The sequence below is a fragment of the Miscanthus floridulus genome, chromosome 9 (genome assembly GCF_019320115.1).
Source record: "Miscanthus floridulus cultivar M001 chromosome 9, ASM1932011v1, whole genome shotgun sequence".
Taxonomy (NCBI): Eukaryota; Viridiplantae; Streptophyta; class Magnoliopsida; order Poales; family Poaceae; genus Miscanthus; species Miscanthus floridulus.
Genome location: NC_089588.1, coordinates 73,375,601 through 73,488,020, shown reverse-complemented (window position 1 = coordinate 73,488,020; position 112,420 = coordinate 73,375,601). Strand labels below are relative to the sequence as shown.

General features: G+C 43.0%; 2 protein-coding genes, 2 long non-coding RNA genes and 2 pseudogenes across 9 annotated transcripts; 3 read left to right on the top strand and 3 right to left on the bottom strand.

Annotated features, from left to right (window-relative positions):
* The first annotated feature begins 4,966 nt into the window (after nt 1–4,966).
* Nucleotides 4,967–9,251, top strand: LOC136480080 (carotenoid cleavage dioxygenase 8 homolog A, chloroplastic-like; annotated as a pseudogene).
* Nucleotides 9,252–19,144: 9,893 nt separating this feature from the next.
* On the bottom strand, nt 19,145–56,466 carry LOC136483796 (serine carboxypeptidase-like 3). Of its 4 annotated transcripts, XM_066480959.1 has the most exons (14): nt 56,184–56,466; nt 55,956–56,101; nt 32,676–32,764; nt 32,446–32,568; nt 30,705–30,813; nt 25,416–25,453; nt 24,188–24,289; nt 23,889–23,969; nt 23,267–23,407; nt 23,093–23,164; nt 22,448–22,566; nt 22,060–22,173; nt 19,536–19,581; nt 19,145–19,380 (listed from the first exon to the last, which is right to left on the bottom strand). In XM_066480959.1, the coding sequence occupies exons 1-14, from the start codon at nt 56,345–56,347 to the stop codon at nt 19,297–19,299; spliced, it is 1,428 nt and encodes a 475-aa protein (XP_066337056.1). In that variant the 5' UTR covers nt 56,348–56,466; the 3' UTR covers nt 19,145–19,296. The 4 variants fall into 4 exon arrangements, with proteins under 4 accessions (XP_066337056.1, XP_066337059.1, XP_066337058.1 ...); XM_066480961.1 differs by lacking the exons at nt 19,145–19,380; nt 19,536–19,581; nt 22,060–22,173 and adding an exon at nt 22,202–22,270; XM_066480960.1 differs by lacking the exons at nt 19,145–19,380; nt 19,536–19,581; nt 22,060–22,173 and adding an exon at nt 22,272–22,345.
* Nucleotides 56,467–56,823: 357 nt separating this feature from the next.
* On the top strand, nt 56,824–69,908 carry LOC136480079 (tau-cadinol synthase-like; annotated as a pseudogene).
* On the bottom strand, nt 64,403–66,491 carry LOC136482143 (uncharacterized). The gene is made up of 2 exons (XR_010764982.1): nt 66,228–66,491; nt 64,403–66,125 (listed from the first exon to the last, which is right to left on the bottom strand). It is a non-coding gene; the product is annotated as an uncharacterized lncRNA (long non-coding RNA).
* A 3,997-nt stretch (nt 69,909–73,905) lies between the features above and the next one.
* LOC136483795 (F-box protein SKIP16-like) lies at nt 73,906–84,999 on the bottom strand. Its single transcript, XM_066480958.1, has 5 exons — nt 84,673–84,999; nt 75,248–75,958; nt 74,795–75,004; nt 74,588–74,694; nt 73,906–74,440 (listed from the first exon to the last, which is right to left on the bottom strand). The coding sequence occupies exons 1-5, from the start codon at nt 84,913–84,915 to the stop codon at nt 74,362–74,364; spliced, it is 1,350 nt and encodes a 449-aa protein (XP_066337055.1). The 5' UTR covers nt 84,916–84,999; the 3' UTR covers nt 73,906–74,361.
* A 20,942-nt stretch (nt 85,000–105,941) lies between these two features.
* On the top strand, nt 105,942–108,414 carry LOC136482142 (uncharacterized). Of its 3 annotated transcripts, none has more exons than XR_010764981.1 (3): nt 105,942–106,088; nt 107,452–107,547; nt 108,114–108,414. It is a non-coding gene; the product is annotated as an uncharacterized lncRNA (long non-coding RNA). The 3 variants fall into 3 exon arrangements; XR_010764979.1 differs by having other exon boundaries at nt 108,111–108,414; XR_010764980.1 differs by having other exon boundaries at nt 105,942–106,667; nt 108,111–108,414.
* Nucleotides 108,415–112,420: the final 4,006 nt, after the last annotated feature.

The following is a 112,420-nucleotide window of genomic DNA, read 5'->3' as shown; positions in this document are numbered from 1 at the left end:
TCAACATATACTTCTTCATTGATGTAGCCATTGAGAAATGCACTCTTAACATCCATTTGATAGAGCTTGATGTTGTGGGCACAAGCATAGGCTAGCAAGATTATTATTGCTTCCAATCTAGCAACTGGGGCATATGTTTCTCCAAAGTCAAGACCTTCAACTTGAGTATAGCCTTGTGCTACCAATCTTGCTTTGTTCCTTACTACTATTCCATCTTGATCTTGCTTATTTCTAAAGACCCATTTGGTTCCAATCACATTGTGTCCCTTTGGTCTCTCTACTAATTCCCATACTTGATTTCTTGTGAAGTTGTTCAATTCTTCATGCATAGCATTCACCCAATCAACATCCTTCAAAGCTTCATCTATCTTCTTTGGTTCAATGGATGACATAAATGAGAAGTGTTCACAAAATGATGCCAATCTTGATCTTGTTTGTACACCTCTTGAAATATCTCCAATTATATTGTCCAAAGAATGATCTCTTGCAATACTTGTTGGTTGGAGCAATGGAACTTGATTGCTTGCACTTGCTAGATCATTGGGTTGAGATGATGTACTAGCCACTTGATCTTGATCAATATCATGAGAGTCACTTGCACTAACTTGATTTGTATCATCTTGCACATTTGTGTTAGAGAGCACTTGCACTTGATCATCTTCATCATCATTCACTTGCCTAGGCCTCAATTCACCAATATCCATGTTCTTCGTGGCATTTGAAAGTTGAATGCCTCTAACATCGTCCAAGTTCTCATTCTCTTCTTGTGAACCCTTGGTTTCATCAAATTCAACATCATGAACTTCCTCAAGAGTACCACTATCCAAATTCCAAACTCTATATGCTTTGCTTATGGTGGAATAGCCAAGTAGGAATCCTTCATCACATTTCTTGTCAAACTTGCCCAATCTTGTGCCTTTCTTCAAGATATAACATTTGCAACCAAAGACTCGAAAATATGCAATGTTGGGCTTTCTACCATTTAAGAGCTCATAAGGTGTCTTCTCTTTCAATCGGTGACAATAGAGGCGGTTGCTACAATAGCAAGCCGTGTTGATAGCTTCGGCCCAAAAAGATTGACTCACATTGTACTCACTAAGCATAGACCTTGCCATATCAATAAGTGTTCTATTTTTCCTCTCAACAAGGCCATTTGATTGGGGTGTGTACTTGGCCGAGAATTGATGCCTAACTCCAAATTCATCACATAACTCATCAATTCTAGTATTCTTGAACTCACTACCATTGTCACTTCTAACTCTCTTGATGGTTGTTTCAAACTCATTGTGAATGCCCTTGACAAATGATTTGAATGTTGCAAATACATCACTTTTGTCTACTAGAAAGAATACCCACGTGTATCTAGTGTAGTCATCCATTATCACAAATCCATATTTGTTTCCACCGATACTAGTGTATTGTGTTGGCCTAAACAAATCCATGTGCAATAACTCAAATGCTTTACTAGTGCTCATCATGCTTTTCTTAGGATGGGTGTTTCCAACTTGTTTGCCGGCTTGACAAGAGCTACAAAGCTTATCCTTTTCAAACACAACATCTTTCAAGCCTTTAACTAAGTCATGCTTAATCAATCTATTCAATTGTTTCATTCCAACATGACCAAGCCTTCTATGCCATAACCAACCCATGCTAGACTTAGTGAACAAGCATGTAGATAATCTAGCTTCACTAGCATTGAAATCAATCAAGTATAGATTCTCATATCTAAAACCTTTGAAGATCAAATTAGAGCCATCTACACTTATGATTTCTACATCATCTACCCCAAATATGTATTTGAATCCAAGATCACACAATTGAGCCACGGATAGCAAATTGAAGTTCAAGCTCTCTACTAGCAACACATTGGATATGCTCAAGTCATTGGATATTGCAATCTTACCAAACCCTTTGACCTTGCCTTTGCCATTGTCACCAAATGTGATACTATCATAACCATCATTGCCATTGGTGTTGATTGAGTTGAACATTCTTGCGTCACCGGTCATGTGTTGAGTGCACCCACTATCAAGAACCCAATACCTTCCTCTGGCTTTGTAATTGACCTACAAAACAAGATCAATTCTTTTTAGGTACCCAAACTTGCTTGGGTCCTTGAAGGTTAGTAACCAAGCTCTTTGGCACCCAAATGGCTTTCTTCTTTGAGCCCATCCATGGTTTGCCAAAGAACTTAGCCTTTACACCATTTGTACCGTTAGTAAGCATATAGCATGAATCAAGCTTAATGGAGGATACATTAGCATTTTTGCTCTTGTTTTTGCATTGTTGCTCTTTGTGACCAACTTGCTTACAACTAGTGCAAAACTGACCATTGTTCTTCACAAAACTAGTCTTGTGAGGAGCAAAGGCCGCCTTGCCTTTCTTGGGGGTATAGCCCAATCCCTCTTTGTAGAGAGAAGCTCTTTAGCTACCCAAGGCCATAAGCAAGCGGTCCTCACCACCATAAGCCTTAGCCAAGGTGTGAGTGAGCTTAGTGACCTCCTTCTTGAGGTTCTCATTCTCAACCACTAGTGAGGCATCACAAGTGAGACCATCACTACTAGAAGAGGTAGAAGTGGAAGTGCTATAAGAAGGATTAGTAGTAGCAACAATGATAGGCATAGATAGTGATTCATCAATTATATCACAAGTTAAACCTACATTGCAAGTTTCAACATGCCTCTTTTTATTTTGCTCATCAAGTAAAGAGGAATGAGCCTTTTCAAGCTTTTTGTGAGCTTTGCCAAGCTTCTCATTGGCTTCCTCTAGCCTCTTATGAGATGCATTGAGCTCATCAAAGGCTTGCTTAAGGGCTTTTAGTTCCTTACGCAAGCTTTTGCATTCCCTTCTCTTGATATCAAAGTGTTCTCTAGCATCTTCTAGCATGTCAAATAATTCATCCTTAGTAGGTTCATCATCATCACTATCACTATCATTTTTGTTTTCATGTTCATCATCATCAACATGTTCTTCATCACTTTCATCATCACAAGATTGTACCTTAGTGGCCTTAGCCATGAAGCATGATGAAGATTCAAAGAGAGAAGGCTTCTCATTGATGGCAATGCTTGCAAGAACCTTCTTCTTGGTGGTCTTGTGATCATCACTATCATCATCATCATCGCTTGAGGAAGCATCACTATCCCAAGTGACTACATAGGAACCATCCTTCTTCTTCTTGAAGGCCATCTTGTCCTTCTTCTCTTTCTTTTCCTTCTTGTCCTTCTTCTTGTTCTTCTTGTTGTCATCATCATTATCACTATTGTATGGGCATTGAGCAACAAGATGATCTTTGCTTCCACACTTGAAGCACCTTCTTGACTCTTCTTTGTTCTTGGATGAAGACTTCTTTCTTCTAGCACGGTAGCCCTTCTTCACCATGAACTTGCCAAATCTCTTGACAAATAGAGCCATCTTCTCATCATCATCATCATCCCATGATTCATCTTCTTCACTTGATGTTTCTTGCTTAGCTTTGCCCTTGGATGATGTGGCTTTGAATGCCACGCTCTTCTTCTTCTCATCCTTCTTCTCATCTTTCTTCTCCTTCTTTTCTTCCTTCTCATCATCATCTCTATAGGTATCATCGGTCATTATATCTCCCAATACTTGGTTTGGTGTCATGGTGTCTAAACCGCTTCTCACTAGAATGGTGACCAATGTACCAAATCTTGAAGGCAAGCATCTCAAGAACTTGTGGGAGAAGTCCTTGTCCTTCACCTCTTCTCCAAGTGCTTTGAGATCATTGATAAGCACTTGAAGCCTATGGAACATCTCCGGTACACTCTCATCATCCTTCATCTTGAAGCTTGCAAACTTTTCTTTAAGAATGTATGCCTTTGCACCCTTCATGGCTTGAGTGCCCTCAAATGATTCTTCCAACTTCTTCCATGCCTCATGAGCCATCTCAATATTCTTGATTTGCTCAAATGTTCTCTCATCAATTGCATCATGAATAGCAATTAGAGCAATGTCATTGTTTTGGAGAAGCACTTCTTCGGCGGCGGTGGGACATCTCGGGCAACAAGCAACCCTTTAAACGGGCGCGAGGCGCTGTCCACCACTCCATCGACAGGGTCACACAATCAGCGTTTCGCAACAGGACAAACAACTTCACCAACTCTAAGGACAGTGGGCTCTAGGGCCCACTTGTCAGCCGCTCAGCCGAGGAAGCCTCGAGAAGGCTTACCCCGAGGAGGCCAGACCGCAGCAGACAGCCCCTGATGGTCAAGTGTCAGGCAGCAGCAACGTTGGGCGGCACCAGCAGCTCCTACAACTCCCCTACACGACGAAGCCGAGGTCCATCCACGCTGCGGCGGTACTCTCTTGCACTCGGCGCACGTAGGCCATAGTCTGAAGCTACAAACCGACTTGTACCTGACCTTCCTCAGAATATAAGGGGGAGGTCGGCTCCTATAGAGGAGAGCCGAGACATTAGAGGCCGATTAGACAGCAGAAGCATCAGCTAGACAGAGCAACCAAGAGAAACACAAGCGAGTTCCTCCCCCAGCAACTTGGCAAGAGAGAGGACCGGTCCCTTTCTTGCTCGGAAGAACCTCACCACCGTAGAACCATAGGATAGCACCGAGCGATCCCTTGTCAAACTCTCATTCTCCTCCATTGTAACCCCTGATTTGGGTGCTCTTGATGAGCACGAATAATACTTCACTGCTGGACATAGGGCCTCGATAGCCCGAACTAGAATAAACCGCTGTGTCTCTTATGTTTTTGAGTACGTGAGCCACCGGAGACCCACACTTCTGACTTCTGACTAACAACCACGATGCTTGCCGCGGTTACGAACCCGCGATAGCTATTAACAGCATCAACTATCAATTAATTGCAATATAATAATATTGTTGCCTAAGTAGCACCATGACCATATATCCAGTACTATAAAATAAATGTAATAGATTTGCCGGGTAGCCTCGAGCTTCGTCGTCTATCCCTCACACACAACACAAGAATGGCTACCTATCCCTCCACGCTACGTGCTGCTCCTAAATCATTCTTCTTGTCCAACTCTCTCTCCAATCAGACCTTCCTCAATATCAGCTTGGGAAAGGAAAGTCGTAGGCATGTCAGCCGTGTGAAGGTCGCTGGAGAATGCTGGATGAAGCATCCTGCATGGAGCAATGTCCGGCAAGAACGGTGGGCGGGTGATATGGCCGTGGAAGGACACCTCCCTACTTGGCTGGTACGACCTACTTTTCAGCAGAACATCTTATAACATCACATGTCTTGTAACTGAGCTTCTACAGAATGGCACGTACCTAAGGAACGGGCCAGGTCTTTGGGACGTTGGCGAGCACTCGTCCCACCACATATTCGACGGGTACGCCACACTTGTGCGCATCTCCTTCCGGCGAGGATGCGCCACCCGCACTCATCGTCAGGTCGAGTCGGACGCGTACAAAGCTGCCATGGCGCACGGCCGGCCTCTCCACCGGGAGTTCTCCCAACTGTGTCCCTCCATGCAGCCTGGGAGCCTGCTCGATCGCGTGCGTAACGTCGTCGGCCTCGGAAGTGGCACTTTGCTCACCGACAACGTCAACATTTCCGTGCTGCCTCTAGGGGATGGCCGGGTGCTGTGCCTCACCGAGGCCACCAAGGAGGGCTCCGTGCTGATAGATCCGGAGACTCTCGACACAATCGGCAAGTTTCGGTACGCGGATAGGCTATGGGGCTTGCTACTACAGTCCGCGCACCGGTTGTGACAGGGACCGAGTTCTTGACGCTGCTCCCGGACATCTTCCGGCGTGGCCATCGTGTCGTCAGGATGGCAGCCGGGAGCAACGAGAGGAAAGTGATTGGGAGAGTGCACTGCCGTGGAGGGCACGCACCGGGATGGGTGCATTCGTTCGCCGTCACGGAGAACTACATCGTCGTACTGGAGATGCCCCTCCGATACTCCCTCGCCGGCGTTCTCAACCTTGGTATCTCTTCGACTGGCTACCGGAGTCTGGGAGCTACATGCACGTCATATGCAGGTTCACCGGAACGACTGTAAGCACTATTAACATCACCATTACGTATTATTTACTGATGTTGATCTTTCGTGGATGATGTTCTTGATGTTTACAAGTACCTCGTAGGTGGCGAGCGTGGAGGTTCGTCCGTTCATGGCATTACACTTCATTAACGCATAAGAACAAGGAGATGCGATCATTGCTGACTGCTGCGAGTACTATGCTGATCCTTCTGTCATTAAGGCACTTGCACTGCATAGACTAAGATCTCCCGGAATGAACAAGGACGCATTCCCTGATGCTAGGTATGCATGTGCAGCCTGAGCTACAATAATTTATTATTTGACAAGTAATTTTTATATCCGGTATGCATGTGCAGGCACTACTGGAAACAGAGACTTTGCCGAGTGTCAAAAATCGGACACTCGACAAAGAATTGCACTCGGCAAAGAGTTCTTTGCCGAGTGCCGGGCACTCGGCAAACAAGGGCACTCGGCAAAGGACTTCTTTGCCGAGTGCCAGACTCTCGGCAAAATCTCTACACTCGGCATAGGCTGCCCGCGAAACGGTGTTCGGTCACGGCCTTCTTTGCCGAGTGCCTGCTGTTAGGCACTCGGCAAATATTTGATTTTTTTTTATAATTTCTTTGCCGAGTGCTCCTGTGGATACACTCGGCAAAGAGGAAATTTTTTTAAAAAAATTTAAAACCCTCTCTGCCGAGTGCCTTATGCCTGGCACTCGGCAAAGACACCCTTTGCCGAGTGCCATGCCCCGGCACTCGGCAAAGTTTTTTTGTTTTTTTTGTTTTTGGCCTCCAATTTTTTTGTACAGCCCTTTTAAAGCACCAGAAACTCCTAGTTACAATTTGGAGATTTTTTGTGGCTTTTTGATATATTTAGTTACTTTATTTTGTTTACTTGAATTTTTCCGAAAAATAGAAATTTGAACTGCACGTAGTACGAATAATGGAATTTAATGATTCAAAAATTGATAGTCATGTTAGTGAGTGTTGTGAGAGGCCGTCTCCTGGAACAGATCCAAAATTTCGGACATCTTGTTCACGAAACATGTCCGCGAAATTGCGTGTGAAGTGTTTTTAAATTCGATAAAAAGCAAACGAAGTTCGAAAATCATGAAACTTGTTGAGATGTCGTGATATCATATGTGGAGGCTATGATAATAATTTCAGAAGATTTTGTGTACGTTGTCACGTACGATGCTTACAAACCAGGGCATCTCTACATGTGAGATCTGATATCACATATGGAGATGTCCTGTTTGTAAGCATCGTACGTGACAACGTGCACGAAATCTTCTGAAATTTTTATCATAGCCTCCACATACGATATCACGACATCTCAAAAAGTTTCATGATTTTCGGACTTCGTTTGTTTTTTATAGAATTTAAAAACACTTCGCACGCAAGTTCGCGGTCATGTTTCGTGAACAAGATGTCCGAAATTTCGGGTCCGTTCCTGGATACGGCCTCACACTACACTCAGTAACATGACTATCATTTTTCGAATCATTAAATTCCATTATTCGTACCACGTGCAGTTCAAATTTATATTTTTCGAAAAAATTCAAGTAAACGAAATAAAGTAACTAAATATATCAAAAAGCCACCAAAAGTCCCCAAATTCTAAGGAAGAGTTCCGGGTCCTTCAAAAGGGCTGCACAAAAAACTTAGAGGCCAAAAACAAAAAAAAAATAAAAAAAACTGATTCGAATATGTATGATTCACTTGCAAGGTTGTTAGCAATGTCAAATGGCCTGTTCATAAACTTATTTTATTTCATTTGCTTGGATTTGGGTTTTGGAACTCGGTGAGGACAGGTGCAAGTCCATCAGTTCTTGTGCTTCTCAGGTTGTGTTGGTCCATCAGTTCTTGTGCTTCTCACTTCTCAGGTTGTGTCGGTAGTCAGCTTGTCTCTGTAATTGCAAAATTACCTCAGTTTCAGTACATGCTTTTCAGTGAAGGCAGAACGAAATAGTTGAAATGGCTTTGCATGTACTTGCAGTTTGGTTTCAAGAGCTAGCAGTTTATAGTTTTGGAGCTTAGTGGATTTTCAAATGCTAGTTAGAGCTTTTGTTAGCCTAGGTATTGTTAGATCTATTTAAGCTCATTACTTGGTACTTATTTTCTTTTAGTTCATTATTGGCTACTTATTTTCTTTTGTGCTGTTTGGTTCATTTGCAGGTTAAAGCAAGGAGTAAAGCGAGCAACATGGGAGCTTCAGATTTTTTTTAAAAAAAAAATTCAAACTTTGCCGAGTGCCGGCCAGAGGGCACTCGGCAAAGAATTTTTTTAAAAAAAAAATCAAACTTTGCCGAGAGCCGGCCATTGGGCACTCGGCAAATAATTTTTTTTTAAAAAAATAAAAAATCTTTGCCGAGCGCCGGCCAGTGGGCACTCGGCAAAGATTTTTTTTAAAAAAAAAATAAAAAATCTTTGCCGAGTGCCTGCAGGGTTGGCACTCGGCAAAGCCACCGTCAACGGATTCGGCGCCGTGACGGTCGCTTTTCTTTGCCGAGTGCCACCGGGACTCTCGGCAAAGCCTTTGCCGAGTGCCCGATAAAAGACACTCGGCAAAGAGGTCTTTGCCGATTAATTTTTTGCCGTGTGTTCTTTGCCGAGTGCCACACTCGACAAAGGCTTTGCCGAGTGCAATTAGGCCTTTGCCGAGTGCCTCAGGCACTCGGCAAAGAACCTGAATCCAGTTGTGAGGGTTGCCCGATTCAGGATACCACAGGATGGAAATGGAACCCCCATGGGCGAGCTGGAGACTGTGCTGGACCCTGAGGTGCGTGGCTGGGGAGTGGAGATGCCTTCCATCAATCCGGCTTACCAGGGTAAGGAATACCGTTATGTGTATGCCTGTGGCGCGCGAAGGCCATGCAATTTCTTGAACTCCCTCACCAAGATCGACCTTGTGGAGAAAGAGGCCAAGAACTGGCACGAGCTGGGCTCTGTGCCATCAGAGCCCTTCTTTGTGGCGAGGCCAGGGGGGAACTGATGAAGACGACGGTAAGTTTTGTTATTGCTGAAAACGTTTTTTTTGAATTAACGATTTGTGTTTCATTCAGACCATAAGAATGTTTAATTTGTAGGGGTTGTGATATCCATCGTAAGCACCATGGAAGGTGATGGGTATGCGCTACTGCTGGACGCCGTGACTTTTGAAGAAATTGCTCGAGTAGGGCTCCCCTACGGCCAACCATAGGCTCCCCTACGGCCTACCATACGGCTTCCACGGCTGCTGGATTCCAGAGAATGTATGAGAACGCCGTATTGCCCCTCAGTTCAATATTGAAGCATGACCTATCAATTACTCCAGTACATCGATATGTATTCGCATACAAATGCAGAAATCCACTTCGTAGCTATGATTTTAATTACTATCCCATCACCATGGTAATGATGTCTGCTACTATTGCAAGCATGTCAACAGAACATGCTTCATCAGCAAAAGACTTCTTCTAGATAATCAATCCCTTAATAATAGAATATAATTTGCTAGCACTACGATGTTTTCACTTTTCTGAGACGTCCAAAAGGAATTTAGAGAGGCGGATCATCACTATTAATCGGTGATTTGCAGAGGCGGCAGGAAAAGCCCATCTCTGGTAACCAAAGCAACAGAGGTTGTCCATAATGGTGTCCGTCTCTGAAATCGTGTCTCCACATACCGGCACAATTGGCTGTGTGCCTTATGTTAGGCAGAGGCAACTCGATGTATTGCTTCCGAGGTTTTAATAAAACCTTCCTTTATAAAAAAAACATACTAGCGTAATTACAACACTTGGCTCTAAAAATGGATTAAAAACAAAAAAATAGTGGCCACCATCGGCATTGCCATCGGGACCACCTGCTGCCAAGGCCTGCCACCGCGCCCAACACGAACCCCACCGCCGCACCTGCCGCCAGGCCCCACCACCATGCTCGCTAGCGAAGCCTACATCCATGGACACTGTAGAGGCCTGCCACCGTCCTTGGAGACCCGCGCCTGCAAGCCCTCCATCCTTGAAGATACGCTCCTCCGGGCCCAAACGAGATCTATTGCCATTCCCAACCTGGGAAACTAGGAGAGTGAGGGTGAGCAGAGAGGAAAGGAATGCGAGAAGAGATGAGAGGCTTACCCTTGCCGCCAAGGTGGATCCATCGTAGCTTGATGGGAGGAGCACCAACTCTTGGCCGAGCCGCCTTCGTGGCGCCGAGGGCCAGAACTGCCGAACCCCATAGATGAATGACGTCGAACCAGGGAAGGGTCGACGAAGACGACAAAGCTTGGTGCAGGCGGCGGTGAGCCTGTAGTGGAAGACGACGAGGGGGACTCTGCCGACCCCCATGGTGGCGTCATGTCCAAGTCTCTTGGATTTGAGGTCCTCTCGTCGGATCGACTGTCCCCGTGCCAGATCTCGCAAGAGAGAGCACGTCGAAGGGAGCCTTGATGGTTCGGAGACAGTGGTGGCGCAGATCGAGCAAAGAGAGGAGGTGGCGGAGAGGGCAGTGTTGTAGACCAAGAGGTTGAGGGAGGAGATCAAGCAGAGGGAGGGAGAGGCGGCGGCACCCATAGCAACACCATCAAGAATAATGACCCCAAGCATGGAATTGAGGCGAAACGGGAAGAAAAGAAGATAACCAACCGGTTTTGGAGGAGAAACGCATACAATCCACGAACGAAAATCAAAACCCTAATTTCTCTCCCTCTCCTGTCTTCTCTATTCTCCGATCTTCTCTCCTCGGGTGAATATGAGGTGGCAGTGGCCGCTCATCAAGGGATATAGGTATTAGGTTTTGTGGGGAGAGATGAGAAAGACATGGAAAAGAACTGGGCTCGGTTACAATACAGGCTCTTTTTTGCCATTAAAACTTGTGTAATCTATATCTCTGTGACCCGATATCCAAACGACATGTAGGAGTCAAACGGAATGCATTCGACGGGCTCTATGTATTTATGATATCTGATCATCCATCCAAGCAAGGAATAAAAAAATTATTTTTTTCACTCATTAAAAGTTTAAAACTCCCGTTGACCCATATACCACTTTGCGCTTTCTAATATAAATAACATATTCTGGATGTAACACAGAATGGAAACCAACGTATTCCAAAGAGCCTTCGACCCTGGCTGGCCAACGGTACCATGAGAAAACTCGTAAAGCAAGAAGCTCAGGACAAACGGCGAAGGCCCCTAAGTATCGCGACACCTGCACCAGCCCGTGGTGCGCGACATCGGTCGCCATGGACCGGCCAGCAGCGGAGGCCTTCAGGGAATACCACGAGAAGTCTCATGCCCCAAGAAGCCATCAGCACCAGCTAGCACCGAATCAGCCGATGGAAAGCCAAAGGCCTGGTAGGGCCCCCAGAGCCAGCAGTGAGAGTGCCCAGAAGCTAGTGACCCCGGCACCTAGCCTCGGACTCACTCCATGGCAACGTTCACTCGAAGGAGACGAAGACCACAGGCACATGACAAGCATGAGTTCGATAGCCTTCGGAGAAAGCCCACAGAGCGCAGGAAGGCGTGTAGAAATCTGCCCACGCTCGTGCTTCCGTATCCCGAAGTGCTAGAGCCTCTCTGTTCTGAGAGCGCAGGCCAGAAACCAAAAGCCCAAGATCAGAGATCCAAGGCACAAGAGAGCTCACTTCTATCCAAAATATTTGTATAACTATCTCTCTTTGACAATACATAACACATAATGCCTTTGATCTCATTCGCAACTCGTAACTCGCACTACGACAAGAGTAAAAAAACCCAAGGGAGCAACGCCCAAAAGGGTATCACACAAGTTATCGTCTAACATTGGGCAAGCCACAAAAGCAAAGAGCCGAAGGCCCTCACGTTGACAAAGGCCTTAGGGGGGAGACCCTCGCGTTGTAAAGGGCCCCAATTTGTCAGCCAATTACAACATTCGAAAAAGAAATAGTAAGAAAAAGTAGCATCTACATATGTACTTGTGTAATTCGCAAAAACAAAAAGAGGGAGCAACACCCCTCAACGACATGCAAATCAAACGTTGTGAGACACAAGTTCCTTACAACCGTAATATGAACAAACAATTCACAGCAGTTACAACAGCCGCTCCCGGTGTAGCCTGCGCAGTCTCCTTCGGTTTCGACTCATGCCAAATAAAACTAAATAACGTCAAACCTACACCAAAACCAAGCCTCTAAGAGAAACCTAACAAACCAACACAAGCCTGGGCACGATGAGCCTCCGCAAGTCTGCGAGCATGATCCCGCCCAAACAAAACCCAAAACTCCTTCATGAAGCGCCAGCTCGCCATGCTCACAGTCTTCGAGAGCTCTCCAAGTTTATCAGGAGAATCAAACACAAAGCTCCTCTTGTGGAAGTCCCCCATATGCCGACAACCTGCCTTCTCCAACATCGACAACACATTCGTCACACTAGAGAAAGTGGCAAAGTTGTAAAATTATTTGAAAACCACTTCAGCACGTCGAAAACCAGTGCATCCGTTGCCGCGGCCTCCGTCACACAGCCAAAGGCCCCAAGCACACTGGCATACTCATGAACAGCAGCATGACCCAAAGCCTTCACACACGACAGCTGCTCCTCCAAGACCTTCACACCATCTTTAAGCTCAGCACTCAACGCACGCTCTCTCTCTCCACTTTGTCGCGAAGGCTTTGAGCAACATCGGCCTACTTTTTCAGGCTCTCAAGGGCAACCTCTTTTGCATTCACAGATGCACTCAATTTTTTTTCCATGCTGTCAATCTTCTGAACCGCTACAGACTTCCCTTCCATCAGCTATTTGACCTCAACATCCATATTAGCCCTTTCAGCCATCAGTGCCTCGTTCGCCTTATGGAGATCTTCAACCTCCTTAACGAGCCTTTCCGTTTTGGCCTCAAGACCTTCGACCTGCGCTCTAAGGGTGCTGATCAAAGTCTCTCGGAGAGCAAGAGTGTTGATAACCTTCTTCTCGACGATCTGCGCGATGTCGAAGCTCTGCAGCAAATGAAAAGAGTAAGGCACCCACAATAAGCCAAGTCAAACTGTGCAGAAAACAATAACCTTGGCCTTTTTCAAAAACTTCCTGGTCTCCATACTTTACACCAATTTCTTCAAATAGCCGGTTAGGCCGGTGAACGCGGCCACCAACGACGACAACTCGAGTAGTATACTCCCACTACTACAAAAATGATTTTGCGAGTAACCGAGGTGGTCACAAAATCCAACCGCCTCGGAAAATGCCGGACGATTAACAGAGGTGGTCGTTTTATTTACCGAGGCACCAAAAAATAACCGCCTCGAAATCGATTAACAGAGGCAGTTGGTTTATTTACAGAGGCGGTCAGAAAATACCCACCTCCTTAAATTGATTTACCGAGGCGTCCGAAGACTATTTTCGAAGGCGGGCAACTATAAGGTCTGCCTCTATTAATACAGTCGAGGCCTTCTCTTCTCTCCTCCCTCTCCTCCAGGCAAAACTGCAGGCTCTCTACCTCGCACCGGCGGCTCCCTCTCCTCCCTCTCCTTCTCCAGCATCCACAGGCAGGGGCTCACACCGGGGCGGTAGGATGCACTCTCGTGCCTCATGGTGGTAGGCCACACGCCCCTGGCCGATGGCAGCATGTGCGGCAGGGGAGGCGGAGGCGAAGGTCGGACGGATCTAGGCAGAGGTAAAAATGCATTTGCCACCTATGTGGTTTTTGGTGTATTGATGATATCCAAATTAGGGACTAATGAGATCTTAATGAGATATATTGCAGCTTTAGTCCCTTGAAAGCTTTAAAAGAGTTGATCTAAGATGAAATAGTATCCCTCAATTCTTTAAGTGCAAAATGCGGACGAACCCAAAGTGCTCTCCAAAGCTTTTTTATTTTTTTTGGGTTTAGGTATGCCATACTATAAAGAGGGATGCAAGTTTAGGTGGTCTGAGAAAGATAGAGTGCTCAAGCACAAAAATAAAATCAAAAGAGAGACACAAAATCACCTCACGAACACTTGGACATAGTTTGTGGACTTTTGGTAGCCGGAAGTCCTGGCGTGAGCCGGGAGTTTCGGTTGTCGGAAGTCCTGACGTTTGGTGCCGGAAGTTTCGGGGCTTGCTGACTTAGATGCAGCCCGCCTACGCATCTTTGCCCGTCGGAAGTCCCGATGGGAGTCGGGAGTTCCGGGTGCCGAAAGTTCCGGCTCCCTCTGAAAGTCCCGACACTTCACGACTTAGCTGCCTACGCATCTTCGCCCGTCGGAAGTCCCAACTGGAGTCGGGAGTTTCGGGTGCCGAAAGTCCCGGCTCCCGCTCGAAGTTCCAATGCCTTGGGACTTAGTCACCTGACTCGTCATGTCTATCAGGAGCCCCGACGACCGCCAGGAGGTCTAATGATAGCGAGCAAGCCCAGTGGACTGTCTGTGTGAACAATGTTTTTGCGTTGAGCCAGAAGTTCCGACGATCTGTGTCAGAACTTCTGACTCAGATCTGAACGGTTGGATTTGCCTTTGAGTATAAATAGCTCTCTCCTCTCTTTCAACCAAGAACCACTCATTCATTGCTCACCAACCTTCGTCCAAAATAGCTCCCAAGCATTCAAGACACACCTCTCCTCTTCCCTTTGGTCCAATCTTCGTTTCCCTTAGGGTCTTGAGTGAAAAGAGAGTGGATTGAGTGAGAGAATCACTTTGGCAAGCTTGAGCACTTGATTTATTCATCAAGTGGGTTGGATTTGTGTCTATTACTCTTGGGTTCTTGGAACCCAGCCAGCCAGGCATCGCCCAAGAGCTTCCATCTTGTGGAAGAGCCTTGGGAAGTTTGTATTACCCTTGATTTCTTAGTGGAAAGCTCGAGTGACCTTTGTGGTTGCTTTGAGAGAGGCAAAGAGGTGGAAGAGACTCCGACCTTTGTGGTCACCTCAACAATGAGGACGTATGAGCTCCTTTGTGGGGTTGCCGAACCTCGGAATAAATTCTTGTGTCCTGCGTGCTTGTTGTTGTTGTGATTTGTGCTATCATATTTGTTCTAGTTTGTTTGTCTTCCTCTCCAACACTCCTCTTAGGGTTTGGACTCGATCTATGAAAGAAGCAACCCCAACACTTTACCTTACCACTAGGGAGTGGGGTTGTAAAATACCTTTCACTCAAAGTTTGTTTTAGCACTTGTAGTGTAATTCTCGTAGGTGCCGGAACTCCCGGCTGTTTGCGTCAGAACTTTCGGGTGTCGGAAGTTTCGGCACAAACTGTCGGGACTTCTGACTGTCACTGACATTTGACTTTGAGATTACGTAGAAATTTTTAGATATGCCTATTCACCCCCTCTAGGCATTGTTTAGATCCTTTCAGGAGGTTTTGGTCGGATCCAGGTCGAGGTTGGCCAGCTGTGTCTCCCTCTCTCTCCCAAGGTGGTGGCTCCATCCCTTCCTCTCCCATGGCAGTTGCATGGGGCCACGCCCAGATTCGATGAGGAGAAGGTTGGCCACGCCCAGATCCAGTAGGGAGGAGGCCGGTCGTGCCCAGATCTAGCGGGGAGGAGGCGCGCATAGATTCGTCAAGCCCTCCTCCGACGAACATGGTGGCAGTGGCTACGGTGGGCTCAATTGGGAGTGCTTAGGCTTTTTTAATTTTTAAATTGATTAACAGAGGCGGGTGCCTAAAGGCGCTAGCCACCGTTAATGGATTAACCGAGGCGGACAAAGCAACCGCCTCCTTAGGTCTCCATTAAAGGCGACCTTTGGACCGAGGCGGTTACTTTGCCCGTTTCCGTAAATCCAAAACGACCACCTCCAGAAAGTTTTTTTAGTAGTGTCCTTCTCTGAACTCTCCCAAAGAATCTTGTGAGCCAAGCCTTTGACCCCCTTCTTAATTACGATGTCATCCTTGCCCTTGGTCCTTTGAAGACCAAAATGAGGAAAAGGCACGCCCTCTTCCGCACCCAAAATCAGCAACCTCATCCTTCCACAAGAAAAATCCTTGCAAGTGTTGTGGCCTAGAAGCCACACTCCCACAGCAGCAAATCCTCTACTATATCGCATGCGCCGCTGAACGAGACCGCATACTCAAAGGCTTTTTCATAGGCCTCCCGCTTCTCTCTCCTCAGCTATAACCCAGGGCAAAGGGTTCATCTCCTCCATCTTTGACCCAAGAGGAAACCAGTAAGCCTCATTGCCTTCCTCATCCTTGAAAGCAACCCTTGGGGTCCTCACATAAAACCAATAGTGGTACCAACTGTTGGCCTAACGATTGCGCTGAGCATACAAAATCTCATTCTCTTGACCCTTGGAAGTCCATCATGGCATAAAAGTGCAGCTACTAAATAGAGCCTACTTCATCATGCATCTGACTACGAACCTCTTTGGCTAACGTTGAAGCTCATAATCAGCATCAACATCGAAGGTCGAGCACACCTAGTAGAACTTGTCCAATGTCAAAACCCCCTTCGGTGTCAAATGATGCAACTACACAGAGAAGTCCTCTAGTACTTCTCTCACTAACCTCACCGTCGGCATACACAAACCACATATGAAGAAATCACGAAAGACTACCGCTTCGCCAACCTCTAGCCTCAGCATAGATTCACTTTTCGGTGCCCTAGCCCGACCTTCAGTGAACCACTTGAGCCCTTCATACTTGTTCACATTAGCCTCAGCGGTGAGCAAAGGACCAAACTCAAAGGTCTTCGCAAATTCAACATCGCCTTTGCCATTGTTGCTCCCACCTCTGACTAAGTCCCTTGGGCTAGCTTCAACACAATCCAAAGCCTCTTCCAAATCCTAAGCCCTTGCGCTCGCCATCATGGACCGCTCAAAGTATAGATCCCAATCTTGAAACCTAATAGCGAAAAGCTTCGACCACGGACAACAACCACAGTAAGTAGCCACTTCCGACAACTACAAGCGAAGAACTCCAAGAACGAAGACTAAAAGGACAAGCTAGAATTTTTAACTACAGTGAAGGCGACTAGGGGTACCTCTGATCTAGCCCCCTCATTTTATAGTCATCCAAGTGACCGTCCAACTTTCACCACGCCACGGTCAAACTTTGCTCAGCATTTCCAACTGCAGCGCCTTGAGAAGGCCACAGCCAGTTCACACGTCAGACGTAAACGATCCCGGGGGGAGTGAACCCTCAGGACTCAAGGCAAACACGTGCCAGAAGTCTAGGATTAGGCTCGTCTATGTCAAACCTTACCCTCAAAGGGGGCATTGTTGGCAGCGAAGTCTTGTGCCCGAAGGTTCACTATCCGATCTTAGCATCACATCACAAGTTCCATGGTTGTAGGTAACACAAACATAGGTCTTCGCTATGAAGGCCTCCTAGGGACCAAGGAGGGGGCCGGTGCCGAAGGCAAAAGGAGCCCTCAGCGAAGGTCAAAAAAGCCAAGCCTCTACCTACGGCGCCCGAAGGCCTCGACGAGTCTTCGTTGATCATCAGTGATTCGAGCTTTCGAGTAAGTGTATGAATGCCTTCGAACCATCGGCCAGATGCTGCAGCCAATTGGGATGAGGAACCTTCGGCGGAGGGCACTAGCTAGAGTCCATAAGTTAGGCCAGGCAGCCTGACGAGCAAGCGATATGGCTCGACAAGGGCCCATGAAGCAAAGCGGTTCCACATGTAAAAGTCGCTTAAGCCCCTAGCATGTTGTACACTATGAATGAGAGAATATGCTAGAATATTCCCTAACTACTACAGGGCATTTGTGTACAAGTGAGTACATGTAACCGTTGCCAATAAAAGGGGGCTCAAACCCCAATGAGGAGGGGCTTACTTTTTGGCTTGACACCCAAGAAATGTTTGCCTCAATAATCATTTCATAGACCAAGCGAAAGGCCTTAGCCTTCGCATGAAGGCCTCCACCGACTCGAGTTAAGTAGCACAGGGCTTGACTCCCTATCGGGATCACCCACATCCCAACAGGTGGTACAATAAAGTCACAGACCTATACCTTGAAGCACCAAACATGTACTCTGGAGGATTCTACCAAAGAGGATGCAAAGAAGATTGGAGATAGCCATAATGAAACAGACATATCCGGTGTGCACCAAACGTCGCACCTAACGGGCAATGTTCCCAAACGGTCGGCAACAGCTAGTTCTAATGGCTAGCTATGGAAGGGCACTGGACCTGTCTAGTGTACCCCACCAAACACATCTAGTGATTGAGCAAAAAGCTATAGTAGGTTCCAACGGCTAGTTTTGCATTGGGGGCTATATATACCCCCGTGACTAGCCATTTGGGTGTGTGTGGAGGTTAAGGAAGTGTGTGGAGAGTTGAGGCTCATCCATTTGTGCTCTAGCCACCAAAAGCGCTTAGGAAAATATTAGGTGACTAGTGTGGGTGCTTTGCGAAGTGCTTAGACTAGTTAGACCACCGCTATTACGCTTGCTCTAGGTTTAGGCCTAGTTTTAGTGAGGTTTGCATACCTCTTGCTCACTCGGTGCTTGCGCACACCATTGTTATACTTGGAGGGGCTTGTAGTCTTGCGAGACATACTACACCAACCTTGTTTATGGTGTGGCCGCCACCATGTACCAAAAGGGAACGAGGGCCATGGAGTTTTCGGCTGTAAGCTCGATAGTGAAGACGGCGGGGAGCGGTTTAGGAGAGGCCATCTCGAAGACCCACTTGCATGTGGGGAAGGCCCGGGGGCTATCCACGGAGTTACCCAACCGAAAGCTTCGCCCTTGCGAGGGCTAGGCATCCTTACGAGCGGCTCCATCGAGGACTACGGGAAAGCAAAGAGCTTCTCAATACATCGGTAAAAATACCAGTCATCAAATGGTAGTTTGCATCTCTATCGCCCTTTACCTTTCGCAATTACTTTATGTACTTAGGTTTGTGCTTAATATTCCTAGCTTAATTTGATAAGCTAGTGATAGGATTGGAATCTAGGTTGCATAACTCTTTTACGGTAGATATAGCAACACACTTAGCAAAACCTTAGTTGTACATTTAGATAGATTATTTTATTGCATAGGTTTTGACTAGGTTGAAATTGGAGGCCTTAGGTTGTCTAGAGTAGACAGTGATATCGTAGCTATCACTGCTGGTTTGTAGCTTCACCCGGTAGTGATATATTGCTGTCGGCTAGGTTTTAGCCAACAGTGATAGGTGCCATTACTGTTGGGTGAATAGCTGCCCGCTAATTTTCTGAATTCTAGGCTTACGACCGACAGTGATGCTCCAACGGTGATTGCTCTAGGACAACAGGCAGTGATGCTCCGATAGTGATTGCATGTTCTGGCGTAGTGTCTCTGGCTTTTAGTTCAATGAGTTTAACATATTCTAGTACATTACCTTAACACTCAAAATATTAAGTGGTACAAAATGTTTTACACTAATGGAGAACTCCAATAGGTAAATGATTACTCATAAAGGTATACTGGAAATCCATCTTGCAAACATTGTGAGGCACTCCTTGGGCTTGTACTCCGGAGCAGTGTGGCCAGCACCCTATGTGATTAAACAAAATTATGTAAATAACTATCTACATACCCAGATAACTTAATAATTGGGTGAAGTTGAATAGCTTTTAGGTTGCCCAGAAGACTTTAGATAACTTAAATATGCTATCGGAATGGAAAAATAAACATATCCAAAGCATATACCTTCACAGTTGCATATGTTAAATTACTCGAGTAACCTGTAGTAAATCTGAAAAAAAAATAATAAATGAGGAAAGATATCGTAAGTGCTAGCAAGGAGATCTAAAATGTTCACTTGTTGAACATGTGCAAATAAGGGGAAAAGATGTTAGGGATATAATTCAGAACTTGTTGGGAACCTTGTTGTAACATTTTCTTATTAATAAATATCTTTTTCCATATTTCAAAAACATTATGAGATTGGTAAAGTAGATTATATACCAAGAAAAAATGTGCTGAAAACATTGAACTACTTAATATAAACATCTAAATCCATTTGTAAGTGTTTTGGTGATTAAAAGCAACAAGATTAATGTGACAAATATGAATTTTGTAGGGATACCCAAACCTAGATCACAGTGATCCTTATATGGGATCTTAAGCACTTTAATATTCAAGAGCATTGGTCAAACGATTGAGCATCAGATTAAGCACTGACTCGTTTAATTGTCATTTGGTGTTGAGAGACACTTGAAGTAGCATAAATATTTCATGTTTGTTTTCCCTTTGAGCCTTAGAATAAAAATAGTCAAATCTTTGAAAGGTGTGGTGCACACTCACATGATGATCAATTCAAAGGAATGAGCATCAAAATTTAGGATCAGGAAGTTTAAGTGTCATTTGGTGTTGAGAGAGACTTTATTGACCTTTGTTTTCCCATTGGGCCATACCATGAACATGAAGAGAGGTTAGCTGGTGGGGCGGAGGCACTGTGGGTCCCTAACACACGCAAATTCGGATCCGAACAGGCAACGGGCAGGAGCTTCGCTGGGCGGCAGCATTGGCCATCCTTTTCTTTTTTTTTAGCTTTCTTTTGGTCCTCTCCTCTTGCAGAGCCCCGCATGGTGGCCATGGGAGGGAGTTCCATCGGACAGCAGCAGTGGGTGCTCAATAAAGCAGACCTGAACTTTTAACATTTGTTTTTGGTAAAACCCCATGTTCCTAATAAACCACTAGCCGATTATATCATATATGCCAGTTTGTGTTTCTACTTTCTAGATGAATGTCCAGTCTCACGTCTTAGGTTTTCTTCTCCCCTAACGAAGCTTGCTGTCCGAACTCTCCTAACGTATCACCTTGAGCAACCAGCTAAGTACTCTGGATTTTGGAGTTGCTTCTTCAGTTTTCTTTTACAGAAGGCATGTGTGCATATATAGTAGGGAATGATTGATGATATAGTGGAACTTATTCTTTCATATGACTCTAATTTCAGCTGTAAGTTTAGCTTCTTGAAAGGGATGTTTGATTTATTTTTATGTTCATGTATCTAGTCACTCTGTCATACTAGAAGACTCATAAACGTTTCATCTATCGATTTTTTTTTTCTAATTTCCTTATGACAAATGGAGTACCTTAGTCTTGAATACTTTGTGCTGCTAAGCATGATGCTTTAAATTAACCACTGACTACTTAGGTTCAATAGAGTCGTGTGCTTGGTTTATTTAAATTTATTTTCATTAGAGTCTGGGCCAATCATTTTGACTGAATTTTACATTTACAGTTAACTATGCATATGCCAGGTTGACTTGATTGGTATAGGAAGTTTGCAATGGTGAAGGTGAACTCTAGCATGTAGCGTAGATGCTTAAGAGGCCCAGTCCCATGATTATATTCTATCCTTAGAAAAAGAAACTCGAGAAAAAATAGCCAGACCTTAGAATGCTACTTTGAACCATTCAAACAAATAAACAAGCAGTTGCATCGAGAAATTACATAAGCTTGTTACAAAATGAAGACGTTGTTGATATAAGTGACATTTCATTTTCGAAAACTTCTCTGAAAATTGTCACTGACTGCGAATTCATATTGAATTTCAGGAATTTTGTGAGCGCTTGATGGTTGGTAATTTACTATACTGATCCAGATTTTGGTGCATTGGCCTGATGCTTTTTACAGCTGCGTCGCCTTTTTATCGTTGTATGGAGTGACCGAAACATATATATGTATATTATACACACACACGTGTGTGTATAATCCAAGCAATCCAGGCGAAAAGCAACCGATCCATCATCAACATCATCAGCGTCCCCCGCTCTCTGGAGTAGACGGTGCATAGCGATAAAGCTCATTTCTGCTGGATTTATGGTACCCCATACCTGAATCAGGATAAATTTGTGCCCCATATGCTACCCCTCTGATTGGATACGTTGGTCACTAGTCGGATGGTAAAAACACCGACAATTGCTCTCCCCTTCCAAATTGCTAATCATTTTTGTTTTTCTAAACACATAGCTTTAACTATTTATATATATATATATATATATATATATATATATATATTTATATATATATATATATATATATATATATATATATATATATATATATATATATATATATAATATTTTGCATGTGTATAGCAAAAGCTAAGTACCTAGAAATTGCAAGACGACTTATAATTTGGGCGCATTTGGTCACTTAGGTTTTATGTGGCGGTGTGCGATGAGAAGTGCAAAGGTAAAAATGTAAGGTATGATGGGTTCCATACCCTGCAACTTGGTCATCAACATGCCATGGTCGCCAGTCGTCATTGATAGACAGGTTAAGAGATCTAATCCATGCTTGTGTGCCAACAAAGGAAAATACACTGTCATTATCGCCACTGCAACATTAAGTAACAAACCAGCAAATTATGTGAGCATTGGAAACGAGCACTCTACTGTACTTGGGATTCCTGACTGGGAAATATTGTGGAGAAGCTGACATTTGAAATATCAGAGATTTAGTATCTTGCAATCGCCTTTTGATCCGATTTTACCGTCAGACAACTGAATCTAAGTGGAATCACGTGTAGCAATAAAGAAACTTGAAGCTAACAAGCATCTTGCAGAGTACATTGTGAGTCACAGCTTGTCTTCATGGACACTATAACTAACCTGTATATCAGAGCCTGATATCCACTTCTGCGTAGCATCCGATGATGCTTTACTGTACTTGGGATATCCTTTTCGTAAAGTATGGAAACGTTACATCTTCTCCATTCTCCGACTGTTTCCTGTAGTGAAGCAATGTTACAGGAATATATAACTTGGACCAATATGCAAAATGTCCTACATATGTTCTTTTTTTGGTGCTTCTGGCTGTTGGTTGTTTGGACTGTATTCAGAATTGGGACTTTTTTTTTTTTGCTGTATGCACATGTTTCATTTTGAATTTGCCATCGACCAATTCAAAAATGTATAGTTGTCTCTTTCTGAGCATGCACATACGTAACTATTGAGCTGCCCTGTTTCCCCTTCTCTTAATGAAACATGTGCGTAGCGCGTTCTCTCAAAAAACTATTGAGCTGTCCTTACCGATCAAATACACCCAAACCAAACGTAGACAAAGAATTTTTATCTATACCACAGAATTAGTCGATGGCTTTGGTCTGGCACATCAAGTGGTGGTAGAATAAAAATATTCGATTCTCTTACTTCGTAGCCTAACCCATGATTCAAACAGGGGACATATGTATCTTTGCTATGAAATGAGCTGCATGCATCGACCAATGGTAGCTAAAAGTCTAGGCCGGTGTATACCTGTCGAATGCCCAGATTCTTCCTTACACTTTCATCATTTGTCCATATATATAACAACTCATAAGAGTCGTGCTGCAAGGAAACAAAGATCGGTAGGACATGAGATTAAGTATAGACGTCAATAGGAATGAATGCTACTGGACATATGTTTTCTTTTTGTTTTTGCTAAATTACTCTGCACTTGAAGTGCATAGGCACGCCAACGCCATCGGACTCCAGCATGACCCTGTGCATTTCGGCCTTTTCTGTCACATTTCTCCAAAGCGTTTTGCATGACGGCTCGAGGATGTGAAACTCATTGATGTCCTTTGTGCACTGCTTTTTCATTATCAATTAGAGCTTTAGTGAGATTTGCCGTATACATGCGGCGCTAAATGGAAGATGATATACATAAAGTCAGATAGGTGACAATTCCACATGCCATCTGAAGCAAACCACTTTGCCAGGAAAAATTAATAACATAATAATTCAAGGGAACATTTAATTTTTTGAGGGTGTACTATAAGATCGCAGTCAAATAAATGGAAATATAATTCAAGTCAAACAGACTGATACAACTCTTCAGAGCAGTAGGTTTACTTTTAAATTTTTTATACTGAGGAAATCAATATATGTGTGCTTTTTTATTGGTTCAAGAAAAATATAGGTGTGCTTTTTGTTCATTCCGAATAGGTAATTAACATCATTTCATTTTCTGATGAAATTAAAATTATTTATTGATTTATCGAGCCTCCACCGTGGATGGATACACTGGTATGTACATGCCATTGAGCAATTCAACTGTGGAATGACTTACATGGTTTATAGACTCAATGCATTTTGCACATTGATGATTGGCGGGCGGATCATAGCTTCCTCTACAGTTCACTTTGGCAAGCTGCAAGCAAAAAAAAAATATTTGTATCCTTGATAAACATGCAACCTTCGTGTAAGAATACATCAGGTCGCTTAGCCTTCTGATGTAAATATGAGAAACGACTTTTTTTTTGTTTTATTCGGGGCCAGGATGCAGGATGCTTCTTTTAGAGTGGCTAGAATAACTACATGCGAAAATTATATGAAACTATACAAAAACTGTGTTATGATTTTCATCACCTCATAAAGCTCATCTGATATAAGTCCCATTCCATGAAAAAATTTGATTTTTCCATCTGTGTCGAACTTCTTGTCGGTCATTGGGTTGCCAGCAATGTACCCCTGAAGCATTTTCATTCAGCCATGAAAAAGATAAATAAACAAAAAATAACTACCCATATGCGCATACTGAGGTGAGGTTTAGGGATGGGCGGAGACAGAGAGTGAGCACAAATAATAAGAATATAAATATAAGGATCCTATTCCACAGCACTTGTCAAGCCTACAACTGGCAGCATATATAGCTAGTCGATTGGCATGATCCAATGCTCCCAACGAAACAGATTTTTTAGTTAGCCCAGTTCAAGATCCGATTGTTCCATTGCTTAATTTCCTAACCTACGTCAAGACTATTTCCCTGAAGTCTAGTTTAATTGAAAATTTACTATATATATTGGCAATGTGTAATTGCCTAGATGGTTGCCAGCCCTGGATTTAAAAAGCATAATAATAAGCCAAGAGCGGTTGCATTGGGCAGGGGGAAAAGTTGTAGTACGCCAGTGGCTGTGTAGGGTATGAAAAAAAAATGTTGAATTATGAAAACCGGTAACTAAAAGCATCTCCAAGAGACCCTATAAATAGTTCTTTATCATAGAATTTTAAAATGAAAAAATCAGGTTCTAATGGATTTTCTAAAGCACTCTTCATATTTTCACTCTTCATAACCACCCTTCTCGCTCTCCATTATTGGAGGGGCTAGATTACTTTGTAAATTCAATATATGATAGTTCTATCATGAGTTTATCACTCAAGGAACATTATGATAAGCCATTTGAGTATAGAGAATGAAATTAGAGTGCCTGCTGGAGACACGAGAGATATATAAAGGGAATATTATTGGGATTACTCTTCAAATAGAGATGTACAGATTGATGTTTAGAGAGGCTCTTGGACTTTCTTTAGCGAAGGAGCAACAATGTAAGTGAAGGTACATATTTCCCTTTTATGAGAACCCAATAAGATAATGATGATTCAAAAAAAAAAAGAACCCAATAAGATAAAAAATTATAAGCATCATGCATCAATAATCTAGATAGTTTGCTTCCTAATGTCGAATTCTTTGTCATAGTTCTTCTGTGACTATATAAATTATGTGCTCCCTCGTGTGTCTCCCTTATTGGAGAATGATGACCTAGTTAGTGTGGCACACTAGTCATATGCTTGAATTAATATAGAGACTTATGAATACCTTGAGATTAAAATGTAGACTTTCGCCTGATGCTTTTCCTGAAAATGAACATATGTAAGCATTAATAAGTATTGTAAAATAACAACGTTATCTTGAATTGGTTGTGATAACTAAACAATCCAAGTCAACAAACATGAACTGCTTACCATATGAATAATGAACTAGTAGTAGAATCAAAAGTATTAAGCAACAAAATATATTGTACTCCATTTATTTTTATAATTTTTATAATTTACCTAATTGTGTATAATTAAGTCATACAAATTTGTTTTCATCATTAGTTTATCTTATACTCGTGGTCGCACTCAGTTGACAATACTTGTCCATGGTCATGGGAGAAAATGCCATAATACTTGTCCATTGAGGACATCAAGAGAATAATAGCTATTGAAGGGTCTGGTTGGTTCCTCGGCAAGACCCTCACCTCACCTCAGTCGTCAAGGCTGAGTGTTTGGTAGCAATGAAAATCCTCATCTTGCTTGGCAAACTCGCCTTCCTGAGTAAGCATACCCATGCTGGAGAGCCAAATTGGCTTGGCAACCTGGGCACGCTCGTGCATGCGGAAGCTTGCTTGATCCCTAAGAGACTTCTCTTTGTCTTGTAGGGATCTGTTATTCTTGATAAGCCTTGGCTTACTAAGCTCATGTGATGTAACTCTCCTTTCCTCTTAATGAAAAATGTGATTAGGCACGATCGCGAAGAAACCTACCCTTTGTTCTGTTTTCCGTTGACGATGGAGGCCGAATCAAGTTTTGACACCCTAGTACCTGTCGCCCTTGCCCAAATCAAGTTCTCAATCACTAGATTGATCTATTTACTGGTCCATCTACGCCTAAACAAGTTTTAGAATCCAGATTTGATTAATTCCCCCACACAATTGGAGCTCTCACTATGCCTGAACATGCAATCACTATCGGAGCATCACTGTCGGTTGTGCTGGAGCCGGCAGTGATTACTTATCACTGTTGGATGTAAGCCTATGATCTGCAAAGTTTGTGGAAAGCTATTCACCTTGCAGCGATGGTACCTATCACTGCCGACTCCAACTACTACCTAGCAAGACAAAAATCGGCAGCGATAGCTAAGATATGACCATCAGCTCATGCTACAATCTGGTAGTGAAATGTCATTGCCGGGTCAAGCCACTACATCACTGCCAGTTTCTGTACTGACCCCTCTATATTCTTTTCGACCATTGGATGCACGTAACTATCACATCATTGATTCTCCATTATTGATCCATCCTACCACCATTTCTTCTGGATATAAAAGCGGCGTCCGTATGGCTTCATGGACAAAGATGAGATCCCCCTGCGGCCGACTTAGTATGCAAGATATCTCACCATAATGTTTTGCCACTTATGGTATCCACATATATGGCTCTTTTGTGGGAGAAAGTCCTTGACATACACATTTCATTATGTGTAGTCAAGATGATGCACACAAGAGGTACTAGAAAAATGTTTTTGAAGATGGAGACACACCGAAGGTTTGGATGTGTTGTTAGCAATCTAATGCTATACAGCGCTCCGGTTGGTTGCCGGTCTGCATTGAGCGAGCGGTGCGGAGTTTCTCATCACGACTCCATGTTTGTTGGTCTATGCTGAGATAGCAGTGGCCACTTGCTCATCACAGGCTCCAAATCCTTATGCACCCAGGTTGGCTCTCAATACCCCCTCGGCATGTTCTTGCACCTTTGAGACCCACTCAGGTGCTAGAAGAATGTTCATGAGGTGGTTATATTATAATGTGTTCATAGACTTCGATTGTAACTTAGACCTAAAATGTTCTATATGTTTGTTGTTTTTTGTATTGTGTTTGTAGACTTCAATGATTCCCTATTTTCTATAGTTTAAATTAATTTCCATGTGCCTAGCATCATTGTCGGTTTACAAATTGCACCAAAAGTGATATTAGTGCATCCCAAACATTATTGAAACCCTTGTGATAGGCTGCAATTAAATTCAGTTTGAAAACTCTTGCCTTTGGTTGTCTCCTTGTTATTATTTTTAAGTAGTATTTGCATCACACTCTTATGTTTATAGTCGGATTCCAACCTTAAGGTTTGATGTTCTTGCCTTAGCGACATGTTTTATGAATAAGATACTGCATATGGTTCTTTGTTCGAAAAACATGGTCTCTAATGTGCCTAACTTGGTGGTCTATAAATAATTTGTACAATATTGGTCTTGTGGGCGAATGTTACATAGAAATTGGCATTCAATATTATCAGGAACGATGAAATATTATGGGGAAATTGCCACCATGCATAGCGTATTGTTGAAACTTAGTTACCATAATGCCATTTTGGCAATGTGCTAACTTTGGATGGTCTTTTGACACTCACTAGCAATAATGCAACATAATATGTACAGAGGCAATTTTACCAAAATACTATTGGTCAATTTTGTTTTTCGGTTTCACCAGATTACGGCAAAATAGTTATGGTTTCCACCCAAAACAAGATGAACGAAGTTAATATGGAACCGATTTATGATTACTATGAGAAATATAGTCTAGTGCCCATGGGGGGGCACTAGATCAATTTGGTGCATGCAAATAGCATACATTGGACTCTGTTTCTTCATGTCCGGTTTGGTTCCATCTTATGTCTTTGACTCTTTGCATATCTCGTGGGTCTTCAACACAGCTTCTAAAGTCTTGCTTGAGGTGTTGAACATTCAGATCACCACTTTGCGTAGGTCCAAATCCACCTTGTTTCCATTTGAACTATACCTTGTATACTAGCAAAAATCATTAGATCTCGATGAGAGGAACACAATGGTGGAGTCCATTGTGCACTTTGACAATGACCCAAACGGGCCTAGGCCACTGTGCAAATCAGCTAGGCTAGTTTTTCCTAGAATTTGCAAACCGACCTAGGCTCTAGGTTTAAGGTTTTTAAATTAAGCACCCAATTCTACCTCTTGGATGCTAACGAGACCCTTTTAGATCCTCCTCTATCCTTCAATTGCTTGTGGCCCCCTTAGTATATGACGAACTTCGGAGTCACACACTTGTGCATCGTGTCCTTGCAATATAATCTCCCTCCACTGCACTAGCTACCGACTGACGGATTATTGTTGACTTGTTGTGTGCTCCCTAGCTCACACTGTCCATCTTGAGCCTTAGCTCAGAGCCCTAGACCTAGGTTATAAAACACAACATCATACCTCACTCTATCATACTCCCCAGCCGCTACCACACACCTCTCCCCCCTCCATTCATCCGTACCTCCCTTGAGCAGCATCACTGCCCTTCCAAGCCAAACACGCATGACACGATTGAATGTACTCCATAGGGACAATAACACATATGGTGGTGTCCATGTTATCCCTTGTTGCACATGATGTCAAGAGCATGAATGTTCTCCATAGAGCCACACATGACAACGATGTTGCTCATGCATTCTTGATAACTCAAGCAAGGGCATAGTTTGGCTTATGTAATGGCACTCCTTGTGGCACCCATCTCGCTACACACCTGCACAGAAATACACCTAGTGCCACGTGACGCACGTAGGGATCGTCATTGCAAAAAGTTTGTCTACTGCAAGACAATTTGTGAGCCAAGGCCTCTGAAGACCCAATCTTTTCAAGTGTCATAGTTTCATAATGAAAATGTGTTCATCACTGAACCAATGGCTCACTTTGTTTGTCATCGAAGGTGTACACTTTTGGGAAGATATATGGTTTTCATTACCAAAGAGTCATAAAAGGTATATCGACAAAAAACACCTCATGTCTATGACAGTTTTTTATCTAAAAGGCAAAATGTGTTGTAGTGCCTCTTTGGCTTCTCTATGGCTCTACAATTACCATGATCAAAGGCATTACTTAGTCCCTACTACTTTGTGCTTAACCATGGTTTAAGGTACAAGATAAGGAATGATGCTTGTGTGTATTGTTAACCTATGATTATATAGTGTTGATGTAGATGATTTCACTCTCGCATTGTTCAAATAAGAAAATTCTATGATTAGAGCATCATTACCTGTGGAAGGAACTCAATATGTAGATGACAACAAAATAGATCAAATATGTTTCTCATTTGTTTCATGAAGAAGGTGGTGAGAAGGATATTCTCTACATGTCCTTGCATGTAATACTGTGCGGAAAGCACTACAAGAGTCAGAAGTTAAGACTAGGCTCATTTTTTGATATTATAAATATAGTTAAAATAAAAGTGCTTGAAGCAAATGAAATATGTGGTGAAGATTCCTCATATTATTTCACTATGTTAATTCAGTTTTTTGTTGCATTTTGTGTATTTTAAATAATATAATTTGTTACTCTATGTTCCTACTACTGTTTCCATATAGGGCATCCTCTATAGCTTCATGCACATTGCTAGTTGTTTACAAGCAATCTTAGCTCATCCCCTAGCCATTGTAATACACAATGATGATAGACCCAACGCCGAGAATTGTTACCAACGGTGTGTATCAGGTCCACATTCATTTTAGCTTACCTACCAATAATTTCGCAATCCACGATGATGCGTTGAAATCTACAAGATTTGGAGGACCTTTAGTCCAGGTTGGTAACACCAACCGAGACTAAAGGGTGGCTTTTAGTCTCAGTTAGTGTCACCAACCGGGGTAAAAGGGCCTTCGGTGCCTATAAAATTTAGACCCGGGACTAATGCTCACATTAGTCCTGAACCTCAACACAACCGAGACTATAGGTGAGAAGCGAAAGTCATTTCTCTACTAGTGAAATAGTGCACTCATATGGAATGAGGTTCAAATCCTTTGAGTTGACATTGTAGATTTAAAACCGCCTTTCTATCTCATACGAGAAGCAATTATAGCTTGTGATTACTTTTATGTGTAAGTAATAATAATCTTTTGCACATTTATTTATGAACTTATACATGAATGATACATGTGAAAGTTATCAATGTGCTTATGTGAATGTGCTATGTGGGAGGCTTGTCATGTGTGAATGTGATAATATTGTTCATACGATAAACATGTGAATGCATCTTTTACTCAAAAATCAATATCCATGTCGAATTGTAAATAACTTAATCCTTGTTGTTGTTACCAACCAATAGTGAAGCTTACCAGCCTGTGTTGAAAATTGGCAGTAATTATCAGGCATCACTATTGCCTGACTCTTCCAACAAATTATGATGCCTACTTGCACTACTAGTTTTATAACCACATGGCTATCACTCCCTCCTCATTACTACCGGTATAATTCCAAATACAGCAGTAATACCAGTTTACAACCATTTGTGATGGCCTTTCCCCATAGTGAAATGTAGAAGTGTTAGGAAACTTACTAATTAATTTGTCAATTTCTAATGTGAGAGCAGGTATAATGATGCCGCAGTACGATTCACCACCGATGTATAATTGATTTGACATAAACTGAGGGTGTTGATCCAGCCACTGCAAATGCCAATTGTTTTTAGAAGAAGTAAGAGCTACATATGTTATATAAGAGCATCCAAGAGTTCTCCTAAACATAGTTCCCCTAAATTCTCATAAAGGATGCATTCTAACAAAAAGTCCTCCATAAATATTTCTCTCCTCCAACACTTATCCTATCTCAATTAATATATAGGGTGGACAACATGACATCTCAGATTTGAGGGAGAAAGGGGGTGATTTAGGGTACCAGTAAATATAGGATGTTGAATAGGGGGGCTATGGAGGGTAATTTTGTTACATAAGTCTTAATTACTCTAGAGGATTAGATAAGGGAACTTTTGGAGATGCTCTAAGAACATTAAATTTGATTTGGTAACCAATCTAACGTAATATCCAATTGTGGCAATTGTGTAGTTTTAGTTAGAAATGTCATCCTTAGCAACAATAAGCACTCCCTCGGTCAATTTTTAATTATGTTCTCACATATGAGGAGCCAAACGCAGTCAACTTTGACCAAATATATACAAGAGATTACTAATATTTATGGTGCGTAATAAGTATTATTAAATTAAGCATTGAATATATTTTTATAATATATACTTATTTGGGGATACAAATATTATTAATATTCTATATAAATCTAGTCAAACTTAAGGCTAGCACGAAAAACTAGGCGACAACTAAAAAGGAACGGATATAGTACTTCTTAGCCTATTTGTCTTGTATTGAACCTTGGAAAACAACTGATAATTGCAGGAATCAAAGTCAAAATCCTATACTTTGAATGAATATTTCATCCAAGTGGACTAAGTTTTTTGACTTTTAAGCTTAATGACTTTTAAGCTTAATGACCAGTAGAAACAGTCACAGTCACAGGTTTAATTTAAAGGTATGTTGAACATGTCATACCTCAAGGCGACCGGCCTGACATGAAAAAATGCTTACTGATATCATAATATTATGTTGTAGGTGTCCACGTTATCATCATAAATGAATGCTAGATTCAGTAGATGGGGACTACACCTAAGGATTCGATTATGAACTTGCAAAGCTTTGGAGAAATCCAGGATGCGTTGTTGCAGTTAAGTTGTAACTTGTATCCCAAATTATCAAATAAGTATGCATAATGTTGTTGCTAAGTGACCTAACATATTAACTTTGCTAGAAGATTACTAAGCACTCCACAAAAATAATTATTGTATCTATGATGCTTCCCATGTTTAGGCTGTTCTTAATGGTTTTCTCAATTGACTACTACTACGTTCTCAAATAAATCTTAGGATTTTTGTATTTTTCTGCATGTCTCATTTATGTTTTCCAGATGTAATTTTCCAAATGAACCCAAAACTAAAGCTATTGGAAGTTTCAATAGGATTAAATGAACACCGCATGATTGAGGATTATGTACTTATTGGTCAATGCATGTTTTACTTTATTTATTCTTGTTTATTTTGTGGATATTTTTTATGAAATTTACTTTTTTTTGTTGTGTGTGAACCCAAAATTGGCAATAATAAGTGGATCAGAAAAAAAAATCAAGCATATTGTCGTATTTTTTCCATCTCAGACATTTATGCCTAATAGGGAATAATATTACAACAAGAACTATTTACAAAACATGTATGATGTCTTGAAAAGGAATGAACAAACCTTTTTAAGGAAGATGACCAGCTGTTTTATTGCGATGGTATCACTGGACTTAAAACCTTCCTCTGTAGAGGCATAAGAGAAACCAGCCCCAACAGGAGAATCAACAAATATTATATTGCTCACCTGCAATGGATTTCAGTGATAGAAAACTAAATAGTTTTAGACACATATTTTTCAATAATTTAATAACATAGCATATTTGAAACACAGAGACTAATTACAATTGTTACCTTAGTCCATGTTTGAGGTCTATAGAGCAAACGGGGGATGCCTCCTTCATAACCATTTACTTTGTATTGCACATCGAAAAGGAACGGCCCTACATAGGGTTTAATGTGCTATGACATTATGTACAGATATTTTTATAATGCCATTATTAAAATTTTCAACCGGAAAATCCAAACAACTACCAATATTTTCACTTTTATAAAGTGAGATTCCCGGATGAGTCCAACTCATCATGGGTAGGAGCTAGTAGGCAGGGTAGACGGATAGGGCTACGTGTTAGACACTAATTTTTTTTTGAAATGAGCCAGGAGAGCTACAGATTATATTAAAAAGGGAAACACCTAAACTCTACAAATACAGCACACAACAGAGCGATAAAGACCCCCAAAAGGGTCAAGCAACAAAAAATATCTAATATCCTGGTTGGCAATAAAAAACAAATATAATAACAACTATATAATGGTAGCCAATTGGAGGGATCGACCTCAACACGTCCGGTGCCACACCACATCGGCCCAACTTTACAACTCTATCATACTAGGGCACTCTACAACTAAATTGTACGAGCACCACTCACCACCCACCAATTACCATGCAACATCGACATCACCTAGATGACAAAGCCATCATGTAGACACACTTATTTTACAACACTACAATACAACACCACACTACAACTAAACTGTAGGACCACAGTAACTCCACAGGCACCACTCACCACCCACCAATTATCATGCTGACCAACATTACCCGAATGACAAAGCCGTCATGCCGACATAGTAGACACAACATTGTCATCGCTTGCGTCGTGATCATCGATGTTATCCTACATCGATCCAACTGCTACCACAGGGCTAGCCGTGGCCGCCACAGTACGCTGCAACCAAAACACATGTCATGGCCTTGGTTCCACATGTGTCGCCTATTGACACTGTCCAACATCTAAAATTACAAGAAATCCAGCCTTGTTCCAGTAAACCTCTCCTTGGAAAGGGCTCAACTCTTAGCTGGAGTTTTTGGCTGTAAACTAGAATCCTTGCAGTTCACCAACCTAGGTTTGCCATTTGGAACCACAAAGCCCTGGGTGGAACACTTTGGATCCATTAAGAGCAAAACAGAAAGGAAACTCACTTCCACCTCAAACTTCCTGACACATGCAGGAAGACTTCAGTTGGTTAATTCTATTCTCTTCATTACCTGAAAGCATCTAGGCCCCTAGTTGGGTTTCGGTGATTAATGACGACACGAGATTACTATGACTAACGTGTCTTTTGCAGAGGCAATTTGAGTTAGGTCATGGTAATGGAAATTGATTGGGCAATCATGGTTGTCATGCCCCTGTCAATGGAAATCATTTTGGTTTTTCAAGGATGGACGACAAGGTTAAGAATGGACTAGTTCTAAGTGTTATTTGGTGTTGGAGAGACACTTAGAGTAGTTTTGGACTTTGTTTTTCCTTTGGCCATACTATTAAGGGGGTATGGACTAGTAGCTTGACCTAGGTGAGTCTAGTGGGTTAGGTGTGGTGCACACTTATCAAACATAGCACTAGGTAGCTTAGGAGTAGCCCTAAGATCAAATGGAGTCAACTTTATTCACATAGGATTTCGAGTTGGAAGTGAATGGAGGGTCAAATGATGGACTGGACGCTGGTCTAGTTGTGACCAGACACTGGAGGGTGAATCCGGTCAGTTCATTTGATCAACTATAGTCGTCTGGTTCTGACCGGATGTTGGTCTGGTTGTGACTGGACGCTGGAGGGTGAGTCCGGTCAGTTCATTTGATCAACTACAGTCATCTGATACTGACCGGACGTTGAGTGGAGGAGCACCGGATGCTAGGGTGCCTGCGTCTGGTCCACTCGAGAGAAGTTCTAGAGAGGACTTTTCTTGACCAGACATGTCCGGTGGGTGCTAACCGGACGCTGGAGTGTATGCATCCGGTCCACTCTAGAGAGGTTCTAAAGAGGCTTTTTCTCTAGCACAGTAGCGGGTACAACTGATCGGAGTGTCCGATCACCCTGACCGGAGCGTCCGGTCAGCCCGTAGTATGATGGCTTAGCCTCCAAATGTTATATTTTGAATGAGGGGGTATAAATACTTACTCCACTCATTCATGGGAGGTTTCTTGCCCATTTGTTCAGCTGAGAAACACCTTTGAAGTGCAAGGGAGAGCAAAAGCCTAGTAGGGTGATTAAGATTTGATAATCCAAGATTAAGGACCTCATTAGTGCATAGGGAGTAGCAAGTGTGCATCCACCTTACTCATTAGGCTTGTCTTAGTCAAGTGAGAGTTTGTGCTTGTTACTTTTGGTGATCGCCATCACCTAGATGGCTCGGTGGTGATTGGGATCTTAGTGATCATCCAGCAGACTTTGTGGATGACCCAAGTCACTTTGTGAGCGGTTGTGAACGATTCACCATGACGAAGTGTCAAAGAATCAGCCCGTAGAGAGCACTTGATCCTTGCGCGGATCAAGGGGGGAGCTACACCCTTGCGTGGGTGCTCCAACGAGGATTAGTGGGGAGTGGCGAGTCTCTGATACCTCGGGAAAACATCGTTATGTTTCTTTTCTTCTCTTTACTTTGAGCATTAACATTTGAACAATTCATTTAATGTCTTTACATTCCTAGAATTACCATGATAGAGTAGGATTGGAATCTAGGGTACAAAACTTTTATATGAGAGAACAATAGAAACACATTATAGACATAAGGGGTGAAATGGGCTAAGTGTAAGGCTTAATTATTGTAAGACCCTAAAATTTGAATTTTTGGAAATAGAGCTAAAAAGATTTAAGTTGGAATTTTTGTGCTCATAAAATATAGGAAAATAATTTTTTTCATTAAATTAAAATTCATCATAAGGTTTAGCAACATGTTTGTGCATACATGTCGGTGCATTTGTTTCTTTGAATTGTGTGGATTTGATTCAAATTGAAAACATTCAAAATGCTTTTGGAAAAAAATTAGAAATGGCTTTGAAGTAAAAGAAAAGAGGGAAAAAGAAAATATGAAAATAAAAGAATTTAAAAAGGTTGTAAAATTTATTTTTGAGAACTTACTAAAATTTCTCACTTTTAGTTAACTTGAAAAGTATATTTGAAATTCTAATTGAATTTGGTTTGAAAATGAAAAAGGAAAATAGAAAAGAAAATTTGAAAAAGTATTTTTCATTTCTCTCCCTCTCTCTTCCTTTCTCAGCCTGAAGGCCTACTCCCTCATCTTGCTCAGCCCAGCAGCCGGCCCGCCCTAGGCTGCCCTCTCCCTTCCCTCACTTCCCTCCACATGGGTCGTTGTTTCAGCCCCAGCCCATTTAGCTCTCCCCTGCCCTTCCCTTCCTGCGCAGCCAGCAAGGCCAGCAGCCCATCCCTATTTTCCCTACCTTGGCTTTGGCCCACTCCTGCACGCCGGTCCATCTCTTGCTCCCCGTGGCCCAGCGTCACCTGCCCCTCTCTGCTCGTGGGCCGGCCCAGCCGAAGCTGCCGCGCCGTGCATCCCCTTTACTCTCTCTTACGCCGATAGGTGGAGCCCACCCGTCAGCTCTGTATCCCACCTCCGGCCATGAACCGCCTGAACTCCACCACCACCGCTGAGAGTCTGAGGCCACACCGTGCTATTGCCTTGTGCCGCAAGTCCCTCCGTTCCTTTAATAGTGGATGCCCACGCCCGTGCCTTCCTAATCCAAGTTCCAACGCTGCAGCTGTCTCGCCAAGTCGCCACAGCCGCACCGCGACCTAGCGCCACCGTCCGCCGTCGCCCAGCCAAGCATAGCGCCTCCTCCTCTTGCTCCGCGCCGCCAAAACACCCCTAGGTGAGTTCGTCCTCCTTTCCTCTCTCTTGGTGTCCTCGCCTTGCGTTTTTGTGGAATGTAAACCATGAACTCCGGCGAAGCTCTCTTTGCCTGGCCATGGCGCCGCCGCCGCCAAGTTCGCCGGCGGCCTGTTCCAGCCACTTTCCTCCTCCCGCACAACCCTGGCCGTCCAATCTAGATCCTACGGTCGATATGGCTTCATACCCCTTCGCGTGGCCATCTTGCTAAAGAGCCCCTCGATTTCTTCAAAATAGAACCCACGGTCCTTTGTGTATTCCGCAGCTTTTGTTTTTTTTCTTTTAAAAGCATATTTTGTTCGATTGACTTCAAAAAATACATTTTCACTTATTTACATATTTGCCACTGATTTTGTTTTAGCCATAACTTCTCCGTTTTAACTCTGACTTGATCCGTTCAACTTACGTTAGGTTCGTAATTTCATAATATACATGTTCACACTACTGTTAGATATGTTTTCAACTTTTAAAATTCGAGGTTAGATTTAATCTATTATTTTATTAAAGAAAATCTTGTTTATTTCATGTCTTCTGCATTTTAGCTCCGTTTTGACCCATTCAAGTTGCGTTAGATTCATAGCGAAGAGATCTATGCGTTAGTAACAATGTTTATCATATTACTATTTCTAGAATTTTGTGGTTTAAATCATATCTTGATTAATAAATATGCAACTAGATTTTATAAAAAAATATGACTTCGTTTTATTTTAGTTTTATAATTCAAATCTAAATTTGACTTAATTCAATTTATATAAGCTTCTATATAGTTAAAATAAATTAAGCCTATAGTTTTCTTTTCCACGTATAAAGCAAATCTATCGGTAGACGTATCTATTTAACCGTAGCTTCGATTAGCGTGCCTCTCGCGGCTGTGTATTCGTAGTGAGACGTAGATTCGTTTTACAAATTTTTCATCTTGATTTTATGTTTGGTGTATTGTTCTAATTTAGATCTATTGTTTGCTTCGTGTATGATTGCATGGATGCTTGTGTGGTGCTTTATGATGTTGTCCAGTCGGTGAGTTATACGTGGTGAATCAAGAAGCAGATCTTTGAAGTTTTGGACTTGAAGAAGGATCTAAGTTTAAGGCAAGTATAGCATGGGATCTTTCTTGTTGTCCTATACACCTTTAATCATTTAATTCATACTGCATGTGTCTACCTTGACTGCCACTAAGGATTTCCTAGTACTTTGTTACCTTATACCTTGATACCTTTGGGTTATTGCATTGGGTAGTATGATGCTAGGGCTCAACTACAACCATGATCTTGTAACTTGACTAATGTAATATGCAATAAACATTAAAAGATGCTTTTTAGCAACATGGAATAAGGGGGCTAGAGCATTGGGCTATTTTATGGTGCTCTAGATTCTGCTCCCTAAGGACTTATCTATAAGTGATCATCTGGGACTTACAGTACAGCTATGAGGGCTATATAGCTCTGGCTTTAGCTTAGTATGAGGATCTTTTCTAGCTTGAGAGGTTACCTTTATGGTGCAAGAGGGGCTCCGGTTTGTATGATCTCGGCCTGCCAAGAGGGTGCACTTTGGTTTCTTTGTATTTTGTTAGTCACTCCTTGGAGGGAGGGTCATGCTTACTGATGGGGAAACCTTAGCGGCCCTAACTTGTTAGACGAACCTTTGAAAGGCTTCATAGTGAACCCTACCGATCTTCCTTGGTAGTGGGTCAAGAGATTGGCCGCCTCGGGCGAAAGGGTAAATCATGACTCACAGTGAAAGTGTACAACCTCTATAGAGTGTAAAACTGGTATATCAACCGTGCTCACGGTCACGAGCGGCCTTGGAACCCTTACGGAATAGATAATCACTAATGGTTAATGATGATGGACACGGATGATACTGATGATGAATATGCTCATTAATGATTATTGTTTATGCTATTCATTATTCATGTTTACCTGATCATGTGTTTATGGGCTTGTGATGAACTTGTTGCCACCCAATTGCTAAAAGATGACTCATTAAAAGCTAACGGCAGTTAAACCAGTGTCAGCCTTTTGAGCCTCATGAACCCCATGTTATATTTGTTGAGTACGACATATACTTACGCTTGCTTTACTTTTTAAATCTTTGGAAAAATCCTAGATGGGTATCAGATTGCTAGAGTTTGGAGGAATTAGGCTTGTGATCAACCAGTCAGTTGTCCCTGTGGAAGTGGAGTCTTCACCTGAAGATCAGAGTTATCTTTCCGCTGTCTATACTCTGAGATTGTATTCCTTATACTAATACGCTATATAATAAACATTATCTTATGATTTTTACCCTTATTTGTAGCTATATGTGAGATTTGACTTCCTAGGCTCATATATGGTGTGTATCTGGTTTTGTTCTTAAAACCGAGTGCTACAAAGTGGTATTAGAGTAATGTTGACTGTAGGATGCAAGCCTAGTTAGAAATTGGTTGTCTTAAGGTTTTGAAATTGCTATAAAATCCTTGTTCTATAAATCTTGATATTCTCCTCTCTACTATATATCTACCCTTGCTATTCATCTCTACCTTGGTGCTTATTTTAATGTCTTTGTTCTCATCTTCACTCCTTGATTTGATATACATTTAGAACTATCCCTCATCACCTTCTTGAGTAATCTGAAGATAAGTCTTAAAATTGTTATCCTTGGTACAATGAGGACGATAGTATCGCAAGTTGAGTCAATGATTGAATTGTGCATCTTTATTGCTTGTTGAATTGTCATTAAGCTTATGATTGTTTTGAATCTTTGTAATGAATGCAATGATCTTATTGGATGTCCCACGGGGATGGACCTCCTCCTATCTTTGAGGGAGATGTTTTTCCTTATTGGAAAATTCGTATGGAGGTCTACCTAGAGGCTTTAGATGTTGGAGTTCTTAGAGCCACCTCACAAGACTTCCCAAAACCTAAGGATCCCACCAACCTTCAAGGCGGCGAGGTTAACTACAAGAAGTGGAATGCAAAGACCAGAAACACCCTCTTTAGAGGCCTTTGGAAGGATGTTTTTAACTGTGTGCGGAACAACAAAGATGCTCATGCACTATGGTCGAACATTTGTGCGCTCCATGAGGGAACCAAGAGTGAGCATGAGGAACGCTACCACCTTGTGATGAAAAAGCTTAATTCATTTGAGATGCTTTCTAGAGAAAGTGCTAATGAGATGTATTCACGCTTGAATATTCTTGTAGAGGAAGTCAATTTGCTTGGACTCACACAAATGCAACCCTTCGATGTTGTAAGAAAGATCATGAGTGTCCTCCCTATTGACAAATATGGGCATATTGTGACAGTGCTTCATCAAGGTGATCTTTCCACCACTACACCAACTCAAATATTGGGGAAGATCAATGCACATGAGATGTACATGCACATCACTCCACAAGATGGCTCTTCTTCCATGAAGAAGAAAGATTTGGCATTCAAGGCTAGCCAAGAGAAGAGGGGCAAAGCAAGAGTTGATCATGATAGCTCAAGTGATGATGAGATTGATGATATAAGTCTTGCTCCCATGGTGAGAAGAACTACCAAGATACTCAAGAACCTAGACAAGAATGGTGTCAAGTTTGATGGCAACAAGAAGAAATTCTTCACTAGTAATAGAAGGAATCCCATCTCTGAAATGGACTGCTATAATTGTGGAGAACTTGGTCATCTAGCTCATCAATGCCCCAAACCTAAGAAAGACAAGTACAAGAAGAAGTACAATGGCAAGAAAGATGACTCAAGTGATGAAATATATGATGAGAAAAAGAAGAACAAGCCATACAAGAAGAAGGATGGCAAGAAGAAGGAATTTCATAAGAAGAAGAAGAACGGCAAGGCATACATTGTTGGTGATTGGCTCACGGATATTGAATCATCAAGTGGCTCATCCGATGATGAAAATGAGAATGAGAAAGAGAAGGTGGCCGCTCTTGTGATTGATTCTTCACTATCTTCACTGACACCGCTGCCGTCATCCTCTGCACACCTATGCCTTATGGCCAAGGTGAACGAAAGGTACAAAATGATGATGATAGTAGTGGTGATGATAATGCTAGCAATGATGAAAGTGGTAGTGATAGTGATGAAGAATTTGAATCGCCTTATGATGATCTTGTCAAGTTGCTAAACCAATACACTAAAATCATTAGAAAGACAAGAGCTAAAAATGAAAATCTAGAATTTAAGAGGGACTCACCCTTAGCAAAGTATGCCATAGCCGAAAAAGCTAGTGTTGAGCTTAGAGAAGAAAATAAAATTTTGTCATCCAAACTCAAGGAGCTCAAATCCTCTAAAAAGGAGCTTAGAGAAAACATGATAAACTTGAGGGGATACATAATGAGCTCACCACTAGTTACAATTTGCTAAAAGAAGAGTACACCAATCTCAAGATTAATCATGACAATCTTATTCTTTCTCATGAGTTATTATTCAATGAGCCATATGATGCTACTAACAATGTTGTTAAGATTGATATAGCTACATCATGTGATGACTTGATTGTTGAGAGCATTGAGCAATTTTCTAGTAGCAAAGGCAAGAAAGTGGTTGAGTCTGACAACTATGATGATTACGTCAAGCTCAAGAATGAGAATGAAAAGCTCAAGAAAGATCTTGAAAAGCTATCAACCACCAACACAATTATGATAGACAATCTTGACAATGATTATGATATAGCTCTTGAGAATGAGATGCTTCAAGAAGAGAACAAGAGACTCAAGATGTAGAAAAATCATGATGAACTTAGAGAATAAAACAAGAAGCTTAAGTTAGAGAAAGAACATCTCAAGACCGGGTTGAGCAAGTTTACAAGAGGCCAATATCTCCAAAGTGGTATTGGGTACCTGGCAAATCAAGAGAAGAAAGCTCAAGCTCAACATCAACAACAATACAAGTTGAAGCCTAAGCCAAAAAGATGTTTTGAGTGTGGATAAGAAGGTCACTTTACTCATGAGTGTCAAACTCCACCACCACAACCTTTGTCCAAGCATGCTAGACCCTTTGCCTTCAATGATCACTACATGCTTAGAAAGGATTCTAGTGGAAAAATAAAAGTCATGTTCTTAGGTCCACCCAACAAGAATAGGCCTAAGCAAATTTGGGTTGCAAAGTCACTAGTTTAGAAAGTAAAGGGTCCTCATTAAGTTTGGGTCCCTAAACAACAAGCTTGATCTCTTGTGTGTAGGTGAACTACAAGACCGGTGGAAGTAATTGGGTTATTGATAGTGGTCGCACTCAACATATGACTGGTGATCCTCATATGTTCACCTTACTAGATGAAGAAGTAGATGGTCAAGAAAGGATTACATTTGGTGATAATTCAAAGGGCAAAGTTCAAGGATTGGGCAAAGTTGCAATATCAAATGATCATTCAATTTCAAATGTGCTATATGTTGCTTCATTGAGTTTCAACTTGCTATCCGTTGGTCAATTGTGTGATCTTGGCTTTCAATGTTTGTTTACCGAGAAGGAAGTGGTTGTGTCAAAGAAAGATGATGATCAAGTTATATTCAAGGGTTTTAGATACAACAACCTATATCTAGTGGATTTCACCTCCGAAGATGGAAACTTGAAGACATGTTTATTCACCAAAACATCACTTGGGTGGCTATGGCATAGAAGACTTACACATGTTGGGATGACCTCACTCAAGAAGCTAATGAAGAATGAATTGGTGAGAGGTTTGAAGGATGTGAAATTTGATAAAGACAAGCTTTGTAGTGCTTGTCAAGCCAGCAAGTAAGTTGCAAATACTCATCCAACAAAAGCTTACATGTCAACAACAAGAGTGCTAGAGCTTCTTCACATGGATCTATTTGGACCAACAACTTACAAGAGTTTGGGAGGAAATCTCTATTATCTTGTGATAGTTGATGACTACTCTAGATACACATGGGTGTTCTTTCTTCATGACAAGACCAAAGTGGCCGCATGTTTTAAGAAGTTTGCCAAGAGAGCACAAAATGAATTTGAAGTGAAGCTCAAGAAGATAAGAAGTGACAATGGAAAAGAATTTGACAACACAAACATTGAATCATATTGTGATGAAGTAGGGATCAAGCATGAGGTCTTCGCAACATATACTCCTCAACAAAATGACATAGTAGAGAGAAAGAACTGGACACTTATCACCCTTGCAAGAACAATGCTTGATGAGTACAATACATCCAAAGCTCTATGGGCAGAAGCTATCAACACCGTATGTTATGCATCCAATCACCTATTTCTTCAAAGTTTCTTAGCAAGACCCCTTATGAGTTGCTCAATGGGAAGAAGCCAGACGTATCATTCTTCTGGGTGTTTGGTTGTAAATGCTATATCTACAAGAAGTGGCAACACCTAGGGAAGTTTCAAAGATGTTGTGATATTGGTTTTCTTGTTGGTTACTCATCAAAGTTCAAAGCATATCGAGTATTTAATTATGCCACCGGCTTGGTTGAAGAAATATATGATGTGGAATTTGATGAATTTAACGGCTCCCAAGGAGCACATAAGAATCTTGATGATGTAGGTGATGAACCATTGAGGGAGGCCATGAAGAACATTCCAGTTGGAGACATCAAGCCCAAAGATGATGAAGATGATGTACAAGTGATTGATCCACTTTCTTCATCAAATGTGCCACAAGATGATGATAAAGATAGGAGAGTTGAAAATGAAGATACTCATGTCTCTCATGATCAAATGGTGGCACAAGCTCAAGATGTTGATGCTCCACAACCTCCCCCTCAAGTGGTTGATAGAAGAAATTCACCCCTACTACAAGCACATCCACAAGATCTCATCATAGGGAGTCCTTCAAAGGGTGTAATGACTCGCTCTCAAAAACTTGCTTTATTTATTGAACATCACTCATTTGTTTCTTGCATTGAACCTAAGAATGTAGAAGAAGCTCTTCAAGATCCAAATTGGATAAATGCAATGCATGAAGAGTTGAACAACTTCACCTGCAATGAAGTTTGGACACTTGAAGAGCGACCACAAGGTGCAAGAGTCATTGGAATAAAGTGGGTGTTCCACAACGCAACAAGCAAGATGATCAAGGTATTGTTGTGAGGAACAAGACAAGACTAGTTGCAAAGGGGTTCTCTCAAGTTGAAGGGTTGTATTTTGGAGAGACATTTGCACCAGTTGCAAGACTTGAAGCCATTCGTATCCTTCTTGCATATGCATCACATCATGAAATGAAATTATATCAAATGGATGTTAAAAGTGCATTTTAAATGGTTTCATAAATAAACTAGTCTATGTTTATCAACCTCCCAGGTTTGAAGAACCTAGATATCCCAATCATGTCTATAGGTTGTCTAAGGCGCTATATGGGCTTAAGCAAGCCCCAAGAGCTTGGTATGAGCGCCTTCAGGATTTCCTCATTGAGAAGGGCTTCACCATTGGGAAGGTCGATACCACACTATTCACCAAGAAGCTTGATGGAGAGATCTTCATTTGTCAAGTATATGTTAATGATATCATATTTGGCTCATCAAATGAAGACTATTGCAAAGAGTTTGGTGAATTGATGTCAAAGGAGTTTGAGATGTCTATGATTGGAGAGCTTAGATTCTTTCTTGGCTTGAGAGGGGATTTTCATCTCTCAAGAAAAATATACCAAGGACCTTCTCAAGAGGTTCAAAATGGATGAATGTAAGCCAGTTAAGATGCCAATACCATCTAATAGACATCTCGACCTAGATGAGGGATGTAAATCGGATGATCAAACTCTCTACTATTCTATGATTGGTAGTTTATTATATTTGACCACATCTAGGCCCGACATCATGTGTTAGTGTGTGTATGTGTGCTAGATTTCAACCTAATCCTAAGAAGGCTCACATGGTTGCCATTAAAAGAATCCTTAGGTACCTTAAGCACACACCAAGCATTGGTCTTTGATATCCCAAAGGAGCTAGATTCCAACTAGTTGGCTATTCTGATTCGGATTATGCCGGTTGCAAAATTGATAGAAAAAACACATCTGAAAGGTGCCATTTGCTTGGTAGATCACTAGTGTCTTGGACCTCCAAGAAGCAAAATAGTATGGCTTTGTCCACCGCCGAGGCGATGAAGTTTGGACTCTTGAAGAGCAACCACAAGGTGCAAGAGTCATTGGAACAAAGTGGGTGTTCCGTAACAAGCAAGATGATCAAGGCATTGTTGTGAGGAACAAGGCAAGACTAGTTACAAAGGGGTTCTCTCAAGTTGAAGGGTTGGATTTAGGAGAGACCTTTGCATCGGTTGCAAGACTTGAAGCCATTCGTATTCTCCTTGCATATGTATCGCATCATGAAATGAAATTATATCAAATAGATGTTAAAAGTGCATTTTTAAATAGTTTCATAAATAAACTAGTCTATGTTTATCAACCTCCCAGGTTTAAAGACCCTAGATATCCTAATCATGTTTATAGGTTGTCCAAGGCGCTATATGGGCTCAAGCAAGCCCAAGAGTTTGGTATGAGCGCCTTCGGGATTTCCTCATTGAGAAGGGCTTCACCATTGGGAAGGTCTACACCACACTATTCACCAAGAAGCTTGATGGAGAGATCTTCATTTGTCAAGTATATGTTGATAATATCATATTTGGCTCATCAAATGAAGATTATTGCAAAGAATTTGGTGAATTGATGTCGAAGGAGTTCAAGATGTCTATGATTGGAGAGCTTACATTCTTTCTTGGTTTTCAAGTTAAGCAAATAAGAGAAGGGATTTTCATCTTTCAAGAGAAGTATACCAAGGACCTTCTCAAGAGGTTCAAAATGGATGAATATAAGCTAATCAAGACACCAATGCCATCAAATGGACATCTCAACCTAGATGAGGGAGGTAAAATGGTTGATCAAACTCTCTACCTCTCTATGATTAGTAGCTTGTTATATTTGACCACATCTAGGCCCGACATCATGTTTAGTGTGTGTATGTGTGCTAGATTTCAAGCTAGTCCTAAGGAGGCTCACATGGTTACCATTAAAAGAATCCTTAGGTACCTTAAGAACACACCAAGCATTGGTCTTTGGTATCCCAAAGGAGCTAGATTCCAACTAGTTGGCTATTCTGATTTGGATTATGCCGGTTGCAAAATTGATAGAAAAAGCACATCCGGTGGGTGCCATTTGCTTGGTAGATCACTAGTGTCTTGGTCCTCCAAGAAGTAAAATAGTGTGGCTTTGTCCACCGCCGAAGCGGAATACATTGCCACGGGTGCTTCTTGTGCACAAATTCTTTACATGAAGCAAACTTTGCTTGACTATGGTGTAATTCTAGAAAAGGTACCTCTTTTGTGTGACAATGAGAGTGCGGTAAAGCTTGCTAATAATCTGGTTCAACACTCTCGCACCAAGCACATAGATATCCACCATCACTTTCTTAGAGATCATGTTGCTAAAACTGATACATCACTAGAAGGTGTAAGGACCGAGGATCAATTGGCGGATATCTTCACTAAACCGCTAGATGAGGGTACATTTTGTCGGTTGAGGAATGAGCTCAATGTGCTTGATTTTAGTAACTTCACTAGAAAATGAGCTTGTGTTGTCCCTTGCATTGCACTGTAATATACATGTTTAATTTTTGGTAATGCACTTAGGGCTTGTCTAACATGGTTAAGATAACCACCGAAAAGCGTGTGAAGAAGCTTAACCTTGGATCAAACTTGACAAGCAACTAGAATTACTTTCAAGTATTGCATTGCATATGCATGTGTGTTGCTTGTCGTTTCTTTTTAGTTATCTTTTGAGCACCCGCTATGGTTGTCCACAAATAGGGAGAACATTTGAAGCTTCCATTGATCATAAAACCCTATTGTGTGACCACATGTTGCTCCTCGCCCCTTTTATTGCATATTTTCTTAAAAAGAATTATAGCCTAAGGCAAAATATTTTAAAAAAATTGAGGGTTTGAGAGATGTCACTCACATCAGTCCTAATTGGTGTTTATTTGGGTCTTATTGAAGTTGGGACTTGATTGGGAACAGGCAACGCGAAGGAACTTTGAAGATTCGCTAAAAAAAGATGATCAGACGCTGCACTGGACTCTTCTTCCAGTGTCCAGTCATTTCACAGGAGGTGAACAGAAGCAGCACAGGAGTGACCGAACGCTGAAACAGTGCTCATCCTACGTCCGGTGTGAAGGTGACCCTGCGTCCGGTCAAACAAAGAAGACAAACTCAGTATCAACTGGACTCTGGCTGCATCTAGTCAAGGTTAATCGAGCATGTCCGGTCACTATTTGAGGGGTTTTGGACCTCTCTGTTGTCGATCGGACTCCGGATGACAGCGTCCGGTCGTTGCCACCGGTGCGTCCAGTCAATGGAAATCAAGTGGATCCAGATTTCTTTCCTTTTCTTATCTGACACGGGGGCCACCATATATATCCCTGACATCATACACCGCACCCCTCCTGCTCATGCCCTAACCTCCATGCCACCTTGACCTAGCCGCGCTCGCGCCGTCGCCCGCCGTAACGCCGCCGTGCCATCTCCCATGTGCCCGCGCCTTGCTTCACGCCGCCGCATAGCCGAGCTCGCGCCCACGCCTGTGACCTCCACCATCGCGCTCCCATGCCCACGCTCCCGTGCCTCAGCTATTGCGCCACCACATTCATGCCCGCACAGCCTCACTGTGTGCTCCCACGCCTCCTACCCGCGCCGACGTGGCCCCTGCAGTTCACGTCATGCACCAGCGCCATCCACTGCCTCATGCGCCTGCATTGTACTACCACCGTGTTTCCTCGGCCACACCACTTTGCACTAGAACCCTAACCCTAGCCATACATTGTCGATTCTAGTGGTGCCCTATGGTCCTTTCCTCTGCTGATTGGTCGTCGGATCGTCGAATTTCATCAAGTAGCAAGCCATCGTCTTCAATTTCTTATCTACTACTTGCTTCTTAGGGTTTCACACCTCTAGATGAATATTGTGATTATTTATATATCCAATCTATACTATCATGCAGTGAGTCGGTGCTCTTGTGGTTGTTTTGGCAGTTGTTAGTGAACTTGGGGCCAAGCCCGCGAGTACGGATTGAGGCCAAGCCTCATGAGTGTCAGTCGGCTGTTGATTCCTGTCAGTGGTAGTAATTCTCGTCAGATTCAGCAATGGCACAATGCAAGAATGTCGGAGGTGGTCCTAGAGATGAGGATCCAAGGCCTCTGCCTCACCTGACTGCTTAGGAAAAAAGAAAGACGAAAAAGATGATTACAAAGAAGAAGCACAAGTTTGCTGATGTGGAGACAGAGAGAGAAGCAACAATGGCAGCTGCCGCAGAGCGTGCAGAGAGAGGTGGAGCTAGCAGTGGGGTTTGCATAGGCGACCAATTATCACCCCCTTAGAGGGCCACTGTCAAGAGGATGGAGGCCAGTCTTGGTAGTCCACCTAGGACTGTCATGCTTGGAGGACGATGTGTCTCTTTGGAGGAGAGTCAGCCTTAGGGGGAGACTAAGCAAAAGAGACACCCAGCAGAGCAGATAGAGGGTACTCAGCAGGCAAAGTAGATTGAGGAAACAAAGCAGGCAGCATAGCCACAGCTTCGACGCTCTGGTCGTACAAGTACTCAGGTGTCACCGAGGCCTGAGACACAAAGGAGGGGCTCTCATCCACCTCCCAGACCATAGGGTCCGCCTCTAGTGGTTCACCTTGATATGAGGGTAGCCATAGATAGACAAGTGCAGCAGCTCCACTTTGTGCAGTTTGAGGACTAGTTTCCGTCGAGGCGGGATGAGCGTGCTTCAGAGCACTCCTATATAGTACTGCAGGAGGATTTCTATAATGCTTATCTTAATAGTAGAGTTTAGATCTCAGAGAGTCTGCTCCATAGAGTCTCTAGTTGCAGCTGTAGGCGAGCAGATCCATCCTCACATTTCCTATCTGCTAGGCTTGATAGATCTTCTTGGACGGATTGGACGCTTTGTTCCGTCACGGGTCCGTGAGTTCTACTCCTCTCTTTGGATTGACTCGAGGCACAGGTTCATTCACTTTGCATTCAGAGGCCATGACTACATGCTCCAGAGCTTGAGGGTCAGAGAGATTCTCAAGATTCCAGAGTCACCCATTCTCCTTCACGAGGTTTGCTATGGTCAGACAGAGCCTCTGAGACACCCTCACGATGAACTTGTGCCACCTACAGATATTGCCAGACCTTGCTTTACAAAGCCGTTTGGCAAGGGGTCGAGCAGGACACCATGTGACCTTACTCCTACAGCTCGGTTTCTTGATGCTATTATGAGGAGGACTCTGCTCCCGAGTATGGGTTACCATGAGGGTTTGACTCGCATTTAGTTGTGGCTAGTGTATCACTTGGTATCTCAATCAGTCTTTGATATCTGGGATGTGATACTCTCAAAGATGGAGGACACACTAGCAGAGGGCTTTATAGGTCACCATTAGCTGCCTTATGCTCACTAGATCACGTTCCTAATCAGAAAGGCAGTTACACAGAAGTCCCCAGAGACGATGGCAGAGTACACAGGTGCTACTACTGAGTTTCCTCCATATAACATGACTCAGATGCTACGTCACAGTAGTGTGAGGACACCTCGCCAGCCGAGTCATCGCCCAGACATTCTAGAGATAGCAGCCAGTAGGATGAGATCATCAAGGGCATTGCAGCGATAGAGGAGGAGCAGCTTGATGCTCAACAGAAGGATGTGGTCGAGAGTGACCCGAGTGATAGCTCTGATGATGATTATCAACCGATTCCATAGATGGCTCCTTGACCACACAATAGAGAGTCTAGTGGCTCTAGCTCCGCTCCACCATAGCCACCGCAGATAGACCCGGCACTCCTAGCCATACTTGAGCGGATGAGGCAGGACCAGGCATGCTAGGCATAGGAGACCGCAATTGCACTTGCTTAGGTTCAGGCTCTACAGGATGAATTTCAGAGGCAGCAGTAGGCCATACAGCAGCAACAGCAACTCATGATCCAGCAGCAGTTACTTGGCTTCATGCAGCACGTATTCTCTGCTATCGGCACTGCTCCTCTGTAATCTACACCTCAGATCAGCTAGCGTGCCACCACTTCAGTGACTCCAGCTGTACAACCTAGTGGGCTTTAGAGTCAGGGACCACCAGCTACTCAGTTTGTTTTACCTACAGAGCAGGTGTCACAGTGGTTTGCCTCACCAGTGATAGCTTAGGGTCCTCACTTCACTCCTATTATTATAGGCTTCACTCCAACTCAGAGTTCTTTAGTGTTAGTGATGGACACACTAGTCTCCAGGAGTCTCGGTGCTACTTTCAGTGAGCTCATAGGGCAGCCTACACCTCCAGAGTCATGAGTCCTTGTCCCTACCATAGTTGCACCAGTGACCAGGACTACAAAGACAATTCTGTCATCTGTTGCATCATCCAAGCCACCTCAGACAACGATAGCTATAGAGGCACATGTGGCTCCACTTCCTACAGTGATACTTCTAGAGTCACAGGTCGCACCAGTTACTGAGTAGACCGAGACTGCTTCACCTTCACTTCCAGCGACAAAGGGTTAGACCGCTCAGAGTTTAGGGTCTGAGGATGATGATGCTTTGTTTTAGATTTCTCACCGCACCTTAGCGCCTAACTTATCTGCTCCTATTCCACCATCCGACCCTTAGATTTTGGTGCTTGACGCCAAAGGGGGAGAGGGAGCGAGTATGTTAGATCTAGGGGAGTATGTGATCTAGGGGAGCCTATGATTCATTTCTTATGTGTGATACTCTATGCATTCACGTTTACTTTCACGCATTGCATTACATACATGTGATTGTGATACTTATGTGACATGTGTGCTCTCTACATTGATATATATTTATGTCATGTCACTTGGTTATGCTCATTTGCTTTGCTTCTGCATTTTACTCCGATTAAAATGAGCTTTACTTTATGTACTCGTGCTTAATTCATATCTATTGAGTACACCATGTTGGCTTGGGTCATATAAGCATGTCTAACCCCTTGCTCTTATTGTCAAAAGCTTATATGAACCAAGCATGTTGAAAACCTCACTAATCTCTTCTACATACTCGATGTTGTGTTGTCATCAATCACTAAAAAGGGGGAGATTGAAAGCATCTAGACCCCTTGTTGGGTTTCGGTGATTAATGACGACACAAGATTACCATGACTAACGTGTGTTTTGCAAAGGCAATTTGAGTTAGGTTATGGTAATGGCAATTGATTGGGCAATCATGGTTGTCATGCCCCTATCGATGGAAATCGTTTTGGTTTTCAAAGGATTGACCACAAGGTTAAGGACGAACTAGTTCTAAGTGTCGTTTGGTGTTGAAGAGACACTTAGAGTAGTTTAGGATTTTGTTTTTTCTTTGGTCATACTATTAAGGGAGTATGGACTAGTAGCTTGACCTAGGTGAGTCTAGTGGGTTAGGTGTGGTGCACACTTGTCAAATCTAGCACTAGGTAGCTCAGGAGTAGCCCTAAGATCAATTGGAGTAAACTTTATTCACATAGGATTTCGAGTTGGAAGTGAATAGAGGGTCAAATGATTGACTGAACGCTGGAGGGTGAGTCCGGTCAGTTCATTTGATCAATTGAAGTCGTCTGGTACTGACCGGACGCTAAGTAAAAGTGAACCAGATGCTTGGTGCCAGCATCGGGTCAACTCTAGAGAGGGAATTTCTTGACCGGGCGCGTCATGTCAGTGCTGACCGGACGCTAGTAAGGATCCTGGTAACTGATCGGACGCTGAACAGTGAAGTGACCGGACTCTGGGTGCCAGCGGCCGGTCAATATCAGTAAGGTTCTAGAGAGCGCTTTTCTTGACCGGACGCGTTTGGTCAGTGCTAACCAGACACAAGTCAGAGTCTGGTCAGAAGTTAAAGGATCTTTCTGACACAGTGGCGGGGATAACTGACCGGGGTATCTGGTCACGCTGACCGGAGCATCCGGTTACCCCGCAAAGTACTGACTCAGCCTCCCAACGATTTGTTTTGAATGAGGAGGTATAAATACTTACTCCACTCGTCCAAGGGAGGTCTTTTGCCCATTTGTTCAGCTGAGAAACACCCTTGAGAGTGCAAAGGAGAGTAAGAGCCTAGTGAGGTGATTGAGATTTGAGAATCCAATATTAAGGTCCTCATTAGTGCAAGAAGAGTAGCAAGTGTGCATCCACCCTTCTCATTAGGCTTGTCATGGCCAAGTGAGAGTTTGTGCTTGTTACTCTTGGTGGTCGCCATCACCTAGACGGCTTGGTGGTGATTGGGAGTTTGGTGATCATCCGACAGAGCTTGTGGATGACCCAACTCAAGTTGTGAGCGGTTGTGGGCGATTCACCGCGACGGAGTGTTAAAGAATCAGCCCGTAGAAAGCACTTGATCCTTGTGCGGATCAAGGGAGAGCTACACCCTTGCGTGGGTGCTCCAACGAGGACTAGTGGGGAGTGGCGACTCTCCGATACCTCGGCAAAACATCGCCGCGTTCCTTTCCCTCTCTTTACTTTAAGCATTTACATTCGAGCAATTCATTTCATGTCTTTACATTCCTAGAATTGCCATGCTAGAGTAGGATTGGAACTTAAGGTGCAAAACTTTTGTGCGGTAAAACAATAGAATCACATTCTAGGCACAAGGGGTGAAGTGGGCTAAGTGTAGGACTTAATTATTGCAAAGAATTTAGAATTAGCCCAATTCATCCCCCTCCTCTTGGGCATCTTGATCCTTTCAGTTCTCATAAGGTTAAAAGTTAGCAAAAGTAGCACTGCTCGATTTCAAAACCAGCTTAGGTCGGTGTTTGCTAAGTGTGCTCAACGTCTCTTGTTTTGACATATGATCCCCGCATCTTCCTTGCCTTGTTTTTAGGGTCCGTAGGTCTGCCCTGATTATGAGATCTTAGCTAGCATTGTTAAAAATTTAAAGCTCCCATTCACCTCCTCCCCCCGCCGTCCTTCGCATGTTCTGGTCTTTCACACGGCCGTGCTATGTGTCTTAATCCATCTTTTGTGTATTAGTGACAACTCTAAAGAAACTAATACAATCCCGTATGCTGAAATAGTGCATGTTTTGGTGAACACATGGGAATTTTAACTTGATTTTTGTGCCGTTGACAACCAAAATTGTCTAGATGGAGATGATTCTAGGAAATCTAGGAAATTTGACATGACCAGTTTCCCCAAAATGGTTTGTTATCTTCTTTAAATTGAAAAATAGACTTCACCATCGTATTCCTCTTGCCGAGGCGATCGAAATGCATATATATAACATTTATTAGTTTGGAGTGCAGAGATGAAATTTCAGGCTCAGGAAGATTCACAGGTTTAATAGCCCAAGTCCGAGTTAGATTTGTAAGTGTTTGGACTCCCATGGGATAAGTCCGTCCCACCCTATATAAATATAAAGGGCCACCGCTGATTAAGGTGATCTAATCGTACCAAAATAAACATATTACCCATTTTTACTCATTTTACTTTTATCATGTTCCAATCTGGATACAATGTTCATCATCTAATCTTGACGACCCAAGATGATTGCTTGGGTTGTCGGCTGACCAAGGACAACCCGTTGACGTCCAAGCCCTGCTGGAGTACCTCCTTAGCAGGAGCATTGACAATTTCTTTACTAATTTGCTCAGAAACTAATCGTTCCTTGTTACGTAAATGCAATAGGTATGTTTTGCTGGTTTACGTGTAAACCTAGCTGTTTTCGGTGAAACCCTATCAAAACAGTCCTGGCTAGTTTATAAAACCGTCTTGGTCAGTTATGGAAGATTCACACCGAATTAATTTGTTTGCGATCCATGCCCTCAAACACTTACATGTGGGATCAATCTTTGCGTCAAACGTGTGCGTTCCCAAACACATAGGACTATTTCATGACACTACAAAGTGTTCCCAATCCTCGCCATATCCGAGAATTTTGGGCCCTAGTGCCAATACAAAATTGGACAAAAAAATATAAATAACCAAAGTTTATTCGAATTTCACATTATAACATTTTTCTTTTGCAATATTAAAAACTACAATAGGCATTCATGCTAAAGGAGTTATGGGTGAATCTTACATAAATCTTCTTAACTTATACTTCCTCTGTTCCCAAATAAATCAATTCCTAGAATTCGTGTTAGTCAAACTTTTTTAAATTTGACTAACTTTATAGAAAATAGTAACAACATCTATGATATAAAATAAGTATTTTATGAAAATATATCATATGGTAAATCTAATGATATTAATTTTATACCATAAATCTTAATGTTTTATTCTAAAAATTCGGTTAAAGTTTAAAAAGTTTGACTTAAGACAACCCTAGAAATCTATTTATTCAGGGACAGGGGTACTAAAAAGCATCATTCTTCTTATATTCGAAATAAAATCTTCATTATATCTTCATATTTAATTTTCCCTAAAACAACATTAGAAGTAAAAATAGACCTCTTTGTTTATAAATCACAAACAAAATAAAACTAAATGTTAAATGCTACAATTTGCATACTGAATGTTCACGTACCCTGGCTACCTACAACTGCAAGAATGTAAGTCTGCAACTGCAAAGTGCCGTGCGTGGCTTCCTGCCTGCGTGGAGCACTGCAACCTGCTAAATTGTTGATGACTTGCTCCGAGACACGAGAGCGACGAGCAGGCAGTCAGCCAGTCAGGCACGCAGGTTTGCAATACAACCAGCACTCTGCTGCAGTGCCGCTTCCGGCCGGATCGCCGAAAGCAGACGCGGACAATAACGGCGGATCACTACTGACTGTCAGCTCCTCGACTAATGATGGATCGCTCGGCCGGCCCTAATCGTCACTCGTCGGTTCGTCTACTCGTCTTTATGTCGGATGGGTGCTCTGATGTTCCGTTCCGTCTTCTCCAGGATAGGCCATCAAAGAAGGAAGCTCTCCACGTGAAAATCGAGTCGGATGGGGCACCAAAATTTTCGGGGCCTAGCCCGATTGGTCCACTTGCTCTGGGCATATACGGGCAGTAATGGTGCTTTATTTGCTATGGGCCCGTTAGATAGCGTAGGAGGCTGGTAGCAGATCTGCCGGCGAGACGCCTGCCGTCCTTCAAAGATGCTCATAAAAAAAAGTTTGCGTACGTGTGTTCATATGGTGAGTGTGCGTACATGTTGTGGACGTTTTTGTTATACTGTGTAACTCTAAAAAAAACAGTGGTAATGTAGAGTTGCGAAACTATTGTTGTCTTTTTCACTTTTCAAAGCTTCACTCATAGGCTCGGTTTGTTTCACCTTATCTGAATCTCGCTCATTTGATAAGCAAACTTATATAAAAAGCAGGCTTTTGTAAGAATCTATCTCAGAGTGTTTGGCAACCTAGATTATTTCAATCATGATTATCTTGCCGAGGGGAGGGGCGCGCCAGCACTCGCGCAAGGAAGGGACGTGTGCAGATGCGAACCGCCGGTGGTTCACACAGAGCGGAGGGGTGGCGCCGCCGAGCGGCTCGAGCGGACGAAGGGGGTGGCGCCGCAACCTGGAGCCTTGCTGGCGACCAGCGGCCGACGGGAGCGTCTAGAGATCCGTTGTCTAGGAGCCTTGCGATGAGGGAGGGAGCTGGCGGTGGGAGGGGTGCGGTCATGGAGGCTGCCAGCGGGAGGCCAGATCTACCCGCCGCCAGCGGATCTGGCCCAGGGGAGGCGGTGACCAGACCAGAGGGAGGCACTGAAGGTGGAGGGAGGCAGCAGCGTGGATGGAGCGGCGGTGCGGCACCCGCAAAAGAAGGAGAAGGGGGCGAGCGCAGGGGAGGAGGGACAGGCAAGCAGGGAACGCAACTGGGTGTTTTCCAAATCGCGGAGCAGGGCTTACGTTTTCACGCACCGTTGCGGGTGAGCCTTCACCGTGAACTCGCATTGGCGTTAACCCCGCCATCGCAACCCGTTCGGTGGGATTATCAGCTTCTGCCGGTCGCAGACGCTCTCAAACACGGAAACAAACAGGGCTATAGTCGATCTAGGCTCGCCGCTTTTGAGTGCACATTTGTCTTAGTACACATCGCTAGGTTTAACGGGATGGTGTGATTCCGTGTATTGCCCGTACGCGCCGGTCACCAAAAGCTTTGGGGCTAGCAGCCCTTCATCTTGATTGGGATCAGCGGTGGACAGGGTCGTAACATAAGCTCATCAACGTACTAGTAGAGTATATATACTTCCAGAGCTTTAGAGATGTCATTAGGTTTTCTACTGATGTTAACTTGTTTAAAAAGTGATCCGATGTCATTAGGTTTTCTACTGATGTTAACTTGTTTAAAAAGTGATCCGATCTAAGGCCTTGTTTAGTTGGCCAAAATTTTTGGGAAATGGTACTGTAGCACTTTGTTGTTATTTGGCAATTAGTGTCCAATCATAATCTAATTAGGCTTAAAAGATTCGTCTCGTGAATTTCGTCTAAACTGTGTAATTAGTTTTATTTTTTATTTATATTTAATACTTCATGCATGTGTCCAAAAATTCGATGTGACGGAGAATCTTGAATTTTTTTGCAAAATGAAGTGCAACTAAACAGGCACTGAGAAAAAAAAAGCTTTGTTTAAAAAAGGTTACCAATCTCGTTGACAAGGCCCGAGAGCCCCGAGCAGCCGGGCCCACCTTCCAGCCACAGCAGCAGCGGGTCTCTAGCAGGATCCCTCTCCGATTGAACGAAGTAGTAGAAGAGCTGCACACCATTGCTCTCGTCCACCTCCACATACCTGCGGCATGCAAATGCTATGCTGAAGCTTACATCAATTCATTTCCTGCAATCACGCAAAAAACCAGCTGAACCACCGTTACCCGGTTTCCAGGAAGAAGGGAAGGGGGCCGTCGAATCCCGGCAGTTCCCTGACGACGAGCGCCGACGACATCATCGGACAGTAGAGGACGAGGCACCACAGCCCTAGGAGCAGTAGCAGCCACAGCCAAGAGAATGCATGGCAGGTTGGCGCATTGTTTGCCATTTGTGCGGCGTCTACACCAGGACCTTTGATCCTGATCTAAAAGTTCAATTGGAGAAGAAGCGAGAGCAGAATGGGAATCGGCGCCAAGCTTTATCTATGATTGCTCTCATGAGTGCTGTGCAGCCTGGGCACTAGACTAGACAGGAAGTACTGTGATGTCTGCAATGTGACCTATCACGTGTGAGGTGTGAGCTGTGACATGGCCACATGGGCGGATCGGAGCTATCCCGTCACATCTCATGGTGGCACGAGGCCAGTAAAATAAGCCACACGCGCCTGGCGTGACAGCGGCTCAACATCGCGATATACACCATACAACACGTATACACACACACACACACACACACACACACACACACACCTCAGAGTAATCAAGGCTAAATTATTTACTGACACCTCATAGTCCACGGCGAAGAACTGATTAAGAAGGCCATCAGAGACGAGGACAGCAAACCGTGTCCAAATTAAGTCAGGCGATGGAAGAGTTGCCAATAGCTAGTGTAAGAACACCGGTGAGCCTTCTTCAGCAACTATTGCTTGGCATTACTGTAATATTCACGTCACTCTTATCGTGCATGCATGCTCTCTCACGTGACTTCGGAGCTACTACCTAGCTCCTCTCTAAAATATATTCCCTCTTTCATAATAGTTGTTCTATGTTTTTTAAAAGGGAAAAAATATTAATGTAGTTTCCATGTTTCTGTTTAGTGCTATTTTGTGTAGATACGTAGTGTGGAACAGATGGATTAAATATTTTTCACTTTTGTTCCTAGTCAAATTACTCTCACTTTTATCAGTTTTATAGAAAATATGTGAAAACCTAATTAATTCAATAAATACAATGGAGTTATAACAATTTTTATGTAGTTTTCAGGTTTCCTTGGGGTAAAAAAAAGAGTGGTTAAGGGTCACAAAGATCACCATTTCTGTTGGCTAAAAATGAGCAGTGGTAAAGGTCCTAAAATATCGCCCTTTCTTTTGAATCTGTCTATACTATATTGGTGCGTTTCACAAGGACCTAGCACTCGATTTTTTTGGACGTGTGCCCATGCCCCCGCCCCACCCTCCTCCTCCATCTCTGGCGGCTCCCTACCGCCGCCCATCGCTGCCTATCACCGTGACACCCCCGCCCCAACCTCCTCCTCCTCCATCTCGATCTGGTGGCTCCCCGCCGTCGGATCGGCCGCTGCCCACCCCTACCACACTAACCTGGCTTCGCTAGGCTATCACTGTGATGCCCTCACCCCGCCCTCCTCCTCCATCTCTGGTGGCTCCCAGTCGCCGGATCTACCACCGCCCATCGCTGCCACGCTAACCAGGCATCGCTGAGCTATCACCGTGACATCCCCACCCTGTCCCCTGCCCAATTGCCTTCCTCCACCGCCCGGCCAGCGGCACCACCGCCACCTTGCCCCCTGCCGCCCCCGCAGCCACCACCACCGCCGGTCCAGCCTTCCTCCCGAGTTTTTTTATCTAAACCCGCCGGAGTTGGAGAGGAAAGGGCACTCAACCCCAAACCCTAACCATGCTAATCACAGGGTGCAAGATATCGAGTGTTGGGTTGCTCCAAAACACTCAGTTGTGGTATAGCAATTATGTTTCTTTTTTCTTTTAACCAAGTCATATACAAAATCGGAGCCACTGACCTTGCTTTTGAATTTTAATGATTATTAATAAATTTGAGTGTTGGTTCCCTTTAAAGTGTAGGGTTATGGACACTCTCAATAAGACATGATTCATGGGGTTGTCACATTGTGCATGGTCGTGTTTTGCGTAGAAGACTAAAAGATTACAAAGTTTTTGCCACAAATATGTATGGAATCTATTAACTTTATTTTTCTACAGATGATATCACCAGATTTTGAACCGACGATATGGAGTAACTTCTTTATCAATTACCAGCCACAACCATTGCAGGCATGTTATCACTTTTACATGCTAAATTACAGGATTTTTGTTTTGTTGTGTCTTGCAGTTGAGTACTACATACACGATGATTTTGAGTTTCTCACTTTATAATATCCTTTTTTTTTTGTAAACTTTATTACTACTACTTTTTCTCGGTGTAATAATACATCGCTTCAGTTTGGTGAGGTTGAGTTGGATTGGAGAGGATTAAAATGTGATGGCGATGATGATGACATATAGCCAATAGTTATGGTGTGTCGCATCCGTATACTGAACTCATCATGGCTGCCATTACATGTGTTTATAGCAAGATTATTTTTACTGGACCAACCAGGACTACATCTTGGATCAAGATGACGTATATGTTCCAGAGCGGAAAGAGTATATATACAAACAAACAGTCAAACCATCTTAAATTGTGTGCCCTTATCTTCCTGAACGAAAAGAGTATAACCAAGAATTATAAGATTGTAGATTATATGTATATTACTTCGCACATAACTTTTACATAAATGACAGTGAGTGTTGTATAATGTGTGCTTGTATGACTCTAGATGCCAGAAAAATGGCTGAACGATCGAGTTAATGCACTGAAGAACAGGGTGAGTCAGTTCTTTTAGGCTTCCAAAGATATGGTTGAGAAAATGAACCTAGTGGACACTGTTGAACATTTGGGTATTGGGCATCATTTTGAGGATCAAATTGCTGATACACTACGCGACATCCAACATGAGGAATTCAATAGCTCTAGTCTACATGAGGTTTCTCTACGATTTCGTCTGCTTAGAGAGCATGGTCTTTGGGTGTCTCCAGGTTTGTATATAATACACTACATGACTACAGCATATGAATGACTTTAAGACTCGCCACTTTTTTTTCTAGATATGACTCTATAAAAAACACCTCTAGAAACGCTTTCACACGGCCCTAGCTAATATAATAAACCGCCACTAGAAATTGATTTATATAGGTGGGTGGTCTCAATAGCCAGCCTCTAGAACTTTATCATATTCCTAAATTGATTTGACACATGTATCTCATCTCTCTCCTTTATCTCTTCTCACGTGCTACATGCATGCACGGGAGCTTGTACACACAGAAGTGAAGTGGTGGCCACAACGCAAGTGAAAATAGTGCTGCTGGCGGCGCGAGCACAGCTGCATGGCGAAGCCTGCGTGCATAGGCGCGAGCACAGCTGCATGGCGGCGCGAGCACAGCTGCATGGCTAGAACTGGTGGCGTGAGCAGCACAGCCACAACATGCCACCTGTGTGGCACCACCGGCATTGGCACGATGACCCACAACCAGGTAGCTAGGGCTGGCGACATGGTGGCCACCATGCGGACCTCTTTCCGGTAGTGCAGTGGCCACTATTAGTGGTGCGAGCACGGCTACACAGCTGAGCAACCCGATGGCAGGAATCCAAAAGTGGATTCCTTGCTTCTTTCTCAAAGTTGTTTTTTTTAGAGAACAGGAGGGGTCAAGACTCAAGACCCGGCCCTGACCCCCTACTGAAATTCTTTCTCAAAGTTGTGCATGGGACTTTCATCTCGCACGGCTGCACGCGGCACGATGGGACACATGGCAGAGTGGTAGGTCGTAGTAGTATGACAGTCTTTCTATTATTTTTGTTTTCTCAAATCACATTCTTTAGGAGCGAACCACATTGTCAATCATCCCTTGTAATTCATTTATGGCACTACTACACAAACACTATGACCGCCGGGATGAAACCCAGCTTGAGTGCCAGTTTTGCAAGGCTCTGGTGAAGGTGGATCGTAAAATCATATTCGTCACCACTGATTGCAAACCGGCAATGATATTTTATTAAAAAAATTATCTGACAACCAGCCTCCTGCATTGCTGCCACCTTCTTCCCGCATGCCATCTGCACACTGCTGCCCTTGAAAACCACCACAGCTAAGGGAGAGCCGGTGCTGTCCGAGCTCCATGAGGTGCATCCTCCCTTGGAAGCCGCTACAGGCTACATGCTACTGCTGAGGGAGAGATGGCACTACTCGACCTTAACATGTTGGCGCCACCCAAGCCCGCTGCCATGGAAGAGAGCGCCCTACTGGAAGGGGCTGGACAAAGGTGTCACTGCCGGTGTGCTGTAGCACTACCGTGGGGAGGTGGTCGCCGTGGAGAGGTGGCGGGATCTAGACAGGACTTGGAAAGGGGGCAGGATGTGTCATCGTCATGTTGAGAGAGAATGGAGACCGATGGGAAAGGGAACTGTGGCGGCACCTATGTGTGGACAGATACAGAAGGGCGGTGGCTCGGTGGGGAAGGAGAGTGAAGAGACCGCGATCAGGTAGAGATTGAGAGACAGGAGAGTGAAGGGGCGGCCAACTAGGTGGGTGGGCTTAGGGCTTACATTCCTCACCTCTGTTTATATACTCTGTGCCATGTGGGATCGAACACGCCTTTTACTACAGGTTCTCATGGTTCCCATTGGTGGTGAAAAACAAAACGATTTCCACTATGGACGACTCTATTATAAACTAGCAGTGACATTTATCACCAACAGTCTGAATAGAACAGGTGGTGATTATACCATTGACAAAAATCATTTTTGTAGTAGTGTAGAGGCGAGTGACATAACCAATCACCTCTGGAAATACATTTCTAGGGGTGGTTATACCCCGTCTGAAAATACATAGATTTCTAGACACATGCCTAGCAACCATTGTAATAGCCGAGGCTGAAAATTTGTTTTGACCGTTACTGAAAATGGATTATGTAGTAGCGATGAATACTACGTTTCTAATTCATCACAGTGAGTCTCTTTGATTAAAGGAGAAGCATTTCTACAATATGAGCAGGACAAACATTATTTGCTTTTTAAAGTTATTAGGAAATGTCAAACGAATCAATTGATATAGTTATGTCTTGCAGATGATTTCAACAGGTTTAAAGATACAAATGGAAGGTTCAACCTGGATATAATTAATGAGCCAAAGGGACTCCTAAGTCTATACAATGCTGCTCATCTCTTAACTCATGATGAACTCATACTTGATGAAGCTATCGGTTTTGCAAGGCTACATCTTGAATCATTGAGACATCATCTTGAATATCCATTAGCTGAGCAAGTTAACCGTGCTCTTCACTTGCCATTGCCAAGGACAGTTAGGAGGATAGAGGCACTGCATTATATGTCAGAGTATGAACATGAACCAGCATGCAACCCTACCATTTTGGAGCTTGCGAAGATTGACTTCAACATTTTGCAAAGTCTACACTTAAAAGAGCTAAAGGCCGTATCTGAGTATGCCACTTCTTCCTAGACTTCTAATAAGACAAAATGTTTATTTCTGGTTAATGGAAAGAGCACGCACAATAAAGGTTCGCATGCAAACTAGAGGGGGTACACATGTCTTAAGGTTGCATGAACTTAGGCCATTGAATGCGTATATACAGTCAAAATATATACCTTATCGATCACCAATTTTGCATTTTACAGGGTGTGCAACTGCACCTACAGTTACATATGTAGCTTTGGCCCTGGGCATTGCTATAGATGCCAAGAGGATGTTCATGTTTTACAAAATTTACCAAGGGAGCAAAATGAAAATTAGCTAGAAAAATGTTGGGCACTGTGCTGTTGAAATAATGACCTTTGTTTAACAGTGTATTCTATGGCAAAACCGCAGTAGTGCTTTGTGGCAAACAGGCCACCCCTTTATGTTGTCCTACCACTGCTTGGTGCCTTCATTCGTGTATATATAACACCCACTTCACAGTAGAAAACCTTAATTTCAGGTGGTGGCAAGATCTTTATGCTGAAGTGGCGCTAAGCTATGCTCGGGATCGTACTGTTTAGTTATACTTGTGGGCTCATACAATGTGCTATGAAAAGGAATACAGCTGTGCAAGGATAACCCTTACCAAGTTGTCAGCCCTAGTAACCATGATGGATGACACTTATGATGTCCGTGCTACCTTGGAGGAGAGCCAAAATTTCAATGAAGCAATAGAAAGGTATGACTAGTCTGGCTATATCACTGTTTTGAAACAACCTCTGTGGATCACAATCATTAGTCACTGAAATACTCCATAAATCTCATTGATCCTTTATTTGTATTGTCATTAATTCACCAAAATCCACAATAGGATTATATGCACTTTCAACCACACGAGAGGAAAATAAGGTTCATGCTTAAAACCTACTTATCAAAACCTATGCAAGAAATCCATATGAATGAGCAATTAGGTTTTCTAAGTGTTGCTATCTCTACTGCAAAATAATTCCAATGCTACCAACTAATCATAGACTAGGAAGGTAAAGCACACAACCAAAGGAATGCAAATAGGTGTGAAAAGTAAATGTGGTAGAGAATGCAAACTCCCTGACGACAACCGATTTTTTCCGAGGTATTGAGAAGCCAAAGCTCCCCCCTAATCTTTGTTGGAGCCTCTTGCAAGAGCCAAGTTTCCTAGTCGGGTGACTCTGTGGAGCCCATGGGCCTTCCCCATGCGGAAGCTAGTGGGTTTCTATGTGGCCTTCTCGCAAACACCTTCCCATTGTCTTAACTATCAAGCTTCCTACTCAAGTGTCGTGGGCCTCGTTCGCTCTAGTACAAGCAGGAAGCAACCCCACAAATGATGTGGGTCTGATGTCGCAAGATTTCAAACCTCTAGTGTACAACAACGGTGCACACAAGCACCAATTGGCTAGAGGTATGCAAACCATACTAAATACTAAACCTAAGCCTAGAGTAGAGCACCAATATAGTGATCTAACTAGCCCTCCCAAAGCACTATGCTAGTCACCTAATATTTCCTTAAGTATTTTTTGTGGCTAGAGCACTAGAGATGAGCCTCAACTCTCTACAAATGATCGTTAGCTCCAACAACACCCACATGGCCGGTTGAGGGTATATATAGCCCCAACATCTCTACTGTGCATACGCAGACCCCTTTGGACTGAAGCTTTGATGCTTGATGTTTGGTGCCCACCCGAGGGTTCTAGTCCACATTCTGTTGCTTTGCCTCGGACTCCTTCACCTTACCTTCTGGTGCTCTTCCCTCAATCACACCGGAGAGTTCTGGTGACTGCAATGAGCCGGCAGTGAGCTCCGTTCTTCATGTCTTTTCATGTAGGCTTCATCTTCTTGATGCGTTGGACTTCATGAAAGTCTTCTAAGGTCTTCAACGATGCTCCATGCATGTTTTTGCTTGAGGAGTTCATCACTTGAGATTTAATTATGTCACCTTTGGTCCAAGTCCAACCATGCATCCATTTGGAGTAAACTATAAAATGCATGTTGCCAAAATCAACTCTCTACAAGTTCAGTTGATCATGTTCTCATCATAATCATCAAAATTATAAATGGCCCTAGCTTGTTGGCAATTTTCTTATAATCTCCCTCTTTTTGGTGATTCATGACAACACAACCAAAGCAAGCAAACAATACATAGCAAATTGAAACCTATCTATTGGATGCAATGCAATAGCAAGATCATATTATGCTAACTAGAATATGCATGATACCAAATGAAAAAAAACTCATTTTGCTCCTACCACTTGTTATTTTTCCCTATATGTGGCATTATCGAGTTAAGCCTCCCCTAACTCAAAAATCCACTCCTCCCTTTCTAGAACCAAATCTCCTCGCAATAACTTGTAATCACAACAAAATATGAAAAGTTTTGATTTGGTGATTTTAGTAATTATTATCTGTTGGGCTTGCTTTGGTCCACAAATTCTCACCCTTTGGAATCAAAGTGAAAATTTTGCATTTTGATCCTTTTTCAAAACTTTTTCTACAAATAGACCCCTAGCGAAACATTTTCTAGAAATAGACCAAAATTCAGCGTATTAGAAAGGCACGCCGGTCACCTTTGCCACATCAGCGTAGACACCGGTCGCCTTTGCCACACAGGATCCAACGTGGTGCTCAGTCCCACAGACCTCGACGTGCAGCCAGTTCACGCCATGTTTCACACCTTGGCGTGCTTCAACCCAACGCCGAGGTCTGGGCACTTAGCCGCACTTGCCTGGGCACTTAGCACTACCAAGGCTCGGCGTTATTTTGTATTACACCGACATCTGAGGCTCAGCTTCCCATTAATTAGCGCCGAGTTTTTTTTTTTTTTTTTTTTTTTGCAGGCCATCCAACATAACAGTCAACATAGTCAACATATTTAAATGACAGACCAAGATACATTAAGTCCATACTGCAGCCTACATAGCAACATTCCCAAGAGCAATATAAAACGTCCAGCCTAAGAGGAAGACCATACAGCAGCCTAGATAGCAAATACATCACATAATTAAGTGTCGTCCACTACATCAAGTCCACAAGACCATACACACGAGCATAGTTACATCCTAGATAGCTGAGACGTATTTATCTCATCACAGTCGGCATCATCTTCTTGTTCTTCGCCTTCCTCTCCTTGGTCCTCCTATTCATGGCCTTCTCCTCCTTGTTCGTCATCCTCTTCCTGGTCTTCCTCTTGGGTGGTCAAGGTTCGAGCTCTAGAGGTTGATGACACCATTTGATTTCACTGTACTCAGTAGATTTGATGTGCCATTTGATTTCAATTCTGTCTATGAAGTACAAAATGCAGCATCCTATGAGTGCAACCATACTAATAATACTCTGTTTCCTCAAACATAGGAAGACAAAAACAGGCAACTGTTGATTTAAGTAAAAAGGGAGAGATCTGATTCATACGGCTCACTTTTCTAATACAGGCAGTCCTACGGTGCATGATCATGCCAACAACCACCAAGCTAGTGACAGATGCATGGTTAAACAAGCTAATCACTGACAACACTAACACAAGCCTTACTTCACATGTGCTAATTTACAACAGAAGCATAACACACATTACAAGCACTAACACACATTGAATAGCAAAACCTGTGAGAGAATTTTTTTTTTTTGAATGCAAATGAGAGAAAAATGCTTACCTTCTAAAATCAATTTCTGAATAAACAATATGACAGTTAGAAAGCTCTATGTTTTTATAGATGGCCTACACTGCAACTGACTTGATTCAGCAATCCATAGGCACAATCCATAGGCAAGCAACGAACTCGATCTTAGCTCTATGTTTTAAGAAATTGCAGCCAATGGCAGGGCCATGTCTAGGAGTCTAGAGTGGGGGCTGATTTGCATTCTGCTATTCTGCACTCTGAAGCACAGTAGCAGGCAACAAATATTAAAATATCCCTTCTCAAAGAAAAAAGGAACAAAAATTCCACAATTTAAACATGAAAAGATCAGACAAATATTAAAATAATGGCTATTAGTATGATTGTTATTTTACATCTACAGGCAACAAATCAGGAATGAATCATTGATGTCCAATGGAATGCATAAATAACCAGTGCCATAGTCATAAGTTTCAGAAAAAACGCTAGAAGGGGAGCAGTCTACTGCTCAGTCTCTCTGTTTCAAAAACAGCAGTGCACACATTCAGAAAAATAGCTTGCTCTAACTGAAGATAGGATCAAGTTCACAGTAGCTGCAGAATTCAAAATTCAGATAGGATAACAAATGCTAGATACAGTTCCAGGTAAAACGCCGTGACGGACTTGATGCCGCTGGCCACGCCGGCGCCGACCAGCCAGCCTGTGCACACGCACAGAGCTATAGTCAGTTGCCATTGCCATCAAATTGTGCCAACTGATGGACTGATTTCGACGTTCTTTTGCAATGGATACAGGGAAATTAAAGGTGCTCCTACGACTGATCAAAGGGGAAGAATTGCGTAACTTGTGGAACTTGAATGCTGAACTTGTTGACCTCATCCTCGTACGTAGTGAACCCCTCCTGCGACTCTTAACAGCCGACCTCCAGCGGCTTCCTGCTTGGTGCCTGCACAGATCCGACGGGAGGAGGGACAGATCCGGCTATGGAGGCATCGGATCCGCCAGATCCGCCGGTGTGAGCCTCCGCCAGCAAGGAAGAACGAGCAGGCAAACCTATATCGGGCAGCAAGAGAGAGAGCGTACCTGGTGGCGGCGGCATCCGGCTGGCGCGGCCCGCGCCCGCAGCGGTTGCGTGCGCGCCCGGGGCCAGGCCACGCTCGCACCACCGCCGAGCCCCACTCGCGCCGTGGGCGACCTAGCCCCGCGCCCGTGCCCGCGCCGGTGTGCGGCTGTGCCGCAGCATTGGGAGAGAGAGGGAGAGAGAGAGAGAGAGGAAGGAGAGAGGGTAGAGGTGGAGTGGAGAGATGGCGGAGAAGAGGCAGAGTACAGGCTATCCCTTCCCTCGGCGTTGAGTCGACCCGCGCCTAGCATACGAGGCACGGCGTTAGCTGAAGAGACGCCGAGCTCTGTGGGGCCCATATCCTGCATGTCTAAGGCGACTAGGGTCTTTGCTGATGTGGCACAACGCCGAGCGGCGTATCTCGGCGTTTCTTCCTATGACGCCGAGTTTTGGTCTATTTTTAGAAAAGATTTGGTCAGGTGTTTATTTGTAAAAAAAAGTTTTTAAAAATGATCAAAATGCAAAAATTTCACAGAATCAAACACCAAAACAGAAGACATTAGTAGCATAAATGAGGTTAAATATTGTGATCATTTGGATTAGAGTGGAATAGATCACAATACTTGACTCTCACATTACATAGGCAAAGCTCTCCCTAAGTGTATGCATACATATGATGGAAAGCAAAGCATCTGCATAACCTGGCAAATAAATAAAAAAGAGAGTTTAATCTATAAAATGCATAAAGAAAATATATAAAAGGATACCAATTGAAAGACACGAATTGATACCAATTTGAAGATTGATACCAACTGTAGAATTCCAATGAGGTATATACCACTAGAACCATATGAAGATTGAACTCAATACTTATCTCTGGGGAATTCATTTTACAGTTTTAGGGACATGTTTCTATGAAGTGTACACAATTATAAAAAAGCACACTCGGCCATAGAAATTTTGTAGTTGTTCTCTTCTACTGAGAGAATTGAATTCAACTAGTTCTTCTACATGGAGTGCTAAGGTGTAAAAAACAAGTTTACGCAAGAGTAAAAATCAAAAGAACCATGTTGGTAGCAATTGACATAAAAACGGATACTGGTAGTAGTAGATTTCTTCATTGATGGGCATAGAAACCTTGTGGGTAACCGACTTTGTAAAAGTTGTGACTATAAAAGGTGTCATTTCTAAAGTATAAAAACAACTAGTTATGCAAGTATAAACCCCACGATGTGCGGTCATAGAAAAGTTAAACCTAATATTCCTATGATTGCGTGATTAGGTTTTTATACATGATATTAGTCTATACTTTTCTAATGATTAGATTAAAAAATCGAACCACAAAAAAAATCTTAGACATAAAAAGAATGACTTTGTATTTTCTTTGCTCGCATTTGTGGAATTCTATACTCAAACACTTCATAGATATCTCTATCTCCAAAAGTGTAAATTTATGAGTTTAAAATTTTCAATAAAATATATTCAAAATGGATGTCAAATTTTGCACAAAAATGTTAGCAATATATTGCAGAAAACCGCTTTTGAAATTAGTAAATCGTACTTAGTAAAATACTTCCATACCTGCAGAATAAATATTTTGACAAAATAATTTTTTTATGCTCTCTGGATTCTTCTAGGAATAAACCACATGAGAATGTGTATTTAAGTAATCATGTGAATGCAGATGGGATGAGAGCGATGTTTCTCTTCTGCCCGAGTATCTCAAGAAGTTCTACCTGAGGATAATATTCAGCTTTAAAGAGATTGAGGATGCGTTGGAACCTAATGAAAAGTACAAAGCTTCATATGCCAAAAAATCGGTATCACATCAAAATATACCAGAAGATGGGTTTTTCATTTCCATTAGTTTGTACTCCCTCGGTCCCATAATCATAAGCACATTTTGTATGGGGAAAAGTCCAATTTTACAAACTTTAACCAATAGTTAGTCAAATTATATACAAATTTATTATATAAACTTGCATCAATAGATTTGTATTCAAAGTGCATATGAAATGATACTGTTTTTTTAGCAAAATACAATATATTGTAAGAGAAAGTAAGGTTCAAAATCTTTTTGTTTGACCTTTCCCTATGCAAAATATGATTATCATTCTGATACATGGGGTATTAAATAATATGTTTATGATACAATCATTTGTTTCATGCATAATGTAATTATCTTAATAAATTTCCATTGAAATAGCATAGAAACTAGCTTGAAACGTTAATTAACATAAAACATCATTGATCTAAATCTTTGTGTTACATGCAAATAGAATTATTCTTCAGGAACAATGTTTGTTTATGAATTTTTCAGGAACAATATTAGTGCAACACAAATAAATTGAAATAGGTTGTCTTAATTTTGGATTATTTCCATCTCAATAATCCCATTTTTACAGAATATTCAGTTTAGTGACATGCAAAATGTGTTCTCAAATGGGAAAAAATATTTGTTTGTTGCACATATTTTGAAGGCTAAAGGACCAAAGGTTGTCCATACTCTCCTCTAGCATATTCCTTATATACACAGCTCAAGTTTTCTAAGGTCAAAGAGAAATACTATTCTATTCAAAGCCATCAGATCTGCACATTTATGATTTTCGGCAAAATCAAGTTTGCCAGAGTAACACTAAGAATTTGTTCCTTATATAGCTAGATGTAAAATTCTTGCAAGTACATGCTCCTTAGATATATGAATGCATTTTTGCACAGGCCACTGAACAAACGTGATCAGTCAGAACCCTATGAATAGATTTGTTAGATGACACGTACATGTCTTTGCTAGCTCTGAAATGCAAGATAATTTAAACATTCAAATATAATAGGTTGCACCAATTTTGGAATCTTATCATGTTTACATAATTCACAAAATCACGTGAATTCTTGAAGTTTTTATTTTTTTTAAAAAAAATGTTGAACTTGATGGTGTCGGTTTTCCTCTTATGAAAACATATTAGAAATTCATTTTACATCTCATGTTTCAAATGAAATATTGCAAGGGGATCCTCTGTATTTTATTGTGTTATTTTTATCAGAACTCGATTTGTTTCTTTCTTCTGTGCAGTTTCAAACATTATCAAAGTTCTATCTTCAAGGCGCAGAATGGTTCCATCACAATTATATGCCAACATTCAAAGAAAAAATAGAAGTTTCTCTCATGGACTCCGGTAGTCCATTCTCAGTTGTTGCTCTACTGGTTGGCATGGGTGATACAGTGAATAAGGAAGCGCTGGACTGGGCAATTGGTTGCACTGATGCTGTGAAAGCCTGTGGGGAGCTCACTCGTTACATGAATGACATCTCTGCATTACAAGTAGAGCCTAAAGTTTAAAATTACCTACACCTTTTAACCATGTTTACATGACGATACTCATATGGACATGTGTTGTTTGCAGCATGGTAACAGGAAACAGGATGCTCCAAACTGTGTGCAGTGCTACATTGCTGAGTATAATGTTACAAGCGAGGTAGCCATTGCAAATATAAGTCAGATGATGGAAGATGCTTGGAAAACTACAAATAAGGCACTCTTAGAACTTCGTACGTTACATGCAGTGGTAAGACGAGTTGTCAACATGACAATATGCTTGACACTCATATACGGTAAAAAGAAGGATGTGTTTACATTTGGCGACGACCTTGATGAGGTCACTAAACAAGTGTTCGCCAATCCTATCTCCATCTGCTTCATGTTGTAATTAATTTGTATCATTTTCATTGAGCTGACAAGTTTTACAATCACTAGTAATGCTGAAGACGCATCGATGTATGTCACAGTCATTGAGCCATGTTAGTTGGTCAATGTAATGATTGTCAAAAATATTATTTGCTTTCCTAAATAAGCAAACTATTTATGATCCAATATATAAGAATGAAGGGTTTATATTTTATAAATTTGAATGTTGTAAAATTATCCTCATTAGCTATTTATCATCTGTAGAAACTATATTTGCATAATTAACATAAGGTGTAGCATAATGTTACCACTATAGAATGACATAAAGTGATGTTGGCGTCATTTTAATAACATATGAATTAATGTTTGAATATGGGAAAATGCACCAGAGACGAGGTTCCACATAGAAGCACTCTTTTCAACAGAGGAATAGGAAATATATATGTAAACCGATCGGGATCCTTGTAACCCTACCCTTTGGACTATATAAGGAGGAATAGGGTACCGCGAATCAGTACCTTCAATACTCATAGGCTATATTGCATAGGCAACTAGTCATCAGCGCCCCTTGTAATATAAACTCGAGCATACGAGATAAGAGATATATTCTCAACTGAACGTAGGGTACTCTATACCTGAAATAGTATAAACCTGTGTCCCATATGCTACCCTTTTGATTTCCTGTTCGTGGTATACTGATTTGCATTGATGGAGCCGATACCTAGCTCCAACATGACCAAAGTAAGGTGGTGGGGAGGAATCCTCGGGGTCGACCGACCTCCCCACGTACCTATGGGCCTCCCACCTTTGTTACAGAGCTTGGTCCCATGTCATGAGGTGTTTTATGTCGTGTAGGTTCACATGGTTGTGCGAGACGTTGATCATGTGGGCCCAGCGCATTGATCCTTGTGAGATGTACATCTTTGGTTCAGAAGAAAATACATAATGCATTCAAAGGTATGAAGCCCTTAAAAATATGTTTCCTCGATTTGCACCCGGATTGGGGGTTGGTGGGGCCACCAGTGGGGTCGGTCGACCCCACCTAGGGTCACCCGACCCTATGGGTGGCCTCCCTAGCCTCACTCCTTCCATATTTGCTTCCTACACATGTAAGACTCAAATACAAATGGAACTTTGTTGTTTGAATAAGATATCCTTATGAAATGGTCATTTTTGTTTGTTCCGAGGTACGTTGACGGTGTTTGGTGTAAAAACGTGACATAACAATCGTCAACATCACGTACAAAGGAGGATATATACAAGCTATTAACAACTAAAAACTAGAAGTTAAAACTAATTTTAGAAACAATTTTGAGGTGCTTGGATTGCTTTAGAGCTGTTGCCCACATTTCCCATATATCTTAGGTGTCTGGATATTTCCATTGTCGACCATGCTGATTATAAGCTTTGAAAAAGCACTAAATGCATACTTGAACGAGCAGCTCGTTATATGGCAAAGATGACTGCACAGAATACTTGAGCAAGCCACAGTGGATGGGACACTATCACCGCTGCGGGGTAGAGAGGCCAAACTCCGCCTTTCTTTATACGCTGATGACGCTGTAATTTTCCTAAACCCGGTCCAAGAGGAAGTGACAGTGCTTTTCAGGATCCTCGACCGTTTTGGATCAGCCACAGGCTTAAGGCTTAATTTGGAGAAATGCATGATGGCTCCCATCAGATGCACGGATTTGAACCTGGACTACATTCTAGAAAGTTTTGTGGGCAGAAGAGTAAACTTTCCTTTGACATATCTGGGCCTTCCGCTGACCTTGGGTAGGATTAAAGTGGCTCACGTGCAAGGCATCATTGACAAATCACGGTGTCGGCTAGCGGGATGGCAAGGCAGGCTACTAAACCCAGCGGGGAGAAGAGAATTGGTTAGATCGGTCCTAAGTGCAATTCTGGTATATCTGCTGACCTCAATTAGAGTGCCCAAACAAGTGCTCAAAGACATTGACAAAATGAGGCGTCGCTTCCTCTGGGCAGGCGACTCTGAGATTTCAGGCGGGAAGTGCAAAGTAGCTTGGACCTCAGTGGCCAAGCCAGTAGATTTCGGTGGGCTGGGTGTGATCGAGCTAGAAAGGTTCAGTCGAGCCCTTCATCTGCGGTGGCTATGGTTCCAATGGACAAACCCGGAGCGCCCATGGAATGGAACCGAGGTGCCTGTTGATTCGACGGATTTGGCGCTCTTCAGTGCGGCGACGACAGTGACTATTAGGAATGGCCGTAAAGCATCATTTTGGCATGGTAGCTGGATAAATGGACAGGCACCATACTCTCTATGCCCGCTGCTTTACAAACACAGCAGAAGGAAGAAACGTTCAGTAAGAGAAGCAACCACTAATGGAAGATGGATCGCAGACATTGCACACAACCTGAACCACAACCTTCTGGATGAGTTTTTCAAACTTTGGAGAGAAATTGAAGCGGCCAACCTGAACCTCCAAGATGACGAAGAAGACTGCATAATTTGGAATCTAGAAAGCTCAGGCCAATTCTCTACCAGGTCAGCCTATGCTATACAATTTGCTGGACATACACTCTCCTCTTTCCCATCACTGATCTGGGAAGTATGGGCTCCACCCAAATGCAAATTCTTCCTCTGGCTACTATTACAAGACAAGCTGTGGACTGCGGCGCGCCTACAGCAACGTGGTTGGGAGAACAACTACTTTTGCGCTCTGTGTATAAGGAATCTGGAGACTGTCCAGCATCTCTTTTTTGAATGCCCCTTGGCCCGGTCTGTCTGAAACTTGGTGGCCGATTGGAGCTTGTGTGAAAAATTGAGACCATCAGGATGGGAATACCAAGAGGACATTGAGGATTGGTTCGCTCAGACAACGACTAGCGGCGACAAAAAGGGCCACACGATGTCAATCCTAACACTCTGGTGCCTATGGAACCAAAGAAACGCTGTCATTTTCAGGGATCAGAGGAAATCGGCAATAGGAGTATTTGATGAGATTAAAGACACAGTCCATTGCTGGTCCTTAGCTCGAAGGTTGGCACCTGAGCCACCAACGGTTGTACATTTAGGTAGTGAGTAATCTTTTTCTTGTTCCTTGGCCCTATGCAGCCTAGGCTGTGTTAGGGAGCGCACCTCGCGCATGTAACTGTTGCACTTGCTGCCTTCTTATTATTAATCAAAGCCGGAATGTTCCGGATCTTTCAAAAAAAAATGGCAAAGATGATGGCCAGCTTACCGTTCATTTTGATCATGAGAACTACAAGTTTTACATTCAACTCAGCCTTGTGACACTTTTTTTTTCGCGGTCCATACTGGTAATTTGCAATATGTTTCTTTTAACTGCACTGAAAAAGCTTCCATTTGTAACACTAATTCCACTACCTGTATTCTGGACCTTGTTTATTTATTTTATATGTTCTAGACTTGACTGGATTTTGTTTTGCTTCAAAACAAACAAATTTGGCCTCCCTTGTACACCTGGGCATGAAGTGAAGGGGAATGACATTTAGCCCCCCTGTGATGCCACGTCAGGCCATGCGCGTGAAGAGTCATCGATAGCTGCCTTGGCTAGTGCGCGACGTAGCCGTAGGATCCATCAGCCTCATGATGGATTCAAGTGCGCGACGTCTCCAGTGCTTCAGTTTGTTTGTTTGGGTGTTTTTTTTTTCTGTATGTGTGGTACACAGTTACAGTAGTAGAATTTGAGTCTCGTAGCTGGAATAAAAACTTGATTTGACTGAAATGGGATCGGTGGTTAATAATTTATAAATATGATGAGGCCAATGTCGCTTCGCAGTTGTGATATGTGGACTAGTGTTGCACTGCTGTATGTTTATGCACTAAGCATTGGCTACATAAATTGTTTACCTGTGTTCTAATCTGCAAGCTTTTAACAGTTGGACAGTGAATTACTGGAGACTATGTTCTCTTACAGTTGCAACAACGGTTTGATTATTTGGAAGTCATGCTCCTAAAATGACTGGAAGGGTCACAAAGTGGGGTCTAACTACTCTTCTGCAGTTCTGCAAACCTCATTGTGGTGTCTCTCTAATTTGAAAATGTTAGGTCCAAGTGGGCATGAAATTTGTAACTTCGAATGTACATAAGTTTTCACACAAAGGTACATTTATTCATTCTTTGCTTGCCCGGAAGAAACGGAAACGATTTCCTCAGAGCCAGGCTCGGCGAGGCGTGCTGCCAGGCCCCGGTGCGTGTCCTGGCAACTAATCACCACGGGGCTGCATGTGACAGGCTAGGACCGACCGGAAGCGGTCTACCAATCAAGCCCTTGATGGTCACTGGGCTGGCTGTTGTTCCAGTGCTGATTGATGGTTACATCAAGTGAAAGCACATGCTGTTGTTCTGTGCTGATTGTTTGCTACGTACATCAAGTAAGAGCACAGGGTTCCATATTTTACATTAGTCCAACAAGATTTGCCAAGCATCTAAGCAAGAACTACAGGGAAGCAACAACCAAACATATATTTCTTTCTTGCTGTGATCATCAGAAGATGTATTCTGGAACCTCAAGAGGGAACGGCGCCACCATGACTTCGAACGGCTTCCCTTCAGGCCGGATCAACCTTACAAAGAAAAGTAGAACAAATGATAAACAGTGTGGCCTCCGAAAAACTATAGCATCTCTAATCAGTACACTTAACAGAATGAAGGTGCTAAATCCATAAACAGGATCATATTAAACATAACTTCTCTTGATAATTGGAACATACTTGCCAGGCACAAACGAAAAAGAGCCCTCCACAGATCCAGGTACTTTGGGCAGTGGCGTGCAACTCTCGTAGATAAACTCATCCTCACCAGGTAACAGTACAGGATACTGCACAAGACATGTTGATTAGGCACATTAACTAAGCACCTTTCAAAGGTAACTGCAGTCAATAACAAAAAAGTAGTTATGTTTCCCAAGCCCAGCATACCTGTCCGATAACACCTCCTCCGCTCACATCAGAAACAACCCTGTCACACGATCTGATGGTCCAGTGGCGGGAGCAAAGCTGGCAGGAAGAATAGTACACACCACCTAGCATACATGCCTCTGGAACTGACATGCGAACTGAGTAAGTGAGCATAAATTTTTCCCCAGGCCCCCCAGGATGTTCTGGCACAAATACAGCAGACGAGCGTACCTATTGGTATCAGATATGTCAGACCAAAGCTCAAGAAATCAACCATGAGAATGGTCTACAGCTGTAGCCATGACAAAATAGCTAAATATAGAGAAAATCTGAGCAGTCCACAGTAGTTACTTACACAATCTGGGTAGTAAAAAAACCAAATGTGATACTACTGAAGTATAAGCACGAATGCAAGAAAGTTATGACATGCAATTAAATGACTAGATAACTGTGTAGGAAGTGAAGAATTACAACCTTAATGCCATTTGTAACAGCTGAACTGCATGATGGAGGTGCTTCTGGATATAAGCTGATATATCTCGATGTCATCAGCATACGGGTCTTGATCATGCCATTCTGTAAACGCCTAAGATGCTCTTCTAACCACAGAAGTAGTCCATCTTGGGCTAGATCATTCTCTGCTGGCTTTATCAATGCTTTAGGCACACAGGGAAGCATTCCTCCTATAGGTAAGTTGTATGTACCAACATAAAGTTCACCATTTGAGCAATCTAGAAGAAACGTTTTCGGACGAAACCATGAAGTCGCCACTACAATGAATTTACGCCCATGAAAGACATCAGGGAACTCCCGATAGAAGTCCTTTGTCTCTTCAACTATTTGCTCAAGCGGTGACAAATGCACATTCACCCAATGATCATAAAACGCATAGCCCCCAATCAATCCATGAGTGGAAATGCTTTTATTTGCGTCATGGTCTTCACTAAAAGGCAGTTGAGCATTGCAAAAGCGATACAACAGCTTTGTGGGCATAGGGAGCTTGAAACCAAGATCATCCTCTGCCAACTTTAATTGAGCTTCAGAAACACCTTTGCACAACGTTCTGTATGCCTCAGGAAAGTTTTCAGACAACCAAGTTTTCATTGAAGTCCAGAATTGTTTCACTCTCTTTACCATAGGTAGAGGGTACATGCCAAAAGACTCCAACCAAACCTTATATGCAACCTGAAAACAGATTGAATTTTGATATAATGAACCAACAGTTATAAGGAATTTAGAATTGTACACCATATGATTTCCCTTCACTTGTTCTTTTTTAAATTATTATGATATACAGCAAATATATGGGGTGAAACAAAACCAAGCATTTGCAACGGACTACAATAGTTGCTGCCCTAAAAAACAGTCTGGATGCTCCTAAAAGATCATGCATGAAATATTCGCAAGTGACTACTGCTTGTCCAACATGCTTAGTTGCTCATCTGGGTAGCTGAAATGCCTTTTGATGCTTGGCTCAACTATCATGCTTCTGAGAATTTCACATATATGGGAAGACACATCAAACAACACTGAGAAAGAGGAACATGTTTGGTTCAGCCTTTTTGGCCACAGCGCTAATGGGTTCCGTTGCTATACATGTTTGGTTGGTCCAGCCTGTAACTGATCACAGTGCTATCAGATAGAGGCCCATACAATCCGGTTGCCTCTCCTCTGCGCGTGTTATCCGATCCTGTCGCCCGACCCTTCTTCCTCGTGAACTCGCGATTCTGCTCACCCACCGCTAAAGAGCGCCGCCGCCAAGGAGCATCACTGCACGCTAGCCCCGCTGCAAGAAGAGCCTCACCGCTGAGGACCACCCTCGACGACCAGCGCCTTCCTCCCAACAAACTCGTATTGGCACATGCCCGCCGCTAAGGAGCGCTCAGGTGCCTCATCGGCCATGGTGAATTCAGGAACCAGATCCTCCTCCACTGCCACCTTGTTGGCTTGTTCTGGTTCTGGTTCGGCCGCCACGGCTTCGATCGCCATGGCCGGCCGGCGCTGGCGATGCCGATGCGACGGAGGAAGAGAAAGAAGATCGATGGGTGAACAGGGAACATACGAGAGAGAGGAGTCGTCGCGTCAGATGTTAAGCGTTAACGGAGCTAACCAAACAAAATCTGCTTTCAGTTAAACTGTAAACGATAGCAGCATGATTCATTTACATTCACATTACTGTTCCCTAAAATGAACCAAACAGCACCTAGGTTCAAGTGCTTAAGAAGATGCAACTGAAACATGCATTTACCCAGCATCGCACATAACAATGTATAAGTCCATTTTTCACTCTCTCTTATTCCATCCAATCTCTTAATCCCTGGTGCTGATATATGCTCTAGCCGCCCTGTTCGAGGTAATCTCAGGTTCTCTTTTACCTTTGCAGTATTCTGTGGATTTGATAACAAGATTTGTTTTTTTCCTGCAGCCAATTTATGATCGTCTCCTAATCCTTGGTCCTGATCTGTGCTCTTGCAGCCCTGTTCAAGGTAATCTCAAGTTCTATTTTACCTTTCCAGTATTATGTGGATTTCATGCTAAGATTTGTTTCTTACTGCAACCAATTTATGACCGGAGAGATTAGTGCAGTTCCTTGCAAGTTTGACACTCTTTTATCGATGTATTACTGCATGTTTGTACTGTCTTGTTCCACTTAAGAGGGCAAACAACATACTCTTGAGTAGTAAAAATGTTCAGAGTTCTAAGAGAATAGAAAATAATGTTTCTAATTGCTTCAGCATCAGCTACTAGTACTCTGGTACTTTTGTCTTGACAGTTTGTTTTTCATTTAGATGGACAATGCTTCAGAGTTCAAAAGAAAATTGACTTTTATGACTACATTTATGGTGGCATATTGGGCAGTAATCAGTTATATGAATAACAGAAGTAGTCCTGTAAGGTCTATTTTGGAGAGGAACAGAGGATAAAATACCTAGAGAAAATATATTATGGCCAGAATTCAGACTGTGTTAATCTTCTTAGAATGAATAAAGATGTATTCTTCAATATACGCACCAAGTTTCGTTCCATGAATGCACTCCGGGACACTTGGCATTGCTCGGTTGAGGAACAAGTTGCTATGTGTCGTCAAACTTAGGCCACAAGAAATATAATTGGGACATAAAGTTTCATTTTACAAGGTCAGCTGAAACTGTGAGTGGATATTTCAATGAAGTTTTATATGCAATTGGACAACTTGGACCTGAGATGCTTAAACATAGACAATGGATGTACTTTCTATAAACAGAAACAGCCAAAGGTTTTACCCATATTTTGAGGTACGCTTCACCCATTCAGAAGCTAATATGCTAACTGATATTAGTAAATAAATTTACAAGTGTCTCATTTATTTTTCTAGGATTGTATTGGTGAGGAACCCATATACCCTGCAAAGTTCCTGCAAGAATGGAAGATCGTTGATGTGGCCGAAAGCCCTTCGCAACGCAAAATGTGCTAGTAGCTGTTGATTTTGATTTGATGTTCACTTATGTGTTCTGCTCATGATTCTACTGTCTTGATACACTCTCTTGACCATCCAAATGGCCTCCATGTTTTAGAAGGTTTGCATACAATGTTGCATACTTCACAATTGAATTTTGCAAAATGGGAGAGCTGATCTGTTTGTGTACTCTGAGGAATTATGGAGACAGCTATCATCACCCAAAACGTTTCCATCAAGACACTATTGCAGAACAAAGGCAGATGACTCAGCTAAGGGATGTTATTGCAAATAGAATGTTTGAAAATAGACAATTATTAGAGATAATCCTTAATGTTTCTCTTGTGCGGTTGCACTATTATTCATGTGCTTTTGTTGTACCTGCTTAGAGCATCTCAAGAGTATCCAAAACTGATAGGTGGCTGCTAGGATTGAGAGGGAGAGAGAGCTGAGGGAGAGGCGGCGACGGGCGGGCTACAGTACCCGCGATGATACAGTAAGGCGGGTACTGTTTACAGCCGTGATTGTGGCGGCTGGGGCTGCGAGGGAAGCCGGGGGGCCTTGCCCACGGCCGAGCAAGAGGAAAGGGATTTCCTTCTTAATTCTTGCTTGATTAGATTAATACATCTCCTCTCCTTATATAGAGAAGTTTACTTGACTCCCAAGCAAGACTTACTTGACCCTTAAGCAAGCGACCCTTATCTCTAATTAACCCTAACACTAGCGGGCTATACCGCCAGCCCAGGCCCAATAGGCTCATGACGTACTCTAACACTACACCCCACCTGGACATGCAGCTCGTCCTCGAGCTGCAACCTAACGAACTTATAACGCTGACTCGACTCCTAACACCTAAAAACAAGCCTTTTACATCGTGGCTTATTTTATTATTCTCAACCTGAAATGGACTGGGACTCTTTATTTTTTACTCCTGAACATAAGGTGAACACCATCCGCACGCCAAACCTGCATGTGTACAGCCTCCTGGATCCCATGGACACCATATAGACGAAAGGGGTGCATGTGTATGGCCACCTGGAAGTGGTCGCAACAGCGACCAGCGGAGGCGCCCTCACGGCGGCCAGTGGCGGAATGTGACGGCGCTACGCGGTGCGCTCTCGCTGGTGACCCCACGCCTTCTCCCCGCTAGACGGTTGTTGGTCTGCACCGCACAGAGAAGAGCGGAGGGCTTTCGATGGAGAACGAGGTGGAGGGATGCACCTCCCCAACCGCCGCCCGCCGGGAAAATAGCATGCCCGCCGCCCGTGGGGGAAACCGCATGCCCGAGATCCCCGACGCAGCGGACGAGATCGAGGTCCTCCGCGCAGCTAAGCACAACTTGGAGGAGCTGTGAAGGGGTGCAGGGCTGAATCAGCTACAGATCGCGCATCTCCCGCCCCTGCCGACGTGCTAGGAGGCCGCGCGTAGCAGCCTGCAGCCGCACCGCAGCCAACACCTGGCGGGTAAACATCTTCCCCGCCGACGTCATCGCGATGTCCATCGGCTGCTCAATCTGCTGCAACTTCTCGCCCATGGCTGGGATCTGCTGGGCGCCGGTTATGGAGACGGCTGTCGTCATCGGGAACTCCAACTTGTAGAAGCGCGGAGAGTGGGCGCCGTGGCTGACACCCGGAGCTGCTGGTTCTGGAGCAAAGGCAGCGGATGACGAGGCGCCGTGGTGGTGCTGTATGTTGCCGCCGTAGAGTAGAGGGCCCTCAACGCCTCCATAGAAAACCCCCTCGGTGTAGGAGGGCTGCTGTACCGCCCTACCGCAATGGATCAGGGCGGTAGGGGCTGGGGCAGCCAACGTCGTGGTCGCCGGGAACGTTGCCATCGTATACACCGGCCCAACCATCACAGCCAGGGTATAAGATGGGATCGGCGACGAGGAAGGCGGCATCCGGAGGAGATGGATGGGAACGCCCGTCGTGCTGGAGTAGGGCATCCCATACGGCAGCACCGCTGGCAGGGTGGTCGCAGCCGGTTGCAGCGGCGGCGGCTGCGGCTGGGGCGCATAGGGCCCGACGAGGAAGGCCCTGATGCTCGCCACGGCCTGCCCTAATTCCAGGATTGCGGACGTCATCTGCTCCGGGGTGAGGACGAGGGCAGACGGCGCCGGGGCAGAGGGCGCAAGCGCCCCTGAGGACGCCAACGCGCCCAATGCCGGCACGCCTGCTGTGTGGGGCAGCAGCGCCGACGAAGATACTGGTGGCAGCGGGTGGGTGTGCGGCGGCGGCGGGTGGGAAGAACTCGGTAGAGGACTGGACATGATCGAACCAGAGATCTCTGATACCAGATTGATAGGTGGCTGCTAGGATTGAGAGGGACATAGCTGAGGGAGAGGCGGCGACGGGCGGGCTACAGTACCCGCGGCGCTACAGTAAGCGGGTACTGTTCATGGCCGTAATTGTGGCGGCTGGGGCTGCGTGGGAAGCCGGAGGCCGGCCGGGGGCCTTGCCCACGGCCGAGCAAGAGGGAAGGGATTTCCTTCTTAATTCTTGCTTGATTAGATTAATACATCTCCTCTTCTTATATAGAGAGGTTTACTTACTCCCAAGCAAGGCTTACTTGACCCTTAAGCAAGCGACCCTTATCTCTAATTAACCCTAACACTAGCGGGTTATACCACCAGCCCAGACCCAATAGGCTCATGACGTACTCTAACAAAAACACTCCCAATCCAGAATTTTTGGCAAGATTGAAAAAAACTTATCTCCAACAAGTCTCAATCTTACCTCCCAATCTTTTGGCACTTGCAAAAATCGACCCCCTAGGTGCAGAAAAATACATGCATCCACGTCGCGCGGATCCTGCTCGCGGATTGGTTCCCCGCGCTTCTGCTCCGTCGCGCAAAAAGGATTCACATAGCAACTTTTGCCGGAACTCCAAAACTGTCCGCGCGGAGATCATCCAGCAGTGGAGCACGTCGAGCCACTGCAGACTCTTCCACTGGGGGGGTGGGGGGGGGGGGCGGCGTCATGCGCTTCGTCTTCAAGAGCTCGAGCTTCTGCCTCCAGCCGTGAGGGGGCACGCTGACGCGGTGGTCCACGTTTGACGTCATCCTGTGCTCATCATGCACACCGATGCTCACCTCCCCAAGAATCCCAACAGGCAACAACTAACAGCCTGTTCGCTTGGTCATAAACGATCGTAAATTTCCAGCCAGAACAGTATTTTTCTCTCACACCAAACCAGCCAACAGTAATAATCCACGATCGTATACGATCGTTTCAGCCCCAGCCGAACAGGCTGTAGTAGTTCTCATCATGCACACCGATGTGACTGGCCAAAACATGAGCATCGAGTTCACGCTGAGCAAGATCCTGCCGACGGCGGTGAAGGCCATGCGGTGAAGGCCGGTGGGACCAAATGTTTGATATTTTAGGGATGATTTTTTGGAAACTGTTGGAGAAGCCCTTGTTTAGTGCTCCCAAAAATTTTTGGCAACTTGGAAAACTCGATGATTTTCGGAACTATTTTTTGGGTGCTCTTGGAGATGCTCTTATACTTATATTCATGTACCACGTGTAGACTATAATTGTGAGGTTATTTTGAGTTGTACCTGCTTTTAGACTAATGTGTCTCTTTTATTCACTTAACTTTGAATTATGCATTCTTTGAAAAATAAAGTTTTAAATATGAGCTTTAGTACTGATCCTAATCGTCATTCAAATTCTGAGTTCTCATGTGTAGTAGATGACTGGAACAGTGTGATGTGGCAGCCCCAGGAAGCAGAAGATCTCCTCTATTTCAAGAGAAAATACAGGAATGCAGGAAGGCCTCGGTTGGTTCTCAGGAAGGTGAAGAGCATTAAGTTTTTTTTCTCAAACACGCAGGAGAACTGCATATCATTTTATTAAGAAGAAAATAGAGGGACCCCTACAAAACACCACATACCCAAAACAAGTATTGAGTTGCATGCACTGATCAGTTCAATGCAAAAGCTTAAGCTGATAGGGAGTCCCCCTCACGTCGAGGCTCTCCTAGGATGTGGAATAGGAGCAATTATTTTATTTAATAGCGCTAACTAGGATTCGAACTCAAAACCTCACTCTGATACCATATTGAGTTGCAGCACCGTCGAGTTCAACCCAAAAGCTTCCAAAAGCTTAAGCTGATGGGGAGAGGTGGGCAATTCACTTAAACTTCAACAACGAGGATTATGCTCAAAGAATCAACGAAAAACATGGCTCTAACTTCACAGCAAAAACAAGTCTACAAGTACCACAACATCAAGAGAGAATGGAAGGTAATATTTTGCCTAATATGTTATATGCGGCATACTGCTAAAACATGTATTTATGCCTTGATATGGTACATGTATTGTAAACTTTCATACAGGTTGTGTCCATAGATGGATGTAGGAAATCTTACCAACAAGGCAAAATGGTGAGTGTATCACAATGAGCAAGAGTACCAAAAAAATAAAACCAAAAACCTTCAGCACAAGCAAGTTTTTAGCTATGAAACAAAACAGCTAGCTCTGTAATTTTGCCCAGCCAGGCAAAAGAACCAAACAGCCACGTTGTTGGATATAACTTTATCAGGCAAGGCTAATTTGCCTAGCAAAACAAGGGGAGGTGGAGCTAAGGATCAAAATGCGCCCTAAAAGGCTTCGTTCTTGTTGTATATACATATTGAGATTAAAGGTTGAAAAGAAGAAATAATTTCAAGTCATGACACAAGAACAGAAGATGAATTGTGACATTATAGTACCCCTTACGCACAATAGCCCCTGGAATCAGATATAACATCATGAGATACAGCACAAGAATGTATACTCACATGAATTACGTAAATGAAAACCATGGAGAGAACTAAGAAGGAAGGGCGCCAAAGTAAGCACACAAGACCAAAAAAAAAATTTGGGTGAAGCACAACCTCAAAAAAGTATAAAGTATTGTCCCTCTAAAAGCCTCAAATATTTTAGGGCCCCTTGAATTCATTCCTCATGCTGTTATATAATAATCTACCACTAAATAATAGTAAGTTCCTTCCTTTTGTTTTTGTTTGCTTTGCATTACTTTGCCTTGGGTTTGGTTGTTACACCTTCACAATATTGCAATTATAGAGCCCCGAAAATGTCCCACAACAAAGTGAGGCACTAGTACTACAAATAAAATTAGGAGTCGGCCAAGTAGTAGGATTAGGAATGCTAGTGGGAAACTTCTCCTTGCCGTAATACAAATAGGGCATGTGCCATCCTAAATGTTATTGCATCTAGTAAAACTTTGGTTTAAGGATAATCAAGAACTGAGTTATGCCAATCATTTGAGTAAACAACTTTTAGTATTCAATCATTGAACCCCAATGGAATCTCGCATGAAGTTAGATTCTTTTTGTTGCAATAGAAACAACTGTGCTTTTAAATACATAACTGTTCACATACAAAAGCATGAGGAAATAACCAATTTCCTTTATTCACACAAAACAGCATATTCTTTTCTACATATAGATGCGGATTATTGTAAATAAAATAATTCTTTACAGGGCCAACAGGAGGGTCCTTAGAATAAAGTGCCTAATTTGCAAAGCTCTAGCTCTGAAATCCAGGTTGGATCTGTAGTTTGAAGACTGAAATTAAGGTGGTTTAAAATTTTAAATTAATCGAAACTATATAAATAAAATGCTTCACCAAAATGCTCTGAACATACCTAGAGCTCCAAATTTAAGAATTCAGCTATAAATACCCAGCTCCAAGAATTCCACAAATTTCTTGGAACTGAAGCTGTGCGAAACTGAGCCATAATTGCTCTACTTTTGACATTACCTTTTTTCCTATTCTAAGGCATGTTTGGGATGCTGACTTCACCCAAAAACTGGTGTACGACACAGGCATGTTTTTGTTACTTCTATGTACTGGAAAAGTTGTTTGGATGACTTATAAGCGCAATTATTTACCCCTGCTTTGAGCCAATATGGCCCAAAATTTAAAGAAAAATCATCTATCAAGCCCACACTGTAAAAGGGCCCTATTGCACGCTTGTACGCAAAATATTACAACCGGAAGCTAAATTATAGGTGTACAAAATGACAAAGTAGCAAAACAAGAGCTAAGCACTACTTCCATCTAAGGAAACACTGAAACGAGCAATTGACTAGCTCTAAAGCGTGACCACCCTCATCCACACCCGTACCTCTTTTTTTTCTCGAACTGTCAACAGATTCCTTGTTCTGAGTTTTATTTTTTTTTTCCATTTTCTTGGTTATAGCTCCGAAAAAATCAGGGTGTATAATTCAAGAGTCAGACGTTATCATAAATCCTAAAGTCGAACTCAGTGGCAACAATACAAGATAAAAAAAAAACCGAATCATCCTATACTCCAAGCACAGCGAACAGAAGCAAATGAAGAATCAACAACCGACTCCCGGAGATGGGCCGCTCGCTCCTCTGTTGCTCCAATCGGGACAAAGGGGCAAAACACAAAAAAAAAACGAAAGACCGGGGTCTAGCATCGCGAACCTGGAAAGAGGGGAGAGGCTGGCCCTCCGGATCGACGGGCGCGTCGAGCCCCAGGTCCTCAGCGCAGAATCCGCGCCAGATTGAGTCGTCAGCGACGGCGGTGCGGAGGCGCGTGCTGGCGCAGGCGAGCGCCGCTGCGGGGCGCGCGCCGGCCCTTGAGATGACCGTGTCGAGGACGAGGCCCTCCATGCTCTCCAGCCCCGCCTCGGCCGGTGCGGGCTCTGGCGGCGGCGGGGACGCCATTGGCGCGGCGGAGCCCTCAGATACGGTGGGAGATTCGGGAGAGTGGGGAAGTGTTGCGGTGGCGGAATGGGAGGGGAGGCTGCAGGAATGAAAACGGATCGGACGCGGACATTTGTTTTCGTATTTCTATCGCATTAAGTGTCAACTATATCGGATATGATATGATTAATATCAATATTATAAATATATGATTTAAATATTTAGATATAGATATAATATTAAATGTTGGATATCCGAATTCAGATACGAATAGATCTCAACCCCTCTAAATGAATTTGATTTTAAATATAATCGAAAAATATCTATACCGTTTTCGTCCCAAGGAGGCAGACAGTCCAACGCATACCTGACCACGTAGTATTGGGAGCTGCCGTGGGGCCCACCGTAGTAAAAAAGCAGAAACAGCGCCAAGTCTATCCGCTTGGATTTCTAGACGGGAAAACAAATATTTAAGGCGAAGTACTCTAGTTCAGGCGCCACTTGCATGCTATACATGTCGGCATTTGTACACTGATTTATTTTCGGCGGGCAGCTGCAACGCCGCCGTTCAGCGCAACCACCGCCGACTCGACGTGGTCCAGCAGGTAGCCGTGTTGAAATCGAAAATGGGTTAGGTCTAGCGGCTTCGAAAATTAGGTGTAACGAGTTCTCTTTACTGTGAATGTGATATCGAGAGTAGAGAGACAAAGAAGAATATTAGAAAAACATATCGAACCTGACAGCGCAGAGGGAGATGGTCCAGAAGCCGTCATCTCGTCCGTCGGTGAAGTCTACGCACGGGCAGCGATGTTCGGGGAAGAGGTCGACGTCGGTGGAGCGGGGCGGCTGGTGGCTTTTCGTCACTGGCTGCGCCCCTCTCTGATCGGGATTAGGGTTTAAGTTTCGGTGGGGAGCTTGGCTCATGGTAAACCTCGTCCTCAGAACCGCCGGCCCCAACCTTTATATATACCGTAGTGTGACAAAGGCCCTTCAGCCATAGTGGGCTGGGTGCCACCGATCAGGCGCGCGGATCAAAGGCCTAACTGGGCCGTTGAGCCCAGTTTGGAATTAGAGATCAATCTAACAATCTCTCTCTTGATCTCCTACCAACTTTTAATTTCATATTATTTACTTTTGTTTATTCCATTACAGATTAGCGCATAGATCATGTTTCATCGTCACGGTCAATTACCGATAGATTTAACAACTACAATACACCGCTCTGTTCTAAAAATAAATACTTAACTTTGGGCCTTCTTTTGTCCAAAAATTATAGGCTTTCCCTTAAACTCATATCGGCTACATGTTCTCTGAACATGTTGGGTGGTAAGCCTTTTATAAGCGGATCCACGAGCATCTTTTCGGTACTTATATGCTCAAGACTTATGACATGATTCCTGACTTTATCTTTCACAACATAATACTTTATGTCAATGTGTTTGACAGCACCACTTGACTTATTGTTGTGAGCATACTGTACTGCTGGATTACTATCGCAGTATAACTTAAGTGGTCTATAGATATCGTCAACCACCTTCAAACCGGGTATAAAATTCTTTAGCCAGTTCACATATCCCGTTGCCTCATAACACGCTACAAATTTGGCATACATTGTGAATGATGTAGTGACGGTTTGCTTTGAGCTTTTCCATGAAATAGCTCCCCCTACGAGAGTGAATACATATCCAAAAGTGGATTTTCTATCATCTCCCGCATAATCAGAATCTGAATATCCCACTATATGGAGTGAATCTGATCTTCTATACGTCATCATGAGGCTTTTTGTTCCTTGCAAATAACGCAATACTTTCTTTACTAATTTCTAGTGTTCTGTTCTAGGATTGCTCTGGAATCTGTCAAGTAATCCGGTAACAAATGCCAAGTCAGGGCGCGTACATACTTCAGCATATTGTAAGTTTCCGACAGCTGAAGCATATGGAACCGTTTTCATTTGATCGATCTCATACTAATTCCTAGGGCATTGAAAATCCCCATATCTGTTGCCCTTGACTATAGGAGCAGGTGAGGAACTATATTTGTGCATATTGAATTTCTTTAAGATCTTCTCTATGGATGCCTTTTGTGACAGTCCTAATACCCCTTTACTTCTATCTCGGTGAATCTCGATCCCTAGAACGAATGAAGCTTCACCAAGATCTTTCATATCAAATTTTTTAGGACAAAAACTTCTTTGTCTCCAGCAGTAGACTGACATCACTACTAGCAAGTAAGATATCATCCACATACAGGACAAGGAAGATAAACTTTCTATTCTTAAACTTTGCATAGACACAATTGTCCTCTACATTCTTTTTTAAACCTAAAATTCCTTATTGTCTGATCAAACTTCAAGTACCACTGTCTTGAAGCTTATTTTAATCTATAAATAGATTTCTTTAGGCGACATCCCATTCGTTTTTTTCCTTCCATGACAAAACCTTTCGGTTGTGCTATGTAAACATTTTCCTCTAAGTCCCCGTTGAGAAATGTCGTCTTTACATCCATCTGGTGTAATTCTAAATCGTAATATACCACTAATGCCATTATGATTCTGAAGGAATCCTTACATGAGACTAGAGAAAATGTCTCATTGTAATCAATGCCTTCTCTTTGCCTAAAACATTTTGCCACAAGTTGCATTTTATATCTCTCTATATTACTTTGAGAGTCAAGTTTTGTTTTGTAGACCCATTTACAGCCTACTGTTTTGATTCCTTTAGGAATTATTTCCAAGTTCTAAACTTTATTGGCATTCATAGATTTCATTTCATCTTCCATGGCCTCAAGCCACTTTGATGATTGATCACTTCTCATGGCTTCTTCAAATGAGGTGGGATCATCCTCCATTTGAAATTCTTCAGTATTGTATACTTCATAGTCAGCAGAAATAACTGATTTTCTAACTCTTTGAGACCTTCTAGGGGCCTTCATATTTGGCACATCTTCTGTTTGAGGCTATTGTTGTTCCCCCTCATATGTGGCAATAGGTTCTACAGGATCCTGAAGAACAGGTTCCTCATCGTCATTCATTGTTACCACAGGCGAAATAACAACAGGTGCTGGCACCACAGTATCTTGCACTGTCGGTGCAGCGACAGCAGGTAGTGAGAAAAATGGCTCATAAATCAACGGAGTGGGCGCATACACTCGCTTCTCTTCAAGGTCAATTTCTCGAGCTACCGTGCTCCCCCTCATCATTTCATCCTCTAGAAAGACAGTGTGTCTCGTTTTCATAAATTTTGTATGTTTGTCTTGAAAGTAGAAATAAAAACCTTTTGATTTTTCTGGGTAGCCAATGAAATGGCAACTTACTGTTTTGGGATCTAACTTTCCAATATTTGGGTTAAATACTTTAGCCTCAGCAGGACTCCCCCCCACACGTAAGTGGTTTAGTGAGGGCACTCTTCCAGTCCACAACTCATACGGTGTTTTGGGCACCGACTTACTTGGTACTCTATTGAGAATATGAATGGCGATTTTTAACGTCTCCATCCACAGGCTCAACGGTAAGGTGGAGTAACTTATCATACTGCGCACCATATCCATTAGGGTACGATTGCATCTTTCAACTACTCCATTCTGCTGAGGTTCGTCCGGTGTAGAATACTGGACTAGTATGCCATTCTCCTATAAGAATCTTGCAAAAGGTCCAGAAACTTGGTCATATGGGGTATGCCAACCGTAGTACTCCCCTCCACAGTTGGACCTGACTATCTTAATCTTTAAATTGTGTTGGTTCTCAACTTTTGCCTTAAATATCTTAAATTTATCCAATGTTTCTGTTCTTTCTTTGATTGGATAAATGTAGCCATAACAGAAGTAATCATCTGTGAATGTTATGAACGAATCATAACCATCCACACTCTTTACAGGAAATAGACCACAAATGTCTGTGTGAATAATCTGTAAAATTTCTGCATGTCGTTTGGCATCTTTCTTAATTTTCTTTACATACTTTCCTTTTATGCATTCTCTACATTGTTCTAAATCTGAGAACTCTAATGGAGGAAGAATATCATTCTTAACTAGTCTTTCTATTCTCCCCCTTGAAATATGGCCTAAACGACAGTGCCATAATTTCGACGACACATCATGAGCTCTCTTTCATTTTCTGTTTACATCCGTAGACGAGGATACATTCTCATTATCGCATGCAATGTTCCTATCATCGCATACAACATTCACATCATCACGTAGTGATAACAAATAAAGCTCATTTTATAAGATAGCAAGATCAATACATGCATTATTAAATGTTATCTTACATTTGCCATTTTCAAAATGGCAATCATATCCATCATTGTCCAAGCATGAAACACTAATCAAGTTTCTCTATAAAGAGGGAACATAAAGCACATCTCTAAGTAAAAGTGTGAAGCCATCAGCAAGCTCTAGAGAAAGATCTCCAACGGCTTCAACATCTGCTCGGACTCCATTTATAACTTTCACGTGTCTTTCTCTTCTTTGTGTAGTCCTCATCGAACCGAATCCCTGTAAGGAATTAGCAACATGAACAGTTGCACCTGAGTTAATCCACCAAGTAAATTTCAAATACTGTACATACAGGGATTCATTTATGAACGTAATAATGTTCTTACCTTTCTTTGCCATGATCATCTTTAAGTAATCGAGACAATCTTTCTTATAATATCCCATCTTCTTGCAATAGAGACACTGGTCTTTCTCTACTGTGAACTTGTTCTGCTGAGGCTGATGCAGCATGGGACCCTTTCCCTTTGACTTTGAGGAGTTAGCATTATTATTCTTTTTCTTGTTGTCTTTCATATAATTGATAGTGCCACCATTGGCAGCTTTTATTCTCTCCTCTTCTTGCACACACATAGCCATGAGCCTCTCTAAGTCCCACTTCTCGGGCTGTATGTGGTAGATGACAACAAAAGTGTCAAATTCCTTTGGCAAGGAAGCAAAAATCAGATGGATAAGGAACTCTTTCTTGAGAGCCAGATCCATTGGTTTTAGCTTGGATGCCAAATTGCTCATCCTTAGTATGTGCTCTCTTATGCCACCATTTCTAGAGTACCTCTCTGTCACCAGCTGCTTTATCAGCTGGGTAGCATATGTCTTTGAAGAGCCAGTGAACTAACTCTTTATTCTATCGAGGTACTCGATGACCGTATCACACTCTAGGATTGAGCCCATAATTACAGGCTCAATCGTGTTCTTTATCATAGCCAAATATTTCTTATTGGCAGTGACCCACTTCCTATGCTCAAGGTCATAGGATATCTTTTGGGATGCAAAATCCCTCTCTAGTTGCTCAAGCGGCATCAGCCTCATTTGTCTCCCTCACCGGTGCCACAGGCTTAGTGGGACACAGTGAGGTGACTACCCAGTCCACCTCAGCCAAGATGAAGGCTAGGTCAATCTTTTTCTTCCACTCCGTGTGTGGGGGGTATGACCTCGGATACCCATGGCAGACCACATGGGCTACGCCCTTAGGGGTGGTCTAGCCCACAAGACGAAGCCTTGTGGGGCATGACTCTGCTCGATGCCTCCCGTAAGACATCTGGAAGATATCCTGAAGATACTACGAGATCTATTATGATATGTATGATCCTAAGATTTCTGTAATCAGTTATTACTTTTCGATTATCTCTCAGATCTAACCGACTTGTAACCCTGCTCCCCAGACTATATAAGGTGGGCAGGGCCCCTCTCCAAACTCACGCAATATCATACGATAGCTAATACAAGCCAACAGACCACAGGAGTAGGGTATTACGTCATACTGACGGCCTGAACCTGTCTAACTCGTGTGTCTCTGTTACCTTCTTGTTCTTGATCTCACACTCCTCTGCCGATCAATCTACCTTCGTGGGATACCCCTCGAAGGACTATCGACGATATTCTATCAACAGTTGGCACACTAGATAGGGGCTTGCGTGCTGTTTCCCTGTCGAACAAGATAGCTTTTTCCATAGGCTCTTCGTCCCTCCCGCAGCCCGACCAGATCTTCATGGTCGGATCGATCTCCTAGATAATCAACGCTGATAGAGTCGGAGAGCTCCTTTAGCCGGCGCAGATCAATTATGTGCTGATCATCCCCGCACCTGTGACTACAGATCTGATCTTGGAACCACCTCTGAGGTTGCCTTCATCAGCAACTCACCACCCGCTTCCTCGCTACCAGAGGAGACAGATCAACAACGACGATCTGATCGAATCCATCGATCGGGTCGGTCTGAAGCTCACCAATTGCCTCTCCATTGCTGAATCGGCTCTGGACACTTTGGTTCAGTGCCAACCACCCTCCGATCCAAATCTATCGGAGGCTGCTCAGTAAACTCCAAGAGTTGTGACTCCGCCCTTCGGGCTCACCAACGTCGCTGCTACCTACCAAGATGCCCTGAGGGGCAAATTCACCGACCAGGTGGGAGACGCTGTGGCAGAACCTCCTAAATTATAGGGCCCATAGGCACCTGTCACTATCCAACGACCTTTGACATCTATGCATATGTTCCCGATAACTTAAGAAAACTGTCGGGTGTCCCCATGGAACCTCAAATCATCCACAATTTCCGAGCAGGATCACGTTATAGAGTCATTGCAGTATTACAACATTTATTCAAATATCAACACCAGAGTAAAGACAGCGGAAGTCTTACGATAACATAGTTTACAAACCAGTTGTTTCAAACCTTACAAACTAAGTTCGATAATTATTACAAACCATAGTAGTAGTGGAGTAGCATAATTAATATATACATAACACACAAAATAAACATCCTGCCCAAGGATCACACATTTACTTCTCATCGTCAGAACGAACGATAGTCATGCAGCACGATCCAAAACAGATCTGCTCATGAGGCTCACCTGCAATAAGGGTCAACGAACCCTGAGTACAAAAGTACTCAACAAGACTTATCCGAAATATTAACTGATAAACTCAGTAATGCAGGCTCAGGGATTCAAGGTATAGCTTTAACAATGATCAAAGTTCTTTTGCATAAAAGCTCTTTTAACAACATTCTTTATAAAGAAAATTTCTTAAGAATTATATACAAAGCTGACACGATCCGTACTGAGATCATGAAACTTCATATCCAACACCTTCACAAGCCTTATTCAAGTTCCAGTTATTAATACTACGATGATGAACAGTGAGTTGAGTCTCCTTAACCGAGGAGCAACGACGATTCAAACCGATTAAACAACCCAGCTGGGGATTCTAGACCACACGACATATGCAGGTCCCTGACCTACATATACCAACCTACCCTTGGATCCTCTAAAACAAGAACGGGTCCGCGCCACCCGAGAATACAGTACTCCACCATTCCAGCCCTTAGCCACGTGGGTACACGCTATTCCCGCCATCTCTCCACTCCCAGTGCGCGAGTAGCCATTCTCGTAATAGAATTGCCAAGTTCAGGCTTACCGGAGTATGTGGTTAGTACTACAAATTTTCACCTCATGCAATTCAACAACGGACGTGCCTTAATCAACACAGGCGGAAAGACCCCGCTCACAAGACCTCCATGTCTTGTGGCTCACACACACCGAGTCCGCCCGGTCTAGAATTATTACTCCACATTCCCATATCACATGATAACATAAGTAACCAAGGTTCCATTTAAAACTTGCAGGTGGCAGGTAGTCACCCGACTTTCATCGTTCTACGCATAGCTAAGCAAAACTAGGCATATACGAGTTTAAAACTGGTAATATGGTAAATATGGAATAACAAGGTTGGTAATGCACCAATTAGGCTCTTACTTAACTCCTATTCACTTAATGCAGTAACGGAAAGCAAAAGCGAAATTAATTTATAAAACACAAGGTAGGGTTGTATGCATCCGGGGCTTGCCTTCGTTGATGGAAAAATCCGATTCCTGCGATGTTTCACAAGGATTCGATCCGACCTCAACAAACGGATTAACCTCCTCAACAACTTGATTAACTACCACGTGTTCACCTTCGTTCACTACATGTAATAATAATGCCGTGTTTAACATGATGCGGAATACGAAACATGATGCTCGATGCTGGATACAAAAATTAAGAATTTTGAATACAACTTTCCTTCGCGGTACAGTTGCAAGTCAAGCAAACTAAATCTTTTTCGTAACACATACATCAATTGCCAAGGATCATTATCAACAAATGACCCAAGGTCATCACTCAACCCAAAAGTCCAAACAAAAACCTAAATCATTAAAGGTTACTATTCGCTTTTATGAATTAATTATTTAATTCAAAATTATGAAATAAATCAACTTATTCTAATTGAGCTCAAAATTTTAGTACATGTTCATTACATGATAACTAAGTTGCAAAACAAATTTCATAATTTTTGGATAAATAAATAAGCCTAGAAAAATCATGGAAATCCATTTATTAATAAATTGAGCAATTTTTATCACATTCAAAAAGTACTGAAAAACATAATTTCATATTTTTCTTAAATACTATATATCACAGAGAAGTCACACAAAAATTTTTATAATTTTTGGAGCTCTAAATAAATCTACACAAAAATAACAAAAACAGACACTATTCATTTAAATCTGAAAATAGAAAAATCCATTTGAACGCTGAGTCACTAACACCCGGGTCCCACTTGTCATCTTCAACCTCCGACGTTGACCACGGCAGCGACGGCTCTGACCGGCGAATTCTCGCCGCCGGTGAGACTAACGGTGATGGTGAAAGCACTACCACGTCCCCTACACCACTACGCTCCGATTGGTGGCACAAACGAGCCTCGACACTAACTGGACCAAGCACCACGGCGGCCATGGCGGACACGACGGCACGGCCATGCTACGCCGGTGACACCAGTGTGGTAGTGATTAAACAAAGGACATAGGAAGCATCAGGAGCTCACCCCGAACGCGTTGGAGCCAAAGACCGAGCCGGAGGAGCAACAGCAAGGGGGTTCGACGATCAGCGCGAACACGGTGGAGCAAAACGTCATCGGCGATGGTGTACCGGCGACTGTAGTGGTCAAAATGAACAACCAACTATGGAGTAAGCACCACAGTATCGAGACGAAGCCATAGATACACAGAGCAAGGACAGCAGCTCACCGGTGGGCGCTGGCCACGGAGATGCGCTTGCGACGGGAAGGTCGCCGGCTGCGAAGAAGAAAGACGTGGACAGCGGGTTTCCGATGGAGATAAACTGAATTGGTGGGTTGGTTGGACGCGTAAGGTTAAGGCGGAGCTAGGACTAGCTTATCAGCGACGGTGGAGCACGACAATGACGGCACGGGCTCGCCGGAGTGGAGCAGCGGCGATGGGAAAACAGAGCAAGGGAGAAGGGCAACGACGATGGCGGCTCAGGCTAAAAAGGATGGCCAGGAAACTCAAGGAAGCTACGTCGTGGCCTTTACCGTGCCAGCGCGACGCCCAGACGGCCACGCACGCGACTGGAAGCCAACCGAAGCTCGCCGACAATGTAGCTTCGGCGGTGGACACTGTTCACTCAATTTACAGAAATGCCATTTGCCCAAAATTCACAAATTACTCTCAAATTTTCATAACAACTCAAAAATCTCCAAAAACAAAAGTTGTTCAAAATCAAAAGTTCTACAACTTTTCTTCTATAACCATCTCCTAATTCGGTCTAGATTTTGAAATGAACTTTTGAATTTGAATAGGGAAATTTAACGAATTACGCCTTTTTGAATTACTCGAAATTTTTCTAAACAACTTGAAAAACTCCAAAAACAAACTTTGTATAACTTGTCAAGCTCTACACTTTTGCTTTTGGGCTCAACCCCAAAATATGCTTAGGTTTTGAAATGGATTTTCAGGGTAGGATTTAAATGCTGAAAATCAGGGTTTTCGAAATTTCAAAACAATACAAGTATTTCAAACTTGATTCAAACAACACAATTCAACACATACAACATAAAGTAAACTTGTTTTAGTAATTGCATATCCAAGTTTTCAATATGTCCAAATGCTTTGCAATGCATATGATGACATGTCAGATTTTAATATTTAAACACCCGATGTGTTACAATCCTTCCCCCTAAAAGAAATCTCGCCCCGAGATTCAAAGCCATAGGGTAAGTAATGGAAAAGGAAATGTGTCGCAAGAACACATACAAAATCTGTCCATAAAACAGCTGAGATCCCTTTTACAAAACACAACTTGTATTACCGAGCTCAATTATCATTACTCTATTTTATATAGACGCTAGAAACTCTGGAAACTTTTCTAACAAGTAATCTTCTGATTCCCAAGTAGCTTCCTCTTCTGAATGTTGATTCCATTGTATTTTATAGAACTTGATTGTCCGTCTTCGAGTAACATGATCTTTCTGATCTAACACTCGGATAGGATATTCGGAATAAGTTAAATCCGGTTCTAGTTCCACTCCTTCAACTTCAACATTCTGTTCAGGCACTCGGAGACACTTTTTCAATTGAGAAACATGGAACACATCATGCACAGCTGCGAGATGTTCAGGTAATTTCAAGCGATATGCCACTTTTCCATACCTCTCCAAAATTTGATATGGTCCAATGTATCGGGGTGCTAACTTTCCTTTAACACCAAAACGGTTAACTCCCTTCATTGGTGATACTTTCAGATATACAAAATCTCCTTTGTTAAATACCAATGGTCTCCGTCTTCTATCCGCATAATTCTTTTGGCGGGACTGAGCTATTTTCAAACTACTTTGTATTTGCCTAACCTTGTCTTCTGTTTCTTTCATAAGGTCAACTCCAAAGAATCTTCTTTCTCCAGGCTCAGACCAACTCAATGATGTTCTGCATCTACGACCATAGAGTGCTTCAAATGGAGCCATTCTAATGCTTTCCTGATAACTATTGTTATATGAGAACTCGGCCAAAGGTAAGCATTCATCCCACTTATTGGAATAGTTAAGGACACAACACCTTAACATATCTTCAAGTACTTGATTAACTCTTTCAGTTTGTCCATCAGTCTGTGGATGATAAGTTGTACTGTACAGAAGTTTGGTACCTAACGAAGCATGTAAGTGTTTCCAAAAGCTGGAGACAAACTATGTACCCCTATCTGACACTATGGTCTTTGGCACTCCATGTAAGCTCATGATTCTTGCTAAGTACATCTTGGCATATTGGATCGTGGGATATATTGTCTTGACTGGAAGAAAATGTGCTGACTTAGTGAGTCGATCTACAATAACCCACACTGAGTCAAATCCCTTTGATGTCTTGGGTAGACCAACAATAAAGTCCATACTTATGTCCTCCCACTTCCAAGATGGAATAGGTAATGGTTGTAATTCACCAGCAGACCTCAAATGTATAGCTTTCACCTTTTGACAAGTATCACACTTAGCTATATACCTAGCAATCTCTATTTTCATTTTTGTCCACCAGAACCTTTGCTTCAAGTCATGGTACATCTTATTGCTTCCCAGATGGATAGATAACCTAGTAGCATGTGCCTCATCTAGAATTGACTGCCGCAACTCAGGAACTTTTGGTACCACCAGGCGATCCTTGAACCATAACACATCTTCATCATCTATGCGGAAGCATTCCGCTTTTCCATTCTTGACTTTTTCCTTGATATGGGCTATACCCTTGTTTTCCTTCTGAGCAGCAATAACTTGATCTCGAATAGTAGCTTCAACAATTATGTTGGTCAAACTTCCTTGTTGAATTACTTCTATATTCAACTTTTCCATTTCTTGACATAAATTCAAACCCATTGTTCTCACTGTCAGACAACTGCAATAGCTTTTGCGACTGAGGGCATCTGCAACTACATTTGCTTTACCAGGGTGATAATGTACTTCCAAATCATAATCCTTAATTAGTTCTAACCATCTTCTTTGTCGCATGTTCAACTCTGACTGAGTAAAGATATACTTTAAGCTCTTGTGGTCTGTATACATATGGCACGTATTACCAAGCAGGTAATGCCGCCAAATCTTCAGAGCATGAACCACAGCTGCTAACTCCAAATCATGAGTCGGATAGTGTTCTTCATGTTGCTTAAGTTGCCTGGATGCATAGGCAATAACCCGGCCTTCTTGCATCAACACACATCCAATACCAATACCTGAAGCATCACAATAAACATCAAACGGCTTCTCGATATCAGGTTGAGCTAACACTGGCACAGTAGTCAACAGTCTCTTCAAAGTCTGGAAAGCCTCCTCACAATCTGATGACCAGACAAACTTAACTTGGTTCTTCAACAATTCAGTTATGGACTTTGATATTTTTGAGAAATCTAGAATAAACTGACGGTAATACCCCGCCAATCCTAGAAAACTCCGAACTTGATGAACTATGGCTGGCGGTTTCCAATCAAGCACATCCTTCACTTTGCTAGGATCAACTGCAACTCCTTCGGCTGACAAGACATGTCCAAGAAATTGCACTTCCTTAAGCCAAAAATCACACTTGCTGAACTTGGCATATAGTTGATGTTCTCTCAAGCGGGTCAGAACAATTCTGAGATGTTCCGCATGTTCTTTCTTATTGTTGGAATATACTAAAATGTCATCAATAAACACCACTACAAACTTGTCTAGCTCAGGCATGAATACTGAGTTCATTAGATACATGAAATGAGCTGGAGCATTTGTCAAACCAAAAGACATTACCAAGTATTCATATAATCCATATCTTGTGGTAAATGCCGTTTTGGGAATATCCTCAAGCTTTATCTTGATTTGGTGATATCCTGATCTCAAATCTATCTTGGAGAAAACTTTGGCTCCAGCCAATTGATCAAAAAAGCAGATCTATCCGAGGTAATGGATACTTATTCTTGATGGTCACTTCATTCAATGGACGATAGTCGACACATAACCTTAGGGTCTCATCTTTCTTTTTCACAAAAATTGCCGAACATCCCCAAGGTGAGGAACTAGGTTGGATAAACCCTTTCTCAATCAATTCTTATAACTGAGTTTTCAACTTGGCCAATTCCTTAGGTGGCATCCTATAAGCTCTTCGGGAAATCGGAGCTGTTCCAGGTTGTAACTCTATATTGAACTGTACATCCCTATCGGGTGGTAGACCGGATAAATCTTCAGGAAACACATCCGGAAATTCACGCACTACCGGAATATCTCTAATCTCTTTAACAGCAGTTGCACAAATCTTGCCCACTGATCTTCTTAGGGTTGGAAGTTGGATGAGAAGTTGAGAATTATTATCAGGCAAACTCACTCTTAAGGTCCTATTCAAAGCATCTATAACAGCCTTATGCTGATACATCCAATTCATTCCCAAGATTACATCTATATCCTGATCCTTAAGGATAATCATGGTAGTGGGAAAAATATGCCCACCCAGGTTTACGGGTACCTGGTATACCATTTCCTTAGTACACAGACGTCCCCCCAGCGACTGTATAAAGAAACTTTCCTTTGTAGCCCCAATTGAAATTTCATGCTTCACGACAAATGTTCTATTGATGAATGAATGCGATGCGCCAGAATCAAAAAGTATAACTGCAGGGTGATTAGCAACAGGAAACATACCCATCATCACTGGCTCCCCTTCTGGAATTTCTCCAGCTTGAATATAGAACACCCGTCCTGTCTTCCTCTCATCTTTGCCCTTCTGAGCATTCTGATTGGGATTCTTGTTCGGTGCCTGACCCTGTTGTTGATTGGCAGGGGCCTTCTGATAATTTTGATTAGCCTACCTAGGATATGGACATTCCCTGGAGAAATGACCAGTCCTTCCACAATTGTAACATGGATAGTTGTGACCCTGGGATGTTGGAGCATTGCCACCAGAAGCATTGGTTGATTGTGAGTTCGGATAGGTTATAGCAGGATGAACATTTGACTGTTGCCCAGCTTGGAACTGCGGCGGACGATAAGGAGGACGATAATGGTTTACTGGATGATAATTCACTCTATGCCTCTTTTGATTTCCCCCAAAAGATCCAGACGGCATACTCTTTTTCTTTTTGAGCTCCTTATGCTGCCGATACTTTGCCTCTGAAGCAATTGCAATATTTACTGCCTCATGATAAGTGATATTGGTACAAGTGGTCATCATAGTCTGCAACTTGGTATTCAGACCTCTCATGAACCATTTCTTTTTCTTGGCATCCGTATTGACATGTTCAGATGCATACTGCGACAAATGATTGAATCTTCCCACATACTGCATCATGGTTTGATCTCCTTGTTTCAAAGCAAGGAATTCATCTAGCTTCATAGCCATCACTCCTTCAGGGATATAATGGGCTCTGAAGGCTGCACGGAACTCAGCCCAAGTTATTGGAATGCCAGCAGGTTGCATAGCCACTAAGTTTGCCCACCAAGCACTTGCTGCTCCTCTAAGTTGTTGGGCGCAAACGTAGGTTTCTGATACTCCGTACATGGGATAAGGTCAAATTTTTGCTCCATGGTTCGAAGCCAGTCATCAGCCTCCAATGGTTCATCTGCCTTGGTGAACACCGGGGGTTTTGTATCCGTGAAATCCACATAGGTAGCCTCATGCCTGTTATGATTGCGGCCACGGTTTCCATGCATCTGATTCTGATTACTTTGAGCCATCTCATGAAGCAAACGAGAATTTTCCACAGTCACATTGACTAATGTAGCGATAGCATCAGCCAGATTGGTCAGCATCGGTGGCGGGTTGGGAATATCATCATCATCTTGTGAAGTACCAGGAATATGCGATCCCCGCGTACGACGCATCTGCTCATAACAAACCAAACTTTATTCACATGTCTTTATTGAATTGTACCAAAGCTTACTCCAGACACATTACATAGAGTTTACTAATGTACAAACAAACCCACGAGTACGACAACAAAACTACGTAACTTAACTAGAGCTACTATTATACAACTCTACTCTTTTCCTCAATTTCTTCAAACTTCAGGCTCGGTATCCATTCTGAAATTATTACCGCCTTCATCATCACTTTCATCGATCATTACTAATTCTTCAGGATCTTCTTCCTCTTCCTCTCCCGATTCATCATCATCGGCAAGGAGGACACCGGGGTCCATGGCATCAACTTGAGGCTCATGATTCGGGTTTAGTAGATTGCTAAGCCTATGAACTTCCTCATGTAGATAGGTATTATGTTCTTCTAAATCTTCAACATAGAATTCTAGCTCATGAGTTCTAGCTCTAGCTACATTTTCCCTATACCAAGCTTCATTTCGTCCCTCCACCGTACGAACTAACATGCTTTCGTAGTTCCTGTGTGCGGTGGTGAGACGCCTCAATTGATCCTGTAATTCTTCTACCTGTATAGCATCCAAAGCCCTATCTCTAGTAGCTTGTGCTAACTCTGCAGAAATTCTCTGTATCTCCGCCTGGGGATCAGGCCTAGAACTGCTACTACTAGCACCATCGTTTCTAAGGGCAAGTTGGTGACGAGGAACTTCTTTGGGTCCAGTTGACTTACGGGGCGTCATCTTGGCACAAGCCATACTGTAGGAAACCAATTTAATCCAAGTAAGACCATTTGATCAAAGTCTAAGAGCAGCTATGATGGATTACATTACTCAAACCAGTCTCACTACTCAACTCCAGACTAAGAGGTGAAGGAAGTAACGAGTGAATTAATAATGATGCATGAATCGTTCTTACGAACAAAAACATCAAAGTTAATAATGCACATAAATAACATTTATTTTTATATAGGGCATAGTAATATTACTACTCTACCACACAAAACCTTTTTAATCAAATATAGAATGGTGAGAAAGGAACAAGATAAGTCAGAAGCAATTTGGACCAAATTATCAAATTAAATTTAGTCATCCCAAATTATTTTGAAGTTTTTGTAAAACAATACAACAAAAACCTTGTAACGATCGCTCTGATACCATTCTGTGGCAGAACCTCCTAAATTATAGGGCCCACATGCACCTGTCACTATCCAACGACCTTTGACATCTATGCATATGTTCCCGATAACTTAAGAAGACTGTCGGGTGTCCCCGTGGAACCCAGAATCATCCATGATTTCCGAGCAGGATCACGTTACAGAGTCATTGCAGTATTACAACATTTATTCAAATATCAACACCAGAGTAAAGACAGCGGAAGTCTAACGATAACATAGTTTACAAACCAGTTGTTTCAAACCTTACAAACTAAGTTCAATAATTATTACAAACCATAGTAGTAGTGGAGTGGCATAATTAATATATACATAACACATAAAATAAACATCCTGCCCAAGGATCACACATTTACTTCTCATCGTCAGAACGAATGATAGTCATGCAGCATGATCCAAAACAGATCTGCTCATGAGGCTCACCTGCAACAAGGGTCAACGAACCCTGAGTACAAAAGTACTCAACAAGACTTATCCGAAATATTAACTGATAAACTCAGTAATGCAGGCTCAGGGATTCAAGGTATAGCTTTAACAATGATCAAAGTTCTTTTGCATAAAAGCTCTTTTAACAACATTCTTTATAAAGAAAATTTCTTAAGAATTATATACAAAGCTGACACGATCCGTACTGAGATCATGAAACTTCATATCCAACACCTTCACAAGCCTTATTCAAGTTCCAGTTATTAATACTACGATGATGAACAGTGAGTTGAGTCTCCTTAACCGAGGAGCAACGACGATTCGAACCGATTAAACAACCCAGCTGGGGATTCCAGACCACACGACATATGCAGGTCCCTGACCTACATATACCAACCTACCCTCGGATCCTCTAAAACAAGAACGGGTCAGCGCCACCCGAGAATACAGTACTCCACCATTCCAGCCCTTGGCCACGTGGGTACACGCTATTCTCGCCATCTCTCCACTCCCAGTGCGCGAGTAGCCATTCTCGTAATAGAATTGCCAAGTTCAGGCTTACCAGAGTATGTGGTTAGTACTACAAATTCTCACCTCATGCAATTCAACAACGGACGTGCCTTAATCGACATAGGCGGAAAGACCCCGCTCACAAGACCTCCATGTCTTGTGGCTCACACACACCGAGTCTGCCCGGTCTAGAATTATTACTCCACATTCCCATATCACATGATAACATAAGTAACCAAGGTTCCATTTAAAACTTGCAGGTGGCAGGTAGTCACCCGACTTTCATCGTTCTACGCATAGCTAAGCAAACCTAGGCATATACGAGTTTAAAACTGGTAATATGGTAAATATGGAATAACAAGGTTGGTAATGCACCAATTAGGCTCTTACTTAACTCCTATTCACTTAATGCAGTAACGGAAAGCAAAAGTGAAATTAATTTATAAAACACAAGGTAGGGTTGTATGCATCCGGGGCTTGCCTTCGTTGATGGAAAAATCCGATTCCTGCGACGTTTCACAAGGATTCGATCCGACCTCAACAGACGGATTAACCTCCTCATCAACTTGATTAACTACCACGTGTTCACCTTCGTTCACTACACGTAATAACAATGCCGTGTTTAACATGATGCAGAATACGAAACATGATGCTCGATGCTGGATACAAAAATTAAGAATTTTGAATACAACTTTCCTTCGCGGTACAGTTGCAAGTCAAGCAAACTAAATCTTTTTCGTAACACATACATCAATTGTCAAGGATCATTATCAACAAATGACCCAAGGTCATCACTCAACCCAAAAGTCCAAACAAAAACCTAAATCATTAAAGGTTACTATTCACTTTTATGAATTAATTATTTAATTCAAAATTATGAAATAAATCAACTTATTCTAATTGAGCTCAAAATTTTAGTACATGTTCATTACATGATAACTAAGTGGCAAAACAAATTTCATAATTTTTGGATAAATAAATAAGCCTAGAAAAATCATGGAAATCCATTTATTAATAAATTGAGCAATTTTGATCACATTCAAAAAGTACTGAAAAACATAATTTCATATTTTTCTTAAATACTATACATCACAGAGAAGTCACACAAAAATTTTTATAATTTTTGGAGCTCTAAATAAATCTACACAAAAATAACAAAAACAGACACTATTCATTTAAATCTGAAAATAGAAAAATCCATTTGAACGCTGAGTCACTGACACCCGGGTCCCACTTGTCATCTTCAACCTCCGACGTTGACCACGGCAGCGACGGCTCTGACCGGTGAATTCTCGCCGCCGGTGAGACTAACGGTGATGGTGAAAGCACTACCACGTCCCCTACACCACAACGCTCCGATTGGTGGCACAAACGAGCCTCGACACTAACTGGACCAAGCACCACGGCGGCCATGGCGGACACGACGGCACGGCCATGCTACGCCAGTGACACCAGTGCGGTAGTGATTAAACAAAGGACACAGGAAGCATCAGGAGCTCACCTCGAACGCGTTGGAGCCAAAGACCGAGCCGGAGGAGCAACAGCAAGGGGGTTCAACGATCAGCGCGAACACGGCGGAGCAAAACGTCGTCGGTGATGGTGTACCGGCGACTGCAGTGGTCAAAATGAACAACCAACTATGGAGTAAGCACCACAGTATCGAGACGAAGCCATAGGTACACAGAGCAAGGACAGCAGCTCACCGAAGGGCGCTGGCCACGGAGATGCGCTTGCGATAGGAAGGTCACCGGCTGCGAAGAAGAAAGACGTGGACAGCGAGTTTCTGGTGGAGATAAACTGAATTGGTGGGACGGATGGACGCGTAAGGTTAAGGCGGAGCTGGGACTAGCTTATCAGCGATGGTGGAGCACGACAACGATGGCACGAGCTCGCCGGAGTGGAGCAGCGGCGACGGGAAAACAGAGCAAGGGAGAAGGGCAACGACGATGGCGGCTCAGGCTAAAAAGGATGGCCAGGAAACTCAAGGAAGCTGCGTCGTGGCCTTCACCGCGCCAGCGCGACGCCCAGACGGCCACGCATGCGACTGGAAGCCAACCGAAGCTCGCCGGCAATGTAGCTTCGGCGGTGGACACTGTTCACTCAATTTACAGAAATGCCATTTGCCCAAAATTCACAAATTACTCTCAAATTTTCATAACAACTCAAAAATCTCCAAAAACAAAAGTTGTTCAAAATCAAATGTTCTACAACTTTGCTTCTATAACCATCTCCTAATTCGGTCTAGATTTTGAAATGAACTTTTGAATTTGAATAGGGAAATTTAACGAATTACGCCTTTTTGAATTACTCGAAATTTTTCTAAACAACTTGAAAAACTCCAAAAACAAACTTTGTATAACTTGTCAAGCTCTACACTTTTGCTTTTGGGCTCAACCCCAAAATATGCTTAGGTTTTGAAATGGATTTTCAGGGTAGGATTTAAATGCTGAAAATCAGGGTTTTCGAAATTTCAAAACAATACAAGTATTTCAAACTTGATTCAAACAACACAATTCAACACATACAACATAAAGTAAACTTGTTTTAGTAATTGCATATCCAAGTTTTCAATATGTCCAAATGCTTTGCAATGCATATGATGACATGTCAGATTTTAATATTTAAACACCCGAGGTGTTACAGTTGGTCCAAGCCGCGCTGCCAACTCTGCCGCCGTCGTGGATGTCGCTACCCATCGTGAATCTCGTCGTCCATAGTGGAAACACACCACCGAGCCACGCCGCCAGATCCGCCACTAGTCAAGCACGTGATTGATCTTGACATGGTCGCGTTCTCATTGCGGATCTGCGAGGGAGGGAGGGTGAGGGAAATTATTGACATTTGAGAGAGGAGAGAGAGGATGAGGGTAGGTAAGGAGATTGAGAATTTGCTATTTTCAACAATTTAAATGGATTTTTGTATGCTTATCAAAAGTAATTTCAAATTGAATTTTAGGTTACCATCTAATAAAATTCAAAAATATATATTTGGGATCAGACATTTAACTATGGGCCGATATCCTAGAAATAGAGAAAATAAAGGGATAATTCATCTATCTTACTCCAAGTAATCATATAATAATTGTAATCAGTATCTAAATGTTGTTAGAAAAACATATTTTTGCATAACAAAGGGCCCATATATTTTTTTTGTTGATTTCAAGGTAATATATAAGATTTTCTACAAATTTAAAGTGTATACAGTGAAGAAAAATGTTTTGAAGTGTACAACCTATAAAGTAGCCTTAAATTATATGAAACTTCAATACATTTTTATAAATTTTGTAAATCTTATTTGAAGTACATATAATGTATACAATGAAGAAAATGTTTTGAGGTGTACAACCTATAAAGTAGCCTTAAATTATATGAAACTTCAAATACATTTTTATAAATTTTGTAAATCTTATTTGAAGTAAATATAATTTAAATTTAAATTTAAATTTGATGTATGTGTTGACGATGTAGCACTCGTTTTATCCCAAATTATAAGACATTTTGATTTTTGTCAATATATTATTTTTAGTATGCTTCTAGATATAGTGTATATCTAAGTGTATAAAAAAACTGTGAATCTAGAAAAGCTAAAACATGTTATAATTTGAAATTGAGAGAATAATATATTATGTTTAATTTTTAATGTCTACTTAAAAAGTTGACTTTTTTAGAATTCTACGGACCGATTTGTTCTATGTAATGTTAAATACAAATTTGTTGTTTCTAGTCAACTCTCTCATCTTAGTCAGATTCAAGGTGATTAATAATCAACACACTTTTTGCATGAAAACAATATAAACTTAATTTCATATGCTTGTCTCCTTAAGTGATTTAACAATTGTTTTTTGGAACACTATGTATTTTACATGTGTGGTAGAAAATAAATGGAAATCTTCTCAACCATGACATGAAAATCTTGTCAGAAAATTTTGAAATTTGGTTGGGCATATATATAATTTAAATTTTGAAATTTGGCTGGTGTTTCTGTGCGCCCCTAAAAAAATTTGGCAGCCAAACTCCTGAGCTGTGTGTAATTGAAACACGCCTTCTTGTTTAGATTGGGGTTAGGAATCAGTATTTGGCACTGTAGTATTTTCGTTTGTATTTGACAATTATTGTCCAATCATGGCCTAACTAGGCTCAAAAGATTCGTCTCGTAATTTACAATCAAACTATGTAATTAGTTATTTTTTATCTATATTTAATACTTCATGCATATGTTAAAGATTTGATGTGATTGAGAGAGTGAAAAAACTTGCAATATAATTAATCTCACGCAGTCCCCACCGAGTACCACGCCCTGTGAGTCACGACTCGACGCCAGGCACCGCCCCACGCTGGATTCGAGCTCCTCCCCTGACGCCGCCGCTGACATGGGGCTCCCGCTCGCCGGAGCCGCCTACCAGCCCTACGTCTCCGAGCTCCTCTCCTCCATCGAGCGCCTCCACAGGTACGTACGCCTACACTTGCTGCGTGAGAGATTGTAGGAGCCGGATCTTCTGAGTGTCGATGCGGAGCCGATCCTCCAGCGCCGCCGCCTCCTCCCCCACGGTACTCGATCCTTCACCTCCATAGCCCCTACCCATGGGACTCTCAACTTGTCCTCAAGGGAACGCATCGAGCATCGTGGCGGGGCCTCACGCCGATGCGATGTCGATTGCCGGCTCCTGCCCGTCCACCACAAGATCCGGCGGCGTGGCACCGTCCCTCTACAGATCCGCTCGCGGCCATCAAAGTTAGCGGTTTTCACCCATGGCTCGTGCCCTGACAGATTAGTGTCCGTGCACTGCTCCGATCCTAGATCGCTGTGGCCAGGGCGAGATCCTCCATGAGCACATCGACCCCGTGCCTCCCCAGCCCCGGTCATCGTTGCCACATCAAAAGACACCCCATCCTGATGTGTGCTATGATAATTTTTAATTTACTTTAGTTACAAGCTCCCGATCTTGATAAGTCAGAATATGGCTCTGGCCTCACCTGATGTGTGCTGCCTGCAGGATGTGTTGCTGCCGGCCATTACTATACTCAGGTTATTAGCCAAGTAGTGCCCTCTGTCTCATATATTCTCTAACAGACTTTATTACTACTGATACTAGAAATCTACTATTAGTTGTTAGTTAGCATTTGAATGACAAAAAATTATTCTGGATGAGGCCACGAATAGACCTAGCTAAAGCGCTTTGTATTATTCTCTCTTCTCATCAATCTGCATTAACCGTTTTTACTGGTGGAACTCCCACCTATTTGCCATTGGCATTTTGCCCCTAGAATTGAGATCGGATTCATGACTATTTTCTCAGTAAAATAAATGGCAATTGGGATTACGAGATGCTGCTGCAGTAGTCTGTCTAAATTAAACTAGTAGGTCTCTTAGGTCTATAGTTTCAGTATCTGATTTAATGAATCGATGCCATCATAATAGTATTTTACTCGTTTCATTTTCTTTTTAGTAAAATTTACAATGAAAAAAGACGGACATGTGATAATCAATATAGAAGCTTATATTTTGTAATCCCAGGAAATCAAACTTAAATAGTGAAGCTGAGATCCTTGGTCAATTATCACTGAACCACAAACTCGTATAGAGTTGTTCTTTTTCTTTGAGGTGGTGCTTGGTCAGAGACAACAGTGACAGTAAAGCAACAATCCTGCTTCTCAAGGATTTCTAGGAGTAAACTCTTTCCCATTCGAGTAATGGATGGCCGTTTATTTTAATTTTAGTCAATGTAGAACAGATATATAATTTAGTATTCTGCTAATTTCTTTCTGTTTAAGTGCTTCTGTTTTGCTATTTTTTTTTGTCTTTTGTCTAGGTGACGTGGACCGTGTATTGAGGTTAAAATTCTTAACCTGGTCATGCTAGAAGAAGATCCAAATACTGCCCTCATTTATTCCAGTTTTGTTTAAAGGTAAGTTGAATTTATTTACAACTACAGCTAGCTGAATTGCTCCAAGTATGGTATTCCCTTTATTTAGTATAGTCTGCAATTGCAATCCCCCACAATCATGTTCCTCTTCGAGCTCTGTAGCCTAAAGATTATGTGATATGTGCAGGCATCATAGCTCTTTCCTCTGTCCTCTGTCCTGGTGCATCTAATGCAGGCATCATAGCTCTTTCCATTGTCCTCTGTCTTGGTGCATCTAATTATGAGAAGTTTTTTTTTCTTCAGATTACGTGATCCCTTTAGATGCAGCAATCAAAAGAAAAAATAGCAGCTATGAATACCAATGTGATTTGTCTTTGAAATGGTCGGTAATATGCTATGTATGACCATTCAGTAAAGTTCATCAAACTAGTGAGGGTCTTATCATCTCAAATGATATGAGATATTCTTGTATGGTCTTCCTTACTTTACCTTGTATTTGCTATGTCACTACGATAATTAAATATGCACATGCTTAGTTATTCAATGTACTGAATCACCAAGGTTCCTATATTAAATTAATAAATTATATGCATGTTCATTAATAGCAGGAAAGCATGGAGAACTAGAATATTTAGAGAAAGCTTTATGCCTATAAGCTGGTGATGGACAACTAGAAGAATTAGAGAAAGATTTATTGGTGAATGTTGGTGCTGATGGTGCATGAAGAGATCAATAAGCGAATTCATTTAGTTCTGTTTTATGCCAAATGTAGTTGCAAACTTGTAGTTAGAGATGAAGTTTTTATTCTAGTGTGGTCATGTTTATTTTAACATTATTTTGGTCATTGTGTCATTACTTTGGTTGAGACATATGTTTGAAGTTAATGAAGGTTTGAGTTCTTATATGTGATGGTGAAATCTATAATTATGGTACAATTATTTTGGAATAACAATTAAATATCTAGCTATAAAAAAAGGCGCTGGCCAAAATGCCCTCGTTGCAACAAACTACAATGCAACCACCATTTGTTGTTGCAATATCCATTATTGCCACGAACTTTATGTGTTGCTACATGATGTCTACCACCTACAATGAGTCATTGTATTTTCTATGTATTAGCACCAACAATGCTTTATTGCATTTTCTATCTTTTACCACCAACATTGATTTGTTGCATTTTCCATCTATTGCTCCCAACAATGATTCATTGTATTTCCCATCTATCACTACTAGCAAATGAACATGACAATTGTGACTAGCCACCAAATTTGTTACGTTGCAAGATTTCTATGATGCAATAGAGCACACTGCATGGCAATATGGCCATATTCCCACGTAACTATGGAGTGGCAACAAAGTTATTTTGCGACAAGTTCATTCATGGCAATACTGTCATATTGCAGCCACGTGTTTCGTCGCGACAGTAACTCACGCAACCATTCTGCTGGTAGCAATATCCATGCTTGCAACCATATCGTGGCTGCGTTAGTTTTTTTTGTGCATTGCAAAAAAATCATATTGCAACACCACATCAAAAGGATGCAAAAAGCTATTGCACCGTTCCAAATGCAACCACTTGTCAATGACCATACATAGATGCAATTGATCCGTATTGCAACCAAAATAGCCATATTGCAACCTAATATAGGCGTCACGATAGGGCTAAATCCTAGTAGAACGTGAGACATGCGTCGTCGAGAGGAAGCGATGTGCTTCCATAGCTACTCCATACCCGGTATGGGCTGATGACCCCGACCGCAACATCCTCATCTATTGCCAAAGGACGGTTCTTGATTCTCTCCTCAAGCTCTTGAAGAAAATGTTGATTGTTTTCTTTCATTTCTTGTCGAACAGCCTCCATCAAACGTTGCATCTCCAATTCTTTTTGGGCATTCCTCCTCATACAACTTCTGTACGTGGAGATGTTATTTGGGAAGTGTCGGGTTCATAAACCCGAGGTCCCTTGGGGACTGGCTTCTGCGCCAAGGCTTGGCCCAAGAGTCTAAAAACAACAGGGCAAAGGGCGGTCCAGCAACCGACCAGAAGGCCAGGCCCAAGAAGAGCAACGTTCGCTCATCGGCTACTTCAGCCCACCTATCCGACCAGAGCGCTCGATTTGGGCTCCAGCCGTCTTCGGACGACCTCTCCGATCGGAAGGCCTGCCCCGAGCTTTACTTCCGACCCCGACCCCGCGTCTCTCCGACTAGGGTACGTAAGGACCTTGCTCACCGCTCTTCTCCGACCAGCGCAACTAAAGCCGACTAGGGCTATCCGACCGGAGACGCCCGCTCGGTAGGAACCAGAAGACGTGCGGAGAAAGGTAAGGCAAGGCTCACAAGTCAAAACCACTGTCTAGGGACCATACCCTGCACGGAACAGTACTCTGCAGCCACCTGGCACAGACAATATTGTAGGCGCCGACATCTCCCTCTACAGTATTGTAGGGGACGCTAAAACTCCCATACGGTAAGGCCCTCCACGTGCCTCTAGGCATCGATAGCGGTATGGGTGCCAGGATTTACCGTACCGGGTAAACATAGCGAGACTCCTCACATGCCTCTAGGCATCGAACAGTATTTGCAGGTACCAACGTCCACCGTCCCTGAAGAAGGCAGCACGACCTCCCATATGCATCTGACATTCTACAGTGACATCAATAGTGTTGTAGGCGCCTACCATTATCTGGTACCCGTTGGTGTGGGAAACAAGGCTTGGTAGGCATGGACAACAAGGCTCGGTAGGCGTGGACAACAAGGCTTGGTAGCCTACGCACCCTTTCTCTCTCACTTGTAAAGCCGTTCCCTTCATCTATAAAAGGGGGGTGCGCTTCCTCCGACCGGAGACCGATTCCAGTAGGCTAGAGTTCTTTAGATCGATAGCTCACAACCACAGAACCACCAGGTTCAGACCTCAAGCACCCGCTTGAACACTTAGCTCATAGCGAAGTTCCTATCACTCTCGGCCCTTTCGGTCGGAGCCGACCGGACCTTTTATACACCCCATCTTTCTCCCTCTCGTTTGTAACCCCACTGCAGACTTCGAGCACCTAGGCTCAGGAATAAAGTCACCGACCGATCCCGACTGGACGTAGGGCACGTTGTCCGAACCAGTATAAATCCTGTGTCATTGAGTGCTAGGCCACCTCCGATCACAACGTACAACAAAACTACAAATATTCACTAGTTGGTCACTTTCTGCACCGACAGTTGGCGCCGTCCGTGGGGAAGACGTTGTATGTTCAACACTTTTTTGGTCATCGGATGACCCATTTTTCTACCACCACCGCCGTGGCGGGCTCGGGCGATGCGATTCGCTTCGGCTCGTTGGAGTTTCCCGCACTCTCGCCCGCCGGGATGTGGGTTCCACCTGTCTTCGAGCCATCCCAGGCCTTCCTCTTTGGAAGCCTGGACTTTGTCGTCGACCGACTCGGCGTACTCCACCTTCGCGAGGAGACTCGCGATCCGGCACCTGTCGGGGAAACGTCCTCCATCGACTCCGGGACGCGCGACCTCGACGACGTGGCATCTGCGCTTCATTCCGAGAAAACTCTCTACTCAAACCTCACTGTAAGTAATATGCGTACTACTATTCGCTCTTTATTTACTATCTCCCACCAATCACTCGGAGGGAATGTACCGCCCACGCCACAAACACCGTACGATCGGTTCCCCTATGGCCTCGCGTCCTCCGCGGACGCATATGCTCGGGGGCTCCGAAGGATGCTGGCACCATCCCCCTCACGTTTGAGTTCGTGGGAATGGCAGGCTGCGTTCCTGCCATTTCCCACGAACTCCCGGATGGTGAGGGCGAGAGCGACGGTTCCAGCATCGGTGACGTGGCGCCCCGCCACCGTCCGTCCCGGGAGTGCGCTATGGCGGACGCTCCGGGACAGCCACCGGTGGTTGCGGAGTCTGCGCAAACTCACACCCCTCCAGACCCACGTGCGGGGGCCCTCACGTCTGCACAAGCACATGCTGAGGAATTACGACAATGACGGTAGAACTAGCCGCCACCTGCGCCGGCGCCGTCAGTACAGTCCGTTGCGCCCCATGCGCATGGCCCGGTGGGCAGCGCCCGGGGTCACGCCCGTCAGGTCCAACATGACATCATGAACAAGGGGAACGATCTCCCTCAATTCGCCCGGGCTGGCCAGAACATCGCCGCTGCGGCAATGCTTCTACGCGGCGTTCCCTAGCCTGTCGACCCCCAGGAGCGGGTAGTCTACCGGAACCTCCGGGTTCTAGTAGAAGCCGCCGCCATCCAACAGGCGAAAAGCTCCGCGTCGTGACTCCGACCCATGCCCTCTCTCCTCAGTGGGGGGACGAGGACGCACCAGACGGATTGCTCCATTCGCTCGCCGCCACAGCCGTCAGGTCCGGCTCGGGGTGCGACAGTCATGCCACGGTCCGACCTAGAGCCTGCTCCACACCAACCACCGGTACACGAGCGGCCCGATCCGTACCAGGACGCTCACAGCATCATCAACAACCGGCGTCGGGCTCGACATGATAACAATGTCCACTGTACGGCAGCAGGCGACACGGACCCCGGCCAATCCATCGAGGGAACTGGTGAAACGCGCCCTAGGCGCGGTCGCTGACCAGACGACCGGAGCCCCAGCCCTGAGGGCCCGGGGCCACGGGCCTTCAGCCGGCGTATCTGAAGAGCACCGTTCCCACAGCATTTCTGGCCGCCCACCAACATCACCAAATACATTGGGGAGACCAACCTAGGCATTTGGCTTGAAGACTTCTGGCTCGCCTATCGGGCCGGAGGAGTGGATAATGACTATTTTATCATTCAATACCTTCCCATTTGCGTGGGGAAACATGTTCAGGCATGGCTTGAATTCCTTCCGCACGACAGCATCCGCAACTGGGTGGACCTCAAGAGGGTCTTCGTTGGGAATTTCTAG

Coding starts and splice junctions, on each gene's coding strand:
- LOC136483796 (XM_066480959.1), bottom strand. CDS start 56,347: ATGGCAAACAATGCGCCAACCTGCCATGCATTCTCTTGGCTGTGGCTG. Junction 23,970..24,187: donor TATCAGATGAGCTTTATGAG/GTGATGAAAATC, acceptor TTTTGCTTGCAG/CTTGCCAAAGTGAACTGTAG. Junction 22,174..22,447: donor TATCAGGCTCTGATATACAG/GTTAGTTATAGT, acceptor TTAATGTTGCAG/TGGCGATAATGACAGTGTAT.
- LOC136483795 (XM_066480958.1), bottom strand. CDS start 84,915: ATGGCGTCCCCGCCGCCGCCAGAGCCCGCACCGGCCGAGGCGGGGCTG. Junction 75,005..75,247: donor CTGTTACAAATGGCATTAAG/GTTGTAATTCTT, acceptor TGATACCAATAG/GTACGCTCGTCTGCTGTATT. Junction 74,695..74,794: donor GAGGAGGTGTTATCGGACAG/GTATGCTGGGCT, acceptor TGTCTTGTGCAG/TATCCTGTACTGTTACCTGG.